This window comes from Anser cygnoides, chromosome 4, assembly GCF_040182565.1.
Source record: "Anser cygnoides isolate HZ-2024a breed goose chromosome 4, Taihu_goose_T2T_genome, whole genome shotgun sequence".
Classification (NCBI taxonomy): Eukaryota; Metazoa; Chordata; class Aves; order Anseriformes; family Anatidae; genus Anser; species Anser cygnoides.
In genome coordinates, this window is record NC_089876.1 from 77682571 (window position 1) to 77826749 (window position 144179).

Below are 144179 nucleotides of genomic sequence, written 5' to 3' on the forward strand. Positions count from 1 at the left end.
CTGTGGCACTGAAGCGCTCGCCTTGAGGGGGGTGCCGGGTGGCCGTGTGCCCGCGGGGCTGCGAGGCGGGTCCTCCCCGCCCGGCGCCGGCCGTGTGTCTCGGAGCTGTCCGTGATCTCATCGGCAGCCCGGCCTCCTCCTCCTCCTCCTCCTCCTCCTCCTTCTCCTCCTCCTCCACCTCCTCCTCCTCCGCGCCCGCCGCCGGCTGCGGGCACCCCGCCGCGCCGCCCGCCCGCCCGCCGCTCTCCCCCCGCGGCACCCACCCGCTCCCTCCCGCATCCCCGCGGGGACCAGGCGGGCGGCGAGCCCGGAGCCAGCGGCGAAGTCCCCGGCAAGGTCACCCCCCCGCGGCGGCGGGAGCCCCCCGGGGCATGGTGGCGGCCGCGGGGAGCAGCCGCCGCCCGCGGGGCTGAGGAGAGGCGGGCGCCGGCGGGAAGGAGCCGCGGGGCGAGAAGATGGCCGCCCCCGCGCCCCCCGCGCCGGGAGGCGGCACCTCGCCCCCCGCCGGCCCGCCGCGCCTTCGCCAGGTGGGTGCGCGGGGCGGGGGGCGAGGGCGGCGGGGAACGGCCCCTAACGGCTGCCCTGAGGGCTGGGGGGGGCGGTAGCGGCTGCCCTGAGGGGGTGGCAGCGGCTGTGCTGAGGGGGGACCCCGTAATGGCTGCCCTGAGGGGAGACCCCGTAATGGCTGCCCTGAGGGGGGGACCCCGCAGCGGGTGCCCTGAGGGAGGTCCCCGCATGTCGGTGCCCCTCCGTTTGTTCTCTGCTGGTCTCTCCTGTCAATAAAAAAGCTAATCACGAAAAAAGCCAGATCGCCCCCCAGATTTGCCTTAGGATGGGGTAGAGCGCACCCACATGCGTGTAAGGTGGTCGCGAGCAGCAGTGGTGCTGAGGTGTCCTTCGTGGTGCGTCCCTGCTGGAGCAGAGCGTCCCCAAACGCACGAATAAAGCCGTAATCGGTGTAATGCACCAATTCGCCAGCTCCCGCACCCAACGCAGCTCCCGCACCCAACGCTCTTCCCCTTGCTCCGACCCCCTCGCGAGCAGGGGGCGTGCGGTTGCAGCGCTGCTGCATTAATTTACATTTCGAGTCGCGGAGCCGGCTGCGGGCGCTGCGTGACACCCGCACCTGGCTCGCTGTCCCCAGGGCTGCCGGGGTGCTGGTGGCCGTGCCCCGCCAGCACCCAGCCTCACCTTGGCCGTGCGAGCAGTAGGAGCGTGGGGACGGTGCCTTGGCATTCGATTTGCTCTCTTGTGCTAAGGTTTTCGTGCTGTCGTGCTAGGATTAATGAATAAAAAGCTGTTGCAAAGGAGGATTCCCGGTGAGTAATCAGATTAGCATACTACGTATGTACCGAACATAAATCCAAATATAAATTCCACCCCGTTCTTTTCGTTTCTTCATCGTTCGCTGAGAAGCTGGCAGTGCTGCTCATGAGGAAATGCAGGGCTTCGGCGTTCGGACGGGTGTCGGGAAGTTTGGGCAACGATCCGAACTTGTCAGCCCCGTTGCACGCTGGAAGCTTGAGCTGGGTAACTGGAGCAAAATGGCTTTGGCATGAGTTTTCAAGGCACGGCTGGTCCCGGCTGGAAATACCAGGAGGACAGTCTCCCTCCCTTGCCCCCAAGTATTTTGGCACTTGCTCATCCCTCCCCAGCTGGGAACTGGAGGAAAAAAGTGTCCTGATTTTAGCATCTAGCTTGGCATTAGGAGAGAGATAAATGAATGAGGCTCTCTCCTGTCCGTTGGCAAACTTTCCTCAGAGCAACCAGCGGTACCAGCAGGAGAGATAATAAGCACTGGGGGACAAAAAGCAGTTGCAGGTAGTGAGCAGAGAAAGGCCTGGCCATGAAGAAGCCCCATGCACCGGGCATCCTCATGAAAGCTGCATTTTGTCGGCACATAGGTTTATTCCGCACGTTTACTGGACGCAGGTCCATGGTATCACGCCAGGCAGTGACCGGGACACTCGGTGACGGCTCGCTTCCTGCCGTGATCCCACCCATCTCAAACCCTCTGCTCTCCAGACAGCTCCAGATCATTAGGAGCAGGGGAAACACCGGGCTTCCAGTGACCTATTTTGGCAGCGAGAGGTTATCACTGTCAATAGAGATTATTAACGAGCGCTTGCCACTCACTGCTGATGAAGATGAAGGAAGTGAAGCCCTGCTAGACCAACCAGCTGCTTTCATCGGGGTCATTTCAAACGTGAGGACAGTTGGCTTTATGGAGAAGGCAGTATGGAAAAAAGATGTGCAGGGGGACAGCGGCACGCCTTGCATGCGCCTTGCAGCCCACAGAAAGCTGGGCCCTCAGAGAGGTGATCCGGCAGTCGTGGTGTGAGCGGTCAGAAACAAGCTAAGTGGGATGGTTTCTGCTCTCCACTCTGGCAATTTCTAGCATTATGGATTGTCTTTTCATGACATTCATTTTACGCAGAATGAAGTGACAATGTAATATCCCAAATTAGTACGTGGAAATCACTCATGGAAAAATTTGACTTATTAAACTGTTTTACTATCATCCTATGCATGTTGTCCACTATATATTTAGCATTATTGTTAATTGCGTTTAGAAAGAAATCACTCAGCAGTCATGTTTCAGAACTATGGCTGTAATAGGCTTTGGTCTTTAGCTGAATTTCTACTCTTCAATAAGACAACATACATAGGACTTATTGGATGACCTTCACAGGAATTTAAAAGTACATGAATAAATAAACAAAGCCACTCGAGACCAAGGTAAGGAATGCAACACTAGCTAAAGCCAATCAATTTTTCTATACATCACTACCAACTTCCAACTACACCAAACATCTGTTGCACCCTCAGGAGGGAGGGGGAGTAGGACTGGGAGACTACGAAACAAAAGCGGGGTGACTACATGTGCTTGAAGCCATTGTCCTGGCATTATTCTGTCCAGGTGCAGTTGCCAAAACAGTCCCTAATGAAAACTGAAATCAACAGCATGCTGAATTCCTACTGTCTACCAACAGTCCTTGAAGCCACTCCTGTTTTTCAGATTGATATCAAAAGCCATCGAAGATGTTGTTTGAGCTCAAGTTATATTTGGGGAGTTTCTGCTATGTCTCTCAATCAATTTAAGAGACCTTTGAATCTCACCTTTGTGTTAAAGATACATGTGGGGATGCTTACAGAACTGAGGCCACTATTTGCATCTGTGAGCTGGTGAGCCTGTTTTAGCAGGAACTTAAACACATGAGTTGTAGCAGGTAGACTGTGCTTAAAGTACACCTTGCTGAGTCAAACATTGCAGTCAGATACTAGTGAAATTTATTATGTAAAGCTTAGGAACGTACTGAACAAAAGGAGCAAACACGGTGTAAATTACATCATTGGAGAGCGCAGTGTTTGGAGTAGAATGTATGTTGTTTCTCTCATTAGTCATCACATGAGTTATTTCCACTTTTTTTCTTTCTGGTTGCCAAGGCTTTAATTCTGTTGTCAGAAGAAAATTTAAACGCTTGTCCTCACATTAAAAAATACAACCATATTAATAAATACAACATTTGAAAACCAAGTATAAAGTATCTTGCATCAGAACACACGGACTGTAGAAGAAACAAAACAACAAAAGTAATACTGAAGAGGAAGACTGGGATTTTGGGCTGATGTTGTCACTTGGATGTGATTAAATTAACCCTTTTATGTGTCTCCCCTTGCCCATTTGGCAGACAGGTCCCTTCTTCCAGACTCTGTGGAAGCTCTTCCAGTGCTTGGACCCCAGAACTGCCACAGACTGCCCTCCTCAGCCACCACAAATGTATCACCAGGGAATCCTATTTGGAGCTAAGATTTTATCTAAGTGTTTCTGTGATTAAAATAAAGCAAACTGGTGTTAAAAACAACAACAACAACAAAAAACACTTTTACTGTTTTCTGTTTCCTAGGAAATATTTTTAATCAGTTCAAAGTGCAAGCTACCTAGCTTGTTATCAGAAAATATGTACAGTAATAATTCTTCTGTTTACAGGGTAACATAAAACTAAGGTTGTTTAGTACTTCGGATTTGAGCTGAGTATATATATTGCTAAAGGAGAACAGGCCGACAATACTAGAGCTTGTGAGTACTGCATTAAACAATACTGTTTTTGTGATTTAATGAAGAATCCAACACCTTTACTACAAGAAACAGAAGATCCTCTCACTAATGCTGTAGATGCCTTGAAGGACTGAATTGTGTCCAGTGACTTGGCTGCATTCTAAAGCAGAAAGTGAAAAAATGCGAGGTAGAGATACCCAAATATATTGTATTGTGCAAACAGTTCACCATACAGATATCTTAGAAAGAACAACATGTCAGCAAGAGAAATAAAATCAATGGTGGATCTAGGCAAGAAGCAATTTTGCGGTTTTGTGAAGGTTTGGGTTACTCTGTTGCCCCACATCAGGACAAACTTTCCAACTTTTTTTGTGAAATGGAGAAAAGTGCTTTAAAAAGTCCATCTTGCCTGGACTGTGAGACACTAATCTGTAAACTCATTTTCTGCCTTGTTTGGCGTAAGAGAATGAAACTGGGTTTCCCACTGCAGTAAGTAACCCTCAGACTGTTTTGGTGGCCTTTTTTGAAGACCAGATCTCCTGCTGTACATGTCCCACCTGTGTTACCTGCCATGGCACCTAGGTACTGCTATCCTGTTGTGCCTCTGAGTATGAATGAATAGATCACTGACCTTAATGCATTGTTTGGTATTAAAAGAAAAGGTGAAGGAGTGTCTTTTATTGTGATTTATCTCATTTCAGTCTAAATTGCTTATTGTCAAGCAATATATAGCAGTAACATGGTAATTTTCCCAATGCAATGCCTTTATTGATCCCCTGAAATCCCTTTATTCCTTATAATTCTCTTTTGGGAAAAGAACTGTCTGTAAAGTAATGCCTGGAAATGGAAGTCCTCTTTCTTCCCATACAAGCCCTCCTTTTCCCAAATATGGCTGGATGTATTTGGCAATCCAAAAATGTTCAAAGGATGTAAGCATTTACAGGTGCCAAACTCATCCTGGAGTGAGAACCAAAACTTGGAGACAGAGGATCCACCATGGTGTTCAGGCAAAGAGTGCTGCCGTGGACGTGGGAGGATGCAGAGCAGAGCTGTCATTCTGTTTCTCCGTGGCAAAATCATCCTGTACTGCAAATCAGTGAGAGCAAGAAATTCGCTTGAATGCTCAAGAGAGGGGAATACGAGATCTTCAGATTTTACCCAGTACCTCGGTACTACACTGGGAGAGCCAGACGTGGGTGAGGCTGGTGAAAATAAGAAGTGTGTCTGGCCTCGTGTGCTGTGCCAAACATGACTCTTGGATGCAGAAGCAGCAGCAGAGCATCTCTGTGCTGAAATGACACCGCTTCGCAGCCTGGCAGGTTACCTGAAATCTGACAGATGTGGTCTGATCAGTATAAGGTCTCCACCTAGGGGTTGACAAAAATCTGTTATCGGGAGCATTACCAGTTGGTGTGGGGGACTGCATGAACTGGTTTTCTTTTTCCTTTCTTTTCTCAAGGAGTTTCTCCCTGCAACTCTCCTGTCCCTTTATTATATTTTGCTCTTGTGAAGGAGAAAAAAGCTAACCTTCCTAAAAACTTGTATGCCACTGCAGTGGTAGAGGTGATCTTCTATACCATTCATACTACTTATACTTACATACTACTTGGAGTGTTCGGGTGCTGCCTTTTCTAGCCCAGTGCCCTTTACCCCATTCCCCAGGGTTTTCCTGCTGCAGGACATTCATTGTCCCCTACTAACAGTGGCATTTGAGGATACCTGAAGCTTCTCTTCCATGGCTGGTTTAGGTTGATGCTCCTACCAGCCCACCCTCATTGTAGCTTTGCCTTGAATATTATGTCATTTCCCTTCACCTCTTTGCTGGCGTGGAGCCTAGTTCCATAATTTCAAAAATTAGATTGGTTTGAATTCCCCATTATCAAGGATTCTTTGAACTTTAATTTGATTCCAACTTATTTTTAATCTTACCTTCTGCTACTATTAAGGATTAGAAGTCATTTGTTCAAAAGTTGGAAGACTTGAAAACCAGCATAGTGAAATGCTTGCTTAGGCATCACAACACCGAGTAAAGAGAACAGCTACCAAAATGAACATATTTATTTCTGTGAACTCTAGATGCCATATCAAAGGAAAAAATGTACTAGAAAATGGCTTCTCACTAATTTTAAATGATGAAACATAACGCATAATAAACCCGTTACATAATAGATATAGGCTAATGTAAGAAAACGTAATTATGGTTAGTGCATAAATGACTACATGTGTCTAGATTACATACAAAAATTACTATACTGCAATGTTATTTAGGTTGCAAAGTCGAACACTCAGTAGTTACAAGCTAATAGAATTAAGGACTGTGCAGTGTTAATTCTGTCCCCTTCCATGTCTGTCCTTTACACTGATTCAGTCTCTGGAGAAAATGGCTTAAGTGATCCTGGAAATGGAATTGCAATATATGATAACACACTGTAGGATAACAAACATATTTCTGCCACACTGCCAATTTTTTTATTTTCTTAACGCCCACAATCAAAAAAAGGGAAACAGTAATTTTTGAAAGCTTGCTTCCCAGCCAAACATGAAGGGAATTTGCAAGCAGAAATTAAAGGTACAGCTCTGGCTCCAGGTTTTCACCCCTGCAAATTTTTCCTGTTACCTAGGGGCTGGGCCTTGGCATATGGTTGGACTGCATGAAGATTATCTAATCCCTGAAGGAGAAGAGCATGTACATAAGGGAGATGAGTTATTTTTAAATGCTTGCTTTCTGTAGCAGTCAGTTAAGGAATCACAAATGATGATGCTTCGAAAGGGTATGTTGCAACGGATTGCACACAAAGCACATACCAGGGAGGATGGATGGGAAGTACAACCACACTAATTCCTGGCACTGCCTAAAGCTGATGGTGTAGATAAAGGCTAAGAGGGATACTTTCCAAAAGTAAAAGTAGCTGGAAGGTTAGTCTGCTGCTTACAGTTCAGCTCAGCATTTGTGCTTCAGTCACCTGAACACAATTGAGTCTTGAGGCAGGCAACAGAGATACTGGAGGTTTTTTTTAAAATGTGGCAAAAATTCTCCATGATAAAAATCTTCTATATGCAAAATTACAGCAAATGCTTTATATTTAGTTCTGTTTTCATGACATACGATAGCTGCAAAGTAGAGCCTATGAGATACCATGACTGCAGATTGATTAATTTTAGTCAAAGAAGCGCTCTGAAATCCCCAAAATTAGTAGTATTAATAAATCCTTTTGATCATATAGGAGACTCTGGAGTGAGGGAACTACAATGAATGGTCCCAATTTATGCAGAAACCAAGTACAAAGATTTATCACTGTCATGAAAACCAGTTTAGCCTGAGCTAGCATTTTTAGCTTGCTGGAAAGGGAAGAATTAAAGCGTTCAAATCCATTCCTGTTCCAGTCTGATCTTTTCTTAGTTTATGGAAGAGCGTGGAAGAGCTGAAAAAGTAAATTTAGTCCAAGCACAGGTTCTGTCAATGAGTATTAAATATATTCCCAGCCTAAGTTAATTCAGTAAATACTGTCAGGTGCTATCATGTATGTGTAGTATCAGGGGATATCTAAGTCAGGTGGGAAGGAAAATAGGTAAGTTGTTGTTCAAGTATTGTGGCTTGCTCCTGGGCATATAAAAGTAAAATTGAAAGAGTTCGTATTTATTAAATGAGCAAAACATCCTGTTGGAGACCCCCCGAGGTGCCTGGCTGCAGGCCTACTGGGGCTGGGACACAAAGCTGGAGCACCAGAGCCGAAGGCCGCTTGCTGCTTAGCCACACTGCAGTTTTTCACTTGACAAGCAAAGCGAGTGAAGCACAGCCAGATAGACAGAGACACTGAGAGAGGGCTTCCAGGGCAAGGCACCCCTGGGGGGAGACGGTCCTGGGCCTGGGCTGAGGGGCTGGAGACCCTGGCTGGATGTGAAGGCTGGCTGGGTAGGCCTTGGCGGCATTTAGGGGTGTGAGGAGAGACTAGTGATCCTGCAGGAGAACAGTTAACTGTGAGGAGAATTATCCCTCCTGAAGTCTCAGGGAAAGGATTTCCTTAAACTTATCAGTCTTTTACTACTCTTTTTGTTGGCTTAGCCCGGTGCCTCAGCCCTCACACCTGCTAGCAGTCTTGTGGGCACATCTGTGTTATGGCTCCAGCCAAGGAGCCCGCTTAAGGGCAATGATAATACAGGCAGCTGGTGCTAATTTTGAAGCAGGACCGTTGCACTCAGATCCTGTAACTCACCCAGCTGGTCACTTATTGGGCAGTCACCGAGAAGGTGCTAGAAGCAGCCCGTAGGAGAATACTTCGAAGAAGTTTGCGTTACCTCAGCAGAGCTTTATCATCACCAAGGGTGAGGCTGTTTTAAGCTTGTTGCTGGTGAACAATCACAGAGGTAGTGGTTTATATTCCTTTCGATGTAACTGCTTAAGGGATGTGTTGGTATCAGAGTTATTCTGCTTTGATTTCTGAAGTTTCTCTGTGTGCTTGCTTACTTATGCGTATATATCTAATGAGAAGAGGAGAGCATTTGAGAGAAACTTGGTTTTCTTCTGGAGATTTCCCTTGCTTATAAGACTTGTGTGTGGTGGTTTTACGGGAGGCTGAGTTTTAGCTGTCTGTGTTAGGTTTTGAATGTGAGGGGAGCCCATGGGGACTGTCCTTGCTGAGGGGGGTCTGGAGTCTTCTCATAGCGCTCCTGCTATTTTCCTAGCCTGCTCCTTCTAGTTGGGCTGTGCAGGGGCAGGAGTTCAAACTAATGTTTTCTACAGCGTGCTCTAGAAAAGGCTGCTTCTGCGTGCCTTGTGTTTCCAGGAGGATTTGCTCGATAAGCTGGCAGTTAAATATTGAAGGAATAGTGCTGTGTAACAACTAGAATGTAGAAGTCAAACAAATGGCCTCCTTGTAAGCCCTTCTGTGCTACGCATGATGTGTGCCTCATGGAAGCGTGACCTGGGGCTCTTAATCCGTCTATCTCTGTGCCCTACCAAGAGTAGATTTTTGTAAACTAATAGTAACATTTAGTGTAGAATATCAAAGTCATGGTGAACACATCGTATTTCAGATTTGTTACGAAGTAATTGTTGTGAGACTGCCTTCTTGGGGGATTCTGGATTTGATGTTGAAAGGACTTGGGTGGCACTGCCACAGGAACCTGTTCTAGGGCAGTCTCCGAAGCTGTGCCAGTTTCTGGTTGTCTCTGTGTGGGTGTGCTCTAGACAGCCTTGGGGCAGGGGACTTATGCATCTTCCTTGGAGCTGCTGCTATCCACGCTGCAAGCAGCCATACAGCCTTCCCTGGGCACCGTCAGGCTGCCTTTAGACGGCATTCCTGCCAGAAACCACAACAGCTCCACTTGAATTGAGTCACCGTTCTGCTATCGTGCCACCTTGTGATGTATCCCTGCACGTGATAACGCTGTGTGGCGTGATGAATGAAAAGGCTGATAATAGAGCAACAGGGAAATAATCTTGGTATCTGAGTTTGCTCTAAGGTGTCTATCTCAATCTATAGTCGCTGAGATCATGCTCCTTGAATGGAGAATATGCTTTGCTGGTGATTAGAGTACTCTAGTTGGGCCTCCTGTCCATCTGTTGGTACATGCTTCTATAGAGAGAAATCTTTTCTGTGTTTAAAAACAGTAATTGGCAAATGGACTTGAGTAGCTTCCTAGTTAACAATCAATAAAGAACTGACTGTCTGAGTGGGGAAGACGCTTAACTAAACACAATATGTTCTGCTCTCATATGTCCTTTTTTTTTTTTTCTCCCTCTTCCTTTTCATTTCTCTTGTTTAAACGTGTTACTGTCCTCACTGGGGTAGTGAGTAAGCTGGGAATTTAGAATCAACTCTCTTACTTAGCAGGGTGTGGGCTTCAAGATATAACCACAATATGCACTCTTCAGTTGCATTAAAAAAAAAAAAAAAAAACAAAAAACAAAGACTGGGGTAGTGGGGAGGAGTTAGAAACTGCTGTTCATTACTCTGTAGTATTATGAACTTGTGGGGGGGAACAAGTTGTATTGGGAATCCATTGTTGACATGAAGGCTTTTTTTTTTTTCTTTGAATGATGTAAGTGGGCATCTGGCTGAAGTGGTCTGCTAAGGTTTCTGTCAGAGAGCTTTTGTACTGAAAGTGTCAGAAGTAATACTTTATAGAAAATGGGTTAAATGTGCAATGCTGCAGAATTTTCAGAACCAAAAATGAGTTATGATGTGAAAGTTCTCTCTCACTTCAACAAAAAATACTCCTTTTCTGATCATAATTTTAAAGTAGTATGATTAATTTGCAGTGCTTAATGTCCTGACATTCTGATAATTCACTGCACATGCAATCTCAGCTACTGGTTACTACATCCGCAGTAGACAGGCAACAGCAGCAGTATGTTGGCTTTGCTAATGAGATTATGGCAACCATGTCAGAGTCACACTCTACTCTTCCCCTGCCTCAGAACTCAAAATTAAAACCCTAGGAGCTTTGGGGAATACTGTTTTTATAAAGGTGCTTCTGGTAAGTTGACTAATAGTATCCTAGAACAACGTTTGTATCTATTTTCTCTTGGTCTGTGAAATAGCTGCTGATACTACTTATGTGCAAGTGCTCTGCATTTCTAGATTGAATTGAGTTAAAGCTCTAGTCAAGTTGTGGGGAATTTCAGCTGTGATATACATGAAAAAAAAAGGCTGCATTGAGCTGTGGGACTGCATAGTACTTACAAGCAGAGACAGCAAATGATTGTGCTGTACATTGTAGTTTTTTTTGGTTGTCTAGTTTTTAAGTATTTTGTTTTTTTTTTTTTCTGCAGAGCTCTATTGCTTCTATAGAGTACTAAGAGTACAATATGTAATGGGGCAGTTACTTGAGACTCCCTATATTAAAGGAATCCTTGTTTATACAACAAGGATTCATTCATCTAAAACCCCTGCAAAGCATTTTGGAAAAGTGTTTGCCTTATTAGCTCTTCATATTCAACTCAGTGATGTATATAAAATGGCAGCTACAGCAGATCAGGCTACTGACCTCCCACTTTCAGGAGTTCTCTTTCAATGGTGTTGATAACCATAGATAACCAAGGCAAATTTTCAGAAGTTATGGAATGTTCTTGGTTTTAAGGCTTGTGGTTTCTGAAAAGTGGTAAGAAATTTAAAGAGATGCATCCCTTTCTTAATCTAAGCTTTATTTATAAATTGCTTTATTTGTTGAGGTACTCTGGGTGTGTTAAGATGATGCCTCCAGGGAGGAAGAATACAAAGGGTGACTGTCCTCTTGCAGAGCTCACACATCTCCTGCCATGGAGGCAATGGGTTTCTGTGCTGACCTGCTGGTGACATAACTACGATGCTGTTCTTCATTGCCTTTAATATTTTGTTGTTTTCAGATGCCCAGTTAGTTCTGCTGAAATCCTTGCATCAGGCATTATGTTCAGTGTTGCTTATTCTAAAGGCCTTAAAGGTCATGACTTGCATATAAGTGGTAGACTTATTTCATAATAGACTAAATGACAAAGCATTTGATCTCTATGGTGATTGTTCTTTGCAAGGCAAGTTAAATGTTAACGTGGTGCACGAATGTGTTTGTGTGACTGTCTTGAGTAACATGTCTCTGTGGGATGTGTGGCACAGATTGATGTGACAAAATATCAAAGCATACGTGAAAGGCAGTAAAAGGTGTGAGACGTCTTGACTTAAGCTGTGTGTCCAGTTGGAAAATGTTTATCTTGTGGGTTGTTACCGAGCATCCAATAGATGGGAATGTGTTCAGGGCATTCAAAGAGGGTGGGAGGGTGGGTGGATTCAACTAATAAATCTGTGCTGTGAATGATGTTGTCGCTTATGTTAGGTCTAATGGTGAAGTATTGCTTTGAGCCTACTTCTGAAAAGATCGAGGGTGTCCAGGCTTAATTCATCTTCTCGTGTAAGCTTCCTAAATGTTGCAGTTTCTTTTTTATTCATTGTTTTTTAAAAGTCCAGAATACGTACCTAACTATATCCTTGTACTCAGCTGAGGGCAATTTCCATTTCATAACTCCTGTGCACCCAAACTTGTTGGTTTAAAAATGCCTCCCACTCAACACTCTGCCTTCCACCCCCCCCACCCACCTCCAAGAGAAGAAAATGAACTCTGAAGAAACTTTATTTTTTTTATGCGTCTTAGTAGTAGCTGGCCTTGAGCTCACGCAACCAAAACTCTTCTGAAGAATCTTCTGTGCGCTATTTAGTGCGCTACAGCTCCACGGGTCCTCTGAGATGTTTCTGTTTATTATTTTATCTCTCTAAAAATCTAGCTTTCCCTCTTCCTCCTGCTGTGGAATGGCTGCCAGCACTTGGTCATCTGTGACCCTCAGCTGCTGCTGCTGCTGCTCTCAGGAATGCCGGTTTCGTTCCAGCAGCTGTGGGTGGCTGTGGCTGCGGCTCCCTCTTACGTGTGCCCTGTGTGGACGCATGGCTGGCACTGAAGCTGGCAGAGAGAGGGGCAGGACTCTGACATGAGGAGGATCCTCTCGTGACTGTGCAAGAACCTTCTGGGAACTTGAACTTGCTCCGGCTAGCTGCTAATATCCTGGCCTCGATTCAAGATGATATTTTAGTTCCTGCCGCGAGCAGCAGCTGGTCAGTGCACAGAAGCCAAAGCCTGTTGGTTTGCCTGGGACAGCAGACAGGGGCGTCACGTGCCACGTGTCCGTCTCCTGTAGCACTGTGAACTTTGGGGATTTTTAGTTCTAGATCATGTCACTAATAATTTAGTCTTGGATTTCATATAAATAGCTTATTGAATCTGAGCCTGGCCTTTAATGAGGCTGCTTATGAGCATTATTTCTGTAGCAGTCAGACTTATACTGGAAGTGCTCTACCTTGAGTTATTGCTGGGTTCACTGCTGCCTTGGTATGTGCTCTCTACTGTCTGCTGGCTGGCTGGCACTTCATGAGGCGGATGTCCCAGCACTTTTAGGACTCTTTGGTACAAATGACATCAGTGCACACTTGAAAACCTGAAGCTAGGGCTGACTCTCCTCTTCCTGGTCTGAGCTTTTTCTAACTTGGTCACTCACCAGGGAGCAGGAGCACACATGATTTTCCAGGTGACAATAATTGATGGAAAGATATCATTGCAGTCCTATTTTTACCCCCCTAAGTGAGTGTGTGTTAGCAAAACATTCTGCAGGCTCCACTGAAAGCAAAATGGGCTGCTCCTGAGGGCTGTAATGTGCTAGAAGTAATGGGAAATAGGCTCTTCCATCTGCCCCTGCTGGGTCGAAACCTTACCTCAGCAAAGTGTAATTCCAATGCTGGAAGCTTTGGAGTAGTCTGTTCGAGTTGCCAGGTGAGACTTTCTTATGCGTTTGTTTGTATATGAATTTAGGAAGACCTTTAGAGCAAGAGTCCAGATTCCTGCTGCGAGTGCTCGTTGTTTGGTTCACTGCAGGAATATGCTCAGCTGTTACGTGTGTGATCTTACCATTAAAGGGGAAAACTTATGTTCAGCAAACTCTTGCTTTGTATTATCTGTCACAATGGGTTGCTTGCTGAATCAGTAGTTTTTTTTATACTTTGAACTTTTTGCTTTGTGCTTTTGATTGCAATAAACAGTAATAAATTGACTACAAGTTAATTACCCATCTTGGAAATTAAGGCTCTTAAAATTTAGAGAAGGTCCACAAATTCCTGGAATAGCCAATGACTTATTCTTGAGTATGGAAGGTTTTTCCATTGCTGTCCAGAATTGGGGTTGGTTTAAAGCAAACAAACAAAAACTAATAGCCTTGACTTCTGGGAATTCTTCTATAGTAATTATGAAGTTCTAAGGATGCAAATGGAGAAAAACAGAGGATCTTAAGTTTCTGTGACCCCAAAAATGTAAAAGGGGGAAGTGTTACAGTTCTTACAATGGCAGTTGGGTAAGTCAGAGCAAGTGATGAACAAGAAGAGCTGAGTACAGACGCTTACCTAGAAGTACTTCTGCAAAACTGCTGTTTTTTCCAGTGGCTGCTAGTTCCCCTTCAGTTTGTTCAGCCCTAAGAAGAAAATCTATATTTAGTGAAGCAAATGTGGATGAAATCTATATAGAAGTATTTTGTCTGACAAGTTTTGGATGTGTTCTTAAGACTTGGTAAGTCGATGTTCAGGCACCATAGAAAATCAATCGATACTCTATTTTTGTAGAATGAAATAGCTTGCTCAGCATGTGCTAATGGGTGATAACCTCTTATCACCCAGACCAATACTGCTCCCGGCAGCTAATTTATTTGTTCCTGGTCTTGGCACCTGTGCCTGAACTATGCTATCGTATAGCATAGGCTGATGGCCTTCACCTCGCCAGATTTTTGACCTTGCTCGTAGCATCTTCTGGAGGGCTCTGCAAGAGTACTCCAGCTGGAAGGCTCGGGAGTCCTTGAGGTGGGGAAGGAGGTGTCTGTCTCTTAGCGTGTGCTTTTGATGGGGTCCTTGGGCTCTTTGGGTTACCTGGGTGCGGTGGCACATCCCACCAGGCAGCCCAGAATGCCGTGTGCCGCTTTATTTCCCCCACAGGTCATTCAGCGCGCTGTGGTTCAACCAGCGAAGGCTCGCTTGCTGCCTGGGCTTGGCTTTGTGGCTTTCTAGTCTTCTTTTCAGGTGTCAGCCAGATGTAGCGATGGATTCAAAAGTATGAGAAATCCCTGTCAAGGCTTTGCATTATTAGCTGCGCTTGATGAAACTGAGGTCCCTCTTATCCCTAATAGCACTCTCTGAAATAAATAAATAAGTAACCTTTGCATCTACAAGGGTGGTGGTGCGTGGGGGTAGGAGGCTCTGGTTGTGTGTAATGTGACCTGCCGCAGCCTTCAGTGTGACCAAACGTAGGCTGGTAAGCTGTGCACCTGTCAGCCTGCCGCTTGCGGTGCCCGTATCTGGGGGGGTGTGAGCCGAGACCTTTACCTAAAGTTAGCCTCTGCGTCTGCGAAGGGCAGCTGGCTTGCCTCTTCGAGTTTTGCTAACGTAGGATCGTGGTAACTCTTTGGAGGATCAGTCCTTTGCTGCAGTTGGAAGCAGGAGAGGTTGCCAGCTTCTACTCTGCCCATTGTCCCATTGAGCTTTAATTGGATTAGTGCCTGCTGGGGCTTTTGACGTGGAGCTTTGCTGTTGCATCACCCACGGGCAGCAGTAATATAGCATATATGCCTCTTCCCCGTAAGTTCTCCATGACAGTTTTGGTGTATTGCATCCTTGATTTTTTTTTTTCCAAAATTTTTTTAGACTTAAAAATTCATTTCTGTTATAGAAAAAAAAATGCTGAGCAACAGCATAATAGGATTTTTGGAGATTAATAATAGGATGGCCTGATGACTCTGACACTAATTATGATCTATCTATTTTGAACACGAGAAATGCCTTGTACTGTAAAAAGAAGCTCCAGGCTGAATCCTCAGGTTGCTACAACGCTATTGCTATGACAAACAAACCCCAGAACATGCAGCAATTACCTACCCGGCACTGTGGCTATTTAACAAGGAGTGGAGGACAGCTGGTCACCTTAGTTTCAGTTACAGCTTAATATTTTATTAGTCTGTGTTTCTTATGAGGTCACAAAATCAGCGCACGCTTCAGGGCAGCAGATTTTGGGTCTGTGTAAGGAACGTGGTGTTAGTACTCGCTAGTTCAGATCGACTCGTGGAATTAACTGTCCTTGGTTATACAGAGTAAATGGCTTGAGCTTACATTGCAAAATGCGTCTTGATGTAAGCTGAATCTGTTAGAGAATATTCATTTTGTCTTTAATACAGATGGGTGTCAAGTGGAATTTCTCAGGTTTGTATGTGTATATGCAGAATTTTTTTATGAAGTCTTTTCTTTTGCTTTGGTAGTGCATATTCTTTAAAGATCTAATAGGAAGCATGTGTACCAGAGAGATTGTACTTCATGAAGAAACTGCAGTGAACCCTCTAGACTTTTCTCGTGAACTAGCTGTAACAGCACATGATGATATGCTTATCTGGAAGAAAAAAAAAGTTGGAAAATATTGGCTTAAGACTGGTTGCAAAGACAATTTTATTTTCCTATTGTAGAAAGTTAAAAGGATTAGAGCAAAAAAGTAAAGAAGTGAAGTGTTGTGAAATCGATGACAATAAAAATTTTACTGTGTGGTTTCTTGAATCTTTGTCTTAAACTCCTAACTCTTCTTTAACATCAACTGTAGTTGTCATTAAATAATTCTGGCCTAAATGCAGTTACAAAGATAAATGTGTTTTCAGAAACTTTGATAGAGGAATGGAAAATTAAATCTTCTCCTCTGGAGATGACACAGATATATATTTTTGGTCTTTGTTTGTAGGAAGACAGGATTATGTATGGCAGAACACTTACCATGGTAACATAGATTACGATTGCAGAGCCGTCGGCTTTTTTTGTACTTCAGCCCCAGTGTCAGCCAGGAATAACTATAAAAGGCGATGTTTCTATCGCATTTTAATCATGTTAATTACTATGTTTTTCACTCAAAGCCCATTTAACATATAATTAAAATAATCATTTTTATGCAATTTAAGTGTCAAATTTAGAAGAACATAAATATGCATATAGAAATCAGTGTGCATTTGGAGAAATACTCCTGACATTCTAACATAGCTGCAGAACACAGGGCTCTTAGTGTCAGTTCTGTACACCATATGTACACGGGAAACCTGTACAACCTTACCTGGGGATGCAATTTAGACCTTGATTGCAATTAAATGTCTGCTCTGAGGCTTATATTCTGCCAAAAGTGAAAGAATTCTTGCATCTAGATGCACATTGTGTATGCTAAAATGTGCGTTAAGACTAAAGCTTCTTTACTTTGCTGTGAGGCTGTAAAAATGGGGAAACTTTACAGTGGTGACTAAAGCGGTTGAAAAGAAGGGGTGAGGAAAGATGGGGATCTTCGTTCTTCTGAGTCTAAGCAGAATATTTTGGAGTACATCTGGACAGATAGGCACAGCTTGGATGCCAGTGTATGGGAATGTTTCTGGGGCTGGAGGGAGGTGCAGCAGCGAGAGGCATCATGTCAGCACTTTTGCACCAACTGAGCTGGTGCTTGCTGCTAAAGAAGCCCATGGAAATACTCCACAGATTTATTTGAGTACAGAAGGGAAAGACAAATGGGAGCTTTGCTTAAATCAAACCCTTTGACCTCATGGGTTAATGTGAAGTGCTTCAGATATCTACTCCTGTGCCAGCTGTAAAGGTGCCCAAAGCACTTCTGGAGCTAACTGCAGCCTGTGTTACCTAGGCTTTTCTGAGCATTTGGCCAAGCATCCTGAAAGTTTGGTGATTGTGCCCCACTTCAGGAGTTCTTATTTCAGGATTATGCCCCAAAATATGCCTTATGTCCCTGCGGAAGGGGATCATTGAAGACATGCTCAGAGATGGTCTTGCACACAAAGGAAACACTGACTTGAGTGAAACTCATCTCTGAATTATGAGTGCTCTGGAAGATATTTTATGCTTTTCTGTAGATTTCTGTACACTTAAGAAATTCTGTGCCTAAGAGGAACTGATCACTTATATAAGGTCATCAGTGGTTCAGATTCAAAACTGGAAACCTCTCAGCAAAACAAACGATCCTGGCTAATGCTTTAATTACAGTCCAGAAAGAATTTTAGTTTGGAGGGGGATAAAATTAATGGCAGGCAGTGATCTATAAGCCTGGCTTACTTGGGGTGTGTAGGGATCCACCTGAGCAACTGCCCCTCGCGGTGCTGAAGGCAAGGCTGTGGTCGCTGTCATGGCTGCGGTCAATGCTCACTGCTCTGGGAAGTTCCCCTGGCCCCAAGTTATTTGCAGCAGCCTGCACTGAGCCACCTGCCTCAGCAGGTGTGATGCTAAATGCCTGTTGAAGAAGGGAAGTGAACCTCTGCCTGGAATCCAAATTTATCTTTGCAGCGGGTTAATTGTACATCTCGTGATGCAATCAGTATTAGGCTTCGTTTGTGGGCTTCTAATTGCAGAGGCACCAAATTGCTCGAGCGATTTTTGAATCTGTTTAAGTGTTGGAGCAGGTGTGGTGTTCGGGGAGTCATCAGAGACCCACATCAGCTTAAGGCAATTCAGGCTGTATTCTAGCGGGTAGGGGAGGTATTGCTTGTGGAGCTGACCCAAAGCTTTTGGGAAATGGCTGTACACAAAATAACCTTGGACAGAATGGAACTAGCAGCGAGGACTACAACAGTACTATTTTAATTTAATATTCCCAGTATAGTGTTTCACTGTAATTAAACTCTGTTCTTTGTCATTTTCTGTGTTATTCTCCAGATTCTTTACTCTGGTAGTATATATTAAAAGAAAAAGTAAATGCAATTTTCAACCCTGTGCTGCCCCCTCACTTTTAAACTTTTTACAACTTTGCATGTATTTGGGGAAAAAAAAAATCGGCAGCTATAAACAAGCTGTTTCTGCATGAGTACATACAATAGAATGAAAGAATGATACCTCATATTCATACCTTATCTTTACAACAATTAATGTTAGAAAATAACTTGATTAAACTTTGACTCAAATAGAAGTATGTGCTGGCAATAGATGTGTTAAGAAGTGACAAGTAACATTGACTTTTGATTTTAAATAATGGTTGCAATGCTCAAAAGGCTTGCAGACTAACTTGTTACTTACTTCTCCCCCAGTAATAACTAAATGTGCAGCGGGCAGTAGCCTCCGATATCAGCATGTGCATTTTTATTTCCCTTTGGCTGGGCAGTAAAGCTATAAATCCATCACAGATGCACATACGGAGTTGCTCTTTAGCTGAGCTGAAGCAAGACGGATGGAATTTGACCTGCTGCATGTCTCCATGGGGGATGCGTGTGGAAAACCACAGTGTTTTGGGTGAGAGAGGGTCTTGAGCTGCGTGCAGCTACGATGAGGGACATTGAGGAGAAAAAATCGCACTAAACTTCTGTCACCTTAAAGAGAGCTGTTGGAAAGCTCTGTGTGCCACCTGAGTCCTCGAATTGTGTGGATGCGGGCAGTACTCCGTTCTTTAAGCACTTGAGGGGAGGGGGTTGGTTTATAACCATTATAACTACAAAGCAAAGAGGATTTTTTTTAGGAGCATGGACTGTTACAGAAAAAAGGCTGACTCTTGCAGGTTAGGTTAATTTTTGCTTTGGTTGAGACAAGTTGATTGTCTGAAACCGTGTCCGTGCGCTTCACCCACAACAGAGGATGCAACAAGTGTAGTTTTCTTAACGGGCAGAGTGGCATCTCTGTCAATTTAAAAAGAAGTTACCTTTTTTTTTTCTTTTTTGAGGTGAAGTGTCATCAGTCACGTATGGTGCCCCTGCCTGATGGGGAGTAGTCGTGTGTTTACCCAGATGCACAAAGTTTAGAAGGAAAGTCATAACTCAACTAGCCAAATATTTGAAGGGTGTACCCATTTTGGAAGTCCTGCACATAAATGTGCTCGTGTTTCACAGACTGTTCTGTGCTCTCCTTGTGTTTTTCCCTGCCCTTGCAGAAGGAGGACAATAGTTAGGCAAACCGCTCCGTGGCATGCCAAGCCCTAGGCACATGTGTGAGGTGAGCTTGTTCACATAGCTGGGCCGCCTCTGAAGAGGTGAGTCAGTAGGAAAAAACACGTTCAGCCACTGATCTACAGAATTATTACATTTGGCCCTAAGTGCTTTTTAATTTGATTTGTTCTGCATTTCCTAAGCCTTTTCATATGTTGGATATCCCTATGGGAAGAGAAGTCTTCATTTGCTGGCTCTGGCAAAGTTACAGTAAAGGTTTAACCTACTAAACCTGTATAAGACAACCGTTAGATAATGAGATTTTTGAAATTAGTGGTGTGTTTTCTCTCTCTCTCTCTCTCTCTCTCTCTCTCTCTCTCTCTCTCTCTCTCTCTCTCTCTCTATTTAATTTTATGAGTATTTGAATTCATTTTTGAATTTTTCAATTTGAATGCTATTGGAGACCAGATCCTGACTTCTTTTCTCATTCTGCAGAAACCTGGCAGGTAGACTTCTGTTGCCTCACACTGAGGGAATAACGGCTGTATGTTATTGAGGGAATGCAGCTTTCTCTTCCAAACATCTGCATCTTGGCTGTGCTATTTCCCAAGCACGCCAGTTTGCATCCTTCTCGCCTCTAGAAGTTGCCCTGGTGTATTACCATTGGCATGCACAGTCTTACTGGAAGCGTGATTAGCTTTCATGTGCCACTTTTGAGATGGATGTGTAAGATTAAAAAAAAAAAACACGTTTTTTATCTTGATGTTGTATGTGTTAATGCCTAAATCACCAAGGGTTCAGCAGAGGTTTTAAACTAGTAATTCGCTTGTAGTAAAACTAAGGAAAAACTAAATACGCGGTTTCCAAGCATTCAGTAGCACTGTTTTCATATGGGTCACGCTGCTGGGGCATTGTTTATTTCAACGCTTTTGTGTATTTGCTACATATAACTGTGCTATTTACTATTTTCTTTGAGAATTACAGAAATTGAATGTTTAACTAGCTGCTCTTTAAAAAAAAAAAACAATCACAAACATAGTGATTGACAATGTGGGTGCTAAGTCTCAGGCAGCAATTTGAAGGACTGTTCTCCATCGCAGAGGCAGAAACTAACAAGATGCTTGGCTGAGGGAGCCTTAAAAACACAAGTTGTAATGTCAGCTATTCAGCTTCGTGTTTTGAGTGGCTGTGGCTGTCTATTTGTTCCATTTACCCCACGCATTAGGATAGTGTCAGTGGTTGCTTATGTAAATGTGTCCAGAGGACAAACTTTATTTAACTGAAGATGCTTCCAGTAATCGTCTGGTTTTCTTGGAAGTGCCTGTCTGGCTATTTTGATAGGCTGGCTCTTAAACAGTTTATCAGATAAATCAAACCCGGTTTTGGAAAATGCCTGTGTAGGCCATACCTCTCCCCTCTCGGTCAGAATAAGAGCAGGGAATCTTATCAAAGCACGTTCATCCTGAAATATTCAATGTTGGGAAAGAGTAAATAGCGCGTTTCTGAAAGGGAATTAGCAGCAACTAGAGAGGTTTTCAGCAAAAGAGGTGGGAGAGGCTGGAGCCTAATCTGTAACTCTTGACCATAGTCTAATGGGAATCTACTTGGGAACAAGGGTCTCCAGATACACTTGCTGTGGGAAACCGTCTTCTTGGAATTGGCTCTGTACTAGACACAACAATTCATTTCAGACTTTTTTTTTGCTGTTGCTTGTGTTTTGGTTTTGTTTTTCCATGTATGTATTCTCTTAAGACTTGAGATGAACTCACGTTGTAGCCTGAATATAATTCAGGCAGCTTTTAGAGCAATTCTGGTGGCTACAAAGCTATGTATTTCTTCCTCTTGGTTCCTTTTAATGGCTTAGTGGTTCAGATTGTGAAGTACTTTCTGTTGGGGCACAGCCTTGTGAGTCGTGTCAGGTTAAGATGCTGATGTGTTCAGACAGCCCTGTTTGTCAAAATGATGTGTTCTTTCCAACTAATCTTAAAACAAACTTGAATTTTGTGAGCACCATCGTAGGAAACCCAAACTGTGAGACTTGGGATTTAGAGGAAATCAGCATGCTTACATTCTGCAGAAACTCCTGTTTGCAAAGTCAGACCTTTTGCCAAGCTGGTGTCAGGGTCAGGTAGGTGACTATTTGGAACCTAGGATAGTCATGCCTACGGAAACATTCAAAATTTTTCTTTCCTTTTTTGGCACTGCCATGGAGAGCTGAGACTTCACAATGTAGAAAGCGTCTGGTTTTCACTGATTTCCAAAATGATGCTTTTGGTGGGACTGGCTGTTAGTCTGGTCACTGACATGAGATAGAAATCTAGGACTTGGAGTGCATGCTGAACAGTTTTCCTGGTATTTGTCACAAGTCTTATACTTGTCCAAAACTTACAAAATTCCTTTGTAAAATAAAGTCACTGGTAAACTTACTTCTAAAATAAATATTTTTTTCCAGCTTTTCTGCACAATCGTGTGTTAAGAGGTTACTTGAAAACATTAATGAAAGCTGTGCTACTTAGGAGCCAACTGTAAAAAAAAAAAAGTGCATTTAACTTGGAGCACTAGCAAGAACCATGAGAAGATAACTTTGGGACAGGGAAGTTGGGGAAGACCCCTTCTATTTGAATTAAAAGAAAGAGAACAGAGAGGGCAGGGGAGAACAAAGCTGTTTGGGAGTGGGGACAAAGGAGAGGGAAGATGATAAAAGACACCAAGGAAACTGGAGATGATAGCAAAACACTTTCAGCTGTGTCCAAAAGTCTTACAAATTGCCAACCCAAAACATTTCTTAGCATATTTTAAACACTTATTTTATAAAACATACATGAAAACATAACTATGTGGAAGTAATGCTTTCTTAAAGAACAAGATCTTACTGAGCAAGATCTTTGCAGCACATCTGATTTTCAGGGTGTTTTTTTTTCTTGTATTAAATGGCAGAGTAACTAAACATACAGGTGTTATTTCCCTTCAGCTGTTATTCTGGAGTAGATCTGGCTTTCTTGTTCATCCTTTGAAATCTGCACTCCAATAGATACCGGAACATGAACCTTGTAGATTCTGGAAAAAAAGCATAAGTATAGATTTGTTGGGAACTTTGATTTTAAGCTTGTCTTCTGTACCTCCAAATTACAAATAGGACGGTTCAGGAGAAAGTCAGAGTTAGAACTATGCGGAAGCTGTGAATTTGTAGCCCTTATTTATTTCCTTAGTATAAATAGCACGCGTGTTCAGTCTTTGCTTAATGCAAATCTCCTGGCTTGGAATACAAAAGTAAAATCAGATGTGTGAAATGTTTGCCGATACAGAAAGCATTTCCCCAGAGGTATGCCAAGCTGGTTCCGTTTGACTGCTTGTTCTTCCTCCCAGGTTCCTGCACTGCCCCACAATTGCCCTTGTACCCATCTGTGGCTGCAGCCACACCGCTTCACCTTGGAGCATTTGGGAGTCAGCGGTGACGTTCGTTCTCATCAGCGTACTTGGGTGTGCCTTGAAGAACCACTTGAGTGAGTTCGTTCCTGCAGAGCCCTACACACATTCTCATTCTTTGTTTCAGCTCCTCAAACAATTACAGCCCAACAGTATGTAGGGGAAAATCCGAGATTTATTGTGGAGCCTGAGTTCCTATTTTCACAGAGCAGGAGCTTTCTTTTAATGGTATTCAGCAAGATCCCTTTCTCACAAGAACTGTGCCAGAAGATGGCATTGCTGTACACAGAGCACTCATCTCCATTGCAACAAGTCATTAAGAGGAGTGGAAAAACTGCAGCTTGAAAGTCCATTAGGCTGACAGGAAACAAATTTGCCTTCATATCACACATCAAGGACAGTTCCGTTAAGATATATAATGTGCCGAGGAGTTGTTTTTTGTTGTTTAACAAGAAGCTTGTGTTTAAAAGTACAGATTAGTCTGTGGGCTGAGTGGGTGTATCTCAATACTGAGAACTCTTTCAAATGGAAATAGAAGACACTCATTAAAACCTCCTCCTGCTCACACCACCTCCTGCCAGCATCTTACTCCTTGGCTTCAGAATCTGCGTGTTTTCCTCAAAACACTGTCTCCTAACCATCCATTAGGCACAATGGAAAACGTATTTAATAAATTCTTTTGCTAAGGTATAGCCACAATAGCAAGTAGCTCTGGGCACACTCCAAGGGCTTCATCAGTGAGTTGAATCTCAAAAGACAGTAAGCGGTGCTCTGAGGTAGGTGAAATTTTGGGGAAAAGCTGTACCAGACTCAAAGAAATGTTTTGTATTCTTTTTTCCCTACTTTGTACTTGATGGAAAATCCTGTTATTCCAGAGGGAGCACTGTAGCTCTGACTTCCCGAATCTGTAGGATGAATTGCTGTGATCACAGTTGGATTGTAGCTTTTCTTGGAAAAAGACAAAATCTCAGTTCTGCTGGCTATCTTGAAGTGGGTGCAGTCCACAGGGAGCTCTGTTTGTTATGACTACACTGCGGTCATGGCTGGGCGTGCTGATGGAAGCTACCTGCTGTGTTTCCAGCTCCTTCAGGACCTCAAGGATTTGTCTGAAAGCTGCTTGTTGCTATCGTGAGCTCTGGAAAATCATTAGGTTGGCTCATGCTGGTGGCTGAACTATATGAACCGCCTCCTTCAATTATATGCCAAACACTAAGCAGAGATGCACAGAAATTCAATTAGAAGGACATAATGCTGGAAATTAACTAATACCAGAGAACTTCCTCTTGCCACCACTGTAAATGAAGTTAAATTCCTTTACCAGTAAGGCTTTGAGGGGGAGGAGAGGGAAGACAAATAACAGCGAACAAAAATAGAGTATAGAACAATTCTTACCAAGTTACCTCCTCAGCCAGAAAAATGAGTGCCTCGCATCCTCCACTTGTTAACTTGGCCACGTTTTGTTCCTTGATCTTCCTCCCTGCAGGAGGCTGGAAGAGGAAGCCAAGGACTGAAGAGCCGTTCTTTTCCTCTGCTTTTCCCGTTATGTGATGGGAGTTGCTCTGTGGGATCTGGCTTGGAGTTAGTGATGGACAGGTGTGGCAGTAGGAAATGTGATTTTTTTCAGTGGGCTAGGATCCAAATGTGTGGGTAGATCTTACCTTGATCTTTCCACAGGTAGAGACTCCTCTGGGAACAAGAAGGATCTGCTTTTAATTTAAAACTTCCGATTGCTCTCTTTAACAGCAGCTCTTGTTGCTGTTGCCTTGGTGAAATAACTGTCACAAAAATGGAACTTAAAAAAAAGAAAACAAAACCCAACAAAACAATAAACTTGCCTTTCAAATACCTGAGGCTCTGATCTACAGTAATTCACAGCTGTTATGTAGGCATAGGCTAATGTGCATTTGGCAAGTGTTTTTTATGGTCTGTGTGGCTGGTTCTGCCAGGAAGGTGAAAATTGTCCTTCATTTAGTGGTTTGGAAGGTGGTGCGTGAGGGGCTCTTCTCAGCGCTGGCCTTCGGTAGCTTCTTTCTGAAGGGGCTAGTGGTGGAGAGGAACCCTTTACTTCACTAGTTTGTTACCAGGCAGGAGAAAACTCTCACTTCTGTGGGGAAATCCTTGAAGGAATTTCCTTGAATCCAGCAGGAGAAAACTGCGCCTTGCTGTTGGCAGGTTCCTTTGGCTACTTCTCATTCGTGCTGTTGAGATGTAAGAGAGGTTGCAAGTCCATGATGGAAAAGACATTCTGAAGTCTGTGGATACTCACATCCCTCTCAAAACTCTCTTTTGGGTAGTAACCTGCTATTTTATCTTTTAATAACTTGTTATGGGGCTGAGTTGCAGATTACTGGCCTCAGAAGCACCATGCCTGCTTGAGCTCGGAGGCCTGATGGGTTCTGCCGGTGGCATGGGAGCAGGCAGAGGGTGACCACATTGCTCAGGTGTCATTGAGCAGAGCATGGAGGAGCCACTGTGACCAGTGAAGTGGCTTGCTTCCTTTCTGCCAGACAGAAGGGCTCGGACTGCTTCGGCACCCAGTGCAGTCCACTAGAAACCATTAAAACATTGCTGCGCTCCCCATCCTTCCCGGAGTCCCCGCGAGTGTATCTGTATTTACTTATATGGCTGTGCTGGGCCTGCTCCAGCTTCTTTTACACTTGGGATTTGTTCCTGTTGAACTCCGGAAGGAGTCGGATGTGCAGGGGGTGCAGCATTATGCTGGACTCATTATGCACTCAGAGCTAAAAGCATTATTGATTTCATTTGCTATGAATGAAACAATTTAGATTTATCTGGAAAAAAGAAGGAAGGAGGAATGGGGGGGGGGGACAACAACAAATGAATGTTTCATGCCGTGCCTTTCAATGCAGCAATTTCCTAGTTTGCTTCATTCCTGGCTTCCTTGGAATGGCGCTCGGTGCGTGCTCTGTGCCGCAGGACTCGGAGCACCCGGCCTCGCCGAGCCGCGCAAAGTACCGCCGGTCCCTTTGGTCTCGGGTGGGGATGTGAGGCACGGCACGGCAGTGGTGTGGGCACCGCACAACGTGGGGGCACGTATAGGAAGAGATCTATATTTATACAAAAAAGCATGGATTCGGCCAGGCTTTACCCTGCTTATGGATTTAATGGGAGGAGCACTTAGCACTGTTAAAGCTTTCTCAGAATTGCTTCCAGATAGCACAGACTAGATATCGGAAACCAGAGCTAATGTATACAGCATCCCAGAGCAATTTCTTGCTATTTTGGCATTTCTTGCTACTTCCTGTTCTCTTTAACCCTTTCCCTAGTGCAATTTCAATAGCACATCAAAGCCTACTTTCTGATGCACGGGCCAATATTTTCTCACGAAAGCTATCAAGCTGTACCTGGCTATAACGGTTTGGGCTTCCAGAGCTGTGTGCCTGGACAGCAGTGTCCCCTTTGGGACTACGGCAGGGTGTTGGGTGCTTAGTACAGATGTTTTTACCTCAGCTACCTCTGGTAGCCCTCAGCGTTGGGTTCTGTGACCACAGGGAGGGAGCAGGAAGGCTGTGCTCACACTACCCTTTTCTGAAGGGCAGGTGTATGACAAGCCGGTAAGTAACGGCGGTTTCTGCCCCCCTTTGGGAAATAAACCCCGGTGCCGCTGACCCGGAGCACCCCTTTCCTCTCAGAAGCCACCATTCCCCCCCCAGCCTGCTTCGCCCTCCGCCCTGGCAGCCTCCCGGTGACTTCGGCTCTGAGGAGGGGGCCGCGGGGCGCGGCCGTTCGGGGCGCGGCCGTTCGGGGCGCGGCCATTTTGGGGCTGCTCCGCCCAGGGCGGGTCGGGGCGGCCCTAGCGGGTCCCCCCCCTCCTCCCCTCCTTGCGGCAGCCCCAGCCCCGAGCTGCCCGGGAGGAGCCGCCGGAGCCCGTGAATGCCCGCCGCCCGTTGCCGATTTCAGGCTGGTTTCAGGCTGTCTCCGCTTTCTCTCCCTGCCATCGCCCGAGTGGAGCCGGCCCCGCCGATGTGAGGGCTCCGTGAGGGGTGACGGGGGTCGGGGGGTGCGCGGCTCCTGGGGGTGGCGGCTGCTGGAAATACGCACGGCTCGTCCGCTGCTTTGCATAAGGGTGTGTGTGTGTGTGAGGGGGGGGATCGTCTGCGATGCCAATCCATCCTCCCTGGTTTTGCCTCAGCTATGCATAACTAGCTAGCTGATGCATTTTCCTTTTTTTTTCTTTTTTTCCCTTTGTGGTACCGGGTTGAAGAGGGAGAAGACACCCCGAGGGCATGCTTAAACTGCAAGGAGCCTTTGGTGGGACCGTGTCTCCGAAATGCTGTTGCTCCTTGCCTCTCTCATTTTCGCAGGGCTGCAAAATGGGCTCGGGCAGCACTGTGTGGAGGTGTTACCGCAAGCAGAGCAGCGTGAGCTAGGTGCTGAAAATGCCTTCGTAAATCCGTGCTGCCCTCCTGGCTTAGAAACCTCCGCTTCTATCCCAGCTCTTGCAGGAGAGTTGGGTGATATGATAAAACAAGAAAGCATTTAGCAAGCTGTCTCGCTAATCTGTAACCTCTGCAACTTTGTTTTCGCCTGGTGTATCATTCGTATTCCCTCCTAAGTGCCTTTTCAAAAGGCAGAGCCACACGAGGCTTGGCACCTGAGGGAGATTGCTGCTCGAGTCTGGCAGGCAACCCGGTGCTGGGCAGCCCAGGGCTTAGTCTGAAGCCCGCTAAGATCAGCGACAAGCATTGCGCTGACCTGGACAGGTGCTGGATCGGGTCCCCAGCTGCCCGCCTGTCTAACCAGGGACTGTGGGTTCCTGCAGGGTGTCTTGATGCCAGCTCCTGAACTGGTCTCTAAGCACTGAAAACAAATACTTGCATCTGCTTTTCTCTTATTGCCCTTGTAGTAAAAACAGTACGGTTTTATTATAAAACTTGCTTTTGTTTTTTGTCAGATTATCTCATTAGTGTGCAGCAGTCCGTGGACCCTAGCAAGCTGTGGGTAATTCTGCGTCTTGTATACAATCCTTGACTTGTCTCTTCTGTCTGTGCACTAGGCTACAGTGCTACGGCCAATAAATTATTGCTTCCAATGCTTCTTGGGTGTTCTGACTGTAATTAGACCTCTCCAGGGCCTGCTACATTTGTAACCCTAAAGAAAAGCCTCTTATTGTTACTATTGAATAGCTTTCTCTCTTGGAGTGATTTAGTCCTGTACCTATATGGCTGTGTAGACTCTGTAATGAGCTTAAGCACTGGAAAGAGCAGGACAATCTGGGATCTTTGTCGCACTCTCCAGCAGCTTGAGTCAAGGGAGGCTTCACCGTAACCCGTGGCTATGGCTGCGAGACTGGAGTCACATTAATCCACTTCAGAAGTGGTGGGAGTAGACCCAGCTTCTGATGTTTGAGTGACTTCTTGTGAAGGTTTTCAATGTCCATCACGACAAATCTATGACTAGAAATGAGAAAGGTGACTCCTTGACCGTAGTGCCCTAGAAGAATAAATACCAAGTAAAGCTTTCTGCAGTCTGTTAGTGGGTAGCTCTAGTCTCGTGCTGCAAACTGTTCTGTATGCTCAGTATTTGGGTATCTTTACTTGATATCACTTATCCAAAAAGCATAAGCAGATATCTCAGATAGTAAACAAAGCAGCAGATTTAAGTTAATGCTAATGCGTTTGCAGTCTGAGCCAAAAGCTTTTCAGGGTTATTATAACATGCTGGGCATACAGCCCATCCATCTAAGTGTCTGGAGGAGACAAAAGTTATGGATTGACTCATTGTACCCATCGGCTCATCTGAAAGTCAGATTCTGCCGTTTGTTGCCATCGGTAATTTAGTTGTTTTAAGTATGGCTGCGGACAGATGGCAGCGTGGCCGGAACATTGAGATGGGGATTCTGTGATCCCAGCACTGCCATGGACTTCCTGCGTGACCTGGGGCAAACCAGTCAGTGTTTTGGCAAGAAGTGGTTGGTGACGCTTCTTGTTCTGCAGGATGCTGTGGAGATTGATGGGACCATATACATGCGATATAAAAGAAAACTTACTTGTAGAGTGGATGCTGTATATGTGCTTTACAAACCTATCCTACAAATGTGCTTTGTGCTGTGATTGATATACTTGCATGTCAGCATGCACGGCTATAGGTGCTAAGGTTTAACTTGCCCCAAATCAGTACTCAAGTTTTATTGCCCAACTGTGAAAGAGCCTCTTTGTTCATCTTAAATTACCAGCTAGTATTCAGAGCCTGTTTCAGTTGTTAAATGTGGCATTGGATTTTGTTGTGTCTTAGCAATGACAAGATAATGCAGACTTTGACAAGGACTTAAGTATGTAATTCCTGTGCATGCGGGATAACGACATGCAAACTTCTACTCCTGTGTCTGCTGCTATTGTCATTGAAAATTATTTGGGCATCCAAGGTTTGGAAGATTTGACTCTTGAAAGTAGTTCATTGGGAGTGCTCAACCAAATGGAAAGCGGTTATCCTGAACTAGATAAACCCTGTTTTTTCGAATTTATACACGTATGTGAAGTTGTATTTTAAGCTTAATAACAGCAACCCTGATTTAGGAGAATAAATTGACGATGTAGTGGAGATGTATGACATCTGTCTGTTGGGAAGTGAAATAATTGTGATCTCATTGAACAACTTTATCAGGGTTAGTTACACAGAACAAAGTTCTTCAACTTCTTGCAGCAGCGTTAATTACAAGCTAGGCATCCTAAGTGGGTTATGATGCACAGTAATTAGTCGGAGCCTTTTAAAGATATGTTTCTCTTTCAATATAAATGATGTTAGTTTTATGAGCATACAAAAAAGCAATCACATTTACATCACTGCTACGTTTTTTTTTTTTTTAATTCATTTTTTCAATGTGTAATCTCGCTCTTGTCACAAAGCTCAGAGGAGTTCCCTCTGTGGCTGCTGTAGAGGGAAGCCCCTCTCTGACCTGAAGCTAGCGTGTGCTGGGCACTTTGAGATGAATCCCAGTACTGCCAGCACCACCGTGCTGTGGAAGCCTGGTGCCAGCCTCCCCCTGCGGTGCTGGCTCTTCGGTGTCTTCTGCTCCCAGCTGTGTCTCCCGCCAGCCATGCCTGCTGTCTTCATGCAGAATTAACCTGGAATTTGGTGGTTTCTGTCTGAAAGAACATCAGTGGTTTGTGTGAGATATTTGGAGCACGATGCCTTGATGTGGTTGGCTGTGCTGTGTCAGCTTTTCGGCAGAGCACCTGGTCTACTTCCAGAGAGTCTTCTGCCTTCTCACCCCCCACCAGGATCCCTTCTCCATCCCATCCTCAGCCTTTGCAGTGAAACCAGAAATGGAGACTTGTCGCTTGACTGCCTTCCTGTGCAATTTCATTGACCTTCATCGGCACCCACAGGTTAAATTTCAGGGACGTTTATATCATTTGCTTTGTTCTAGGGTTCTGACGCCTCTTCCAGTTAAGCTAGTGGCCTGAAAATGCTTTTCATTTTGTTTCTAAAGCTGTATTTGAACTTTTTTTGGAATGTTTTTATCCTTTCCAACTCTTTTTCTCTTTTTGTCCTGACAGAGGCTTTCACTCTATACTTCTTCCCAACCTTACAACGTGATTTGGAGAGAATGAGCAAATAAACTTTAAAAAATACATACTGATCTATCTATATGTGCTCAAGTACATGTTTTTATGTAAAATAGAAAACCTGACTTAGCAGGTCTTATCTCACTGAAAATTCATTTTGGAAATTAAGGGAGAAACCTTGAAAGTGAACTAAACGTCTCATTTTTCTAAAAATTTTCAATGCTTTCTACAAAATACAGAAGTCTTGAAAACCTCATTTATCAAGAAGATTGTTTTAAATGAAAGTTTTTGCTGTTTTGATCAAAAAGCTTTTTTTCATTTGTTAAGAAAAAAAAAGGCAATCCTTCAGGATTTATTTTGACCAATGACACATGGATTCCAAGCAGTGTTTAGAAATAGTTGAGCATTGAGCTCTATTGTGGTCTTTATTTTGTCTCATCACAGGTTTCAGGTGGTGGCAGTCCCATAATCCTACTCAAGCTCTTGAGTTACATTTGCAATACTTTTATACTTGCACAAGAAATCTCCACTAGATATTTTCCCGTCTGCTGTGTGAAGTTCTGGAGATAGAACCTAATTCGGTTTCTTCTTGGTTTCCTGGGAAAAGGCGTAGGGGGGTGAGAATTTAGCACATGCAGATTACTTGAAATGAATTGGTTATGGCTTAGAGTTATAATATACCTTGAGGAAAACTCCAAAATTAGTTGTGAAGGGATTTTACTTATTGTGCTTCTTACATAAAATGTTGTTTTGGAGATGTTTTTAATATTGGAATAATACTAACAGGAAACTTCTACTGATAAGAGCTCATGTTTCTATCCACGTCTTGAAGAGAGATGGAGACTATTAGCAATAAATATTTATCAATTTTTAAAAATGAGCTGGTTTGTAAACAGAAATCCATGTTATGACTTGAGCTGAAGTAAACATATGACATTATGGGCTCATTTCTCAGTCTTTTTAAGTCACTGCTAGAATTTAAAATCTTAATTGCTGCCAGTTACAGAGAGCTTATTTATATATCAGAGCTGTGAGCTGCAGAAGAGCTGGGATTTTTTCATACCACATTTTGCTTTGTGGTCCCAACCTGATGAAAGCAGTAATGACCCCGCAGCCTGTCTGGCAGCCGATCATGAAGACCAAAAGGTAGAACAGAAAGGTACGGCACTCGGAGCTTTGGAGCCAGCTGCTGCCTCTGTGTCTGTGTTGAAATTCTCCTCTCTGCATGACGTACAGCCCCTGCTGGATATTGTGCATGCTTCCTCACTGGCTATCCCTCCCTGTCACCTGGGGAACTAAGTGTGCCAAGTGAAATGGCTGAAGACCGTGCTGCAGTCATCTGTGTGGGTTGTGTGCCTAGAAAAGCAGATTTTGGTAAGAGTGCTCCTCACGACGCTCCTCATCTTTTACAGGCACGCTGCTCTGGTTCAGACAGGCAGCAGAAATATTTATAAGTGTAATTAAAGCCACGAATCCAAGTGCTGCTTGCATTTGTAAGGCTGTTATTCCAGTAAGCCATCTTCAGCAGCTTCCTCCTTTTCTCTTTCATTCTGCTGAGCGCTCGCAGCTTCCAGACATTCAGAGTGCTCCCGGCTCACCTCGTAGGTTCCTTGTGTACTTAGTTTACAAAGATAAAGCATTCTAGCTCTTTTCTGTAAAACAGATTTGAAATGATTGATTGAAAGGCAATAGATGGTGTATACATTTATGAAACAAAATTATCGTGTACTGTGGAACAAATTATTGGCTTAATTTTGAAAGACATGAGCAGACTGCTTTTTTTTTTTTCCTTTTGGAATGGGGAGAGGAGTAAGCAGTGTTCAGCTGTTAGTGTTCCTTAATAATATCAGGTAATGGTATACATGCATTCAAAAGTAAAAGGTTTCTATTTTTAGTCTTTGGAATGACTCACTAAGCGTAGAGCTGCAGCTACTGGAACTCTTATGGCACAATGTGTGGCACTGCAGAAGATGTCTCCTGCCCCATCAGATGCTAGAATATCTTCTCTTCTGCTGTGATGTCTATACAGCTCTGTACCTTGAGGATTCACCATGAGTGATGCCCTCTTAAACTGCCCCCCAAGCCTCCCAGCTCTCCTCACATAGTGCTAAGTATACTTAGGTATTTGGGGGGCTAGGGTTGTCCGACAATGAAGTTATTAACACAGGAGTGACTCTCAAGGTGATCTTCCTGTCCCTTGTCTTTCTTTTCTTTCTTGCTCTTCACTTCTGTATTCTCCTCAAAATACATTTTAAAAAGGGAATGGCCTCAGGGTAGCAAGTGAAAATGGTTTTGAACTTATTTCATGTCATAAACATAAAATCTGGTGATTGTTATTTTTAGGGCCCAAAGCGTGTGACACTTTATACTTCATTTCGGTGTGTTTTCAGCCTGTGTCCGAGTGGTAACTGGATGACTGTGGGTCAGATGCCTGCAGCCACGTTACTGAAAGTACTTCTCAACAGTCTTGAGTAAAATGCTTTGTCTTGTCAATTGACGCAAGCTAAGATATTGACTATTTAAAAAAAAAAAGAAAAGAGAGAAATTAGTGAAGAGATGTTTGCTCTAGGCTCTCTGCCAGAAGGAAGAGGAAGTGTGAAATTGGTGGCAAAATTTCCAGTGCTTTAGATTAGAGCAAACATTTGCTGTGGTCACTAATGATGGTCACAACCTTTTAGACTCAGCAGACTTTCAAGAAAATGCACTGTCTTCACCGGCCGGCTGGATTCAGCATGGAGGTCTTGAAGTCCAGGATGCTCTGGGCTTGACGGAAAACTGGGAAAATCTCAGTCGTGATTCTCTGGACCGCTCTTTATTTTATGGAAGCAAAGCTTGCTTACGACAGTGCATAGTTCCTGTCTAAAGGGTTTAGCATATGGTCAGTCCTTTGCCTGTCCTGTGCCGAGGAATGTCTCGTCTCAGTGGCCGATCCGTCAGGCAGAAGTTGTGGCAGCCCAAGCAGAAGGGAGAACGGCAGCAAGTTTCTGCAGGCTACACCCCCTGCATCCGTCAGGCCCCTCTCACCAGGTAGTTAGCAGCCTCCAGCAGCACGCAGGTGGTCCCACTGCTTTCCCAGTTGGCTATAAAGCTGGGGCTTGGTTTTGTTTGGAGAGGGCTTTTCCTTAGCCAGGAGGGGAAAAATACGTTTGAACAACGTGATCATAAAATTCTGTGGAAAAGAAGGTGACACAGAGATGTGTTAAAATTAGCTTCAGGGTTATGTACTTTTAAACTAAGTAGATGATGAGTGGTTTGCATTTTTCAGGATGTGTAGGCTGGTAAGCAGAGAGAGCTGATTGATGACAAACCTCTTTTGGGTAACTTTGTTTCAAAACTTGGGTTTATTTTATATTTTTTTTCAATTACTCCTGATAAGTCAACACTAACATGAGCTTGTGCTGAAAGCTAACATGAGCTTACACTTAGCACAAAGGCAAGTGCTAGAGAGCATGCATGCTCTTAACCTGTAAGAAGTCAGAAATTATCCTCTCTTCTGTTATTTCTCAAGAAGGAGAAATATATACACATTTTGTGTGTATATATCTGCGAGACACGAAGGTTGCACTTATTCTCTCCTTGCCTTCCTTTTTGCTTGGGTCCTGCTTGTAAAGTCTGCTGACAGACTGTGTACGCTGTTTGTGCTCTTTGTTGCCATAAGGGAATCTTATCCAATGGTTTTGTAATCACCTTTTTCTTAAACAGAAAGTGTTTATAGCTTTCGTATGAACTATTGTGTACAATCTGAGATGTATCCATGCTTATATTGTACACAAAGTTACTGAATATTTATCAAAAGTTCACTTGTATAAAAACATTATGATGGCAGCTTTCACTTTTTACTGGCAAATAGCGGTTGTTTCTTAAGATTTCCCAGGACAGAGTATTGTTTATCTAAATCCTGGCATTTCAACTCCATGTTAATTCTAACGGGCATGCTGGTAATGACCAGCATGGTACTGCATACTCCTTTTTCACACTTCATTTTCTGAAACATTTATTGCGAGTTTTCAGTTGTTATTTTTCCCTCTCCCGTGCTTGGGTGCTTGCTATTTTTTTTTAAATACTTTTACAACTACAAAACATGAGTGTTCTTAAGTATAGGATATTCCTTAGCCTTCCTTGAGAGCAAAGGACAGGCAAGCCATCTGCATCCTGCATTAAAAATATTTTTCCTACTGTCTACATACTTCCTCGCTTCAATGAGAATTAACATAGGAACCACTGGAGTCTGGAGTGCAAAACCTGGTGCAAAGCTTTTGCTGCTTACCAGCTCTGTGATCCTAGAGAAAGCCTGGAATGAGGTGGAGGTAGATTGACGTTACAATTTCCGAGCCAGGCGAAGACAGTCATGCTCCCTTCGTCACAAACTGCGCAGCTCTACCATCTCTGCTGCGATTTATTGGCTTTTTTAGTGGATTGATGCGTTCTGTTTTAAATTATGACCCAAAAGACAGATGAAACATCAAGAACAAAAGTTAAAGTGAATAAAGGGAAGAAGTAATGAGACCATCCTATTTCTTAAAAGCTGAACAGCATTATTATGCTAAAAATGTTGCTGTCTGAACCTACTAGTTCTGAACACACAGTTCAGAAATCTGCCTTTCTACTGGCTTTATCTACATTGGAAATATCTTGTTTTGCAGATAAAAGATGATAAGTAGAAAGAGAAAGGTAATTAAATGTTATAGCATACGCAAAAGTGAGACAGTTGTTAAATTTTATTGTCCTTGTATGCTTTTAGAGCTCTGATGCAGATGTAAGCAGAACATAGGGGGAGATTTTTTTCTGTAAGTAGAAAGTAAAGGAAAACTGTGGTATCATTTTAAAAAGGACAAAAAAAAAAAGCGTTCTGCTTTGAGAAGTCTTTCCACGGCGCATCACAGTGTTATCAATTTATTGTTCTAAACTTGCAACTCTTGAACTGAGAAGATATTTTATAGGATGATGAAGTATTCAGAATGGCTTAAGAGATTCAGACATGCAATTTCTATTAATTTAAATGGGAGCTGTGTGGGCTTCTTAATCACTTAAGTAGCTTAAAACAAACAAACAGAACAAAACATAGTCCTTCATGTATTATTTCTCTGCAGTAGTCAATGTTTATAGTCTACCTTGTAAAAGATTAAAAGTTCCTTTTCATTTCTACTGAGGGCACACCTGAGAGTGTGGAAGTGCCGTTTTGCATTTAATAGCAGAAGCTTTATGAAAAAGTAAGGTCTTCTTTAAAATCAGCATTAAATATTCATCTACAAATGTCAATAAATGTTTAACGGTGATGTGAAAGTATTCATGCATTTTAAAGAGAAAAGAATAATTATAGGTTGTGAGGACTGAGCTCTTAGAGTTGATATAATAGGTCTACAAATATCTGTAAAACTTGCATCAGATTTTTGGTGTAATTGGGTGAAAAATCAGGAAAGAAGGAGCTCTGAGTAAGTGGGCAGCTTGAGGGCAGATTTTCTGCTGGCGTACCTGCTTGATAGCAGAAATCTACAGATGAGGCTGAAAGCTACCTGGGCTGGCTTGTATTTAGGCAATGTCTTGCTCTTTGATTCACTTTTGGACGGCCTGAGCCTTCTGGCCATGCTTGAATTTCATGAGTGGAAGCTGCTGACATGGCTCTTGTGCCCTGCTTCTGTGCCACCTGCAGCACGTGGGGCCCCGCAGTACTTGGAGCGCGGCTCTTGGCTTTCTAACAGGTGTTTTGCACTAAGTCTCCAGGGACTGTTTCGAGGCAAATTTAAGAAATTTTGAACTAAAAGGTCCTGAATAGCCTGGGAAATGGTTCCTTGTGAGGGCAGAGATGCCTGCATATCCTCAGTGATGTTCAGGTGCACACAGGTACCACGGAGAAGAACGAGACGTTTCACTGGGGGCCAGAACAGCATTGGTTGTGGGACCACAAGGGCTGGAAAGTAAGAGAGGAGGGCTTGGGGAGAGGTAGTATCCTCTATTAGGCAAATAGTAGAGTGTTTGTTTTTAAAAAGCACGTTGAGCTTTGGCCCCTTGTCCCATCATCAGTGAGGGCATTTTGGAGTTGAAAACGTTGATGTAGAAAGAGATGGCATCCTTCCCTCCCTCCCTCCTGGATGCGATTTTGTGGTGACATTTTAGACCACAACTTTTCTGAATTTGTAACTTATTCTTGAAGCATTTTGAGTGCAGTTGCAGGCTCCTACTAGTGAAACAAAACCGCTAAGGACTATGTGCCTGATGATAAATTTCAAGCTTGATTTATTCTTTCGCAGTAATCAAATGAAAGAAATAACAGTGGAGGAAAAGATACAGGGAGCAATGTGTATCCGTAAGGACTGATGGGTGAGATTATAAAGGATAGAGCTGGATAAGGAATGGTCTGTTGGTGTGTGCGACTTAAGCCATGTCTCTTTCAAGCAGACGTTGAACAGCAATGTGGAAGAGACCCTGGGGACCTTCCATAGTAGCAACGTACATCCTGAAGTTAATCTCCCATGCTACCAATTAAGTAACTGTGTGCTCTGCCATGTAGCCTCTTTCTCTGGAGCTTTCACCTGAACTTGAAATGCATGCAGCCCTTCCTGGCTCCCTCATTGGGAAGGAATATTTTAGTTTGGTTAAAACTAGGAAATCCTCACTCGTTCTTCAGTTTTGATGATCTGAGTTTTCCAACTGTTTTGTAGGAAAAATTTGACTAGTTCTAATGGGAGTCTCTTCTTGATGAGCACTGAAGAACACTAAAGTTATTTTGAATATAAAAGCCAAGCCATGTGAGGTAGCGCTCCTCTTTGTTGATGAGGAGGAGATTATCTGGAAGATGTCTCAGATGTGGGTATGTTGGTTCCTTCTAAAAAGCTACAGGCACCCTATTGAAGGCTGACTGCATGTATTTTTGTGATGTCCTTGTATTCCCTTCTACTTGCAATGAGAACTACCTATTATTTCGGATAGGGAAGATTAACTTTTTGCATGATAGACTTGCATGGCAAGCAAAACTATTAATATATACATGAGGAAGTCTAGAGTAGGTGCAAAATACCTATATATTGGAAGCAGAATTTGATGTTATTTTGACAATAGGGTATGTCCTTTGCAGCCTGATAGACTCTTCCAACTTTTCAGAAGTGAAGTTCTCATATTTTGGTAGCTTGAGTCCTTGAGAAGAAAATACAAATGCATGCAGTCTTTGCATATGTATGGTAAGATTTTTCAGGAGTATGTACTGTTGCTTTTATTGCTTACTGGGATTAATCATGGGATTTTGGGGGATCAGAATGAGGCTAACTCTAAGAGTGTTTGAACAAAACTCATGGAAGTTGTTTCCTTCATGAGTATCAGGAGTTGGTTTTTGATTTTTAAGAAAAACATTTTTTCTTTAAATGTAACTTCTTTAAATGAAAATTAATGTTTTGATTAAGACAAGAATAATAGTGGAACTTGATGCTTGAGAAGATAGATGAAATGTCGCACGTTTCTTTTTCCTGGATACAGATGAGATTTGATTATTTGGGAGGCTTTCCATGCCAATACAGATCAGAACTTGAATTTCTGAAGCACTAATAAAAGCAGCTGTACTTCAAAGCCCCAGTTGTTTTCATACTGCTGCAAAAATATATACAGAGAAGTGAAAAATAAATATTGGCGAAATGGGGAATGAGTTCGAGGAATACTTTCTGCTTGTTTTTAGAATAATTATTTTGAATTTATGCGTTGTCAGTTTTTTGTCTGCAGTGTTAATGTTAGCTTAAGAAGAGATTTCTTAAGACGCGTTCTGCACGTGCACTGCAAAGACTTTACATGTGAAGCAACTGGCGGGCTGTCTGGGGACAGGAATGGAGAATAAACCATTGGGTTCAGGGCAGCGTGTGCCTGGCTCGTAAGGGAAGCGTGCAGTCCTCTGCTTGCTGTAGTTCAGTGCAGCTCTTGGCTTAGGTGGAATTGCTCCTGATTTTCATTTCTTGAGGGAAATGTGACTTGTGCTGAAAACTGAAACGTTGCCAGCTTTATAACTACTTGGCTTTTTTTGGTTTAATGCTGTTTGTCCTACCTGGCCTTTGTTGCTCCTCAGTTGCCACCTTTTGCCTTCAGTCTGCTTTCACATTGCTTTCCTTGGGTTCCCCTGGGGCTGCAGGACTGTGGCTCACCTTCAGAAGAGTTACAAGGCTTCCAAAATACAGGCAGCACGTCTTCAAAACCTGGCCTGCTTGCAAATATTTACATTACTGATAAAAGAAAGTAAGATGAATTCTGTATGCGTAGGAGAGATGTGGTTGTAGTAGTTATTACCTTCTTGATGTTATTCCTGCTCTCAACGCTTCTCCCATCTTGTGTCATAACCCATGTGTTAGCTTAAGGTATTTAGAGATGAGCCTACTGCACTTTCTTGCGGTGTTGCCAGCTTTCTGACAATACAAAACATCTGGAAGAAGCTCAGCTTTCATTTGTAGTTTTTCTGCCCACTTGGCTGGTTGCTATTGTCTTCTGGAAAAAAGCTCGCTTGCAGAAGCATAGAAGCTCATTACTAATGTAAGAACTTCATAAATTTTTATCGAGTTGAAAAAGAGGCTTACAAATGAGTACTGGTTTATACTGTAGCAGAAGTGAAGTCTACTGCCCAAATACCAGTTCAGCTAAGACATAAAAAGTAAGATAATTTAGAATGATATGTTTTATTATTCTGTACGTGTTAGGTAAACACTGGCAGCGGTCACTTCCTTGACCAGCTAGGGATTAGCTTTCTGCATTTCAAAATGTAGTTATAACTAATTATCTTAATATTCAAATAAGCATAGCATTTCAACTTCTTTGTGGAACATCAATGCAAAACAACAAAACCCTACATTTTTAAGTCTTCCTTATCACTTGTAATTTTTGAACATAGTTGTCACTGCATGTATAAAAGCCAAAATTAACCCATTCAATGGGGAATTGTATCGGTTCATTAATCTGAAAGCATTGAAATAAATATTGTGATTACCATAATCTACTAAGTATCCTTAAAAGAAAAATATGCAATGTATTGTGTACTCTGCTAGTTATCGTACGATGCTGCTTAATTAGAACAGCACAACCAGAAAAAGTGATGCAGGATGAGATGCCTCTGACAAGAGAGCACCTACAAAGCAGTGGTGAAAGGCTCCACCTGCTTCTGCATGCAGTGGAGACATCAGGAAAAGCTCTGGTGGCCTTGGTGGCAAGGGGATCAGAATCTTGAGCTCCTGATCTCCCGCTCTGTGGCTGAGGGCAGAGACATGTGGCACTGGACAACCAGCACGACAACGAGTCGTCTTCTTGGGTGAAAAGAAAGCATGCAAGTACCAGGGTTATGGTGTCACTTGAGTGCAGATATCCCATTTCCATATTTTCTTAGTTAATTTTAAAAATACCAAATTTTAGGTGGTTTTCTGCCCATTCAGGACATATCAACTGGCGAGGTACTCCTGAAGTTGTTCTGACGTTTCTTCCAAAATCCAATTTTTCCAGTTTGAACTCAAGAATGAATCTAGAGAAGTTTCTGAGCTGGTTGCGATATAAATAGGGAACCGTACGAGCCCCCAGTTTTCTCTATGCTGTGTCCAAAGTGATGTGAGCACCATTTCAGGGCCAGGGCTCGGAAGCTGGATGATCTGCTGGGGTGGTTAGGCTCCAAACACTTGCATGCTGTATCTGGGCTTTTAAAGCTTTCTAACAGGCTTTTAAATGCACGCTTCCTACAAGTTGCTTTGGAGCTGCTTCAGGTGTTGTGTTCTGCCTCGGAGTCCTTAAAGATTTGTGTCCATGTGAAATCTATGTCAAGGTCTTCAAACGTGGTTGCCTTAAGTCAAGGCAGGTGTCTACAAAACTGAGTTGAGCCTCATAAACAGCACGTTCACCAGGTCATTGTCACTTCTGGATTAAGGACTATGTTGGGTCTAGGTGGATGCTGGTGCCTGTAGGTTGCCAAGTTAAGGAAGACTTGCCATCTTTTTCTAAGCGCTGTCTCAGCTCTCAGAGTTAAGGTGCATCTTCTGAGTGGAGTAAAATATTTCACGTCTCTCACGGACTTGAGCAGCACTTGAGGACGAGCCGCACCTCTCAAAAGGCTGTGCTTTGTCCCAGTGGCTCCGTAATTAGCGGAAAGAGGCAAATAGGAAATTCCTTGAGCACAGTTGGAGTGAATGTTGAAACATTTCATGCAGGGCTGGATTCCAATTCATTAACGTACTGTAGGCAGCTTTCGATGTGGTAATGCCAAAAACCGGGCTGCTTTGTGCCAAAGGACCAGCTATACTAGCGCGCTCTACACAACATCCAGGCGTCTCTTTCTTTGGCCTTTGGCAGCCAGTTAACTAAACCTTGGGGAGATTTAAAATGTCCCTTGAAAATGATGCATCAAAGCAACGTTGTTAGTGTCCGCTCTATTGCTAACTCCAACGATTTGGTTTCCTGTGCTCTCTGTGTACATAAAACTCCGGATCCTCACACAGCATATTGTGCGAGTGCCTTGCTTTTTCAGGTCGTGTCCCACAGTAGTCTTCAGAGAAGCTGTGTTCCTAGTCCTTTTCTCTCACCTTCTCTTCCAGTCTCTTTCTTCTGAGTTTAAGTATTACCTGCGTCAATCTTCTGGAACAGCTACAACATCCAAAGGGGTAGAAAGAGTAAGGAAGATTATCTTGGTGGCCAGGCAATGCCAAAAAGATGAAGACTTCCTTCCTCTTAGTGTGGTGTACTTTTTTTGATGTGGTCTCTGACACGTTAGCTAGAAGAGACGCAATATCCTTTATTATGACTTCTAAGGAATTTGGTGTCCTAACAGAGGACTTTTGAGGACTGTCCCTGCAGTCTGGGGACTCTGTTCTGTTTAATTTTTGTGGCTTAATTGCTGAATGTGACCAGGTATCAGATGATGCTTATTATTCTGGATAGATAGTTGTGTAGCAGCAGGGTGCTGAAGGTATCCCCCTCCATCCTGGTAACACTTGAAATAAAGAAGGGTAGGCTTACTTTGTCAATTCTAAAAATGGTGCCAAAAGCTGGTAGGTGCCTCCTGCTGGTCACGTAAGAGTTACTTTCTGGCATTGCACAAGAATATTTTAATTACAGCTCTCACTTTCTCCTCCTTGAAATTCCCCTTGGTGTGTTCACAAAGATGCTCTGCTTCTCCCTGCCTAAATTCCTGGAGACAAATCCACCTTTTGTTCTACCAAATTCTTTCAGTCTGGCACTGACAACCTAGTGGCCTCATCTGATTAAAGCTACTTCAGTGCCATGCAATATGACAAATGCTTTTGGTTCAAATTGAATGGTAAAGCTTCTGGAAACAAGAGAAACAGTTGTCAGCTGTCACTGTTGTGGTACCAAACATGCATTGTGCTAGAACAAGCAGACAAAAAAAAGGCCATGAGGCGTAGAGCAGATCAAATGGAAAGCCTGCTTAGGGTACATCCAGTGCTATTAAGGCTGGGGTGTATTTTTGTCAAGACTTGTGTAACAACAGAAAGGAGAACATCTGTCAGCAGTTCTCAGCGTGGAAAAATACTCTTTTGCTCTGAAGAAGGCCTAGAAATTGCAAATTATGTGATACTATATAATTTTCCAGATAGGAAGTTTTGAAATAAATCTTAATTTGTTTTGCTTCTAAATACAGCTTTTGACACTTTTTGGGAAGGAAAAAAAAAAAAAAAAAACAAAAAAAAAACAACACATCACGGAGCTCTGGAGAGAGCTGTTTGCCTGCAGAGCGGTGGCCCTGCTTCAGAAATGCAGGTATAGGAGTGAAATGCGGTTAAAAGGGACACACGGGTGTCTGGAGTGAGCCTGGCTGCAGAGCTTCTGGTGCAGATGCGCACAAAGGGTTTTCAGCTAATGGGTTTATCTGACCAGATGGGTTTTCCTGGCTTCTGCGGCGTGATTTGTGCTCGCTTGGACACTGCCGCATGCCTCTGACGAATGCTTTTTCTCTTGCAGAATTCCTGACCAAACCTCTTCAGGTTCCCTGTTGTTGCTTTCTTTTCTTGGCCCCTTCTGAAGCAGAGGCTGTTCGGTACAGGACATGGGGCAGGCAGATCAGGGTATCTCTGAGTTACGTTTCGGTGCACCTTCTCTGCTCTATTCCTTGCTTTCTTTGGCAAAAAGCTTTAAATAGAAGCTAACACTAGCTTTCTGTTTTTCTTAAATGACTTGAGTAAGAGCAGTAACTTCTGAATTTAATTTTTTGGGGGAAATTTTTAATCCAGAATATCACAGGCCAGCTTGAGTGCTGTGCCAGGTTTACGGCTCATCCCAAACCAGATGAGATCCAGTTGGCCGTTTCATCCTTTATACAGAAAATCCTATACGTGGTACAGCGCATGCTGACGTTTCCTTCTGGGACTATTCTCAGAGGTCCCTCATTCATTCTCTTTTGAATTAAAACAAAGCCCAAATAGATCGGCTTCCACCAGAAGCTTCTGCTTTAACACAAAGACACACACAAGTATTTTCTGTTTGAGTTTTCCACCAGATGCTGAGACTTTAAAGGGGAGGGGGGGGCAACAAATCCCTGAATGATGTCCATGACTCTGGATTTGGCCTTCCGAAGGCAGAACCAGAAGCTGTGTGTGCAAACGGCCCTCTGTGCAGCCAGGCTGGGGGCACGGCTGCCTGGAAATGGCAAGGCTCGCTCCCGTCCCCAAGCTGCCTGGACCCCAGCCAGGCCCAACCCCACAGCACGATGTGCACGCTAATAGGATAAGTATTGCTGAAAGCCTGGAGTAACCTAATGAAACTTGCATGGCTTTCAGAGGGGAGCTTGCTCCTGTGTCAGCTGCTTCCAAACCCAGGGAAGTGGGCACGGTGCAGCACAGGCCCAGGCTGCTAATGGGACAGGTCACAGCCTGTCCAGCAGTGAGTGGTAGATCCTTCTCCTGGAAGGCTGAGCATAAGGGGAAAATGTGTGGCCTTTGCTCAATCAGATTGACCTGCTTTGTTCTAAGGGATGGCTTGGGGTTTTTCCTGAAACTATGTGAGGGAAGATGAAGGAGATGGTGTTACTGCTGCCCTCTTGTTCCTTCTCTTTTGCCCCTGTTCTTCCTCCTCATCTGTCTTCAGGAGAGGTTTCATCTTCCTCGTGCTCTAGGAGGAGTACAAAATGAAAGAAGCTGCTGCAAGTTTGCATCTCAAATAAAACGAGTTACTGGTATCCTTTGGGGGCTCCTTGTTTTTCCTAACCTACATAATAAAAATAGTGAAATAAGATATGAAAGAAGTGTGACAGTGATGAGGGTTTAAAGAAAAAAAAAAAAGTAATCTGTTTCTATGGCAGTAGCCCTTTACATCTCCCCAGACTGTAAGGAACCTTTCCCTCACTGGGCTTGTCATATTGAACAAGGAAACGTTGACCTGGGAGGTCACAAGTGGCTTAAACCTTGGACTGTGTTGTGTGGAGCCATCCTCACGGCTATATGTTCATACTGTGCTCAAGAGGAGGAGTGAAATACCTATGCCTGTCAGCCTAAGAGCACTAAAAATCCGATTTATCCTTAATATAGCACAATGTGATAAGGGCATATTGCAACGACTAGCCTTCCTTCCTCAGCTGGACAGCTTTGTGATTTTTCCATCCGGTTTACTTTACATTGCAGCTGTTCTGGAATTGCTAGAGCTGCCGTCTTTGGGGGAATCGTATACCTGAACTGATCTAGCTGTTTCTGCACCTGCCTGCTCCTGTGGGTACCATGCCCCTGCCCCCAGTAATCTCTGCTCATAGAGCAGGCAGGTAAGCTGTGAGTCCAGAGGACCTGCTAAGGAGGGTTTTTTTCCAAGCTATATTTATATTCTGCTTTGTTTGTCAAAAATTAGATTAACATCTTAATTTCATTTAGTTAAAAGACAGGCTGGCTAAAGCCTCTTAAGCACGTAGCATAGAAGGTAGGAAGGAAGCCAAGCAGAAGTGGCCGCTGGGATAACTTCTTTTCTCAAGTTGTGTTCCCAGCTGGGTGCCCTTTGGCTGAGTTTCCTGAACCACGCATTGAAGTTCAGAAGTGCTCAGCACCTGGGGAGCATCCCAGCGAGCTGCGGGAGGCCTTTCTGGCACTGAGAGCACGGTCATCAGAGGATGTGTGTCCCAAGACCTGGTGAGAAAATCTTCTTGGGTCAGACCCCAAGAAAGCCAGTGAGGTGTCGCAAAAATGCCTCAAAAACACATCAACACCATAACACGGTGTATAAATAATTATGAAACGAATTAGTCATTGCCAATGAGAGATTGTTCAGGTGTTCTCGGTGTGTTAATGTCGCTGCGCTCTCGGCGGAAACAACGGTGTGTATTTATGGTGGGTAGTGATCTAATTATTGGCCATTAATGAATGTCTCTAACCTCTGAGCTTGTGCTGAGGTGTGAGGAATATCGGACTGATCATTTCTATCGTCTTTTATTCTCTGCCTCTCCTTTCTCCCTTACTCAGTATTACTGGCCGCATTCTGCACGAGGCATTATAGGAAAGGAAAAAACACTTACACCCACATTCAGGGTGTGGGATGACTTTGAAATGATTGAGGAGCAGCCTCTCAGCGTGGGATTTGTTTTCTGACGTGACTGCTCAGGTGATGAAGCTGGCGTTATGCCAGTTGCTGCTTTTCTGTCAGGGATAAATTCAGCATGTGGGATCGGGGCTTCGGCAGGAGAGGAAGGCACGCGTGTGGTTTCGCTGCTGCCCTGTCTTCTGTGGCTTCTCTTTGTAGAGAAGTTCTTCTGGCTTCACGTTCCAGTAGTTATCAGCGTAGCAACGAACGAGATCTTTCTCTGTCCTTTGAATGTCATTGTTGGAGACAAAATTACACATTTTAGTTTTTCATATTTTAAGGTCGGAAGATTTAATGAGCTGAGGAATAGCTGCCAGATTTATGTAGTTGTCTTCCGTAGATCTTTCAAAACTGGGCATCACATAATGTGGAGAAGGCATGTAGAAGGCGTTAAGATATTTACAATGCAGGGTCTCCAACATCTTGAAATGGGGGAGCTGGAGGGATGTGTCTGTGGGTGTGCCTCTTTCAGTGTCAGCCTGGACTCAGATGGGTTTAACTCAACCAACACATAACTCTTTCTGATTTTTCCTGCAGGACATTTTTAGCACATGCTTTTTTGGTCGTCTTCACAGCTCTCGTTCAAACTTTTGTTTTGATGAATGCGATAACTGTCTCTTGTCTTTACCAAAATTAGGCTTTTGTAGTAACATTTCTCTTTGGTAGCACACCAAAACTAATTTTATCTACTCTTTTGTTTTACCCTTTATGGACTCCACTTTCCCCTTTATCATGGACTGTCATTACTGCGTCATTATCATTTCCAGGGTTTTTTAGAGCTCCTTCCCTCACCACTACAAAATATCAGCCCGTATATGTTTTGGTCCTTAAATAAGGCATCTGGCACTGTGCTCATAGAAATAGGATAAGCCATAGCAAACTTTGCCTACTCCATTATTAAAGAAAACTAAACAAAACAAAACAACATAGTAGGGGTGATATGAGGGTATCTTGCCCAAGGATCCTGTCACCTGAAATAATTCATCCTGGGGTGGGAAAGATAAGAGGTGGTTCACAATGATTGGACCCTTTCCAAAAGGGGGACCCTTTCCAAAAGGGAACCCTAGATGTGAGATGGTTCCTAGGTACTTGATAGCAAGTATGCGAATGCTAGCTAGCCTGAACAAAGTCAGCCGGCACTGTTCCCTCTAATGGGAGGTTTGCGCCGAGATGGAACTGCACCATTACTGCTGTGGCACTATATCCACCTGCATCGAAACAGACATCTCACCATGGCTGATATCAGTATAGCATGGAGCAAATAGTTTCTAGGGTTTTCATAAAACCACTTTTTGCTCAATGTGTAGATTTAAAATTACGCAAATCTGAAATCAATTGAAGTGTAGCTTTAAGTGAGGAGCGAAAATTTCAAATGGCCTTTCCACTTGTCAGTTAGCAAGAAGATGGTATGGCAGGAAAACTCTGAGAGCTGCACTGGAGAGGATGTCATGAGCTATTCTCTTGCTTGATCTTTACGTTGGAGGAGCAGAAATAGACTATCCCCATTTCCCTAAAGGATTAAGTAGATTACTTTGCTATTAATGCTTAGATTTTATTCAGTAGGCACCTTGGAGCCAGATGTTAGACTTCTGCTCTTCGGTGCTTTTAGGAAGACTGAGGAAATGATGGTAAATGAAACCAACTACAAAACACTGCATTATAACATAATATGTATATAAAAATAGAAGTATACTGGGTTGCCACCCCTCCGCTAAGATTTAATCAGAATTTGCAAGCCATTAATTTGCTGTAATATAGAATTTAATTTCATAATCTCAATTTAATTTCGTATTACTAGGTAGCCAGCTATAACTACATGGTGGGTTTAAGCAATTTAAAAACTACTGAAATATCTTCTGTGATTCTTAGGGTTGGGAAGAAGAGAGAGTAAACTACTATTTAGATGCAGTTGCTAGTTTTATAAACATACCGATGGTTTCTAAGAGTTTGCAGAATTGGGCTGTAGTGTTCGAGCTCCAGCTAAGCATAAGAGCAAAGAAGAACTCAGTCTTTTTTTTTTTTTTTTTTTTAAGGAATTCTTTTGCTGAAAACATTCAGAAGAGCCTTGGGCTTTGAGAGCCTCTGTCACCATGAAGGAGTTCATGCTCTCGGCGCTTTTAATGTCGCGCATTTTGTGCAATTGATCCTGCCCCAAACTGCACTGCATCTGCAAGTCGAGCTCTCTGTGGTCCAGGGACGGTGCACAAAGGCAGCGTTTGTTCTCCCTCGCCGTGACCCTGGTGACTCAGTGCCCTGCCAGCGTGCTGAAACTTTCCGACAGAAAAAAGGAAGCTGGCTTTAGAGCTCTTGAAGTGGAGTGTGCAGAGGCAGTGGGTTTGAAAAGCAGAAAAACAGATTAAATTCATTTTAATGCATCAGTTTCAATGTTTTAGATGATGCAAAATGGTATCAAGGATGCAAAGTAAGAGCTGTATTCAATGTTTGCTGCTCTGTGGGGTTTAGCATTTCATATTTTATTAGGGATGGTAGCCAGGTGTGGATTTTAACCACGATGAGCTCAGAGGGGGAACAGAACAAGACTTAGTTAAGATCTTACCAGCTTTAGTTTTGTTAGGCCCACAGTTTGTTCCGTGCTCCTTTCCAATCAACTGGGGCAGCTATCTAAAAATCTGATCGAAGCAGTAGCAGAGATTTTGCCCCTATGAACTAAGAGTACTTACTCTAAAGATATTAAAACCATGTTCCCATTGTTCCCATCCCAGGCTTGACTTCAAGGGGAATCTGCCCCATGTTTCAGAGGTCAGTGTGGCAGAATCACTCCTTTTGGTTGGCGGTTGAAAGCCTTTCTCCACAGAATCATGACTTTCTGTTAATTTTGTTTTCTCCAAAGCTTGCCTTTTATTGTGTCTAGAAAGCTTAAAACTCCAAAGAGGGATCAATGGATTTGAAGCTTCAACGTGTGTTTTGAGATGAGCACTTCAGTGCCTTTTCTGGATGGAAAGGGCAAGAGTGAGACCAAGCAAGGGACAGGGAGACACAGGAGTGCGGTGAATGCCTGTGGCTTGAGCACCTGGGCCCTCTGCAACATCCTCTGCAGCCTCTCCTGCACCCTGCCGGGGCTGCCCTGTTCCTGCTGGCCTTCTCTCCCCCTGGCTGGCACCAGTGCTGACTGCCATGCAGCTTTGGAAGGAGATGTGTGTATGCCTATCCCACGTGTTAATGTGCTAATAGCACTTAGTGAGTGACTCTGCTCGCACGTTCTTGACTTCTTTTCTATCTCAGAACATCTCGTTCTTGAGTTTTCTTTATCTCTTTACTTATGCGTCCCGTCACCATCAATTTCCCATGTGTGTTTTTCACTCTCTTGCTTGGATACCTCCATCCTAAGTTTCCCTTTTGAGGCTTTCTTTTCACCTAGGTTGACACCTAAGTCTCCCAAACCAGGAAAATGCTATTAGGCTGATTACCTGTTTCACCTCGTCACCTATCCTCTCTGTCCCAGTGGCCATGTGCAGAGTTAGTTCTAAGCACGCAGACCCTGCTTGTAGAAAGCTGCCCTGAGAGACACAGGTGCTGCAGCTGATAACCCCTTAACCAAAGGTGGTTTCCAAAATGATTCAGGAATGTTCACACTGATGTTTTCTTACATGGAAAATTTCCCATGAAATTTTAACACACCTGATTTAACATACCTTTTCTCAAGCCACTTCCTTGGTAAGTTGCAGGTATCAGGATGAACAAGTGAAAGTACCAAAGAACGGATGAAAAGACAAATCGTTGCAGAAAAGAGGAGCCAAAAATAACACTCAATTTCTTAAAAGGTTAGTTCAGAATAAGTTTTGAAAACAGGAGATATCCTTCAGAGAAGGGTAGAAGTTTGGTCTGTTGGAATAAAGTGGTTTTTAATCAAGTTCTAATTTAAAACAACCACGTTCACTCTGTGCACAAGACTCTCTAAGCAGATGCAAGAATGTGTTGTAATGAGAAGTGCAAGGAAGCCACAGAACACAATTATTTGGCCATGGGATGCACAAGATCAGGTGCTGGGGGGGTCACTGTAGGACTGTAGCGCTGCAGTGCTTTACCAGCTGCTGCTGCCCCACGGAACAAGCACACCGAAGGTGGCTGGCTTCTCGAGAACCTCGCTTGGTGGGCATGGATCCTGCAGGAAGGAGGCTTTGTCACTGCTCACCGAGCAAATGGCAGCATGCGGGTTTGGACTGAATTACTTCAGTTTCCAGCCCTCTGCGGTGGTAGGAAAACTATGATTTCAGTCTCGTAGCTATTTATGTCACTAATTGCTGGTTAATATAATCCCGGACAGTGTTTTTGGAGGATCACTTCTAATTGTTAGGCAGACAAGAGACAGCTTCATCCATTAGTGCTAATCCTATTTCTTGAGAAGCTCAGTGGTTAAGCTGTTGTACCGACTTCCTCCCTGATTCATAACAACTATCGCATCTTCATCCTACTCTCAAGTTGGAGGAAGGTGTGGCTCCGTGTGTGCAATGGATAAAAGTGGTACTATGACACCTGCTACTAACATGGTCATCATTATTTCTCCTTTAGATGCCATTTTTCTCTTAGCAGTTGATATTGGAGAGGAAGAAAGCCGTGCCTGTTGTGTGCAGTAGCGTTTCTGGGGCCTGAGAGCAGTAGCTGGAGTGGCACTGGGAAGGGGGCAGAGGGAGTGTGGAGAAGCTGTGATCAGCTCTTTGCACAAATGGTGGAGTCTAACGTGCAAGTTAGTCTCCTTAATGTCCTTTACCCGCACTGCTGGATTCACGGCAAACGCCTAAGGAAACTTTTCAAGTAGTGTAGTTTCTAATGGCTCATCAATTACTCTGATTTCTTCCCTGCTTTGACACGTGTGCTATGCATCCTCTCTCCCCAACCCAATAAATATTTAACTGTACAAAGTGGATCAGCTCTGCAGGAAGAGGCTGAGATGCTTGCCCAGAATAGCTCAGAGCCCAGGTGAGGATTCTCATATCGCATGTCAGTGCTGTGAGCTGAAATGCTCGTTTTGCCTGATTTGGAGCAGGATCTTCAACACAGCCCCCAGCCTTAAGGCTACAGCCCATCCGAAGGATGAAATCTATCTTGGCCTGGTTTAGATCCTGAGTGCTACCTAGGATCAAAGAGAACTTGCTGGGGATGTGGGGAGAAGACAGACTTCAAGGCTTTTCAAGCATACTTGTCACAAATGTGTGCAGTGCCACAGCCCACCTCAGCACCAGCTGAGGCACTGTGCCTTCCAGGCCTTTGTCTGTAGGTCAGGCCCATGCTTAGCTGCCTTTTTGGATAAGTACCAGTTCCGAGTGTGTGCCTATATCACATTTAATCGTGTACTTAAGGACTTTCCAGAACTGGGTTATTTTCACAGGTCAAACTCTAGCTATTGCCAAGTGCAAAGCTGGGGATACCTGAGATAGGAGAGTCTGGGAGCAGTGAGCAACACCTGCCCTCCAGCAAGTATGCCTTCAGCTTGCCCCTGGCTTGCTCTTCACTGAAGGAAGCTGGAGGCTAACAGCTTGCATCTCGGATCTGTGCTAAGCAATTCCCAAATCATTGCAGTCTTAACGGGCTTAGGTTGCTAAGGTGCAAATGGAGGATGTTACATGGGGGGGGGGAAAAAAAAGGTATGGGATTCATTATCGGTGTATGAGTCACCTCATTTGGAGTCCGATCGTTGTTTCCCATATAAATACTTTTCACCCTTACAAGAGAAACGTACACCTCATCTGAGTGGAATGCTTGTGATCTGCAGCTCAAATGGGAGAAGGACAGCTCAAGTATGCGCATTCCTGGTGGTTGCCCTTAATGCACAACAAGGGCTGCTTCTGTTGATTTCGACTCTTCTCGTATAACCCCCAGGCAATCCAATCGGCATACCACTTGCAAAACGGCAAAGGACAATGATTTTTTTTTTCCCTCACAGAAAGTAAGGTCTGGCTGTGGCGCTTGCAGTTTAATGCTTCCCCCCCTGCCCTTACCGGGACCCTCCTGACTTCTTAAACTGCAAACAAGACACTGCAAAAAGTAGTCCCTCAAGTTTTTCTTACCACTCCAAATTATCCATGGAAAAGGTATTTGGGTAATTATTGCAAATAACTGTAGGAAAACTAGCAGTGAAAGCACCTGTGATAAACAGGAGTAATTTGTTTTCTTGCAAACTGTGAGAACTGTGCTCCCCCTTGAAAAGGGAAGGAATAAAAACCAAACCCAAGCACTGGCACATTTAATCCAAGTCCTGGTAGATGCCACTAGTGCGTTGAATAGTTATTATAGAGACAAAGGCACAAAGGAGTACGGTTTGAATCCAGCTAAGTACATCTTGTAGTTAAAGTACAGTAGCGTTATGCATTCTGAAATGGACTTATTTCCTGAAGAAGTATGAATTGTAGCTGGCACTTAATTTCTCTTGGAAAAGATGAAAAGTGCATGCATATGAACTAGAGGAACAAAAATTTCCTCGTTTGAAAGAGGGTAAGATGAGTTCTGCCAAAGAAAAAGCACCATGCTTGCTCAGAGGCATCACAGAGCCGGCTGACAGGAGGTGGAAGCAGCAGAGCTTGTACAGTAGGTGTCTGCAACTGGCAGCCTTTCAACATTCAGTCTAAAATAGTCGGAAGCAGGCAGAGTTAGTGATGAGCCTGTACGCTCTGTTCAGTGGGAGCATGCTATGTGCAAAAGTGAGCTCCATCTGATTTGTTTCAGAAAGCTTGTGCGAGCACAACACTGGAAAGGATGGGGTTATGAGTTACAGAAATTGCGATGAGGTTAATTGAACGTGAATGCTATTTAGTTGGCGTGGGATTTAGGTACATCTCTTATCATTCTCGACTTGCTGTATCAGTTAAGAAAACAGATGAAAAGCCAGCATATGTCAAAAAGGGTTGTATGGATGCAATCCGAAATATTTTCTTCTCAGAATCGGTGCACGCAAAGGTGATGGATAGAGGAATGATGGATGATGTGCACGGATGGGAGAAATAGGAGTTGGGATTCATTTGAGGTGTGCGGACAATGACACCTGTGCTTGCTGCCTGGTATGGATTCTGGGGAAAAACAGGCGCCGTCACCCAGACTCCAGCAAAGGTGCTGCTGCCCATGCTGCTGTTCTGGAGGCTTTTCCCGTCTGGGTGCTTGGTCCTGGTAGGATGAGGAGGATGGGACGTCTCGGAGGTTCTGCCCTTGTGCCTGCCTGCTCTGCAGGGAGCGTTGAAAGGGCTGGCCGAAAACAAATGCAGACTGTAATGATATCAGCAACCGTGTGCTTGGGGAAGAGAGCTGTGAGCTCATCAGGTACATACTGGTTTGGGGGGCTTGTACAGACCGTGTCATCTGGATGCAGTGTGGATTTAGCAGTGCTGTCAGTCTTTGCTTTGCTGGGATTTTGTCTCGTCGTCAATACAGATGTTGCAGATCTTCTTCCCAAAGGTACATGCATACATGACTGTTTCAAGCTCTGATTTTGAGGTACATCTTTATGCCTTGTTACTTAAGAAAAAAGCCTGAAAGACACAATCCTTATAGAGCACGAAAGCATTCAAAAACCTTAAGAAAACAAAATTAAGTCCCTTCATTCCAAACCCGGTTTTATGACTTTGGAAACCAACTCACTGAAGTGTTGGAGGCAGGACCCTAACATAAATTCCCCTTGGCAAAAGACGCATGTTGGTCAGTCCAGCTCTCCTGCTGTTGCTGTTTTTTGCTTGCTAGCGTTGCAGAGTACTATTCAGAAGCTGTCTCTTCTATCACAGTTGTCATGCTTTAATTTGAAGTGATTTCTAAAAAGTGTTTTAGGACACTAGTTAATGTTGTGATTAACCAAAATTGCTTTTGTACAGTGCAGAGAATAACAGGACTGCAGAATGGACTTTTTTTTATCATTTGGACAAATATGACGTACAAAGATTATAAACTGTCTTTTTTCTCCTAAGCTCAAGCCACAACTCTCTGTTCAGCCAGGCCGGTCTTCTTCCGCACTGGCTCGTCTTTGGGCACATGGGGACAGACCGCTCCTGAGCTGTTAAGATTTCCTTCTTGAAGAGTGCCCAGCCTTCCTGGACTCCCCTGCCCTTCAGAACCACCTCCCAAGGGACTCTGCCAACCAGTGTCCTGAGCAGCTCAAAGTCAGCCCTCCGGAAGTCCAAGACAGCGGTTTTACTGGTCCCCCTCCTGACTTCGCCAAGAATAGGGAACTCTGCCATTTCGTGGTCACTCTGCCCAAGACAGCTCCCGACCACCACATCTCCCACCAGTCTGTCACTGTTTGTGAACAGAAAGTCTAGCGGGGCACCTCCCCTGGTAGGCTCTCTAACCAGCTGCGTCAGGAAGCTATCTTCCACGCTCTCCAGAAACCTCCTAGACTGCTTTCTCTGGGCTGTGTTGTGCTTCCAGGATATGTCTGGGAAGTTGAAGCCCCCCACGAGGACAAGAGCCGACGATTTCACAACTGTTGCCAGCTGCCTGTAGAACTCCTCATCCGTCTCCTCATCCTGGTTTGGCGGTCTGTAACAGACCCCCACCTGGATGCTTGCCTTGTTGGCCTTCCCTCTGATCCTAACCCACAGGGACTCAACCTTATCATTCCCAGCCTCAAGTTCCACAACATCAAAACACTCTCTAACATAGAGAGCCACACCACCACCCCTTCTGTGCTGCCTGTCCCTTCTGAAGAGCCTATAGCCAGACATTGCAGCACTCCAGTCATGAGAGTGGTCCCACCACGTTTCCGTGATGGCAACCAAGTCATAGCCTGCCTGCTGTACGATGGCTTCCAGCTCCTCCTGGTTGTTACCCATGCTGCGTACATCAGTGTAGATGCACTTCTGTTGGGCCATTGTCTTCTCCCCCGGCCTTGCCATTGTTCCCCCTGGCACAGCTCCAACAAGCCTTATTTCAGCCCCGTCCCCCTTCTTACCTAGTTTAAAGCCCTCTCAATGAGCCCTGCCAGCTCCTGGGCTAGGCTCCGTTTTCCCCTTAGAGATAGGTGGGACCCATCTGCGGCCATCAGGCCGGGTGCCGAGTAAAGCGCCCCGTGGTCAAAAAAAACCAAAATTTCTGTGTTGGCACCAGCCTCTGAGCCACGTGTTAATCAGGTGGGCTTTCCATGTCCTCTCGGTACCCCTCCCTGCCACTGTAGGGATAGAGGAAAACACCACCTGTACTCATGCTCCATCCACTAACCGTCCCAGTCCCCTAAAGTCTCATTTGATAGCCTTCAGGCTTCTCTCTTCAATATTATCGCTGCCAGCCTCGACTATCAAAAGAGGATAGTAGTCAGAGGGGCGAACCAGGTTGGGAAGCTTTCTGGCTACATCCCTGACCCTGGCCTCAGGGAAGCAGCAGACTTAACTCCTATGAAAAAAGTTCAACTTAATCACTTAAATACAATTTTTGGCTATTCCTGAACGTTGACATGGTTGTCTTTAATGAATTTGAAATTTGGCAAAGCTTTGAATACAGTCATTCCCTTCTAAAATGATATATGGTAAAAGCAATAGAACAACATCAACTTCGGAAATGATTTTGATGTCTTGAGAGGAAAAGGGAGGGCTGGCTGATGAGGGGGATGAAATTATTGAACAGGGAGCGAGTGAGTGAAGACTTGAGCATAGTTGACAGCAAACTCTTTTCTACTTGCTCATTAGTAACTAGTTGCTCAGGCAGGTAGTAGTACCTACTGCTATGTACTCTTTTTTAATATCCAGAGCCTCAAGGACCTGGGCAAAAAAAATACTTTACCATTGTAAAAGTAAAGTGATGAAGTGGTCCAAGGTCATAGAAAATAACGACAGAACCGCGAAGGAAATCCATGGCTGAAGTATAGATCCTATGGAGACTGTACCTGAATTCATAGTCGTCTGTCAGCTAGAGTCTCATGGTCTGCTGTTCTGTGCTCTGTTACATTCAAAACCCGCTTGTTTTTTTTTTTTTTTCCACCCCATTGCTGTTAAGAAGTTGCACAAACATCTGTTTCTGTACTGAGTATGATGTTGGGGTACTTCTGCTGAATATTTTATATTTCCATTTATATTTCCATTACTGCAATTGCAATTATGACTTTTTTTTCCAGAGTAAATAGAATATGGAAATCAAATTATTGAGGGCATCAAGAAGCTTTTATTTAGACATCATTACTGGGGAAGAAAGAAGCAATAATAAGGAAAGAAAGTTCTTAAATTCAATTAATGAATGCTTAGCTGAAGCAGAAGTGAAAACATGTCATCTAAACTAATGATATAACCAAAACCCATTACCCTAATAGTCTTACCTAATTTATAACTACTGAAAATTTGCTGGGGAAGAGTGGAGAACAAGGTTTTGCATTCACGATAGATTTGAGAACATGGAAAACTAATGTATTTTTTCTTTTTTTTTTTTAGGTAAGTAACTGAATGGGACATGAAGAATTGACGTTTAAATGGCCAGCATGTTGCAAAAGGTATTTCACTTTAGATTGCAGAGAAATGTATGAGTAATTCCTTTCTGTATGTATAATGAAGTTTGCCTTTAAAAAAACAAAAATCCTCTATTGTTCGCTGAATGATTTAAAAAAGTGAAAATCATCAATGTTCATGCGATCGTTACATGACATCACATCTAACAGGAAGCTGGATGCTCTTCTCTTATTTTTTTGGTATGTAATCCATACTAATTAACCAAATGCTAACTCACGTTAGTCCTCATTTACAGTGATGCTGTTGAGGCGTACAGGTAACACGTTTGTGGTGCTTTGCTAGCAGATCACAGGTTACTTCAAGGTAACACAGGTTGTACCATCCAGTAACGGGGAGTAGCCGTGGACTGGGAGTTCTTCTGAACACTGTTCGATGTCGCTGCACAGGGGTTTAATTTCTCTTAGCTGTCAAGTGACATCTAGACTGGAAGGAGCTCCTCACTGTGTCATCATTGTAGAGAATAGAAAAAATGCTTTTAAATAGTTGGTTAAAATTATTTTACTCACTATATGCTAAAAAAGTAGTAGGAATAATATAAGGAATGAAATGGGTAGGTGTCGTGCTTGAAATCTTTTTCTGCCCCCGTAGACTTTCTCTGAGGTCAGCCGAGGTATTGCTAATTTTGGTGTTAGTCACTGGCGAGTCTGTTTTGGATGCTGATCTTGAAGTTGATAGATGTGTCATGTCGTATTTCCAAGAGATGACGTCACTAAGTAACCTTGAGAAAGCTAAACTGGCGTCTGCTCTCTGAACAGCCACTGCCTTGCCAGCCAGATGTGTACGTAAGTATGCAAGGGCTTGCAGTGCGTCGGGAAGCGGTATCTGTAAATACGCTGCTAATAAAATTCTTGAGCTTCTGCTTATTACACCCACACACAAATCTCGAAGCATACCCTGCTATGTTTTGTTTGCGATACTTGACCTACCAATTTCTTTTTAAATCACTGATAACAGGTTATAATTTTGTAGGATGTTTGCTGTCAAATGTGGTAGTCGATAAAATCGCTCAGAAAAGTGGAGGTTGATGGAAAAGCGATGGTTACATACAGTAATTCCAGTTAATGCTCGTTAGGGATGGTAATTGGAGTTATCTGGAGGAATCTTCAGAAATGCTGGCTAAAGAAAAATAGTTCTGTTTTTTAGAAAAATGTCAGTTTCCTAGTTATTTCTCTTAGAATAGAAATTATACTTAGTATTTTTGACAGAGAAATAGAAAGAGGAATATAGGCTTTTTGATTAGGGAATATATCTAGGATATGGAAAATAAACTTCATTTCTGGTCTTGGTAAGGCAGAACTGAGGTTTGACTCTGAATTTCCAACTTGTGAAAAGGTCATGGAGACCACTGTGCTTTCTGGCTGTTCTGCACTCCTTCCCTATTTTTTGAGTCAAAAAAAAAAAAATAAAGCCATATTTGTTGTAAAAACTAAGTATTTTTGACAAGGTTTTCAGCTGAAAATTTTTGGGTGGTTTTGCCTTTTATAAGCTTTCCGATATTGTCTGCGTGTAACTGCTCTATCAGCTTTTCCCGCTATTCTTCCTGACTTTTTGTTTTGTTTTGTTTTGTTTTTTGTTTTGTTAGTCAAGCTATATGGGCAAGTTTAAGCTCTCAATAAAGGACTTATTTTAAACTCTGTACTAGGATTGCTCAGTTCATTTAGGTAAATGCCAAACAGCGTGTTAAGGTCAGGGATCCTCAAAAATAGGTCACATTCATCTGAGATTTCAGTGTCATTGCTGTCTGGTAATTTTGCCTTGCCTCTTAAAATAAGATTCTAGCTTGTATGATCGTAGAGTTGCCAGTGAAAATGCAAACTGTTTACACTGATTTCCCTGTGCTCACCTGAGCCTTTCTACTGTTTAAAGTGTTTTGTTTTTTTCCTTTTAATTTTTATTTTCTCCACCAAGACGCTAAGGACTCGGCAATCACAGAGCTGTATTTCTTTCTTTGATGCCACAGAACAAAATGTGCTTATTTGCTATTGGATGGTTACGAGGTGGCCAGTGTTGTGCCGTGCGGTCGGGAAAAGCTGCCCTGTCTTTTTGCTCTTCAAGCTTTTGATAAAAGACACTTACTGGGTTTATGGCACATGCCCAACCGTGAGTCCCCAGCCTTCTGTGGAGCCAGGCACCAGAAGAGGCCTGACTCTTTCTTTTCTTTCTTGTTTCTTGCCCTGCTGTAAACAGCCAGATTTTTTTTTCTCATTGGTAATTCTGAACTGCAACAGTTGCTACAGCACCTGACAAAATGCTGAGATGTGCTCTGTGCGTGTATATGTATATATATATTTTTAAAGCTGATTTCATTGGAAGGGTGTTCAATGTCTATCTTTACATGAGAATCTTCGTGGAATCTCTTTTTAGGAACATCCTGAAGGATTTTCAGAGAACCAGAACCCCCTGTGAATGCAGCTGAATGGCAAAATCTACCGGATCTCCTATCTGAGAGACATTGTCTGTCTTGTGATTTAGATATGATAAAAGTGCCTTTTGGCAGCCGACTCAAAGCGGTTATCCTTTACAAGAGGTGTAGTTTCTTATCAGATATGTCCAAACAGAGAACTGACATTGGCTGGTTTTAGGGTATTCAGGGATATTCAGGGATATTCAGGGATATAAGCTATGTTGTGGACTTCCCTAAGTAAAATGCATTTCATATAAAGTACCACGTTTCTGGAAAAAGCAGGATCAATGGATCTTTAGTAAGATGTTCCTCATTAGTAAGCTTATGTAGTAGGCCCTTTGCATTACAAGGCAACTATGAGACCATGGAAAAAAATACACAAACGTGAACGCGGTCAATGGGGGACGGCAGATCTCACCGCCGTGTCTTTCTCTCTACTCCGTGGGCGAAGGCAGAGCTCAGGGTGCCGTGGAAAACTTGCAGCGCCTACTCACAGACTTCAAAGTGAAACAAATGCTGTGTGTAGTTTTGAAAATGAGATTCTAGTTTGAGGGTGGGGGGAAAACATTCTGGTGAGCAGGAAAAATAGGAGTGAAAAGAAGCTTGTAACCTTTTCTACAGTGACTTACATTTTTAAAACATTTCCATTGGAGAGTGGTGCACTATAATTGTTTGCATTTGCAAGTAATTTTCACAGAGCTGAGCAGCGACGCTGGAGGGTGGGTGAATTATTGGATTTACCTTTATTGGTTTTAACTTTTTTTCTAGATCCACTGCTAGGCAGCAGGAGTTTCCCTGCTGAAAGACCTCCAAGATAAATATGAAAGATGTTATTTACTATCATTCTATTAAAATACCTTTATTCTCCATGCCCTACTTTTTCCTTGTTAGGCCTCTTTTATGAACTCGCACCTTCTTTCATGCACTGTATGGGATAGTGTGGAATTTCATCATGCTAAGCTAATTCAGTTGCTATGATTTCTATTACACACTGATTCTGTAATCTCTTTAGCCTTTGGAATATATGGTATTAAAAGCTAAGCTAGTCAGATATAGCAGGGAAGAGAGATCCTACATGCAGTTTGATGCTGCAGTGTACTGGTACAGACTCGGTGGTCAGCGGTAGTGCAAAGTTCTAGGTAGCAGAGATTGTGCTGCAGGAGTTTTCCTGAATCCTAAAGACACAAGTTTCAGCTGTGTTTGGGGCATTTCTTTGGCTTTTGAAATATCTGGCAAGTTTCATAGTTTGACATTTGTGCCAGTAAACTTTTAAACGGTGATCTGGTGCTTGTAAGAAGCTCTGAAATATTGATGTGCTTGGCAATTAGTTATTCAATGCAAAGAATCGTAAGGAATATCAGGTTAATAAAACAGTATTGGTGACTACAAGCAGAGTAGTATTGTTTTGGGGAAAAAATATGCGTGTTAGATTCATTTCCCATGGAACTGTGGGTAATTCTGCATGTTGAGGTCATCTGAAGTCATCAGAGGACTAAAGTTTTGGAATAGCAGCAAAAGGAGGATGTAATTTCATTTTCTATTATAACATCTGCCTGACTTGAAAGAGTTGGGAAGCAGCTGCATAACACCTAATTAGTTTAAAACCCAATTCATTGATCTTTCTTGATAATTAGACTTATAAGCATTGGGAAAAATTTGGTTTACTGAAATCGTGTAGGGTCCAATTCTGTATTAATTTTGGAATATTTAGAATTGGCTATGCTGTACAGCCTGGTTTCACCCGGGCAGTTGTGTTAATTAACTGCAGCCTCTAATGGGACCCTTCTGTGGTTTTATTTATACATGTTGGGAAGTTAGATTCATAGATGCTCAGGAAGAACTACAACATTTCTTTTTTTCCCTCAACAAGTAGTGAAAACCTCTCTTTTGCATCACTCTGCTGCTTACCAGGACAGGTATTCCATCCGGTAATGGTGATACGTAGGTTAGGAAGTTGCCCGAGGAAAAGCAGCTTAGTTGTTCACACACTGTGGGAAAAACAATTTTCTTACCAAATATTTCTGAGCCTGAGATGACCCTTAAGCCAAGTTGATTCTGGGTACTTAGCTATTTGAGTCTGTCGCACACTCTTGGTGGTATTTTCCTAGGTAACTTCCTTGTCATATTTGTGAGGAAGGCCGTAAGTGGATGACATGCGTATTTGTATTAAGACTTCTACAGTGAGCAATGGAAGTTTTACAGCTGACAGGATGATCTTATGTCTGCAGCTTCTTTCTTTTTTTATTTTATTTTATAATTTTCTCCTCCTTTAAAAGTGGATGTAGTACTTCAGAATTTCTTGTTTGGTAGTGTTAGTTAAATTGCATCATCCAAGGTCTCTCTGAAATGCTTCCATGCACAAACACCAAACTGTGGTAGTTTTTAACGGTTGTTCATCCTTTCCTTCAGCTGAATTCTGTAGCTTAACTTTTATTTTCCTGTTGTGTTTAAAAACGGTACATAATACATATCCTTAGATTCAGTCTAGATATACAGGGATTTTAAGTTGTGACTATTATCTACCTGTTTGAATTTTCCAAGGAACAGATGTCCACATCTGAAAAAAAAAAAAAAAAAACAGCATAGCATTTCACATTAAACGGTATGTTTGTTGGCATCTTCAAGGGACATGAAAGTTTGGATGGGCATGATGAATAAATTATCTTAACTTCAGACTGCTCTTTCAAAACAAGAATGAAATGGTCTACGGTGAATTTGCACTGCTTTTTGCCATGTTGTATTTCTTGGTAGGTATGTAGGAGGATCATTTTCTTCATGATTAATTTAATCCAGCATGGTCTGGCCTGTGTTACACAATGCAAGGAAAAGCATTTTTATCACAACCAAAATGAGCAAGGCAAGAGTCATGGTTATTTTCTTTTGATCTTCTTGGGATCTGCGACTACAAAATGGGTGAAATTCCAGCGTGTCTGTAAAGGTTCAAAAGTATTTTATTCTTGCTATTGATTTTTATGTGGAATGTTTTCAAACGCTGGGGCAATTAGCAGCTAAGCTAACTACAGCTGGAGAGAGACTGGTCCATCACAAATGGAAGCTAATGGGCCGTAAAGGCACGCAGGATGATTCAAACATTCAGCATGAGGTTTGAACCTAGACTGCCACCAAAAGGGTGGGAAGCCGGATATGTTGGCCAAGGGCTGAATGATGTACAGTGAATGTGTGTTGGCTGTTTTAAGATGTTGTGTAGTCATGCTTGAAAATAGCTTTCAGTTCAGGAGCTGAGAAGAAAATGGGTGCGGCAAGCATCTTGCTTGAAGCAGCGACTGTTTAGAAAGCAGATTTTATGTGGCCCTTCTGTGGCTCGTTGTTTTATGAGCTGATTTTTTTTTTTTCCCTGAGCATAAAAATTGGAAGGAAGAAATCTTTTCAGGTATGTTAAGACCTCCCCAGATGAATTCTCTTTATTTGGAAAAGAGACCACGTATATCAGCATACGAATCCTGAGGAGTGTCTGGTATGTCCTACACCTTTTCACAGCTTGTTTTCCAGACCTAAAGTAAAACTTCACTTGGGAAGCATTCACTGCAAAGTGCAACAAGTTGGCTGCGAAATTGCTGGATCTGTCTTAGCCTTTCTGCTAGAATCTTATTTATTTTCTTTTACTACAAGCATAGCAGTGAAAGGGGCATTATGTTTTTCCAGTGGGGGAATGCGTAGTTCTTGTCAAACAAACTTCTTACATTCTGTTTATAAACATATGTTGAGAAAGCACTTTGTTCTAAGCTAGTGCAGCTTTTGCAGTTTCTTTATTGTGCCAGAGCAGACGGAAGCATAGGTCTGGCCACTTCTCAGAGCTACTTCCAAGGATATTCTCCTTGTTTAAATGTTTCAGATAATTATTGGTTGCTGTCCCTGGCACCTTCAGTTTGCAAATCCTTTCACATATGCCAATGTCTGCTTAGGAGTCTTTGCTAATTTTTAAAAATGCTTTTCAACGGGCAGCTCTGGATAAGGCTTTGTGCTAAAATGTGAGTAAGAAAGGGAAACTGAATTTACTCCAAATGTTCGAATGAATTGCATAACAGCAGTTTTTTTGGTGTTCTACACTACCCTTACATTTACAAGCAGAGGGCTGCCTTTACAACTGGTCCTGCAGTCATATCATAATGCTCATCCGGCGGCATTAATTTTTTAAATACTTGTAGCACTAATCTGATAAGCTCAGTAAGTCAAGCAAGGATAATCCCTGGTGTCTTCTGGAAGTTATATTCAACCATTTTATGTTGCTCTTGTCTCCAATTGCTCTGCTCTGCAGCTAGACCAAGTCTTCTAGGAGGCAATGCTCTATCTTCTGCTTACTTTATTAACTGTTGGCTGGGAATAAAAGCTGGAATGTAGGTAATAATTTCTGAAGAAACATAATTGCAGCATATTGTCGCTTCCGTTTCTCTCCATCCATGGTCCAGTGCTATTTCTGGCACAGCTGCAAGTTAAAAATGGGCCAAGGTATAACACTTTTTTTTGTCAGTTTCAAATACCATCAAAGATTTGTGGGTGTCTAAAGCCATCCTTTTAATCTTGTGCCTACCTTCACATGTATGTGCATGCATATCCTGCAGGAATTTTACTCTTCTGTCTTTAAGTGCCACCTAAAAATGCATGTCTAATCTTCCATCAGTTTGAGCTTTCACGGATGTTCTCTTCTCTAAAGATCATTTTTTCACTGGCTACGTTTCAAGAGCCAATGTAAAGCCAATCAGAAGTAAGGTTTGTGTTGGATATATATGTCAGTGGTAGAAAGGTTTCCCCTGACACATTTGAGGATAAACTATGTCAGTCTCGTCACTCATCTTGCTGCAATGGGTAGGCTTGGATTTTATCCTTCATAAAATAGCAGTGGCACATGGTTAATCTCTCATCTTTTATAAATCATCAGCTTCCCTGGACAACTCTATAATGGTATGAAATAAAAATAATTAAAAAATACATTCCCTCAACTTGTTTCTTCTAAGCGGGCAAGCTGAGGTAATCAAATATTGTCTCCTGTGTATACCTCAGGTTAGGAACAGCTTTTAAGAAACTGTTATACGAGCAATCAGGTTGCTCCCTCACAAAATTCATTCCCCAAATTTCCTTGGGCAGGGGGAGAGATGGTAGGAGCTGATACATACTGCATAGATTTTATAGTGACTGTAAACCTGCCCTGTAGCTTTTATAGCAGCCTGTGGCTGTAACTTGGATGGTTCAGAGGCTCTGCCTTGCTGCAGAGGTGGAAATGCAGAAGTAGAATAAGTATATATATATTTTTTAATTTTCTTTGCATACTTGGAGCCTTTTAGCTAAAGAAGCTGATTAAAGCTGGGCTGTCTCATGATCTGCTCTTGTTTTCCTCAAACTCTAATGTCACAGTAATTTGTCTCATTAATTTGTAGCCATGAGAACAAATTACGATCTGCTGTAATGGTAACTATATTAAAGAAAAAGGTCATAAAAATGATAGGGAGGAAGTTGTGTGTTACAAATACCAAAGCAGAGCAATTAGGATTTTTCCCACTTTTAAGTAAAAAACATGGGAATATATGTATACGTATCTCTGTGTGTGTATATATACATGCATGTGTGGATATAGAGTATGTATGTATGAGTGTATGTTAAACAAAACAAAGACCATATTCATGGCTCCACATTGGCAAACACATTAATGAATCTCTGAATTCTCAGAGGGGAGTCAGCTGATGTAGCTGATTTCACTCAAAACGCTTGGATAAAATCCGTAGTAGCTAATAGACACTTACTGCTACGTTTTAAGTTCTTTTCTCTAGCACTTAGACGTAAATGGCCATTTCTTCAATAGAAGCTGGCTACTTTCTGAGGTGTCTGTTTACACTGTTACAGAAGAGATTTTTAAATTATTACATACAGTGGAATTAAAAAAAAAAACCACAACACGTGAGCAATGCCTGTTGTGAATGATGCCGATCTTAGGTTGATGGTTATGGGGTTGCTGGGAGCCAAGCTGAAAAACCTACAGCTGAGTGTTGTAACAAAAGCAATCACTTCTGGATTAATGTGAGGTGATATGTGGTGGGAGAAGTTGCTGGGGTGCAAAGGGGGTCTGATGTTCAAGGAAAGCAGTTAGTGATGTCTGGACTGAGCCATTAATCTTTCAAAACTTTAAAATAGAGTACCAGCTGGAAAAACTGCATATTGCCTTGCGTTAAGAATCGGAAAAGTAGAAGAACAAAAGTCGGTGGCAGGATCCTCCATAAGTCACATTTAGCTTTAGGCACCTGACCTAAAACGTATTAGAAACAAAAACAGAAGCAGTCCAAGGAAGATCAGTGCCATTAAGGCAAGCGTAGAAGGTTCTCAGAGAAGGAAGAACAAATGATCCTCCCGCTTTAGAAAAGGTTGACGTGAGTGTATGTGCAAATGTTAGCTAACAATCTGCCTGCAGAGAGCATTAGCTGGGAGTTGTCATTTGCTCCATATTTTCTCATGATTGTAGAAGGAGAATTTGTCAGTCTGGGAATTATAACCTCTGGGGTGGCCAAATTTAGAAAAAATCTATTCTTTGTTCTCATTCATATTCCTGTTTTGTTAACTGATGGCTTTAAAATCACTTTAGTGGTAGTGACAGTCCTGAAATTGTAAATGCACTGTTAACTGATAAACTACTGCTTGGTTGATTCTTCAGACAGTCTGCAAGCATGCAATGAAATAAACTCGGACTGGACTTTCTTACGGTAACCACATTTGTCACCCATAAAAGCTGCATTTGAAGAGCAAACCTAGGAGTCTGCATTACTTGGTATTTTCTCCTCAACAATAGCCACAGCCTGGTGATTGGGGAAGAATAAGAACAGGGCAAGCATTGCCAATACTCCCCCTTAATAATCTCCCAACCTCCAGCTGTTTTTGGCTCAGGGGATTTCCTGAGCTGGATATTGTCTCGGTGTTTAATAACCCTCAAATGTTTTCTCTTTTATAAACTTGTCCCTCCTTGAGCTAAGGTAAACCCCTTCTGTCTTGCTAAATGAAGGGGAATTCCCGAGACCACCTCTGTTCCAGCCCCTGGGGTGGGAAACAGGAAACCTGCTATTCTTACATTCAGGGATGGAGAATGTAAGATTTATGAAGGAAAATATTGGTGCTAAAGAATATTGATAATTATTGTAGTAATGTACTCAATACTGTCATATGATCGAGGAAAAAAAGCAAAACACTAAAAAGAGAATACCATTCCCAAAGAGATCTCCTTACTCTAATTACTAGGTGTTTGAGTTTTTGCAGTAGCTGACTGGGTGACCTCTCAGTTTCCTTGCTCTTGTAACTATGGCTTTATTTATAAAATATTACCTTTCAACAGGAATCCATCAGGAAATGAAAAACTGTAGTCACAGCTGAGTTTTTAAAAGTAAAGATAAAACAGTAAGTAGCTGCTCCTACTGAGGAGCTCCATCCATTTTGTGTGCTGAATGAGGCAGCAGTCTTGTGAAAGTATGTTGATTCTGTAGCTGAAGACATTAACGGACTCTGTTTTCTAATTTTTGGCATTTTGTGGTGTTCCTGCCTTTCATTTCAAACACTAGAACACTTCTGTAAGACAAATTCTACAATTTGTCTTGTAGGAGAACACTTGGTCAGCGTGTGTAATTTACTCTTCTTGCTTTCTGCCCTGTCCTGGTCCTTGCATGTTCCCTGTATGTTGGCCCTTCCTTCTTTTCCTCTTCACCCTTCGCATGCAGGATGGCCTTTCCTTTCCCTTGGTGTGTAGAAAATGGCAGGAGTGAGAGAAACCATCCTTTTTGCTCTCTGCTGGAGCCAGGTGCCACAAGCAGCAGCGCTTGACGGCTGGTGCACTGCTTGCAAGGGGCAGCGAGGCCAGCTAGTACAAGCTAGCAGGCATGGAAGGGGACAGATGAAGCCAAATGCAAACTGAACCTTACAGAAAATTAGTAACCTTTAAAATGCCGTTTAAAGCAGTGCCAATATGAAATGAAAGTGCACATTACAAAGCGTTTTGAACTAGCAATGAAAAGTTCTATGCAAGGGAAAAGCAACGTAATATTAAATGTTAGCTGCGTTTTAGAGGCTTGTGACTTGTTCAGTTTTGGATACTTTTTCATGGGGAAGGCAGAAAGCTTGTCCCTGACATGACAGCCAGATTTTTAAGTCTGTCTTCCAAAACATGACTATTCCAGAAGTTTTCAGAAAAATACCTTGTGCAATGCAGTTGTTTAACTACTAGCATGGGTCTTTAAGCTCATGGGTCTGTGCCACCAGGGGAGCCATCTTACTGCTGCTAGTATTTGTCCTAATGGTCTGTGAAGTAAGCTGTGTGTGACTTAATATGGATATACAACTTGCAGTTAGCAGTCAGTTTTTATTTCTTTAATACTATTTGAATAATAATAATAATAATAATAATAAAGTTCATGCTGTTAGTTTTTTCTGGAATATTAAACTAATTGGGACACATTCACTTAATTCTGTAGTTATTTCACTGCTTTATGCAGTTATGTTTGTATGACTGTACAATGTAAGGTGAATTTTAATCCGTTTGGCGGTGGAGTAAGAGAATTTGGTGATAAAAAGGAGCAGCAGGAGTGTAGACACTTGAAGATGAGTGAAACTGAAAATACTTACATTATAGGTACAACATAACAGAACTGCAAACTGCTGTAACTGTAAGTTCTGCGTTTCTTCCTTATATCGAAGTGAATGCATAACAGAACTGAAATTGGGCAATTAGTACTTTCCCAGTGTGAGCCTCTTGCCAAGCCAGTGCAAGTCACTAAGCCATCAGAAGATCACCTACTGCAAAAGGCGGGTACTGGTTTGCTGCTTGATTCAGCACAGGGCACCGGGGCAGCGTGCAGGAGAGCTGCAGGCAGGCAGGGGCCGAGGGGGGATGCTGCACGGGGCCAGCCAGCTCTCCGCTCAACCGTCTGCAAGAACCAACTGCTTAACTACTAAGGAGCAACTAAATGCAAGGTCAGAAGGAAAAAAAAAGTTGTTGACTAAATGTCAGTCTTGATACATCACTTACTATCGTTTCATATGTCATATTGAGACAATCAGACATGAAAATACAAAATACGGGTGCATGTTGAACCAGGCCCACAAAAGAAGTTAACCGGTGTATTTCTGATTACATTTTATACTATTTGGTGCTCCCAGTGCTGCAAGATGCTTAAGCAGAATTGGAGCTGAATCTTGGCAATACTTAAATGGTGTGTGGGTGGGAAGGCATGGGCTGAGTTGATTGTAGAGAACTCAGAGAATAAAAGATGCTGGAGTCGAAATACAAAAATAAACAAAAGATCCTGTATCCAGAAAACTTTCTCAATCAAGTGTTTCCTGCTATGCGTACGTTTTCTTTAAAAAATAAATAAGACATCCTCAAAATATGCTTTAAAATATGGCATAGCATGATGAGAGGATAGTTTTTATACATAAAGAGCATAGTCTTAAATACCAAAAAACCCCCTATGAATGTACTTCAACTCCCCATGTCAGTTACAGGATACGAGCGTCACATGTGCCGTGGTGGCTCCAAGGGAATGCACCAAGATCCTTGCTCTGCAGGAAGCCAGTCAAAACACTAGTATCTTCCTCTCTGAAACACTGATTTTTATGAAGTACATAAACTGAATTTGATCTAACTCTCTCCTGACAAAGTTCTATTTAAAAAATCGGCTGTGTGGAGAAGAAATAGCGTTGTCTAGAAGCAGCATGTCCAACTGAAAATGGGTTTGTTTATACTATTTTATACTATCAGGATTCAGTCTTGCTATTCTATCTTCCTTTGTAGTTTTAAACAAAGGAAGTACTATTTGTAATATATGTAAAAAGTTTCACGTTTTGTTCCTGTTTAAACAATTTCTGTTTTAATTAAGCGTGAGAAATTATGCAAATATGGGTGCCCGTATCAACGTACTACCCTGATGGCAATTTTATGAGGAAGCAAAGCACAGTCCTTTAGGACTACATCTGGCCTGCTGGGCTGCACTACATCCTCAATATGACCAGTGCAAATGCAGTGATGTAACTTTTACCTGTGTAGGATATTGATATTTTCTAGAGCTCCTTAGCAATGCCGTAGCAGCATTAGGAGCTGCTGGTATGCCGTTCCTACACCCAGTGGAGTCATAACCTCATCCAGCAACGCAGCTAGGCACTAATGTCAGTGGAAAAATGAACGACAAAAAAAACAACCTTTGCTTAAATAGTTTTGCCTCATCAGTAAATTATTACTAGTAAATATTGACAGAAGTCATCTGTATATTACCAGGAACTGAATTTGAGTCGTATATGACAGTACATTTCAAGGGCTGTAGAAACAGTACAAAGCAAGTCCATATCTTTGTATAAGTACTGTGTTTACAGTAAAGTATGCACTCAGCTAAAAGAAGCTTCATTTACTTGGATGGACATACTGAGTAGAGATGTAGACAGCTCTCCCTCTACTGTTCTGTTAAATCTTGTGCTGTCAGTCTTTGTGTGTGTTCTCAAAGATGAGCAGCTTTCTCCAGACATACACATCAGCATTTTTTTGTTGTCGTTGTTGTTACATCATTGGTAAAAAATCAGCTTGAAAACGATATTTTTTCCAAGGTTGATGGGAGTAGTTGGTGATTGCTAGTTTTGGTTTGGGGTATATGATAGTTCTTTTGCGGCACGTTAAGTCAATTTTGACTTACTGAAAAGCTACGGACGCAATTAAAATAAATCTGTTTCAAGAGTTATTCTTTTCTTTGTTTAAGGAAAGGCCCTTCATATCTTTCTTGCTCATTTTCATTTTGTGTTGATTAGTTTATACTATTTAATCTGCTTTATAGTTACCAACTACCAGAGAATGAAACTCGTCTTATCCATCATTTCTTTTAAACTGGACTCCCAGATTGCAGTAACTGTAGCACATAACAAATGTAGTTAAAGCCCCAACTGTGTCCAAGGGGAAGCAAAGTTATTTATATGGGACTCAAGTGCAACACTTCTCTGATAAAGGCCAGTGCTCTGGAACGAAGGTTAAATGGCAGCGGCGATTCCCTGCCAACCTGTCAGATCTGGGTTCGTGCAATTTTGTCACTAAGCCAGACAAGAAGCCAGGACAAGAAATAGCTTCTTGTAAACCAGTCAGGAAGCTGTTGCTGCGATAGTAGTGAAGCTAAGTTATTTAAAAGCACTGATAATGATGAAGAGAGCAGTAAGTGTTGGTTGCTATGCTAGGCAGTTTACCCTTTAACTTTCTTTCTTCTTTTTTAGAATATCCGATATTTAGATAATAATGTCTGTCTCCTGTATTACATTTTAGTTGCTTTGCCTTATTCAATGCTAATAAATTACTGACATTTAAGTATATCAAACTGTTTTGTTCTGAAGGAGTTTACTAGTAAAATCATTTGCTGGTGAGAGGATCTTTGTCTTCTCTATATAGTGTGTGTATATGTGTGCGTGGGTTTTATATATATGTAAACTCCTGTATGTGTACATGTGTTTTATATATAAGTAAACTCCTTCTCAATAGAAGAAGTGTATGCTATTTGGAAGGATATAGCTGGATAAAAACATGGTTTTGAAGTTTCCTAACTATGAATAATTTCATGTGAAAAATTTGTCCTAACTTCCCTGACATATTATTTTAAAGATAGGGATTTTAGTTCTTTATTTCATAGGCAAGGGAAAAAAAATAAGAGAGATTATAAAATTAAAAAGCTAGATGCATTCGCAAAGGCTGAACTATTTCTCCTAGACTTGTTCTGTACATTCAGTGTACACGCTGGGGATCAAGTCCAAGGAGCTACATTGATTTACAGCAGCCGTCTCCAGCCCCATCCCCTTTCCAGCAAATTGGTATGCTGATCCAGTGAGTACAATCAGGCAGAAGAGGCTGCAGTAGGGCAGCAGCAACCACCGCAGAAGAATGGCCTCGGGGATGCCTTAAAAATGTGCCATTGCCTATCGAAGCACTCGGCGGCAGCAGCTGAGCTTGAACTTGGGGGTGAGATGCAAGCGCAGTGCGCAGGGCCGGAGAGCTGAAATCATAGCTGCTCACCGAAATGCTTCCTAAATGTTTCAGCAGAACACGTGTGCGTGTGTGAAAGCCTAACCGAATTCTTTTACATATGGTTGTTTGCCTTCCAGCGCTTGCTCTGCGTGGCTTACTGTGACATTTTAAATGGTGAGTTTACAAACTCCGTGTTAATATTGAAATACTGCTTTACAGCTTACTTCGGGCACGTGAGGCAGCTAGGTACCAATGCACTTAGGTCTTCAGTCATTCAGAGTCTTAGTCGGGGATCCTGATCTTTTTGCCACTGCGGTAACTTCTGGTTGTATTTGTTATTTTGGTTTGGTTTTGGTTGTATTTAAACCTAGTAGGCTTTTAGGGTGTCAGATACCTAAACTGATGTGTGTTTGCTTAGTTTTGTTTTCTTACAGCTGGTCCATTGCAGGGCCCGTATCTAGGGATGGGTAAGCTCGTGGGATCCTTTCTGGGGTGGCTGAGCAGCGGCCAAAACCTGATGCCGTTTATATTTCGGTATTCACACAGGTCTCTGCTTGGCAGCGTGAGGGTGCTGATATCCTCACAGACCATTAAAGCCGTTGCCAGAGATGTTTACTGAGCACGTTTTAATTGCTGCATGGACGTGAGGGGCTGCCAGTCGCTGGCAATGGTCACTTCTGCTTGAGGGGGTGAGGCTGTTACCGGGTTTTGCTTCCCAGTTCCCCTGCCCTCGCTGCTGGCTGGTTGGGATGCAGCATCCGCAGCCCACCTGTAGTGGGGGGAGATGTAGTTAAGCTGCAGTACCTGGCATTCAGCTCAGGGGGTTTACCCCACCATCTCTCAACCCCCCAAAATTGCTGGTAAGCCTGGTGCTGAGGAAGGCCAAGTGGTGGGGGGGTGGGCAACCGCGTGCCAAGCTGCAACATCTCGAGGGGCTTGACACCAGAGAATGCAGGCAGCCTTCAGAGCCATAACAAAATATTTTAAAAACTTCAGGAAAAAAGGTCTTCTAAAATGCATTAAGGTCAGCGTTCAATATGCTTGTCTTTCCTTTCAGTCTAAAACCTTGCACCTTTTGGAAGGCTGCAAATGAGAGACTGGTGAAAATGAGGTTTTGTCCTATTGTTTTGTAGAGAAGATGCTCTACAAAGGAGTGTAAAATGACGATTTTGGAACCAAAAAGGTTGACGTTCGTAAGCCTGACTATAAACTTCACGTGAGCTTAATTTCCGTATGGCTACCTGGTTAATAATTAAGCACTTATTATGCAAAATATTTTTAATCTTGGAAAGAGGAAAAAATGAAGTTTTCTGTATGGTTTCCACCAGTGCTCAAGAGATGGCTTTTGGAAAAGAAGGAAAACATTATTGCATACAATGTCTAGCTCTCTAAGATAGGTGCTTAAAATGTGGCTTTTCAGCTGGAAACACATAGACTTATAATGCCTTTTTTTCTGTCAACGAACTGCACTAAAAACCCGTTTCAGCATGTTTCTGATAAGTGTAGGCTGCACACTGAGGTGGTTAGGGAGCTCTTGTACCCTTCTCCTTGGGCAGCTGACACGATTAGCCCTCTTGCATTAACTCTCACCCAGGGGAAACGTAGCCATAGGAAATCCCTGCCTAAATCACGACATTTTTGGTGGAGGCGTGTGACCCATGTGTGCGTGTGTTCTGCGGTGACAGCAAGCGTTTAATTATGACTAAATTTGATACACATTTTGGTTTGTGTTCTGTTGCCACCTTCTGCTCAATGTCTTTCCACTGCACTCTTGTGGTACAGTAACACGTTGCACTGGGGAGCTCGCATTGGAGACGACATTTGAGTATACGGCGCTTTAAAGCAGCAGTGCCAAAAGGAAATGTCAGCTCCTCTCCTGAATTCTTGAGTGCAAAGCCCTGTTTAAACAGTACAAGGAAAACATCTTCCGTAGGAAAATTACTGACAGTTTTCATCATTTTGAAAACTAAGATGTAAGCCATCTCGCTGACACCGCGTAGCCTGGTCTCACTTTGGTTAGCTTAAAAGCCCACGAACCACAAACTGAGCCAGGCAGCACTTGTGTATGGTGCTGCGAGTCACAGAATTAGACTGATTTAAGCCTTTGAACATTTTTATAGGGAATAGGAGCAACTGGAGGAGTGGTATTGACAGCTTGGTGTACTGATTTCTTCTGGAGATTTCCACTTGGTGGTCTCTAGAAAGCACACTCCTGAATGTTTATCCTGCCAGCTCTTAGGGCTTATTGTATGGACCCAAATGCGGGCTTTATTTCCTCATGCTCTGTCAGGAGCTTTCTTCAAGTAGAGTGAAATAAACAATTTTGGCTGCCTTGTGACATGGCTGGTAACAAAAATAAAAAAAAAATCTTTCTTTTTTAAAATGCTGGGAATAATGTGCAATTTATATTGTAGCCAAAAGGCATATTAATCCTCTAGTAGAATTTGTGATAGTGAGGGACCAAAGAGATGTGATGCGGTTGCTAATTAGTGTTTTTTGCTAGCAGAATCAGCTAGGAGGAGAAGCAGTCTTGAAACTTCCCAGACCCTGAGATCCATGAAAAAAAAAAAAAAAAAAGGAAGCAGGTGTATCTTTATGTACTGGTTTCTTCTTCTTCTTCTTCCTCTCTTTTGGCATAGCTTGCTTAGAAGTTACAGAAATAGTAAATTCTTTGTCTGAAACTGCTCAGCATCTGTGGTTTGTGAGGGTAAAGAACGTGAAGTCAGAGCTGTAGGAGAAATATATACTGCAGGGGAAATGGGGTCTGACTGGCTCAGATACTACGTGGGGAAGAGGGTCCCCACTTGCATCATATTTTACTGATATTCACCAATAAAGCAAACCAAGTTTTTTCAAACCTGAGAGGCGTAAGGGATACATTTTGATATAGCTCAACAGTCTTGATGGCGAAGGCCAGCAAAGAGACTTCTCATCTGTTGCACTATGGTAAAAATGGCTGTGCTTGCTGAAGGCACCTGGCCACTGAGCTCCGATAACTCAGCAGGACTGCAAAACTTGGCCAGCGGTGTGGGAAACGCACAACTGGCCGGTTACTGCTTGCAGTTTTAAACCTGCGTGGTATCGATTTATTTCGGTGTGATAATTTTTGGAGTAAATTTAACCTATTGAAAAATCGGCTATGCGAGTTCCCATCCGCAGGGTCTTGGCTTCTGCTTCCGCCCTCGCCACCTTGCAGCCCTTGAGGTAAGTACATTTTGTGCAGAAGTTTGCGGCCCTTCTTCCCTGGCTGCCAGGCTGTGGTGCCCTGCTCCTCCCCTGTCAGTGCCGAGCTTCTGGCAGAGTTTCTTCTGCTTGGAGCGCATTAGACTCTTTATAGTCTTTTCTGACTGCTTCTTGCCTATTTTGTTCTTTATTTTGTTTATGCCAACCCAGCGCTAGACAACCCCTTTTTCTTGTATGGGGTCATGGGTTCAGTGGCATAGTACAGTGACGATCTGCTGTTGCCCATGGTGTCAGGCTTTTCCATGGCTCTGGCCGTCTGAGGGAAAAACATTAAAAGTTCAAACGAGCAGAGTGTGTCATGTCTGCTGTGGCTCGTTTCCCTGCCTCAAGACTTTTATGAGATGTCGATGGCTATTTTAATTAACCTGACTTGTTGCTCTACTTGACGTCAGAGGAAACAGAGGAAACACTTTAAAATAAAATCCCTAATTTTAACACCTTTCAGTATGACTCCCCATGTAAGTTTCCCCTACCATCTCTTGAAATCCAGCTCAGTGACTGTGACAGCCATTAGTGTGAAGGAGAAAGGAAGGGAAAGCCGTGTGTTATAAATCTGGGATAATGCCCAGTGAGGTCCAGCAGCGTCTTTAACTGGGAGTTTGTTAGATCTTTGCTAGGTAAGTGTGGTGTTTTTAATAGGTAATGCCACTTGGGCACAGCAGCCCAGTAAGCGGTCTTCCTCTCCTATGTACCTTGCTGGGTGTACCATGCTTAAACTGTTGGAGTACAAATTCTTTCTTTGTTGTCTTTCACATGAGCACCAATAAAAGCAATTAGCAAACTGTGGAGTACTCTTTGCAGAGGTGGAAGTAATGGCTCTGTGTGCAGGGATCAGACCACGTTAGCGTCAATTCCTCTTGAAATTACAAAGCAGCAGTTTAGACCAGCTAGCAAAAGTACCAACACAGATCTATCCTTAGTCTTTGACTTCAGGAACAATGCGGATATCTTTAGAAAAACAAATTTGTGTGCTAACCAGTGCAAGGCTCATCTTTCCTCTCCCTCAGGTTGCCACTGAGCTGCAGTTTCCAGAGCTACCAGTCTTCTGCAGCATGGCTGAGGCTTTGCTCACGAGTCCTGGTGCTGAGGAGGAGGAGGAAGGTCGTGGTGGCTGCCAGTCACAGTGGTGACAGACGCAGAGTGGTGAGGTGGGAGGGAGGAATAACACCCCATGCACAGGAGGGACGCGATGTGGATCCAGCAGGCCTTGGGAAGGGGGAGATCAGGAGAAGCCACCTGAGTCCTGAAGACGGGTCAGGAAACTGAATTCCTATTCACAAAGAGGATTATTTTTTTTTCTCCAAGCCAAGCACTCGTCAACTCTTTGCCCTCTGCTTGGCCCAGGTCCAAGGCACCAGCTCAGGGTGCTGCTGGGTGGCCGCAGTTGAAGGCACTTCCTGCTGGCACCCAGGTGCTACCCCAAGGAGCACTCGAGTTGTGGCCACATGGTTCTCCCTTTCCAGCAGAAGCTCGGTTGATGGGCTAAAATTGGGTTTGAAATCAAACCTCAGGAAGCCCGCGGTCCCACTGAATCTCAAATGAATGCTTTCAGATGTGTGGTTCTAATGCAGCGTTATTTCCCACAGGTGGGATGCTTTTTGCATAGCTTTTTTTCTTGAAGCAGATTTATCAGCCAGACACACCGAGGCACAGTTGAAAGTCATTGCTGTGCGGAGTTCACTGAAGCCTTGCTAATCAAAGGATCCTTTGACAGGTGGGGTGTGCTGGGGGGCGGGTTATGTCGCTTTACTGTAAAAATGAAACCTCCTTAAAACTCAGGTCAAGTCACAAAATATTTCTTTCTCTGAAGGTGAATTTTCTTAAATAATTTTGTGTTGCAGCTAACCGTGAGGAGCACGTGCTTAGTTTTGCAGTACAGGTGGGAGTTTTGAGGTTTAAATACTTTAAGAAAAAGAAAATACTGTAGCATCAGTCCTGGGACAGATGTCAGCTCTGTGCTTAAACAGAGCACACACACATGCATGCATGTGTCTGCAGTTATTAATGATCAGAGCTCTTGGGTGGGCGCAGTTCAGCCTACTTCAGCTCCACCAGTGTCCAAGCCTTCTTATTTGAAGGATGGTGTCTTAAAGAGGAAAAGGGCAGTTCAGTTTCAAGCCTGTGAGATGACAGGTGGTGGTACCTGTTCCAGTTTTCTGATTTATTGTCTGTTCCTTAGGAGCCGAAATGACAGGAGGTAGGCAGTGAGTAGGGTGCTGAACATCTCATCAGTGGAATAAAAGCATCCTGGCTGGAAATGTGTATGACATTTTGTGCATCTGTGTCTACTTTCACATAAGGAAAATAGTATCTTTTTAACTGAGAAGAGGATAAATAAGTACTATCATTTAAATAATAGTTGCAGTAATATCAGACAAATATTTGTTTTTCAAAGGTTATGTTATAACATCACTGAACATTCATCTGTCTTTTGGGAATGGTCTTCAACTTGATTATTGCTAGGGAATACTTGAGTTTGTGTATTAGCTGGCAAAGTATGACTAGCATTTTTTTTTTCTTTCAGGGGCTCTTCTTTTGTCTTTCATTGCTTTCCTGTTTGGGAAATTTAAGTTTGGTATTTCCTGAGTTTCCCAACTTTTCATTGCTGTACTTTCATTTATAGTTCACTAGACAACAGCCTCTTAAGTATCTTGTGATGGCATGTGTCCTTACAAACTTATTTTGAAATGATGTTCTTAGCCTTTAACCTCAATCTAATTTGCAATTCATATCACAAAATGTAAAATAAGTAGGCAATCACAAAGTAATCTCAGTTTTTGTCAGAATCTGGATTCTAGTCACAAAATGTTTTTTTTAAACTACTTTTTTTTTTTTTTAGTCTCGTATCAACAAATGTATTTAAAAACTGGCTCTGACTTGCAGCTATTTTTCAGGACAGTGTCTGTTTCAGAGTGTGATGAAATCTTGACATTTAGTCAAGCTTTGACATTTTCTGTTAGACCAGATTAAATGTTTCTTTGTGCAGGTGCATTTCAATAGACCAGAAAATGGCAGTCAGAGGGTCACCTTTACTTCTGATGTAGCTTCTGACTTTCAGTCAACAGAATAACATCAGGATCGATCTCAGACTGTGTGGAGCTAAAGGATACATCACAGGCTTGCTACTTCTTGTTTTTACACTAAGTTCTGACTGAGTTCTACTTAATTCAGTTAAATAGGTACACGTTGTAATGAAATTACTGTTTCTAATGTTCTTGTCAAAGCTATGGAGAGACTTCTGCAGTGTAGATCATGCTTCATTTTCCTTTGTGTCATTAAACTGCTCAAGAAAGATGACCTGACTTATTAGGAGATGTGTGCTGCTTGGAAGGTGGGTGGAAATCGGCTCTGGGCAAATCGAAAGCTATGACAGCCCAAATCTTGGATTGACAGCTCTTGGCTTTGCGAGTGCTTCCATTCTCCTGTCCTATGTATCTATGTAATACATGATTTTCCCCCTCAGGCTCCGCGTGTCTTATCCTAAGATGAGGAGAAGGATTCAGATGAGGAGGACTCTGAGTTGCTTCTGGTCTTTAAAGGCTATGCTGTGTTGCAGCTGGCTGCTGCTGCAGCAAGTAGTCAAGCAGTATAAAAATCTATTTAGACACCTGAAAGATGATGCTCCTGCGCACGTGAAGTTTTCTTGATCTCTATTTTTACTCAACTTTAATTGAGTGTACAGAGGATATGGAACATGAACTCAAACACAACAGCATACTTTGTTCATCCGTGTCTTTTTCTGGGTTTGCTTTACTTTCTTGCATGTTGTTGGCTTCTGTTGGCTGTTGAGAAATTTGACAGTACACAAAGCAACAGCCCAATGTCTGCTTCCCTTTAGTGCATTGAAGAGAAGAGGCTTCCTATTCATGGTTTGCTTGGTGTGTTGCAGTGGTTTCTGCGGGGACAGTCTTTTATCATGCTCCTGCAAGCACAGTGTTCACTTCAAGCTGTTTCATCACAGTTGTCAGAAAAGCAGATTGAAGCCCTGTCTTTGATTGTCTGCTTGGGCATTTTCATAGGTTATTTCTAAGGGATTCTGGAAAATTACCTTATGATCACCTAGGCAGAACAAATAGGGATTTTGAATTACAGAATCTTTTTTTTTTTTTTTTCTCCTCTCTCCCACCACGGAAAAAACCTGCAGTAAAATGCAATTCCTCAGCCCATTTCTGGATTAGGCTTTTGTTTGGAAAGCAGAGGAGGTAGCAGAAGCACTGATGAGCTTTTGATGCTCTGCCCCTGGGAGCCTGAGTGCAAGCTGCTCTGTAGAAAATTTGTATTTAACACTGCTTTCTTGATACGTAGGACATCCTTTTGTACTGTATTTGCTGCACAGATAGATATAATTAGATTCTATCTTGCTCCCATAAGGAGTAGAAGGAGTTAAATGTATCTGGTGGTGTTTTCTTTCCCTCTTTGTCACAGGCTGGTTCACAGATGCTTTTTTGTTCATAGAAAATCAAAAGGTCTGAGGAGGGCATGGTTTGTTTTTGCCAGAGAAGTATCTGTGATCTGCAAAACAAGATGCTTGTCTGCTTCAGTGTGAACTGAAAAAAAGAATTTCACTGTTAAGAAGGAGATGGCTGTTTAATGGCCTGGTGTTTAACACTGAGGAGCTGGGGTCTAAAAGAAGAAAGTGATGTGGTGTTAGATGATGCTTACTGAGGATCCTTGTGAAATCAAGAAGGAAAAAAGCAGAGGATTTGGCACACTCAGGGGCTGAACTTTCTTGAAGCTCTACAATGAGTCTCTTAGTGCAGTTGTTTCCCAGTGACAAAACGGAAGAAAGATGTGCAAGATCTACCTGCTAAGATTAAATTCTTCAACGTTGATGTTCAAATGTGCTTATTCTGCACGGAAAATCTGCTTTGTGCGTTTTTGTCTTCCCTTTAGGGAAGACAATGGGAAAGAAAATGCCCTCAGGACACTGGTCATGGACAGTATCCTGTCACATAAACCAGGTTAGAGCCAGGCCCTAGTGGAGTGAAGGACAGAGCTCCGCTGGTAGCAACACCTTGGATCAGTTGCAGAACGAAACATTTGCTTGAAGTTTTTGAATAAGGCGGTACTGAAATAGTGTATGTTTGCTCCGCTTGCTCAGATTTTATTGTAGCGAGCACTGAGGTTATGCGTTCCCTAAGTGGAACTGGTGGAGTAGATTCTCACTGCCGGTAAGAAATGATGCGAGAAATCTGTAAGGAACTGCTGGTGTCTGGTGTAGGGAGCTCGTGCCAGCGGGTGGGTTTGAGCTAGCTCCTCTCATCCATGCACTGGGCTGCTCATCAGGTCATTGCTAGGTCAGAAGGTAAATGGCCATTGATGTTCAGACCGTGTCCTTGAACAGCTCTCTGTGGTTAACTCTTCTATAGGTACTTGCAGGTGCATAAAGGAACAGGCTCCCTTCAACGAAGGCCTGTCTTCTTCTAGTGAAGGAAGCTGCACAGGAGTCATCAGCAAGGAACTGGGAAAATGAACTAATTGAGGAGAAGACAATAGTGTCAGAAACAAAAAAGGATGGCAGTGGGATGGGGAAGAGTCAAGGCATGATAGGAGAAAGGAAGAAAGCAAAAAAGGGTTGGGGGATAAAAGTGTCATATCCTGGGGCTTTCTATTTGATATGTAAGGAAAGGTTGAGTAGTGTTTGTCCTGCGTACCAACGTGTTACACAAGGGGAGTTGAAGGAGGGAGAAAATGTAGATCCCTGCACTAAATATTTCTTTTCATTTAAGGATAAGGCGTATGAACCTAATTTATGCTTTGGGCTCACTGACGATTTGCTATGGTATCTAGGTCTGCATTCACTTGGATCTTTTTCAAAGATTTATCGCTGTAATGTTTTCCTGAGCACGGGTCAGTATGTCCCAGTTAAGCTTATGTCTTCATAGCAATGATAAATAGTAAAATTCCAACCTAATATGCATCTTAGGGACACGCACACGGTGGATAATAAATGAAAGAAGGTCAACAGGAGGGTGACCACAGCAAACACAGCTGCCGTCAGCTATTAGAGTGCAGAGCTATTCCCTTATGTTTTAGAGCAATGCTCTGCTCTTCCTTCTGAGTGAGAGAAGGTCAAGAAAATTGCTCCCTGTTTTCACAGATGTGACTCCCAGATTGATTGACAGGGTTGAAAATCATATTGTGTACTCTTCTGGGCTGCTATAGGCATCCATTAAGAGGCCATGTGTGTAATCATGCTGCATGCACGTTCTCTTGTTTTTTAAGGTGCCCCAGTGGTCATTCCACATCTATAGCTTTGAACTTTGTATATTTTCTAGAGATTCAGGTGACACAGCTAACAACACACCTTGGCATTGGTTTGAAATGAGTCGGTGTTTGCTGTTGTGGAGAACTAGTGTCTCTTCTGCAACAGGGGTGGGATTTTTCACTGTGACGTTTTGAGCTGTGGATGGTTTTCCGTGTTGTACTGCAGCTGTCAAAAGCGACGATAATGAGTCTGCAGCTAACTAAGGAGCTGCAGACAGCAGGGGAAGAAAGGAGTTGCATAATTTCGTTACATGTTTTAGTCGTGGAGAGCAAATGCTTTATAACTTCCTCTCTGCATTGATTCGAATGCATCTGGAATCCCTTTGTTGTGTTAAACCACAGCCAGTTGCGAACACGCCTTTGAGGCTCTATTAGCTCAGATTTGAGCCTGGCATAGATCTATACATAATTCCAGGGGTCATAATCCCCACATATCTCTGCTTTTCAATTTTAGTTCACTTCTAGTCTATAATTGAAAAGGAAACATTTTATCCCTGATTGTACAAATTGATGCTATTTTGGTCCTGTCTAAACCCAGCACATTTCTTTCATAACAGTCATAGCACCTTGAATTAAAACAACACTTGATATATCATTCCAGAAAGTTTAATTTTTAATGATTTTTGGAGTTGTTCCTTACATTCTAACTTCCACTTCATAAGCCAAGAACATTGTTTTCTGGGAAGTTGTTGGCTCTCCATTCCCGCTAACTCCCTGCAACACCACTTGGATTATCACGAAGAATCTGGTGACAGCGTCCCGCGGAGCCATTTCTGCAAACAGAAATCAGGCCAGTTCTCCCGGTGCCAATATAATATCCAAGCTACGATCTACAAACGCGTATCCCAAACATTTCATGCTTCCTTCCTCAGCACGGTGGAATGTAAATGTGACACCATGCTATTCAAGCCGCTGTTCGTCCTGCCTGGCAGTAGCCGTGTTGCAGTACAGTGCTGCCCCAGAGGGGCCGACGTGTTGGTGGCTGTGCTGCCATGGGGCATTCAGTTGCAGTCAGCACACACTAGAGCAGAATACGTGCCTGAAGAGGGGGGACTAAGGAAGGACAGGGCTCCCCCAGCCAGCTCGGCGTTGCCCTTGGACGTGCTTGTAGACCTCATTCAAATGCAAGTGCAAATCCTTCCTCCAACCCCGATAAGCTCAGAGCCCAGCTTTTGCTGGACACCGGTCCCTTCCTAGAGGGGTGGAGGGCGGTGTGAGCTCGGCCAGAGAAGTGTTATCTTCCACCACAAAACGATTTATTCTCCGGGCTGGACTTGGCCAGTACAGCTACATGCTGTCCCTCATGAGGGGCAAACACACCAAGAGCCAAGAGCTCGCTCATTTTACATAGCCGGTAAATGAAATGCTGCTTGCTGCGTCAGACAACTTTGTGGCAGGAGGTGGTGCCATCCAAGAACACCATCTTTCACTTGCTTTTTAAATTATGAAGAGGCAGTATTGTTGGATATGAACACAAATCTTTGTGAATATATTTAATTGAAGATACCGGAGACGAGGCTTACAGAGATGCAGAACTTCCTATATAAGTTCATTTGTAATTAAAATTCATTATTAATGAAATACTTGTATTAACAGGCCACATTTTTATTAGTCTCAGAGATTGTTATTAGACTTTATGAATTTCTGAGTAAACCTTGTGATCAGGAGCGTGCTCAGTTTGTTCCCTTCATTTAAGTATATTTCCTCAAAAAATACATATCTTTTTCTTGTTTGTTTGGTCTGAGGAGCCTTGTGTCCTTTTGGGCGAGGAAACATCATTTTAAAAGGGTTATCCAACGTATGCTTTAGTTTCCTCAGTTTCTGTTTGGGGTGGTATAGTGATTTTCCAGGAGGAGCCCTGGGTATATAAATAAGCCCTGACCCTTTGTGATGCTGTCCGCCACTTGATAGGAGAATTAATCTGCTCATGCTATTTTGTACCCATTGAGGATGCCAACACATTTTACAAACGTTATCTTGGCTTTGTTCTGTGCTGCCTGCCACCTGCTATCTCTGATTAGTAGGTAAGAAAAGAAGGATGAGGAGATGTGTCAGTACAGAGTGAGGAATTTAGGCAAAAATAGAAGAGCTTTATCATGTAGAATTGCTTTCATCACAACAGCATGCTGGTCCTTTTCCATATCCACATGCAATCTACAATTTCAGTATGTATTTTTTTTCCCCATTACTAAAATAACGTGTGACATGACTAAGGTTCAGCTGCGAATTATGGATCAGCACTGCATTTTGTTTGCATCCAGAAGCGTTTCACTAGTCAAGTGTTAGACGGGTAAGATCTGAACACAAAGAAGAGGAATAAAGAGGGCTGTCTGAAGTGATGTTTTCTCTCTGCACATCAGTGACCCTCTGAAATTTTGGGCAAGGCGCCAGAATTCACTGATCCCAGTCACTGGTTTCGTCAAGCTGCACATACATTTCTGAGAAGTATTTGAAGATGTGACCGTAGGAATGATTTTTTTTCCCTCTTAAACGTTATTTTTGAAGTGTTGTTATATCTCAACTACGTAAGTGTGTTTCAGTTGTTTTCAGTATGCGCCAGGAAGAAAAACAGATGCCTTCTCCTGTGGCAGCTGAGCTGAAGTCAGTGCTGACGTTCCTGTTTACAGCACATCGTCCTAGAAACGGGCTGTTCAGGAGATTTCTTGTTTTCTTCAAAGTCTAATGTTTGAAGCCTTACTCGTCACATTCTCCTGGTTTTCATGTACATAACAAAATACTGATGTTTGGCATTGAGGAGTACTACCCTAAAATGCTAATCATGTCACATGCTATACTTACCGGTCGGAAAACGTTAAGGGATCACTGACCAGCAATGTCTGATGCATTCATTATTTTAAAAAGGTGTTATTTTTTGCTGTATTTTTATGAGCTTCACTTTTTTTTTTTTTCTCAGTCCCGCTCAGTTTGAAGGCAAGATGCCTGCTGTGGGAGGAAGTAATGGGAAGATACAATGGCATCTGCATTAGCTGCTAATTTTAACCTCTCGCTATCTTTTCTCTCAGGATGCACCGCGCAGACAGAAATGCTTGTAGGCGGACAGGGAGCAAATTATTTTCCCCAAGCAAACTAATTACATGCCAGACATAAATGGTACTGCCAAAATGACTGGTCTCTCTTCACAATCATTCCAGAAGTTTTCTGGCTTCCAGAATGGAGTAGGAGTCTGGTAGTAACTCTGTTCCTGTGAGCTCTGACTGAATCCAAATAAACGTGGTAGGCCCAAGCCTTTAGCAGTGGGTGTATGCTGTGTTAGACAGTGCTAAAGGTACCCTGAACAGGTTTCTGGGATCACGGCATCTTTTGAGAAGCTGAATTTCATTATAACTAGGGTTTCCATGTTTTTTTTTTTTTTAGGGCTATTTCCACATATAAGTTTCCTAAATTAAACTTACATTTTGAGAGAAGCATGTAAAATAGGGAAGTGGTGCTAAGGCTTTCTGAAGTCTTTTACCTCAGCTTACAACTGTCCTGGTTATATTCGTGATCAGAGCTGAGGAAGGCGATTATCAATAAAAATTTGTTTGATTTAGCCTTCTTTATTAATGGCAAATTGCTTGCAAACAGACTGTGATTTTAAGAAAACTGTGTGCTATTTATAATCATTTTGTATATAATTGTTTTTTTCCTCAAAATTGCTGTTGGTAGTAAGATGTATTGGTAGTAGGATGTACTTTGTGGTCCTGAGAGAGCGCCGAGAGCAAACTCTTCCTATCAACCAAGCATCCATGATAATCAAATAGGAGATGTGGGAACACAGTGGGGACAAAACCATGCCTAGGAGTCACTGGGATGTTTGCATATCATTTTTCTCATTATTTGTTCAGCTGTAACAGTGAGTGGAAATTGACACCATCTGATAGCTCTTCAGCAGTCTCTGTAAAATGAGTCTGAAGGGCTCAGGGGAGCTCCCAGCAGCCATAAACCCATCTCTTAGATCACCTCCACAGTTTTTGTGTGCTGACAAGCTCGCTGCTGCTAGCAGCAGAGAGATGCATGGCTGTGGAGTCTGAACCATGTTTTCATCCAGGATTCGGCCCTTCTCACGGCTCACCCAGGAAATGCCACTGAAACAGAATAGGAAGGTTTATGGTACCACTTTTCCTGCTATGCCTGCTATTATGTTCATAAAAATGCTTGAATCTTCATGGGTCTTAGTATTTTATCTTTTATTCTTACCCATTCCTCCACACACTCTGTAATTTTATTTTGCTGCCTAGCTATTTTCTGTGCAGAACCAAACCACCACCTTTGGCTATTTTGGGGGAGGTGGGGAGCAGGGAAGTGTGTGATTAGGGTGAATCAAACAGCCACGAAGGTTTCCATCCACTGGGACGGCGGATAGCGCTGGTACCAGCTTCCTAGCCAGCTTTGACTTGACAAGGCTGTGGAAGAAGTGAACTGAGCATTCGGGTCTGGTCTGATCTTCCCACTAAGGTTGCCAACAAAGGCTGTGCTTGTCGTGGTATTTCTTATGACAGAATTACTTGTTCAGGGGCAATTATAAAGAGATCACCAGCTTGTCAAAGAATAACGGCCTTGTCTGCAGCTGGCCTCGCGTGGGTGAGCCAGTTATCAATTTGCTGAGCCATTGTGCCTCTGATGGAAAAAAAGGAACTTGTACCGGTGTGTGATGCGTGCGGAAGTTGGGTGTGTCCAAGGGCACTCTAGGAAACGTTTTAATTCCTTCCTTCATTCACAGTTTGCGTTGCCATTGTAGACAACGTGACGCGTAAACTGGAAAGAGGCCAGGAGACCCATCTGCGATCAGAGAGAGAGCTTTCTAATTGCGGCCTAGTAGGCAGAGCTAATGACGTACCTTCTCTCCTATGAATACTTTCATGAACTTTCCCTGTCTCAGGAGATTCCCTCAGTGCTGTGCTAAATTGGGTCGTTTGTGTGTACACAAAGGGAAGGACAAAGGATGGGTTTGTGTTCCAGTATTACCATAAAACTCTGTATCTTCTCCTCAATTAAGTAGTACAAGGATTCTGCTTCAATTTATGGGCAAAAGTCGCTGCAGTTCAGGGCATTTCTTTGTTCTGTGCAGGTATGTATCCAGATCTGTTTTAATGCTCTGCAAATTGGATCAGACAAAGGAAGCTTCTTCCTTTAGCTGCTGTTTTAAAGCTTTCAGTAACTCCATACAGAATCCAAAAGTACATTAAAACATTCTTCCTGGAGTGGCTGCTGTTGCGCCCTTCCACCTGTTTACACATTTCTAATTTGTCTAGCTCAGTGTGATCTCTTTGTCATATTTCAGTTCATTTTGGTGTTGAGCTTCAGGTGATTTCACAGTTAAAAACGCATGCGTTTGAGCAATGGGTTCTTCCTGCACATTGGAAAACTAGTCCAAGTTGAGATACTTATTAAAAATAAATAAAAATGAGTACTGCAGTTCATATATTCAGGTCACCACCTAACAAATTAACGATTTTTATTGTTGTTCAGGACAATAACAATACATCTAAAGATGCATGGCTGCATGCATTCAATAAAAAAATACAATAAAAATAAATAAATCATAAAAGACAAAACACAGCCAAACAACTAAAAAAAGGAAAAAAAGAAACAAACCACCACAAAAAAAAACACCTCAAAATGTAACCTTGCAATTCCACCCTCTGTGACTGACCTCAGTGATTGTAATTCTGACTGCCCCCATTCCCAGTGCTCATTAATATTCTACTACATCAGTGACACAAAAGAAATTCACTTGCAGAATTTTGCATAAAGCCCAAATTTCTTATTAATTTTGCACAAATAGTCTTTCTCCTGATGATAAAAAAAGTAAATGCACTGACTCCTAAGCATTGTTGTTTTGACTGTTGGTTTTACGTTGTAATAGGGCTGGTGGGTCAGTTAACTACAGTGGTTCCTCCTTATATCCCTGTACTATTAGTGGCAGTTCTCTTTTTACTGCTTTGCGTTCTTGCTTGCAGCTGGTCACTAAGGGATCAGTTAAATTGAACCCAAAATTAAAACCTGAAAAATAAAATGAGCAAAATAAAAGAAAGACAACGCAAAAACTGGGGATAGAGCCATAGTTGTAGAAAAGCAATTTCAGATCTTCATGTGCAATGGGTTGGATCCTTTAGATATAAACTGAAAATAGCTGATCTGCCCTTGCAGCTTGTTCCCCCTTGACACTTGATGTGTTTCATGATTCTTATGTTAAGATTTGGTCCTGCAAGATTACTCACGAACAGTGTTTTTGACAGGTTTCTACCTTTTCATTCTTCACGTAGAAAGCAGTTATACCAGTAGAGGATGAATACAGTAAAGTGTAAAGGCACACAATTCAAAGACACGCCTTGGACTTGTAATCACTTCAGTGACTGATAGGAAAACTGAAAGAATTTCCATTTCCAATCCAACTGCATGGTTTTGTTTTCATCTTTGTTCTTCCGTGTGATATAATGCTGTTAAAAGAACTCCGTGTTCTTTTAATTGATGTTTGCTTTGGTATTTTATGATACCGGAGTTTGTTTATATTTTTGTCACATTTCGTGATCACACTGCAAATCATTGTAGAAAAGAGGATCTGTTCGATAGGATGAGTTCTAAACTACTTCATAAGTCTTCTGCATTCTGAGGAAGTAGCATTTATTTAAAACTCCGTAATGAACTTAAACCATAGGATGTGTAGTTTGGTGTTTCCATTTGCAGAAATAACTAAAGGTGGATTTTAAGTTACATGTATGTGATGAATGGTGGTGAGATTCCTAAAATTGACTAACTGTCTGGAGAACTATAATGCAGTGAGTGAAAGCACCCACCTCCCGAAGCCAGCGGCGTACAGGGGATGAGTTCTTGCAGCTGGGAGCGTGGCGCCGGTGCAGGGATGCTGGCAAAGGAGGGCGTGCAGGATGGCAGCCCCTGCACCAGCCTCTGTTGTTTCACAGGGGTAGCAACACTGTTAATTAACAGTCCTAATGAGCAGCCTCAGGTCTTGTCCTTGTAGCTAGGATGTCTGTTTGCTGTAGCTGGAATGCCAAAAGAACTGCAGTTTTGGGTGTTTGTTGTAATAACACTTTACAAGCGAGTTAATCCATGCTGCTGCTGTGCAGCAGGATATTCGTTTAGATATCGATGTAGGGACTATCGATGTCCCTCTGGTAACGCAGGGACCTGGCCATTTCTGCAGTTCTGGACCACATCTCAGCGACCGACGGGTTGACATTTCCATCGGTGAGCAGAACTGCTCATTTCTGTCCTACTTCTTGAAACGTGCTCAAGAGAAAGAAACGTGCTCCCAAGTATTCATACCTGTTGTTGTTACCAGTTCTTATATCTATTGCTTCAAGTTTTCATCTCTGGCCTCTTCAAAGAGGCCCCCTGCAGTGTCAGCCTAGCGTTGTTGTTGCAGTAGGAGGGTACTTGTCCTGCAATGGAGAGAGCCCTTTTTCCTGCAGACCCTCAGTGGTACTGCAAGGCTGTCTGGAGACCTGGTTGGAAGCCTTGCTTGCTTTATTCGCTCGATATCCCCTGAAAGTGGAATGAAGCAGAAGAAATAAAAATTGCATGTGTTTTAATAGGCCAGCTACTTCTTAGTAGGAAACTCGTATCGCACCAGATAGACTTAAGAAGGAATATTTAAAGCTTTATTCAAGGTCAATGAATCTTGCAAGTTGCTAGCGATATATTTCTAAAAAGTTGGATAAGACCCAATTATTTTTCAATTGATGATGTATGAGACTTCAGATTGCCTATGTTCATACACTACTGTGTTTACAAAAAAAGTATGGGGATGGTTTCAGCTTACCGATATGTTCTGCCTTGCTTTATAAATAAGTTTTGTTGACAGCTGATTGTTCCAACCCATGATCACAAAGGGATAAGCCTGACTGCAGGTTAGATCAATTCCGCGAATTGCAAAGTTCAGTTTGTGGACATGAAGAAGGCAGGGGAATTTTATTGCATGAGATTATCACTCATGGGAAGGGAGTCTTTGTCAACTGACGTCTCAGCTCTGTGCGTACGTGAAACAAATGTATTCTTAATTTTTTGTTGCCCTAAACGACTAGGAATCTCTGATTAAACAACTTGTTCGGTGTTTTCCCAGAGCAGTAGAGCAGGCCGGGTGCATCAGTCCAGTACCGCAAACCAGCAACCCTGCTCAGTGCCTCTGGTAATTCTAAATCTGAGGAAAAGAAGTTCTAGGGGCGCATCTTTATGAATGCTCAAAAAGTGACCTCAGGTGTGAGCTCCAGTGAAGACCGAGTTGAAGTAAGTTCTTGTTCTTTCACTTGAGCAGATTTTTTTTTTTTTAATTCGCATAAGTTGTAATGAAGTATGGATCGAAATGGAAATGCAGCAAACATATGGGAGAATCTACTTATAATATAATTTACCCTTCCCACCATAAAAGTCCACCTCTTGTGCTTTTCAGATGTTTAAAGAACACCACAGGGTGATACTCTCAAATGGCCAGTGGGTTACAGCAATGCAGCTCTGTTAAGCCTTGGGAAAAATGTAGTTGGTGGAAAGTGCTTAGTTTTGCTTAATTTAGCTGGATTTTAATGGCACAAGTTCTTCCACTGTGCACTTGTCTGTGTTGTGAGGTGAGTAGATGAAAGCAAATGCTAGGTCAGGGAGCCCTCTGTTTTAATTTGGAAGAGTAGCACAGTGAAATATGCGAAAACCAAGCCTGAGGTTGACAGCTAAGAGAAAGATGTGTTAAAAGCAACATGGGAATTGCTAGATTGAAGTATTTCAACTCTTGATTATTCCATGGCATACCGGTGCTTTATGCTGAAGTGTTTTAAATTGATGCGTGCCAAAGTTTTAGTGCATGCTCCAATACTAATGGATTGGACATGAAATTGCTTTTTGGTATTCTGTCTTTACTTTTTTTTTATAAGCGAAACATTTGAAAAGAAAACATAATACATATGCTTTTATATTAAACTTTTTAATCTCCATGTATTGTTAAGCATCTCACAATGGTACTTGATATAGTTTTGGAAGTTATTTAAGCTCCTAACTGCCACTCATTTCAGCTGTCAATGCAATATGTGCACGGGCATATCTCCAGTGAGGAGAAAGACATGGCATTGAATTACAACCCAGTAATTTCTAATCACTTTGTAGCTGAGTGCATCCTCTGAGTGATTTGTAATAATGCATCACCTTAACCATTAGGTTTGATGTGCTGAGTAGACTGAATATTAAGATTGCCTATGGATAAAACAGATAGAATTTGAAATCAAAGCTGACATATTGTTTGATTAACATGGTTCAATATTGTTAGGATTAATTGAAATGACAGAAAAAGCATATTCTGTCAAGTCTCCTCTCCTAAGCCTGGTTTGTAAGGCTGTTTTTCAAACCATAGGAAAGCCACGTGTCAGGAGTCTTTACAGGAAATCAGAATCTTCTGTTTATCCAGAAAAGCTGATTTCCACCTAAATGCCCTCTGCTACCTTCTGCCATCCTATCACAGCAGCTTGGGCTGGTCACTGCAATGAAATGTGAAACAGAATTGCGTTCTTGCTATTTATGGTGGAAGAAATAGCCTGACGGTTTGTTTCTCCCCTCTGTGTGTCTATGTAACTGTTGCACTCAGGAAGCTAGCGTTACGCTGCCTGATCTCACAGCAGGTCCTAGGTTATGTCGGCTTTAAGATGGATTGGTCGTGTCCCAGGTCCGTTTTGGAGAGAGTCATACCATTTTCCAATTCAAATTGTTTTCCTAGTGCCTTCTCCATCTCCTGAATCTCCTGTAGAAATGTAGGTAAGAGGACCTGCAGAACTATAAGCATGTGATTTTATCACCGATGCTGTAGGAACTAGGTGATGTTGTTTGAAAGGAATGACTATATCAAAGCATGCAATGTGAGCAATTTAAAAACATCTCAATATTGTATAGCACTGAACGTCTCACTATAAATTCTAAGCAGCCGTTCAAACCATAGTATCAGTGCTCTTAGGAGGAACAGCCTCTGAAAAAAGGTGAGCAGTGTGGCAGACAGACGACCAGGTTTTATTTCACATAGCTGCAGCTGAAGAACCGAGCCAAAACAAATGTTTACAACAGCAAGAATGTCAGAGTTAAATGTCCGCTGTTGCAACTGGAAGCATAAATCACTGTAAGCTAGCGGATATGTTTATGTTTCTAGTCCCAGCACTACCTTTTTTCCCCCTTCCCGAAAAAGGGATAGGAGGCTTCTCATGGGGAAGAGTCCTGGCTTCCTTCATCCCCTCTTGACCCGGCAGTGCTTGGGGAGCTCGGCCCTGGCCCAAGCCCAGCTGATGGCTGCGGTGCTCTATAGGAAGAAAACATGAGAAATGGCATTTAACATTTAAACGAGTGGCTGCATTTTAGAAGTTTTCCTCAGTATTATTTCACTGTGTTTTAATTGAAATGGCTGATGAAACTTTTGCACAGCCTTTAGTGAAGTTAAAATTTCAGTTTGATAAACGGGCTGGAGATATTGATTTTTTTCCTGTCTCATATTTTTATCAATTACAATTTAATATTTTCTTAGTTTATTATTTTTTTTATTTTTTATTTTTTTAGTTTCAGAGTAATAGGGAGTTCCTTCCAAACCCCACGCAAGGCTATAATACCAGTGTTCCCACCCAGTTAGATGTTTCTGATAGGCTTTTAGGATTTCTTCCTAAAGCCATGTGGAATAGCTCATCTTGGCTGGTCCCTTTATAGGCGCCTCCTGTTTCTCTCCCTGGCCCTATGTGAGCATGATACATGCTAGGGAAAACTGCATTATATGGACCTGACTGGTAAAACCTGAGGAGAAAACTTGTTTTCCTTCAGGGTCGCAGAGAAAGGGGTGCTCGGCTTTGTGGGGAGCAAGGTGGAGGCTTGTTCTTCCTGCAGACAGCCCCAAACTGGGACAAGTTCATATCTTACCGCGCTCATTCTGTGCAGGGAGAGAGGAGCAGCTAGCTGAGGGATCAACAACTACCATGGTCTTCAAGAGGAATGTGGCCAAAAGACCGTGCCCGTTAAAGGTGTTCATCTTTCTGGCCATAGAAAGTACCAGGGGTTGCCTCTAGAGCAGGGATTTAACTGAACATCCAAAGAGTGCAATGTCGCAAACAATAAGGAAATAACGAGAGCTCCTCCATGCCTTCTGCACAGAAGCGTCCCCCACTTCCAACCTCAAAGAAGTGCTTTGTGAGTGACTGGACACAGCTGGTTTGGCAGAAGTGTAAAACCCATCAGAGGCACACCAGGAAGAATGATAATGATAAATAATATCAGATAATATATAATGGCATTGCAGCTATTTAGTCTTTTTTTTTTTTTTCAGTTTGAAATATTATCAATCTACTTACCTTTTCTTACGCTGCACCTCCTTATTCTGTGTGTTACTGCTTTATGGGTTTATTGTCACTACAAATGAGCCTGCTGCTGTTCTCGTTTTATTATCTGTGGCAATAACATTTCTGCAAAATTAACTTGGACTTGCGTGGTTTCTGACAAGCCTTTGAATTTTGCTATTATCGTTGCATTATTAATATTCCCAAGGCCTTTGTTCTGGATTTTTTTGAACATTATCTTGCTCATTTTCCTGTGATGTTCACCACTTCATTTTTTTTTTCCTTTTGGGAATTCTTAGGGTTGTGAATCTCTTCAAATAAAAGCAAAGGCAAGAGAAAGGTGTCTTGTCATACTTCCAGAACAGCTGTAATTATTTTTGTACATACAATCAATACATCGTTCCAAAACAAATACTGATTTGTGAGAACCTTGAGCAACCTAAAGTCGTCTCTGCTCTTAGCTTACATAATTCTCCGAGTAAAGAGGTCTGTTTAAGCCCATTCTTTTCATTGTGTGTGAAGTTGACATGGAAACCTGCAGGGACTGTTGATACTTGGCTATTTATACATACCTTGGAGTATGTATACCTTGGAGTAGTGGTTTTCGGTGCGTATCTTTTTACTGTTTTTCATAGCATCATTTTTGTGTCTTACCTCCTCTCTGCCCTATCAGGTTTTGTTCCGCATTGCACGCAGGATGCTTCTCTGGGTCACCAGTTAGCTCTGGCAAGCCACTGCAGCCACCAAGTGTGACCTGGAAGCAGCAGGTTTGGCTCCCGACTGCCCTGCATGAGCAGGTCACCAGCAAAGCGTGCCGGTGCCTTTGTTCTGTGAGGATCCACATCATGAGTGTGGTGAGAGAATTCATCCCTTAAACGTGCCTGCTGTTCACGTGACATTTTATTGCTTTCGGCATGGCAAGTACATGCTGCTGGTGGCGTTAGCGGAAAGCTAGTCAGTCTCATTGAGTCACTCCGGTGTCAGTGCCAGAGAAAAGCAGCAGGATGAGGTTCCCTCAAACTGAGGGGTAAGTGGTTTCAATTCATGTGTTTAGTCCATTTCTGAGTGTCTGGTTTTATCCGTATCTTAGTGTCTCGTTTTAGTATGAATAAAAATTGCACTCAGCTGTCTTTTTAGGGAGGAAAGACCTGTGCTAAAGCTTGTAGCATTCTGCACCATCACCAGCTTGGGCAATGCTTTGACATTTACAAGTTGGAATAAGCAATTAATTTTGACTAGTTATTTTGTCAGAATTAATGAGTGTTTCTGGTGTCAGCGAAGCATTTCCTGGAATTGGGCTAAGCTTATGTAGGTTTTTCTACTTATTTCACCATCTAGAACCTAGACTCTCTTATTTGATTTTTAAGAGGCTGCTTGAATCAAAAGGTGCTGCTCAACTGAGTTACGCTGACAAGAGTCTCTCTGAAAAGCTGTCTTAACCTAAAGGTGAACCAATAGGTACTGATTATGGCGTAGGGCCATAAGGCCACCAGTGGATAACAAAGCTGAGAACATTAAAGACATGCTCTGTTCACAAAACATATCTTCCTGGCACATTAGTTGATTTGGTGATCTCAGCTTCTGATTTCAGAGCATCTTGGCTTTAGACTTTGAAGGAAATTTCCACGTTAAATTGACATGAGCTCTTAGGAGTCTGGCTGAAATAACATTGCTCCTAACAGTCACTAACATCCGGAGTTAAAAGTTTTCCATGAAAATGGTTTACTACTTGAATAGCTTAATTACAAGAAGGTAAATTATCCTCAACCTACTTCTCTGAAGCAATGCAAATTTCATTTCGGCAGTAGATAACATACTAACAACATTTGTGTTAGGGTTTTAGCTGAAAGGTATTAGGCAAAGTGCAGCTGGGTCACTCTTCAGATTACTTACACGTAACAAAAAGAGTCATTTTCTGACACCCTACATTGCTAAGGATCAGTTCTGTTTGAAAAGACACAAGTGTGTGTTGGGCAATTTCTGCTTCCTTCGTAGGACGTACTACGTATTTCTGCGATAGCAAAATTTTGCCCTGTCTTTTAACAGCTCTTTCCTCACTGCGTTTCCTCCAGCAACTCATTGGAAAGAATACATCACAAATGAAAGGCATATCATTAATGTGAAACTGTCATCTTAAAGACCACCAGGAGGTCCCCATTACTATGTAGATGTCACTCCAAGGGAAATGAATATTTTCTGAAGAACTCTTTTGACCCAGAGTTGGATCTCCTGTGAACCAAAACCAAATATACTGTATCACCCATTTAACTGTATTTTCAATAAGGCTTTTCAGTGTCTTAAGAGAAATTAGAGTGAGCAGGAAACTGGGGAATGGGAAAGCAGGGTGATACGTACTTCCCAAATGTCCTTTTTCTGGATAGCTCCTTAAAAGAGCCATTACGTTAGGGCAGGGTGGGGAGGGGAGAGAGGAGTTTTTCTGGAAGTGGCAGAACTACAGTACCCTTAACCACAGTTTATACCTACAAGTAAGCAATTTCCATCTTTAATCATTCAGTGCGGTATGTCAGTAGAGTAAACAGGCCCCAGAGCTCCGGGTGGTGGAAATTTAGCAGTGCCTCTGGCTCAGCAGTTGAACACAGCCCTAGGAGCGATCGTGTCCTGAAGGGCCAGGACAGGAGGCCCAGGTCCTCCCAGTCCCCGTCCCCATGGCTGTGCTGCTCCTGGCCTCTCACCTGGCACTGCAAAACCTTGCTGTCTTGGTAAAGTGAGGCAGCAATGTTAAAAAACATCAAGATTCACTGGCTTCCTGACAGGTTTTGTTTTTTTTTCTATTTACTTTCCGAGTAGAACAGGAGGTATTTTCCTATGCACAGCAATATGATGTTTATGATTCACGTGGGCACATGATTAGCTATGTAATTTATTGTCTAATTTCCCTAAATATGGTATTGTGAATAGTAACCAATTAAGATGATCAGAAACAGCTGCCTAGTATGAAGAAACAACAAATCCATCACTAGGTTTTAGGTGCCATTAGATTTTTAGGTCATCTAAGTTAAAGCACTGTCAGTAATAACGCTGCCATTAAATGTTCTCATTACGAAATATTTTATAGCATAGCATTTACGCGGTTTTTGCTTGCTTGGAGGGATTTTCCATGTAAAGAAAACTAAAGGCAATCCACTTATGTTCCCTCTAATGCATTTTCTTAATAGTTGGAAGATTTAAGAAGATCGGTGAAGTGATGAGCTGCTTGTGTGTTTATATATAGTTTAATAGGAGCGCAGCTGGTATCCGTAGCGTACTGCCTGCATCATTACTTCATCACCGTTCAATTCAGGATTAGTCTGTAGCGGTCCTTTTTGCTTTGTAACCATCCAACTGCTTTGCTTGGTTATCTCCACCGTCAGGTTTTCCTTGCTCTTCTAGCAAGTCTTCCTGTTCGTTGCTTTGTCCCTGGTCCTGCCACGGATGCTCCTCTCCCTCTGGCACTGGGTGACCCTGAGCATCCCGTTCACAGGTCAGTGGGCTGGTGCCTCCCGGCTGCACAGCAAGGGCGAGAGCCAGCACAAGGTTGGCAGGACGGGTGCCCTAGCACCCTAGGGTGGTGCCCCCCAGCTTTGGGGTTGCCCTGTGAGTGTAACTCTCCACCATCTCCTCTCCTGCTCGCTTCACGAGCCGAGTCCCAAGAACAGTGCTAAATTTCAGGATCTTTCCAGGTGTTCTCTTGGTTTCAGTCATTTTACCTCACGTCTGTTATCAGGGCACTTTTAGAAGAACTTGGCTAAATATGAATAGCATTTTAGTCTTTTTCACGTATCTAGGACATATCCCAAAAGGGTATTTACAATCCTCTTTCTGTATTTGTATATTTATTTACTTTGGGTTAGAGCTCAAGGTGTAACAATTACTGAAAAACTGACATCTTCAAAAATAAGTATGTACAGAAAAATCAAAAAACCTGGAGAGAATCCTCTCTCTTCACTTCACCTCTTCATTCTCCAAGTATATTCTGAAAATAGGGTATTAATCAGGCACTGTGGGATGGGGATTTTTCTTTTTTTCTCAGCTAAAGCACTCCAGACTAACACCGCTATCCCATATTTGCTCCAAAAGATCCAGTCTGCAAGTTGTTTACTGTCTTTTAACAAATACACACACCTCCCAGAAAAATAAATATCAGGCTTCTGTCCAGTTTAAAAATATTTTTCAAATACGTGTCTGTGCAGAAATCTATACAAGTTCTATAGTCTCTTTTATTACAGCTTACAGTTTATGGTTGTAGGGAATAAGGCTTAAAAACCTAAATCTGTCTCTCTCCTTACTAATAACAGATGCAGCTAAACTTGCAAATGTGCCTTCAAAGATAAAAGCAGAAAGCTGTGCGGGCTTGCACAATCAAGCTCTAAATGTGGTCTCAGAATTAGGCAGCAAAGTGAAATTATAGATGCACTTCATCTGCCCCCCGTTCCCTTTCAGCACAGTGATGTTGAAGGCAGGACTGCCGAACGCTTGTTCGCACAGGGCGCAGCGCGTGAAGTAGTCAACCTGAGTGCCCAGGGAAAGTTCATTTAGTGACCACACTTAGCTGTCTGTGTTTTTCAGCATTAACGAGCAGAATCGGAGCCTGTAAGAAAGCGCGGTGGTTCTGTAATCTGTTCTTGCGTGTGCTGCAGGGCTCAGCTGCGTGGTGCTGAGGGTGCGGAGAATCTTCTCTTGCTAATTTACCAAAGTTCTTCTCTTTTTTTGCATGAACAAAATGGTTTGCCATGGAGCAGGCACCTGTCCCTGCCCCATCTCCTCATCAGCCTATCAAGGTAAATGCAACAGCAGGCCATCTCTCTTGCTGCATTGTTTCAACTGTGAGCGACCTTTGGTGTTAACATGTTTCCAGCTTGATTTTTTTTTCTTTTTTCCCACAGCAGTGATTATGTAGGCTGTGCACGTATTCACTGTTAAATTGCATAAGGAGCAGTTTGCTTGATTCTTTTCCAGAAATCACTAAATAACCTTTAATAGGAACAGTATGTCTTTCTGTATTACACACGAATTGCTAAAGGTTTTGAGAATCTTCCCTTGCTAGTTTATGGAAGTTCTTCTCTTTTCTGCTTTAAAGAAATTTTGGTATCATGCTCGACTTCCCCACCTGTAAATGAGCCCTGCTGTCAATGAAGCTCAAGGCAATGTCTGCTGAAAAGCCTGGAGGTGCAAGCCTTGCTCACTGGGTCAGGGCTCTCCAGAAGTGCCGTTTATTGTTCTCATCAGGGATAGGCAGTGCGCGTGCTCTGCTTTTTTAAATCTGAAATGGCTTTCTTTAGTTGCAGTGACTTAAAATTAAAGAACCATTGCAAAATCCTTGCCTTCTGTCCATAAGTGATAACAAATGTAGGTTGGAATAACCTTTTCCCTTGTGAACTTAGACCAAAATAGCTATTGTAGAGTTACTGCAAGCTTTTCACAGCCAATTAACTTGTGCCATACATTTATTATTTTTTTAGCATAGCACTCAACTCAAGTTAGTAGGAAAATCTAGTTGAAAAGAATCTGAAGTGACTTGGCCACCTGCTGGCAAGTAAGCTGTGATTTAAATCTCTACAGTGAGCTAGATATGACTGCAGCAAAGTGTCCTGATATCCCTCCTCCTGATCCTTTCCTAGCAGTGTGCAGTGCTAACTGATTAGTTCTTTACTTCTGGGGTTTTGGCTTTCTTTTTTCCTTGGGGGTTGTCTTTGTTGTTCACATAGCAAAATTTTCAAAATTCCTTAGTTTTAGGAAAAACAAAAAAGCAGCAATCACTGCTCCTTATTTCTGACTGCCTTTGGGTACTTAATAGAGAAGAGACAGGACCCAGACTATCGTTGGAGGTGCACAGCAATACGTCTAGGACAAGTGGCAACACAGGCTGCATCACAGCAATTTCTGATTGAATATAGGAAGAAAATTTTTCACCATGAGAGTGGTCAAGCATTGGAAAAGCCTGCCCAGAGAGGCTGTGGCATCTCCATCCTTGGAGGTGTTCAGAAATCAACTGGATCCAGTCCTGACCATCCTCATCAAATTGGACTTGGTTTGCATGGTGGTTAGATGACGTGCAGATCTCTCTTCTAGCCTGAATTATTCCGAGGCTCTATGGCTCCTTTTACTTGGGACAAAATTCCCCTTGCTTTTTCAGAGATCAGAGTTTAATTTTCCTTTATTTGAACCACAGGAATAATTAATTTTAATGAATCTAGAGTCTGGCTGGAGATTCAGTTATTTCCGATTTTTAGCAGTGAAATGAGGCTGGAGTGTCTGCCTCTGAGATGGTTGCCATGGTTCGTTTGTGTTTAACACTGTGTACAAGTTGTTCATTATAACAACTGTATTTCCAGCACAGTTTATTTCCACTGACCTCTTGCAACTCAGATATTTGCAGATGTTTCGAAGTCGCTGTACACAATCAGCACATTGGTTGCGATGCGTGAAAAAGAGAGAAATTTCCTGCTGTGGTGCTAATGATTTGTGGAATCCATCAGAGTTCTTACTAGTAAGTGCTTTAGAGCTGCATGTTTGCAAATAGCACAAGGAGTCACACTAATGAGCTCCAAATTTCCTTCAGGAAATTCTCAGGAGCCTCGTGTGTGATTTTGCAGTGGGTTTTTCTGTTGAAAATAAGCCTTCGTGCGTTGTCAATATTGTCAAGAGTGAGGGGCCAGGTTCTGCTCTGTAGTGAGGTGCAACAGCCTCGCTCCTCAAACTGCGACTAGGTGCTGAGGCAGAAAAGCCAGGTACCCCACAGGTCCCGTACCCATCGTCCATGCTGCAATGGAGCTGGGCATGGAGAGCGTCAGGCTACCACAGTACGTGAACACACAAAGCAAACCTAAATTTGGTGAATCTAACATCCCTACCATTTGAGCCGTTGGATTTGCAAGCGTTATGTTCTTTTAGCACTGTTTCTGTCAGCATGGCGTAAGCAGGTTTGTGTAACGCATCGTCACAGCCAGTGGAGAGCTTTTAATATTTTCTCACCTTGAAAAATAGAGATTTCGAAGGAGATTGCTGGTAGTCAGGAAGGCAAATTGTACTGGGTAGATGGTAGTATCTTCAGCATTTTTTATTAAAAACACTTAAAGTGGTTAAAAAAAGGGAAAAAATGCTGTGTTTAAAATGGGATCTTTAAAATTTCTGTTTTCATCTATTCAGAATGAAAATTACTTGAATAAATTGTGTAAGGGTTCCCAACATGATGGGTCTGGCTCAGCATCATCAAAGTGACATAACTGTGAAAGGCTGTCAACTGGCATTTCTTGGGGTATGAATCTGATGCTGCAATATATGCAGAGTTTGCTTTGATTCTAGGCTGAGAATACATTAAGCCCAGTGTTAATTCCATATGCTCTGTGGGATCTCTTGTTTATTTCTGGGTTAAACTGCATGTACAGTAAATTTGTAGCTGACCTGAATGTTGCTAGTTCTAGCATTTCCCTTTTGCTAACAGCACTTAATTTTGGAGTGGGAAACAAAGCAGGGTAGTAGTCCAGCGGATGGGCAGAACACCTTCAAGGCAGGAGCGTGCTGCTTGTTTTCTGCTGGGGGAGGAGATCTGCAACCAGTGCTCACAGGCGACCACTGAGATGAAATCTGTTTCAGCTGTGATTTTCCTTTTCGAGGCTAGGAAGAAAAATAATCAGCTATATTTAGCATACTTGAAAGAAACCACAAAATCTGTCCAAGTAAACACAATATAGCTGGGTGCTTTGCAACACCAAGTCTTGCATCTTCCCAGGATCTATCTGAATAGAAATATGCAGGAAATGAAAAAAGTAAAGTACTGGCTGATATTTGTCAAATCATCTGCGTATTAGCTGAGCATCTGGGAGGATTCTGCTTAATTTCCACTTGATAAAAAGTAGCAAAGCTGAAATGTCAGACCTAATCTTGCTTTTATTTATGTACATTGAGTTCAAGCTAGCGTGTTTCTCAAAAGCTGCTGAAAGTTCCCTTTAGCATCCGTCGGTATGGGGTCAAGATCCAGCTATTTGCCTAGCCCTTGTTATTCTCCTGCTACATGTTTTGGGGGGTCATTGCAAATTTCCTGACGTTTAGCTGGAGGTGCTTATTATTACAACAGGGAACATTCAGAGATTCTGGCAGAAGAACTGGAAATCTATCAGGATCTGTCTTGTCAAGTGACAGCGGGGTACCTCATCTAGTCCTCACTTCTGCAGTCATAGTGCAGAATATCGGGGTCTAACACGTTTGGACCCTGATCATAGCTGAAGCTTGCGATTGCTATAGCAATAGAGAAAACTCTAATATGACCCTGAGACCATACTTTCTTGAAAACTGCTATTCTTTGGCTTTTGAAAATAATGCCAAGAAGGCCTTCTATATTTTAGTTCTTGGTTTCTTCTATTTCAGAATGCACAGTTAGGTAGTATTTTCTGCTTGTTTGCTTGCATTCTGCAAACTTTTTATTGACCTTTTGAGAGATCTCCTTGAAGGTCGACTTTCATGTGGTTTATAACTAGTAAAGTATTGTTTGCCTTGAGCTGCCATAGCAGACGCAGATTTTTCTCTTTACAGGTCTTGTGGGTAATATATTTAGTGAACGCTTGTCCAGAAAAGAGCAGTTGTTATCGGGCTTTGGTGGCTAGCACTCCGTCAGCAATGTCAAAGTCACTGCTCTGTCAGTAAGGTACTATCTAATAATAATTAATGGCTGCAGATCCAGGTTTGTGGTGCACGGTGGGTCCAAACTGGTCTGTAAGTAGTGGCCACCCTATCCACTTCACCCCCCTCTACTGAGTGTTATTCTCTACTATTCCCATTTTCATTCCCGGATGAAGTCTATAAAGCATCACTTGAGTGAAGTGTTGTGAATCACTCAGTCATAAACTGAGTCAGCATGAAAACGTAGATGTTATTTTGGGTCTGGTTACTCACCATTGCACCTAGCGAGCAGTGAGGAGAAGCCCAGACATAAGTAGCAACAGCAGCACACGGCCTCTGACAGCTTCTAGAGCTGAAGGGAGCTGCCAAAACCCCAAAAGTAGCACGGGTGTTGTGGTTTGCCTAGTTCCTGGCTTATCTTCAGCTGGTTAAAAGCATGCTTGTTAACGTAGCTTGTGTAGTTCAAGCTTCAACAGTTCTGTGTGAAAGAAACCACTGTGCTAACAATTAGGAATTTCACTAAGTTACTAATTAGCTGCTTCATTGCTGGGTGGTATAAAACCCAGGATGATGTCCTCGTACACATCTTGTGATTTCAGTGCTGCAACTTTAGATTGACTTTATCTAATGCTGCTTGAACACCAAGGACTAAGAGTGAACTAGCTGTGAGGGTAAAAATAAGGTAGGTTTTTGTGGTCTTGGAACCTCACAGACCCATCCCACTCCTGTGTTTACAGAGCTGGAGCTGGCAAACCTCTTCTGTGGGTCGTCCTGGTGTTCACCCACGTGTTGCAACTTAGAGAATTCAGGGTAGATGCTGGAAGACTTTCTTTAGCTGCTAACAAAATGTTCCTGAACTGTATGAGAAATAAAATCAAAGAGACAATTAAGAAAAATTCTTGACATAGCCATATAAAGCTGGAATTGAACTTCAGGATAGTAGCACTAACTGGCTGTGCCAAAAATATCAAGCAACCCTCCTCCACTGCCCCCCACAATGAACCAACGTGCTTAATTGGTAATGAATTCAGTCAGTAATTTAGCATGAGGATAACACATAGGGTAGTTCACAAGGCTCACGTAAGTGATGCCAGAATTCAATGGTCACATAAATGATGTATCTTTGAAGGTGGAATGAGATTTAGGGTCCCGACTCTCCCAAGATACTTCTGGAAAAGCCAGACGCAAGCTTATTGTTCGCTGTGCAGTGCCCCAAAGCCACGGTTTCTTTCCGCACCCTGGCGTTACCCCAAGGCATGTTGCCTTTCAGGTGGCAGACGCGGTACCTGGGGAGGGGGCACTGCGGCGCGTGGGCTCCGGCGACCCTGGCGGTGGTTCTGGTCGTCTCTGATTTTGGGGACGAGCGGCTGGCTGCTAAGAACATCCCATCAGCCAGAATCGCTACGGCAACCCTGTTGCCAGGATGGAAAACTCCCCTGCCAGCAGTCGGGATTCACGAGCGCTGCTGTCCGCCTGCGTAGCATCGTCAGAAGGCAGATCTACGTTTCTTAACGCAAAACAAATCTCTCGTTAGGTCCTTGGGGATCCCTATTCCCTGTTTGCCAAAAAGTCTCATACAGAAGCGAAGAAGGCATCTGTGTTAGGTCAGCCACGGCTTAAGGGGACAGGTCACTTGGTTAAACCGTATGAATGGTCAGATTGTCTTTGTGCTCTCCGTTGTTATTTTTGCCTACATTTTCATTCTAAGCAGTGAGGTGAAGCAAGACCGGGTCTGGAACCAAGGCTTGTTTCTAATTGCAAATTCCTTCGAGTCATCTTTTTTTGTTTCCTTTATTAGTATAACATTGAAAGATTTGGACTGTGGTCACTGGTGGGGATAACTTAATGAAAATAAACACAAAAACCAAAAGGTTATGTGATTTCTACTTGAATGTTACTGCTCGGCTCAGTTAACTGTTTTTAATGTAATTTAATTTCACAGACAAAATACATTTAAGAATGCCTAATGCTGTGTCTGCCAAATGTTGACCTGCTTTTTCAGGGTCTGATGTTCCACTTCCTAGGCTAAAGTCAGGCATAGCTGATATTTATCAGTGTCCTTCGGATCAAGCAGTTATGTAGCTGGGGAAGCCTTTCCCATCTCATGCCCTGCGGTGCTGTAGGCCGGTGGTCCCAAACTTATCGGCACCTCAGAAGTGTGTGGACACAGAAGTGATCCTCAGATGTCTTTAGCTTTGGGGATGAGTGGGTGTGCCTACAGAAAAAAGGTCTTTTTGGGGTGTCAGGTCCATCCACAGAAATTGGCTTAGCTTGTGTTATACATCACATTGAAATAAACACTCATTTACGTGTATCTTTAATATTCACCCACGCACACATTGAGCAAAGCCTGTTCTTAGCATCCCGCAGCAGCTCTGCCCTGATCAGCAGTAAAGACCTTCAGCGCTTTGAAAAAACACTTCTAGCTGGGTCAAAACTTAGAATTCGCATTACCTGAGAAATTCTGACCTATTATCATTTGTTGTGGTCATGAAGTGGCAGAAAATTGCTTCAAAAATTTAACAAAACAACATAACAGACGTGCTCTATTTGATGAAAAAAATGTTGGTTTGAGTCTGATTTGCACTCTTCATAGAAATTTCATAGAAATTTAACCTTATCTGTGTTATATATGTAAGCATGTATATTCCATATGAAAAATAAGGAATACACATTTTAAAGCTGTTAAATTTAGCATGTTCTGTGCTGATAACAGTGTTCAGAGAGCTATAAACTTGATGTTTAAACTCACTCATTAACAATTTGCAAATATTTTTTTGTTTCTACAGAATGGCATTTTCTAAAAAAAAAAAACAAAAAAAACCAAAAAAACACAAAACAAAGCAAAGCAAAAAGGCTTCTAAACAGAAAACCTTGAAGTGAACCCTTCAACCACACCTACGTATATAACAAGAGCATCTCTATTTCTGCCTCATTCAGAAGTAGAAATGTTCATTTTCCAAATATTTTTCTTCAGAAATATCCTTTTCAAATTGTAGGCTAGGATTGGGTTGGTGGAAGTCCAGTGTGTAAGTCTAGTCTCTAACTCCTTCAATTTCTCCTGGAGTTTACTGGTGTATACTCACAAATCAGAGGATGCAGACACGTCTCTGGTTTGTCATTTCTGAGGACCCATTTCCGTACTGTGTTGGTGATCTTAATCCACTGGAGGTAGCCACCTTTCTGACAGGCTCTGGTCTGTCAGCTCTGATCGGTCAGGCCTGTACAAAGCACGTTGTCATTACCTCAACAGCAGAAAACTGGGGGTGAACCAAAGAATTGCACGATGACTGTGGTGATACCTTTCTGTGCCGGCTCTTCATTTTTGATGCGAGTCACTCTGTTGTCTTGTGTCAACTATGAAGAACTGGCACTTGTTTAGCCTGCAGGAGCAGTTCAGGGTTTATGGTGGGCGATGTTGGAAGCTCTACAGCAAATTTCAGTTCAGGATACCGTGACCTTTGGTAGGGATCTGCTTGCAGGCACTTTCCAGAAATGTGCAGGTCAAGACAAAGATTAACTGTGGGCTGTCTTCTTGCTGTAGAACAGCCTTTCATGAAATGAGTTTATTTACAGGTGACAGATGACAGCTGCTGTCCAGGCTCGATGAGAGACTGAGGCACTGAAATCTGACGTGGAATTATGACAAACCATAATTTTTGTGGGTGTTTAGCACTGCTTTTAGCCTGAGATTCAAAACTACTTTTGTTGGTTCTCTAAAGGCTCTGGGTTGTTTGAGGTATTAAAATAGCTTTTAGTACAAGTGGGTTTTCTTCATCAGTTTACAAGAAAAGTAAGTGAAGCAATGACACTGACTTGGTTTCATTCTGTTGTGCAAGTGTAAACAGCTTCAGCACCCTGTGTTTCACGGAAAAGAAAAGCACCCTTCTACTGAGATGGTGATTTTTAATTGACACGTATAGATAACACTCTAGGATTTAGAGGTAGAGAATGACATAGGCAGTGTTATAATAAAACATATCTTGTTTGAGAGACAGCTGTGCATTATTTGTAATGAGATTTCATGTGCCTTTAGGCTTTCTTCTATTTCTGTCCTTGGCTATTTTTCTTGTATAGACAGATCCAGCTATTTATATAGCAAAAAACGGTTTGAAAGAACTGCTTTACCTGTTTCATTATCAGGTAGAGAATTGAGCATAATAGCAGAAAAACCCGATGAAGAAACATAAGAATTTCTGCTCTGTTCCCTTGCTGTCTTCCTCGCAGCCTCTGCTGTGCTCAGGCTGTTCCTCAAACTCTCCCAAGTGCATTTGGCTTGCTTGTTCTTCAGAAGTTAGTGCTACCTTCTACAACTGGGAGCAATCCCGAAATGTTATCCACAGCCAGCTGAATTCCTGTTCTCATTTCTTCTCTGCTACGTGCCAGGTCCATTGGTTAAACAGGAAGGTGAGTTTAAGCCCCAGAAGGAGACTGCCTGAATCCTTGTGTGTTGGTGGAGCAGGAGGGAAAACATTTGCTCTGAGTATTTTTAGCTTAGAAGACCTGTCTGTGGAAGTCATAAAACAAAGGTTGAAGGGCTCATAGGAAGAGTCTAACTTAAAGATTTCAGCTGTAAAATCACTAGCACAGCTTACTTGTTTGTAGCCAAATACAAGCACAAATATTTTTATTAATCTGGAGCTTCCTCAACATCCACCATATAGGATTTCCCTGCCTGGCGTCAGGTGCGTGCTTGTATTCTTAAGGCTGTCTGGTTGCTGGGTCATGCGGCGTTCCCAAAGCTGGTGAAGTAAAATAAGGAATCCCAGGGATGTGTATGGAGTTATTTTGGGGGATTTTTTTTTTTTAAATGGGTATGAAAAAAGGGCTGCTGTGACTGTCTATTTTACCCTATTAATTCTGCTAAGGTACCTCTGTTACCATTCACAAATCATTCCTGTCTTCACATTCAAGGCATCTGTTGGACACACTTGATAATGAAATTGTATTTTTCTGTATATGATGAAACAGTAGCATTAAAATATTTTCTCTACAATATATACGGCTCATTATGGTTTCCCTTGGAAGCCCTGGGTCTAATTAGGGGAAAGATAAAAGGTAGAGTGCTTTGTTTGGTGGAGAGATGCCCAGGTTCAGTGTGACATTAATACTGCAGGAGCAGGGAGGGGTTTTGGTGTGGTTTTGTTTCCTCATTAGAGGCGTCATTATTAGAAGGTCCCCTACCCGTCAATTAATGAAGAAAGTGTGCAGCTTAAACGCTCCCAGGAACCCTTAGTTACAGTCATCTGACCAGCCCAGCAGAAAGCTTGTTTTCCCTAAAATCCTGAAATTGAAGAAGCAGTGATGTAAGCCCTTCAAAGGCTATAAAGAATAGAAGGGGATTTTTTTTCTGTCCCCTAATGAAAAGGGGCTTTTGTCAGCGGAGGCAGGACTCGGGACACCCTGCGGTGTCCGGGAACATGCCATTCTTTCCTCTTGCTGCCCTCTTGCTAGTGTTTGGGTTTCGATCGTCGCTGTTCCCTGTGTGGTGAGGGCTCAGTTCTGCTCACAAGCTGCATGTGCAACTACTGGTCTGCTCCTGACCCCAGTGATGATGATGATGATGTTGTAGATGATGTCCTGTGCTCCGGGAACGTGCAGAACCCGTGTCGGTCACTGCTCGGAGCACCAGGGCCTGCCTTGCATCACCATCACTATTGGTTGTAATTAAACTTGTGCAAATGGTATCTTTTTGAATTAAAAAAAATGGATTTTTCTGGTGAAAAGGGTGCGATTCTGCGTGGGAGCTCTTTCAACTGCCAGAAATCAGAGTAACGCTTGGCAGTGGCTGATCCGCAGTGAAGGTTTTATACGGAATTTTTATCTGCAATGCAAAGTTCTGCTTCCTCATGCGTGCTGTTCAGTGGGTGTTCAAAGGCGGCTGTAATTCTTAACTTCAGGATAAACTAGAGAAGCAAAAGCATACAAAGCAAGCGTCCAACAATCCAGAAAACGAACGCATTGATGAAGTTGCTCTGGTTCGTAAGAATGGAGCTGTGTGTGCTAGGCACCGCACAGATTTTGAACAACGGGCAGCCCTTTTCCCAAAGAGTTTGCAGCCTAAATGGATGATTCACACGCAGGGCGACAGAAGGCCTAGGCCAAACACACTGCAGGAGGGTTGGTAAACAGTCGCAGCATGTTATTATTAAACATATATATGTGTATATTTGGGTCCAATTTAGCTAAAGGGGGACTCGCCAAGTAGAAACACAAGAAGAAGGGGCGAGAGGAAGAAGGTAGGAGTTTATAGGGGGAAGAAAAGGACAGGAAAAGAAGTAGTACGTAGGACAGGAGGAATTAAGCAAAAAGTCAAAGCACTGTAACAGATAGCTCTCAGGAAGAGTTGCAGCAAACAACAGGATACTGTGTTTTGGGAAAGAAATATTAAGGCAGTGTTCCTACTTCTTGGCAGAGAGCGTTGTGCTGGTTCGTGCGTTCCCACAAGAACCCCTAGGGCCACCTCTGCGCCCCCTTTTGCTGACGGGCAAATTTGTTTGCCTCCAGCTGCCTGCTCCTCTCTGGAGTCCGTGCTTCCAAATCCATGGAGCTCAGGAAAAGGTGGTGGGGCAACAAGGTTCTTGGTCCGCCTCTCTGTCTCTGCATGCCGGTGTGAAATGTAGGCATGTCTAGCCTCAGCAGAGCTCAGTTTTTCCCCTCCGTGCTCAGCAGTGCCTGATGAAAATGTGCTTTCTTTCAAGACTTCCTACATCTCGTGAATTTCTAAATCTCCAGTTCCAGCCTGCCCAAAAATGCCAGTCTTGAGATCAGCCTGACCTTTGCTGTTGTGGGTAGGGAGACGCATCTGGTTTATGTTCTGGAGCATGCTATTGATTGGAGAGAACAACAAGAGAGAAAGAGCATCCTCCAGAGGGAAGGACTCCTGTCCTAGTGTGGGGCTGACCGTGGGAGAACTGACTTGCCAGTGTTTTCGGTGTGAGTTCGTTCCAGGCCTCTGGTAGAATCAGTAGTATCCTGGTCTTTAATGGGGTTAAACAACTGTACGTTAAGATGCTTAAACGAACAGATGAGACAGAAGTATGCAATGGTAGTATTTTTAATCCCTATTTAGTCATCCTCCTTAAGGTGTTCTTAATGAAAGGACTTAAGTTTCCTCTTACATTTAACACTATCCCTTGACTTTGCTGGCATGATATAACTTCTGAAATCATATACGTGTGAAAAATGCAGGGGCTGCCTTCATCTGTGATCCGTGCAGCAGGTTACGCTCAGTCATAGGGATGCTTTAAAAAAAAAAGCCTTCACTAAGGTACTATTTTATGCTGTTATGCCCTGAAATGAACTTTTTATTTAGATAATCACTTTATAAAGTGAACGCTTCTACTCTTGTATAGTAAGCTATGTGTTAGATGATTGGTTTTTGCCCGTTGGTGTTAATGTAAAACTGGAGTGTTACAACAGTGTGGGTCAAAATTCAAACTGGTTTTATTTTTTAAAAATGCAATAATTTGAATTCTCTATTGAGAAATGAGACCTGTAACTTGCTTTTCACAAGTTATAGCCTTTATTTAATTTAAACGTTATCTGAGTTTCATGTCAATTACAGTAGTGCAAAGGTTTGAATGAAACTAAGAAATAGTTGCAAAATTTATTTACTGTGTTTCTCAAATGTTATCAAAACACGTTTCCTAACATTATGAAGACTGCCGGGAAGGAATAAAAAAGAAACTTATCAAGCAAAAAAATATTGAAAGCTTTTCTGCTGAAACAAAATCTGTTTGAAATTAACCTTTAAAATTTTTCTTCTTGATATTGCAGGTAAGATTTTATAACTTCCTGGTTTAGCAGCTCAGTAGCATCTGCCTAGTCTGTTAGGAAGGGACTGCCTCACCTGACGGCTGCTGAGGTTTATGGCTGGTATGGGTGCTGGCGTGGAATTGGCAGTTGTTGTCTGGTACTGGGTTTTGATTCTCAGTTCGTGTAGTACAAAGCAAGAACGGGTTTTAAGCAAAGAGTGAAGATAGGATTCAGTTCTGCTGCGGTGAGACAATTGTCCTGAGGAAAGTGGTTCTGACTTGCTGCTGGAAACAGAACTGGTGAACCTGATTCACCCAGTAAGCACAAAGAGGTCCTGAGTGAGCATTGCAGTTGCAGGACAGGATTAGTACTACCTCGATGCTTTCTTACGCTATCGTGCCAATAAGGATGCTTTCCATCTGTAGTATGGTGGTCTCCACATCGTGGTGGCTGTTGTGCTTTCGAGTGTGTTTTAGACCATTCGAATGTGATGAATTTATGGAATTCATATTAGCTCTCAAAGTACGTCAAAAAGAAATACTGCCAAGTTTTGTTGCTATGAAAGGCTTATCACAAAGGAAATGAAAACCTATCGTTGCCACTATGTGCACCGATTTGCAAAATAACCACAAACCAGATTGTTTCTCCTGTAGCTAACTGTTCCCAGCTGTTGTTTCACATTCCAAATTTTATGAGTATTTTTATTGGCAACAGGAAATATTTTTGTCTTTGCAGGATAAGACATCCATTTCTTTATTTTGCATAAAATGTTTTCTATGTCTTTTCTGATTGTTCTGCAAGTGGAAGTTTTGCATATGTTTCCAAAATGAAAATTTGCCATGGTTATTCTCCGAACTGTCATATGAGCTCTAATGTTTAAATCGGGTTGAATTTCCAAATTCTTTGCTATTGTAGCTGGTTTTCTAGGAAGCAAATGGTAAAGACATTTTATATTCTTTCTAATTTCATTAAGAATCCTGACTTCAGTGCAACAGGAAAACAATCCTTTATTAATTAATATTGATCTTAAAAATGCAATATACTAAATGTATATTGCTTTTTTCAGTGGAAGTTGCTCTTTAATATTATAATTCAAATATATTTGCCACCTGTTGTACCTTCCTTTAGTTGTGTATTTCAGGATTTTAGTCTCCTAATGCGTGTGCTTGTTTCTGCTCTGCAAGCAAGCATCTCCCTCGTAGCCCATTGTTTAAAGACAAGATGTCGTTCTTTATGGTTTGCTGGTGTCACCCCAAGGTTTGGTTCAACTCATTTTGTTAACTTCATTGTGGTTTATCAATTATATACGGGGGTAGAACTGGTTTTGGTTTTATTTGCTTTCTGTGTTTCTTCCTCTTTGTTTCATCTGTTTTCTTTGCACCAGTAGAAGGTTTCTTGTTGTGCTTGGACTGACACCAGTGTCTTCAATGCTCTCCTGCCAAGGTTAAATGCACCAGAGGTCCTTGTGGCCGCAGCAGAGCTGTCCCCATTCTGTAAGCACTTCAGGTGGCCTCGCTCCTTCCCAGGCTTCAAAACACAAACTCCACTTTTATTGACCTTCCAAGTGAGATTTTTTGGCATGTTACAGCTCCCCAATCAAATGCCAGCAAGAGGGCAGCAAAATAGTATCTCAAGGTCATGTTTAAAGAAAAGTAGCTGTACTTCACAAGATGTGGGTGTATTTTTTGACCTAAATGTCAACCATTGAACAAAATACTTTTGGTGAATAGTGTATATTACCCAAAATGCTGGTTTGTTTGTTTGTTTTTGTTTGTTTGCTTTTAATATCTTAACCAAAAGCTATTAATAAATGTGTTAAGCAAATAATTTTGGATGGAGAGAAAACGGAATAGAATGCACAAAGATAGGTGAAGGATGTCTCCTCCTGTTCAGAACTAGTGTAGATTTCAGCAGAGGTTTTGCTTTTCTCTCTGGGATATTTACTTTTTTAGGATGAAGGGTGGGTTCAGGTATGGATAGAAATAAGACATCAAGGTTTTGTTAATGTAAGAGTGGGGAAGAATGTTCTGATAACATTTTTTTCCAAATGGGTTTTATTGGTATGGAGTAAAAGGATTTCTACGACACCACCAGTCATTTCTGAAGAGCTCTTGGAGTCTATCATCTAAGAGTCAACTCTGTTTTTGTGCTCTTCTCCTCCATTTCCCAAGGCAGGTGTCTCTGACCATGAATATTTTGGACTTTCCTTCTGGGCAGGCTTATTATTAGACTGTGCTCGCATCTGCAAGATGGCCTTTGTCTTCCAGGCTTTGTTAGATTAGCACTTCTCCAGTACTGCATTTCTGCTCTTTTCAAACCTAACCTGACCTCCTTGTGTGATGCGGTGCAGTCTAAACTCCCTCTGGAACCTGTGCCTGTTTTGCACAGCAAGGAAAACATCTCCCCATTGCCAAGGCAATCTGATATCCTGAATTAGGTTTGCCATGGTATGTCTGCCTCGAGTATTTGTGTTGGCAACAGTCATGCCAAGACCATTTTTGGGGTGAGCCTTACATTGAGGATGATGCCATGAAAGTCCTCTCTGGCTGCCTTGAGCAGCGGCTTTGGACATCCCCACTCCCAAAGTGGCCGTCCCACAGCTTGGCCCCAGGCCACGCATTGCTCGTCCTTGCCAGAGCTTCCCTACTGAGACAGGGAGAGGAGTTAAAAATAAATGCATTCTTTTCTTTATATGCTTTGGCTTAAGATACTATAAACAGAAAATTTATTCTAAGATCAAGTGTATTTGGGCCGTTGACAGTATGATGGTAACAAGAACGTATAGTGGAGCCATTTTCCTTGATTTTTTTTTTTTTTTTTGCTAGTGCTCAAATGATTCATCCCATTACTCACTGTGGGAGTGTTAATTGCCACATTGTGAGAGAAGTGCTAGCTCCTTAAGCTGAATCAGCGTGCGGGGCTGCTGCATGCAGCCTACCGGCAGCATCTTCAGGGGAAGTGTCAGTTCTAAAAGACGATCTCTTCCAGTTTGTTTCCAAGATTGAGCTCTGTATTGGGAGGCACATTCTGTCGTTAAAAGTGATGTTTTTACTTAAGGCTCATCATTTACTATTAAATGTTATTTATTTGCATGTTATTACATACCATGGGCCAAGTCCTGCCTATCCACTGCAATTCACAAGGCCTGTGACTGCATTTTATGACGCAAATGGCAAGATTGAGGTCAACAAATAAGAATAGTAAGAGTCCATTGTCTTTAGGAATGACCAGCATTGGTTTCTTGCATATTTGAGATTTTTGACTTAATCATCTTTAAGCAACAAATATTTAAAAACTATGTTGGAGTGATATTTCACTCTTTTACACTTCAATTTACAGGACATGCAAGCTTACAGGCTATCGTATAAGTTTGTTTTACAATTAACACCACTCTGGTACGCGTTTCAAGATGACCATGATACAAAAAAAACACTTAAATGTGATGAAGTGCATCACGGTATTGTTGGATGCTTGGTTGTGGACAGACCTGTATAAGGACCATCTGAGGCTCTGTTTTGTAGTTCTGAGCAGCGTCTGGGGCTGGTGTGGGGTCCTTTATTTGACGATGGAGAACAAGGGCTCCCGTGGCCCTGGCTGTGGCTGCTTGCTGCAGCAGCAAACCACCGCCGCCACCTTTCGGGCCTGTGTCCCAGTCTGTTCTCAGTCTTGATCCCAAGAGCAAAAGTGAGGACAAATTTCTCATCTGAAACCAAGAGAACAACTTGTAAGTTATAGTTGTTAATACAACTGTAGAAAGTGGTTCTTTTAATATAATCAAAAAAGTGGTTCTTAAAATTTTCTTTTACTTAGTACAATAACTGTGGGTCACCATAGGAAATACTTCTGATTTTTTTTTTTTTTAATTTTTTTACTGCATTGAGTACATACTGGTAGAGTTCCAAAGAGAATATTTTCTGAAGAGATGAATTTTCGGTAGAGGAATGTCAGATTGACATGTTGAAGTGTTCTTATACAGTATGGAAAGAATAAAATCTTTGTTAAATGTTACTCCAGTTTTTGTTGCTAAATATATACGCGTGCAATTTTTTGCTGCAAATTGGAAGAAGTGTTTTTCTACTCAAGGCAAGAAGCTGTCCTAGATATTTGACTGAAAACACTTGGAAATGGAACATTGTGGCAGGGAAAAATGGGGTGCAGGAAGATTCTGCTCTAGGCTGGCATAGGCAGGGAAGCTTTTAGGGGAGAGCCATCGCTCGAGGTTGCAGCATTTTGTGATTCAGTGGATTCTCTGGTTGAGGAAGCATGGGGATTTTCTCCTACAGCAGTTAGTCTCTGGAATTGCAGCTCGGAGCAGGGCTCAAGCCACGAGTACTCAGGGGCCTTCGGTCCTGTTTACCACCAAGGCTTACACAGTATTATCTCCTTACCCCTGGGCCCAGGGAAACAGGACTCTGCTATGGTTAAGGAACAGTTTGAAGGAGTCTGTCAAGGCAGCCTATCCCTAGGAATAATCATCACTGAAAACAATGTCTCACAAGAGGAGTAAAAATTTGTAGGCAGTCAACTTACTGAGCAGCACATCTACGTGCTGTGTGGAGCTCTGCACTGTAACTGGCTGGCTTGTGCATCTGAATCACTTCCTTTGCCTGTGGGTGGATTCTCGCTGCTATTGTGTCCTGTGCTAATAATTCTCTCTCGCGTTCACAGAACCAGTTTATAATAGGATGCATTTAGTGCTATCCCTGTGATGGTGTGGTGTTTGATGGGGCTGTTGAATGTGGATTAGCAACTAGGTACTGCAGTGTTGGGGACAGTTGGCAAGCTCCTGGGGTGCCAGGAATTTGCTCTAGAAGTCATTAATTAAAGCCAAGGGAGCTGGTGTCAGTGCTGGTATTAAGTCAGAAGAGCCCACGGTTCTCAATTTTGTGTGTAGAATTTATGTATGTAGAATTTATGTATTTTTAGTTAATTAACTTTTTCCTTCTGATTTTTTTTTGCTGTCCCTTTCCTGTTTTGAGCAAGTTACTAATGCTGGATTTGAAATCATCGAGTAAAAGCTGAAAACCTAAGATTTGAGAGCACTGAAAATGGCACTGTCAAATCAGAATGCCCCAATCCCTGATCCTGTATTGCATTTGAGTCCTTACTAATTTTTATACACCTTATATGTAAAAACTACACTGAGAGGACTTTACTGAGAGTACAAAGCTAGAAAATGCTTTTTGCAACCTTTGTTTGGTCCAGTCATGTGTATGCGTCATGATACAGTCTTCAGTTACCCAGGCCCACAATGCATTTTCCACCAACTCCTGTCATATTCAGTGCACAGAGTAGACGATACCCATTTAATGAGCAGCTATTCAATATCTTGTTTCCGCCTCGTTGTTCAGTCTGTGGCCCTAAGGCCTTACTTACAGCATGTTATTTGAACCCTACTTTGAAGGCAGATTTATTATTCCCTTGGGGGCTTATCTATATTGCTCATCAAAGCAATATCCAGAGTATTGAAAAATAATTTTCATTATATTTCTTTTAAATGAAGAGACACAATTATTCCAATTTAATAGATGGGATTGCTGAAGGAAAGATGAAAATGACACTTGAAAGTTCTGACTACGTCTGAATCTTTACTTCGGGAAAATGGGGCTTTGTTTTTCAGAGGAAGCATATTCAATCTCATTGATTCCAGTTATAAAACATCCTCTTGACTTTGATTGTTGCTAAGAGTTTTTAACCCTTGTCTCAAAACAAGCTCACAAGACCTCTGATATAAGCAGCCGGAAAATGGGAGAACCCTTAGAGTGAACAGCTTGCTTTAAACATCTCTCTTGTAAGTACGGTGTCGGTAACAGGTGTAGCAGCATGAAAATGTAATCTGGTGTAAGGTTCAGTTGCTCTGGCTGAGAAGCCACCATCCTGTTCCTAGTTCTGTAGCGTTCTAGGACATGTCTTTCAATTTTTCTTAAAAACCTGCATTTTAGGTAACGGGTACCTTTGGTCTGTGCCTCGTATTGATCCCTTGGTGTATCCATCCAAGCCTCAATTAAACCAGGTGGTTCTAATCAAGTAACAGCCATGCAATGATATGACCAGACTATACAATGCATGAACACAGGTAGAATTAAGGCCATACGAGCACCATTGCTATTTACTTTTCCTTACTTCTGGATCAGCAGACAACCATCTGTCACTTTTTACTAATAATAGCAGCTCATATACAGAGCAAGAAGCTACTGCTACACAGTTTGTCTGAAGAGTTTGACAGGGTTTTCTGAGTGTAGATTATGACTTGTATTGCCAGTTTTGAAGGACAGTAGGCTTTAGGAAGCATCGACTCTTCGGTTCATTTCTGCCTCTCAATGTCACGTATAATTTCTCTGTTCCGCCTGTGCTGTTCCCAGATTTCATCCCAGTTCCTCTCCCCTCATTCTTCCTCCTGTTACACTTTTTGTGCTTCTTGATCCAAAGTCTGTGAATATAGTATCTTTAATAGCTGAACTCGCTCAGATGAATGTTTGCAGTAAGGGTGATCTTGACAGAGTCAGAACAGAGAACTGAAATCTAAGAGGTGGAAGTTTGGCTGGAATAATTCACGAGACAAATGAAGAGAGCACCTTGCAAAAGAAGGTTGTACGTGATCATAATTACCAGCATAGCTATAATAATTTCAATTTTTGAGGCATGTTTGAGTAACTGGCAAGAAAAAACACTTATGTGCTGTTGAAAAATACACAGTGTGTTTCTCTTGCAGTTTGTGCCTGTGGAATGATACAAGATACTGTATTCTGTAGTTGCCATGACACAAATATATTTTTTTCTATTTTTCTTATATTAAACCTGGTTTCAGACTTCACTTCTAGTCGTCTTTCCCTTCCCAGATGAACACAAAGCTCAACTCCGTTAGCCCCAAATAAAACATAAATTGAAAGAATAAAAATTCAAGGCACCGGAGAGGAACGCCTCTAGCTAGAAAGTGTCCCTGGTAGGTGTCTGGTTACTATAGCAATCGCCATGCGGCATGTGACCAGCATGGTAATTGCAAGGTCCTTAAGAGCCTTTTCTCCTGCCTAAGTTTGATGTCTTCTAAACAGAGGTGTTATGTGAGGTCACACACTCTCAATTGTAACTACCAGATGGATGGATAATGCAAACGATCAATTTGCAGCTCCCACTGGGCAGAAAACGGTGCATTCGGTTCATAGATTTTAATTTGCTTGATCTACAGCATGCTGCAAGTGCTGAGAGAAATTTATTTTCCCCAATCTAATGTCTGTACACCCATGTTTTGACCATCAGTTGTATGTGAAACTCTGCCATGTACATGTTCTGTGGGTCTTTTCAGATCACGTGGACAATTACATCTCTGCAAAACTTGTCTGACAATTATAGTGCAGTTAATGCGAGAGATATTGTATAACGCCAGCAAATAGGAGGCATTTGAAGGACAAAGTTGGTGTTTGATTAAAATAACCAATTGTTTTAAAGTTAATTCTCTCTTTGGGCAATTACTTTGTCTAGTCAGTTTGGTGGTTTGACATCAATAATGCACTCTCTCTCTAGCAAAAAAACTAAAAGAGGGTATGATGTCCAATGTGCATACTGCATTACTTTTTAATGAGTATTTGAATAGGTAGTGTCAGATTTATTCTAGTATACAGCACTGTCGATTTGACTTTCATCAATGTTTAAAGGCTGTTGAGAATCCCATTAAAAAAAATCTTAAATGTTGATAGTTCTTTGCAACTTCCATGGAATGACATTTATTTCTAGAGGACAGAGGAACAAGGAGTAGAGAGCCAAATAAGTGATTAAAAAAAAATTAAACAAACAAACAAAACAAACAAAAAATCCCACCGTATATAAATGCATGCACACTTTCTCTTTACATATGCAAGCTGTTGATGGTATATCAAACTCAAACCTGTATTTTTCACAATTTGGAAATATTCTTCTTTTGAAGGACCCTTTGCTGTACTACCCATTTTTAATTCCCGCTGCTGTCCACGGCTGCTGGTGCTGAACAGCAAAGCAAGGAGCAAAAGGCAGCTTGGATTTTGTTTTGGTTTTCAAGCATGATTTATTAACAGAATGGAAGTGTACATCCAATATATTTCTTGGAAGATGGCTTTGTATTTCTTGGCTCTGAGACTATGACTTACTAGCCTGAAAAGGTTCATTACCAGGTCAATCATAGCGGTGTAACATTAATTCAGATTAAAGAAAGATGGCTTTGTCACACATTTTAGATGCAAAGTGTGAAACATTACAGTATTTTTTCAATGCGGCTTAATAGTTTAATGGAAAAGCATGGCACATGTCAAAGCTGAAACCTCCATAGGCTGGAGAAATGTGCTTATTAGGAGATGTAGTCAGAATTACTAGAAACACTGTCCCACATCTTTGATCTCTGTGCCTTATTTACTAATTAATTCATTTATTTTTATTATTGCTATGGTATACGAAAACAATTGGGGTATTTTTGTGAGTTACAGTTTGGGTTAGCAACTCAGCTTTTCCTCTTGTAAGGATTGCTGTTCTTTTCCTCTTCCCTGGTCCCATCCTCATCTAGTCATAAGGAAAAAAGAAGACTGTATCCAGCATTTAGCTTGAGGTAATAAGCATCTGGAATGGCAGGTCCCTGCTCAGGTCCTCTAGAGGGGCCCTGTCATATGGATTCTTGGCACGCCAGTCACCTCAGCAAGTTCCTCTTGTGCTGTCTGTTGCTGTGTCCTCAGTCAGGCTTGGGCAGTCGAGGGTTTGTGGCCGTACAGTTTGGTAACTGTCATCAGTAGTCATCAACAGCTAAGTGATTCAACCACTGGCAGCCTATTATAGTTTTGTTTCCATGCTGATGACTAAGGAAAATAAAATTGATATGAGTTGACCCGTTTACAAGATCTTTTCCTTGTTCCACCCCTTTGGTCTCTGTTAGGTAGTGAATTCTTTTTTACCAAGGAGCATGCAGAATTGCTTAAAGAAGTGAGGTTGCATCCACTTTACTTTAAACAAAACAATAGGGATTTTCTGTGGTCTCTAAATCAGGTTCTGTACATTAAAAGCCATCGGATAAGCATGGTCATCGTGTTACTGGGAGAGATTTTCATGTTTAAAAAGCAGTGGTCGGCTGGTTTGGGTGAAGCCAACAATGGAATTGCCCTTGTCTTTATTAGAGCCAGGATCTTGCTCAGAATTTTGACACAGAGAAACTGTAGGGGAAAACAAACAAACAAACAAACAAAAAGTGCCTGTGAAGTTAAAAAGGAATAATTTGACAATCTGTTGAACCAGAGTAGATTTTTCTTCCTTGATCTTTGTTTTTTCTTGCTTGCACTTTTGTATCTCTACTATTGATTCTGTTTGTGCTGTGTTTGTTGAGGAGGATACAAATAGGGAATAATTATACAACAGTGCAAAAAAAATGCTTAGTTCATTGATGTGTCACTTAATTTCATAACAAAAATAATTTAAAACATCATTTGCTCAGACTTTCTGGTATAATTAAATCAATGCAAACTTTCTCTTTTCTATTACAGTTTGGTTTGCTGGTAAGCCATAGATTTTTTTCCACCCACCTCTGATTTGTTCTTTTGTTCTTCTCTTATCAGCATGGGAAAAGTGGGAGCTGATGGTTCAGCCGAAAGTAACCAGCAGAACCCCCCTGTAGTGGCGAGTCAATAAAATCCCAGATGATCCATCCATGACAGACTGTTCAATATATATACAGAGTACTTACTGCACATGGTATTCAGAGTTTTTTTTTTTTAATAGTGCTAAACGTGGAAGCATGTCTTCTGTAGTCCCTCCAATCATGTATTCAAACACACTGATAAGACACCCCCCCAAACCTTCAGTTTCCAAAATGTGGAACGTGGAAATGTGAAATATGGAAGTGTACTGACTTGCTGACAATTTTTTTTTTGGGGGGTGTATGTGTAGGGGGTAAGTATAGATAGTATAGCTAGCAGAGATGCAGAATTTGAAGCAAGATCAAGGTACAGAGAGAAGTCGTCATTTACCTAGAATTTTCTAATTTTTGTGGTTGTTTTAATGGTGGGATTTTAGACATCTTAAATTTAATGTCTGCTGTTGTTGATATAATAATCCTTATAAGGCCAGATCTATTATTTTTTTTTAATTGTGGAAGTACCTGGGAATGCTGTCATAAGGAAACATTGTGGAAAAAAAATGATTTTCTGCTAGGAATACGTGGCTTCCATGATAGAAAAAGGGGTAGCCAGTGAGGGCATGGGAGCATGGGCGTTCCCGAGTGAGTTGTAGGGTGGCAGTGGTGGCAGCAGCAGCGCTCCCCGTGCAGTGCCATGGAGCTGGGTGCAGTCTGGTGTCATCTGCCAGCAGCCCCGAAGATGGCATTCTGCTTTGGCTTGGACCAAAGGGGAATGGGAGCGAGGGTCCTATGTCTGGTAAGTGCCCAGATGAAGCTCAGCAAGGAAGCCTTTCCGACTGACTGCACTTACCAGATTAACGGGATTCATTTGATACTGCTGCTGTTACCCCTACTGTGCGACAAGAAGCTTCTGGCGGGGCTTGGGCCAGCGCCTTGCTGAAGAACTTTGTGGGAGTTGCCTCTCACTTTTGGTGCACAGTTTCTTGTTGGTTCCGTAAAGCAAATCGAAGCAAGGGTGTAGTCCTTCATCAGAGTTGTACGAAGGGAGTTAATTGTATGTTGTTACGGTTGTTCGCTAGAATGGGATCCAAATTTTGGGTGGATTAAGGCACCTCAGCTAGCCACCTAGACTTAGCTGGAATGAATGTGGGCCTTAGAACAACTTAGCCGGCCTAATTAGCATTTCCACGCACTAATCTATCTGATCATCTAGACCCTTGTTTATGGGAACTGCCCCATCGTAAATTACCAGCTAGGGATACTGCACTGGCTCTGTGGGTTGATAGGTATGGGCTGAAGATAGGATATCCCTTCTACAAAATGCTGAGGGGTACACAGGTATGTGGTTGCAGCCTGGGGTTCAAAATTGCTTACTGTGCAGTGTCTGACCCCATATTAGAAGTTTGATAACATGTATGTATTTTTTCAGCTAATAGATTTTGCTTTGTGAACAAAATGCAATCCACACACTACAATAATTTTTCCAGTTGCTTTAAATTAGGAAGAATGCCTTCAGCAGCCTTGAATTTTTAGGGCCCACCTGGATGTTCAGCGTTTCTTTGGGACAGGTACCCGAGCTTGTGTTATTAGACCTATTGCCAGTTAGTGCCCTCCCGTTTCACTGCAGAACCGCGTTTCCCATAGGTGTGTGCCCCATTTCTGGGGCTGTGAGAAATGACGAGTGCTGGTGTGCTGCTACTTAGCAAGAGCTTTCAGTTTCTTTGACCACACCTAAAACTGTGCTGCCAAATTCGGGTGCCTGGGATCTGGGGACAGGAGCTAAGGGCAGTTCGGGTCAGTAAGGATGGTGTCCCTCCGTGAATTTGTACGTGTGGTGCTAGCTCTGTAGCTGTCATTAGCAAGTATCTGATACACGTGTCACAAGGCGCTTCGCCAGGTTTTGGTCTGTGGGTGCTGTCACGCTGTACACTTGGTTTCATGGGGAGTGGTGTGGAGGTGTTCAGAAACAAACACAACAAAAAAAGAGGTGAGGAAGGTGTTGTTTCACTGTAGACAGTTACCGGCTGTTTAATAGGAGGGGGCCGACTTCTGTGTGCAGTCCAGCTTTCTACCTCAGAACTGCTGCGTTCCCTCAGTATTTTTACCCTAGCATGGGCTGAAGTGAGGACGGAGTATGCAGGACTAGAAAACCTCCCTGGTGTACTGAAACTCTTGAAACCGTGTCTTTCTCCCACCGCCTGTGCCAGCCCATGCTTGGCACTGCCTGCCTGTGGTCGTGCTGCCCTCCCTGCCTCCCGTGGGTGACTTCCCCGAGCCTTCCTCCACCCCTCTGTCAGGAAAGCCTGCTCCTTTTCCTGGGTGTCGCACGGTCCTCTTGCCTTATCCTTCAAGACTGAAATAGGTATATAGATGAAGACGTAGTAGCGAGACCCGTGCTTTAGGGGCTGAGGGGACACGCCTTGGATTTGTTGGAGACCAAACCACAACACACGTCGCCACCCACTTCAGCAACCCGCGCTGCATCAAGGCTCGCTTCGCGGGGGGAATAAACGAGCGCTACCACGGACTGGGAGGGGTTCAGTTTTGTAGGGGAAGAAGGGTGGCGGAGGGGCTGAATTGGCGCAAGATCTGACTAAAATGGGGAAGGGGTGGTGGCCTGGTGCCTTAAACAACGACACTGCGGCGCTGAGCCCCTCAGCACCCCGGGCCGCGCTGGCCGCCCCTCATAGCGGGTCCCTCCCTTCGCGCCTCGCCGCCGCCTGTCCCCGGGGCCGACCGCCGCCCTTCTCCCGGAGCCCCCCCGGCAGAGCAGCGCCCTGCCCGCCCCCCTTCCCTCCCTCTTCGTCCCTCCCCTTCCCTCCGACCCCTCCCTCCGTCGCCGTCCCCGCTCCGCCCCGCGGGTGCCGCCCCCGGCGGCGGGAGGTGCCCATGGCCCGGCGGCGGCGGTCCCGCAGAGCCGGGCGCCAACATGAGCGACGAGGCGCTGCGCCGGGGCGACGGCAGCGACAGGGGCGAGGGCGGCGGCAGCCAGCGGAGAAGGCGGCCCAAGAAGGTAGCGGGAGGCTCCCCCTGCCCCTCGTCCCCCCCGGCGGGGTTTGTGAGGGGGGGAGCTCGGAAAGGCGCGGCTTTTGGGGTCGGGCTGCCGGAGAAGGTGGGGAGGTGCCGGGCTCTTCGGGGTCTGGTGGCGTCAGGGGAGCAAGGTGGGGGCACCTGTTGCTTGCAGCGCTCTGTTGGAAGTGGGCGCTGAGGGAGAGCTCGTTTAGCTCCCGTCTCCCCTGGAAGAGGGCTGTGGTTCTGCATAACCCTGAAATATACTGCTTTATGAGTCCCCCCCCCCCCCCCCCCCCAGTCTCTAATCGGAGCGGGTACAACGCGAGTTACCGCGCTGCATGCAGGTGAGGAATTGCTCCGATGCAAGGAAGGATCCAGCCCACGCAAAGATCGTTCTCTGATTAATTCTCCGACCCTTCGTGTGGTATAGGATTTGTGTTTTAGCCAGCGTTGTACATGAGCAAGATAAATCCCTGCAAATGGGGAGCACATAGAGAGCGGCAAGGAGATGCTCGTTCAGAGACTTCTCCAGGGGTTTTGAGCTGGTGATGAAGAAAGGCTGTTTGGCGATAGATGACCCTGTCAGGCCTCATTTCCCCACAGAGGGAAGGTTCTCTGTGTGTCACTGTAAGCACCCGAGATAATCCAGTCTAAGCAAGAAGCTGAACAAAACCTGCCTCACCCCACCCCATTGTGCTTGGAGTATTGCCTGGATCTCCACACAGTGGGGGATTTTATATCGCATCCTGCCTGTACGTGTGAGCGTGACAGAGGCGGAGGGAACGCCTGCTTCGTCTCACCTCCGAACGTGAGGGCAGAATTGGAAAGGGCGGTTTGTGCGAGTCCACCTGAAGAGGCAAAAATCAAGCAATTGGGTGTGTATCCAGTGCTTTCACATGACTGGGAGCAGTCTCTTTAGCAGGGAGGTTTTGAAGCTCTGAGAAATCAAAGTGGGTGTTTCCATCTCCTTTTTTTAATCCACACGTACGGGGTTTCTTGTTTTGCCATTGTTTTCTAAATAAAGCGGCCAAGAGCCTTTCAAGGTTGAAACACAAGTGTATGCTACTCTGCTGCCAAACGGTGCTTAGAAAGCATCTCTGGTACAGAGCCTGCGTATTCAGGGTCTTCCAACAGCTGATGCATCCATTTTTCAAAAAATGTAACCAATGCTTTCGTGTCTGCAAGATATCTTTTATGACTGGAAAATGTTAATTGGTCATTTTCAATTGACAAGCGTAAAACAAACAAACAAAAAACCGTAATCACTCAGTTTGGATGCAATAGATGTTAGTGCTTCAGGTCTGGTAAAGGCTTAGGTCTGCTGAAGTTTTGCCCTTATTGCCTTTATGAAGAAATACATTTCCAGACTTGAACATTCATTTTTAGATTTTAGGAATAACTTTCTTAAAGCTACAAATTGATATATATAATTTTTTAATAAGGAAGAGACATCCTGGAATAGCCAAGGGTGTGAGAATTCCGGATGGAAGTTGTCTGTCTGAATCAGAAAACACGCATTTGAACTCAGTTCTGTTACACGTTGACTAGGTGGGCACAGTTTCTAGAGCAGAGATGAAAGTGCCACGTGCGCGAGCTCCAAAATCAAAAGTAACGTAGCCTGTTTTCAGGTCCTGAACTACTTTAGCTGAACGGAGCTGCATTGCACCATCCAACGTGCCCTCTATCTGTTCTGTGGAAGTTGATCCCTTTTGTGTAGATAGTTAAATATTAATTGAGCCAGATGAGTTTGATCTATGTGTTGGGAGAGGTGGAGGGAAGCGCATCACAGATACAGGATCCAGTTGGGTCATCTTCTATTCCAAGAGAGCGTCTGAGCTGGGAAGTGGTGTAGGGTTTTCTCCAATTCACAGCAGTGCTCCAGGTTTGTTCTATATTTGCACACTTTAAAATGAAGTGGCTTCACTATCACCCTAATACAGAATAGGAAAAACTGCACAGTTGAAATTTTCATAAAATGGAGAGATTAACGACCCACCAAAAATAAATTTATTCTGTTTGGAGGTGCTTGTGGGCAGAGTCAGTGGGCTGCCCTGATAGGTTTGTGCCTCCAGCTGTAGGGTTAAGATCCGATTTTCCTGTGGTACTTCTCCTCCACGTTACACCTGGAATATCGTGAACTTCGTTCCTAGGAAAAATCATGTTAAATTTCTATCCTCATCCAGTTCTAGTGTCAGAGAGTATAAGACTTATTCTGCTGGAGGTGAGAGTGAACAGGGACTGCCTTGTTCTGTCGCTGGTGTAACTGAGCGGAAACCCAGCGGGAGCAGTGCTTGGTGTGTGTCGGTCCTGTCCTTGTAGCTGGTGTACCGCTTGTTCTGAAGAGCAGCATAACAAGTGAATGTGAATTTATGCTGCATCAGGTTTTTGAGACCTCCTGTGTCTCGCTGAGCATGTTGTGCGGTGTCCAGGTGTCCCAGAACCCTCCCAAGGATGGTTTTTCCTATTACAGAATGCTTCAGATGAAAAACCACCACAACAGAAATCAAAAAGCCTACTGGTTATCGCGTAGAAAACAAAGCATATTCCTACTATCTGTTACCAGAAGCACTGATGGCAAAGGGGCTTCCTGAAACTACAGGTTCTTACTGCGCTGATCATAAAGCACACGCCATTGAGAGACTGATGCAAAAATAATTCATCTCAGCTTATTACAGAATTTCCCTTTTGTTATTTGTGTTGCTCAATAAGAGAAATTAAAAGCCTGGAGTCAGGCTCATGCTACGAAAGACTCAGAGGAAGTTGTAATGCTTCTTTTTAGGAAGATGTATGGAAGAAGTATGACTTCTCTTAACCCAAGCATCGTCTCCTATTTTAAATGCAGCTGCAGAAAATATTAAATTGGATGCATTAGGTGAGGTACTTTTACTGGAGAAATGGAGGGTGTATACCTGCTAATGGAATCATTACAATGTATAAGCTAATGCTTTTAATTAATTTCGATTACTTAAGACTATTAATTCTGCACATAAGGTAGTTGAGACCTAGTTTGGAATACACGCAGAATTTTGGTCACCGAGGCTTAAGAACGAGAATGGATACGCGTGCAGAGAGGGATTGCTGGGTGAGAGAGCCTCTCTTACGGAAAAGCTAGAAGGGCTTGGCTTGTTTCGTGTGCTAGAGCAAAAGGCTGTCTGAGGGCAAAAGGAAATGAGGTTCTTCAGCAGCCTTCTGATAGGTATAATCAGGTAAAGAACCAAGAGAAACTTGATTAGTTATGAATGAGATGTGATTCTCTAACAGAGCGCTGGACTGGATTCAACTTGAGGTCCCTTTCATTCCCTTGTTCCTCGGTTTTCACTTATGTCATTTGTGTTGCTGTAATGATATTACAGAGCAGTTTCATTGATGGCAAATGGGCTATTTAAGTCTTCTTAAATGTTTGTTTACCAGGTTATTTCTCTCTTCCAGCTACGGAATTTAGGAGAAAATTGAATGCCTCCAGAAGAACAATTTGAGCCACTGTGTGTCTCTCCCTAAAATCAGCACGGAGGCTTCTGTACCAGCAGTCCCAGTCTGCTGGGTGGCATTGCCTCCAAATTGCCTTCATTTCACGCTTGCTAAGACCCTCTTGTCTTCCCTAGGTGCATCTATTTCCCTCACCATCTTGTTATTACTGGTGAGAGACAAATGGCTGTGGCCATGCTGCTCTTTGCTTCCCCGTTTGATGATCCCACTGAGATGAAACCAGACCAGGTCTTCTCTTCTAAGAGAGACCAAGTCCTCTAGTTTTAGAAGGATGAAGATTTTACTTCAGTTGGTACACAGTAAGCTGAACAGGCAGAAAGAGCTAATGAGGGAAAAACTGAATCTTATTAATTTTACTAGTACTGTGGCTTTTTTAAATCTAGAAGGTTTTATTCTTTTGGCTAAACCAGTTTTAGAGAGCTGCAACAGCCTTGCTTTCACTTGACTTAACCCAATTTACATGGAAGTAAACAGAGAGAAATGGCTCTGGAAAGAAGAGAATAGAGGAAAAAAGTACAAAACCTCTTTCTAAGTCATGGAAGTAAGAGACGGATTTGTAAAAAAGATCGATGATTAAACCAGTTGTATTCCTAAAGATTTATGCTCCGATGCAACTCCACTGATGGTCTTGCACTACTGTGGTCATGAGTTGCTTGTTCCCTTTACCTCTTCTTCCCATCACAAGGCTTCCAGTACATTTTGTGCTAGGTATGAAACTAACATCAGAGCTGCAAATGCTTTTTTTGTTTTGTTTTGTTTTGTTTTTTTGCTTTTGCTTTTTATTTTTCTCTCTGTCCTTCCCCGCCCGCTCCCTCCAGCTGTGGTTGCTATGAGAAATGGTAACAGAACAAGAGCACTGTGCCCGTACCTCACGAGGAGATAAAGCACCTTACCTCTCACTGGTTGCAGCAGAGCAGCCATCACTTTTGGTGATTGCATCAGCACCAGGCACCCTGTGTTTCTCTCGCGGCAGCCCCGTGGTGCCTGACACTCTGGGGAAATAATTTCCACTTACTGCAGCAGTGAGACAAAGGAAATAATGACGGGGGATACAGCTGAACAACTAGACTCCAGAATTTTGTGTTGTCATCGTGGTTGTTTTTCTAGCATCCTAAGTGTGTAAGGCAGAGCAAACGACAGCAGCCACACCTGGCTTTTCGAGGTCTCATAGTGCAACAGGAGCACTCCAGGTATTCGTGTGCTCTGCCGTGCTGGTGGAATAAGCAATGAACACGCCTTAGAACTGACACAGGTACTTATAAGGTTACATTTATTCATGTCACACTTCAAAATTAACATATATGTGTTGCTCTTTGGAATGTTTGAAGTTATTTTTAAAGGAGTAATAAGCAACAAAGCGATGGAGATATTTTAGCAATTAGCAGATTTATGCAAACGCTACATTTCACAGATTAAATGCTGCGAGGCTGATAAGGAGGAAATCATCTCCCTGCTCGTGCACCTGGATAAAAGTGGTGAATTTTATACAGACCTGTGTGTAGAGTTGAGCCCGCATCCGCTTGATGCGCGTTTTAGGCTTCTGATTTATCATTCACAGTTCTTGCTCATTTTCCCAAATGTTGGGCAAACAGCAGCTGAGTCAGAGAAACGAGTCCCTTGTTCCCCAGCCAGCTTCCCTTTCTCCCCGCAGGATGCCTGGGGCTGTCAAGTATTGCACATATTGCATCGCGCTTGCGCATCTTGCAGCCCCGTCACGCATTCCTGCGGGCTGACCGTGACAGGCACCGAGCTGGGTTTTCGGGGGAGCCTGAAGCTCTGGGGACACCGAGCTCCAGGCTGGAGGCAGCCACGTGCTCTGCCTCCACTTGTATGCAGCGTGCGAATGGTGGAAGAGCGTCTGGGAGGAGGATTTTGGCAGCAGGATAAGGTGCTAAGAAGGCCCGGTGCTTCTAAATGCATCCGTAGTGAGCGTTTGGTCTTTCAGAGATGGTTTTGTTGGGTTTTTAGGTCTTAACCTGTTCAGCAGCTGTCTCGAGCAGCTGTCCAGGGATACGGTGGCAGCCTCTCTTACCTGCTGGGAGAGGCCACGTCTCATGCAGCTGTGTCCCCCTGCCTCCCCAGGCACGCCTGCTGACGCTTCAGATGGCATTTCTGGCTAGGGAGACTTTCCACTACACAAATGGCCGCTGACATACACAGCACGTAGATATCTGGGCTAGACATGGGGAGCCCTGGAGCTCTGAAGACCAAGGAACAGAGGGAGGCCAAGAAAATAATAAGACGGCTGGGGCCATCTCTTGCATCCTCATTAACTTGCAGCAATTAATTATTACAGAGGCTTTCCTCACTGATTAAGTGGGTTTCTTTTGTCTTGGTGACAGAAATTGCTGAGCTGAAAGTCTGAACTTGCTGTTATTATTCTTACACCGTACAGAAATAATGCAGTATTTCCCCACTTCATTTTCAGTAGAAATTTGTTATCGTTCTGTGTGATTCTGATCCTAGATTGGTTGTGTTTTCCCACTTATTTTCCCCTTGATTTCATTGTGCTCTGGCACCAAACAGGGTGTGGGGAGAGTAGACAGGGATGGACCAGTGTCTAAGGCTCCCACAGAACAGCTTATGAACTTGCGTGAGTGATGCAGTGAGTTGCTTCAGGTCCCACTTGTGTAAACAATATGTAGCTGAACATACGTGTAATTCATTTCCAAATTCGCCTTTCTCTTTTTGTAAGTGAGATGTTGGAGGACATGAATGCAGTGTTCCACCTTGGCCTTGTGAAGAAAAAGGCAGCGTATCCTTGCAGGCACTGTAAGTCAGGTACGTGGGCATTGATGGGTCTTCCCCAAACCTTCCCGAAATAAAAATTCATGAGCACAGAGCAATTCAGGGAGGGAAGGTAGATGCCTACCAGCATCATCTCATCTAAGCTGTGGCTGCATCCAGCCAGCTTGCCGTTGGGTTACACGCAGGTAAGCAATTTGTAACCTGCTTGTATTTCCCCTCAGTGTGGCTCAAACACAAAGAAACATTTAGTCCATGAACGAAGTGCTCTCTGGAGAGCAGGATCGGCTTTGAAGGAAATGATAGAGTAAATTGCAGTAATTGCAGCTTGAAATGGTTTTCTAGGTTAAACAGCATATAGGTTTCTGCCATAGGCTAAGTATTTCGGAAGCGCTTGGTTGCTTTTGTTTGTTTCATCCAGTCTCGGGTAGCATGGGTTTGTAGTACGGTATAGTGCTGGATCTGAGCGGAGTATATGGATTTGAAGAGGCACCAGGAAAGCACAGATTCCTGCAACAATTTAGGTTCACAATAAACTAAATCTACTAAAAATGTGACAATTTGTTCCACTGCTTGGCTTTTTTATAAGGTGTTGTTTGAAGTATTTGTTGACGTGGCTGAGGCAGTGAAGAACATCAGTGATAGTTGTGAAATACACAAATGAAATCTGATGTTTATAAAAAATTGCTTTTTTTTTTTCCCCCCGTAGAAAATATGATTCTGAACCTTGTTTGTAACTTAAATTAAAAGCGACGCAGCTTTCCTGCAACCAAAGGGCTCTGCTAGTCCCTCATTTTTAAACGTTTTAAACATCTAGTACATCTGGCAGCTTTCAACATCAGAGAGCAGATGTCAGCGTGCAAATGTCAAGAGACAGTGGCGCTTATTCATCACGCAAACCATTGTAACCGTGATCCGGCTGTCCTGGTAGACGCAGCGATCCAACCAAGGAATGAATAGGCTGAAACATCAGGAGAAGTGGGTTGTGTGTATGTCTGTGTGTGCGCGCTGTTATGCTGTATCTCAGCCTGTTGGTGTGTGTTTTTGGCTGGGCTTGGGCCACCGGCTCGGCTGGACGTCGGCGTGGGCTCGTGGAAAGCTGCCAGCTGTCATCAGCCGCGCTCTGGTGTCCGCTGGTGCGTACCTACGGAGCAGGGCAGGGCTCGTGTGGGGGAACAGAGGCGCTGGGTGGGTGCAGCTTTTCCCGTGGATCTGTGATTCGCGCTCTTTGCCCCGAAACACCGAAGAAAGGCACTTTATGAGCTGGCGTTTCCATGTGCGCTTCCCCTCCTTGGCTCACGCTGGTGACTGCAGGGCTCTGAGAAACGAGTGGAAGGGATGAGAGATGGGAAACGCCGCCTGTTCCTGTCCTAAAGGGTGCTGCCCTGCTAAAGACGTGCTGCTCGGGTTCGAGATCCTGGCCTCCCCTTTGGTCCTGGGAGCTGCCGACAGTGGGGTGGTTTACGCGAAATAAAACACTGAGCGGGTGAAGCGTGGAGCTGAGCCCTACGGTTCCCCTGGGGAGAGAAGGTGCAAGAGTCCCGCCTTGCACGCGTGCTCCCTGCCCACCAAACACAGCTTTTGTTGCTGCGTTTAGTTTTAATTAACCGCTTGTAATGGTGCGGAAGGTGTTTGCCAGGGGGGCTCCAGCGCTTAGGGCTTGCAACCGCCGTGGTTGTGTTTGGAGGGAGAAGCGTGGGGGGCTTTTGGTTAATGACATCGGCTGCTGTGTGCTCCTGCACGCCTCTCTGCCTCCTGGCCGGCAGCGGGACTGCTCTTTTCACAGCAACGTAAGCAACAGAAGCAGCAGGCAGCGCTTTCGTTTGGGGAACAGCTGCCACAAGCTCATTACGCCCTAATGCACGCTTCAGGATGCGGGGTTGTTCCTTTGCCGTGTAAGCTTAGGAGCACGAGCCATTTGAAATACAGCTGACAGCAATTAGGACAGTGATGTTCAACACGCCTTTCCTGGAGATCATTGTTAGGAAACAATTGCTACACACCTCTGAGCAGGAATAATACAGGCTGGCTCACGTTTGTACAGCTCTTACATGAATGATATTCCATTTTTTTTTTGGTAAATGAATGAAAAAAACTCCTATCACTGGAAACCTCATCTGCATAATTTGGTTTCATCTGAATGGAAACCAAATATGTTTAATTAAAAAACAGAATAGTCACTAAATGAAAGCAGAAACATAATTAACGAGTCACCTTTTTAATTGCTGTAGTCAAAGTGACGAAGATACGGTTGCAAAACAGTCGAGTCTGAGTGAGTTGGTGAAGCATTATTTTGGGTGTCCATGCAGGAGACCAAAGCTGATGGATCATTCACATGGGTAAGCACCATTTAGGCTGGGACTTTTGAAAATGGTGGGGCTATGGTTTATTTTCTCTGGTCTCTTTTGAAGGCTGAGGCCACGGGCGTGAGAAGCAGCATCAGCTGGCACTGCCCCTTCCTGTGAACCAGGTTAAGAAACTGGGTTTGAAAGTTAAGTGCGAAAGTGAGGTGTGTTAGGTTTTATTTACAACACCGTATCATTCGATGTACTCCATCCTTCCTACGGAAACGCCTGGCAAGCCTTCCTCCTTAATGCTTCCTTTCACAAAACTCAGCGTGAGTACCGGAGTCGCGTGGGATCTCGCCAGGGTGTTCACAGTGCGTGACCTTCCTGCTTTCTGACACCCCTCATGCGTCGGAGCAGAAGGTGAGGGAGCATCCCTGGGCATTTTTTTTACAGTTCTCTTTGCTCTCCATGCCCTGGACTTTTCACCCAAGGGCGTGCTGAGCCTTGAGTCTTTTCTCGGAGGTCACACAAAGTATTCAGGAACTGTTTCAGGGTGATTTTAACAGTAGTATCTTAAGATGTGTCCTGGAAAGCAGACTCCTCTCTTAGCTGCGTTCAGAAAAAAAAACATAAGTCATGTTTTGCTGTGTGAGTCAAGCCTTGTTGATGTTAATGGAGGGATTTCCATTGACTTCAGTAATTTTCAAAGGCTGCCTTTTAATGGCTTTGAGCTTCAGCCCATCAGGAATAAGCTGAATCTTTCCTTGTTTACCCTTGATGTTTATGGCATTTAGCTACATTAACAGCTGAATTAGGGCTAATTTTCAATATGCTTAGAGTTTGGATTAGATAAATTCCGGGGCAAAGTCTTTAATCCTTCTCCGGAACATTTTTCCTTGTTACTTAGTAGAATTATCTGGATGGCTTTATTGCAATAGCAATCACAACCATTAGCATATACTGATGTTTGTGGGAAACACATAATACCATCAGTCCATTTCCCAGCTTCTATCATAAAATTCAGCAAACCGATACCTGTAGAAGCATACAGATACCTATCTAACTGAACTGTACCGATTTGGCCTTAAAACAGACAAGCAGTGCTCAGCTGTGACCTATCTGAACCCCAGCTGTCAGGATTGAATAAGTTCATCACATACAGCCTTGAAGCGGTGCAATGTATGAGTGGATTATTTGTGCCAGGTGGTATTAAAACAATTTCTTTTGAGGGGAGTTCATTTTGTTTATTTATTTTTCTGATTTTTTAAAAATAGTAAATGAAACAGCTACTCTAACATCTTTGCATCAATTCCTTTGTATTTTGCTTTATGTCATTGCTGAGACCCAGGATTGTATTTCCCCCGCTTTAATCCATAGTGAAGCGTGCCTCAGTGCTCTATCATGTGTGGCACTGAAATATTGTGTCCTTTTTTTTAAGACTTAATTAGACTTACAAGATACAGCGCTAGCAGAATTTCACTGAGAGTTGCTGGACCTCCAGTAAGAAGAAAGCTGGATTTAGACACGAGCAAGGGCGTTGATTAGCTGAGCCATTAGTTTGCTAGGAATGTACTTCCAGGTGTGTTGCAGGTGATGCTGTCTGCAGTGCTCTGCGTGCCCAGCCTGGTGTTGTGCAAGGGAATGAACTTCGGAAGAGAAGGAGAGGGGAAATCGTCTTACTCAGAGGTCTTTAAAACTAGCATCACCTTCCCCTTCTGTAACCTTCAGTTTTGTTTCCCTGCAAGCTTTCCAGTGTTGCTGGAAATAAGGACGTGTGTTCGGAAAATCAGGCCGAGTGATTTTGTTTCCAAAATGTGAGCTGCGGTGCCTGTTTATTGTGCCTGAACCTGATAATCCTGACGCTGTCCTGTTCGGTCAGACGAAGCCCCTGACCCGTAACTGGTGTAGTGTTGCTGGGTAGAGGAGTTTTTTTCACACGGTGAGAGTGTGACTGCTGAAACCCTTCATCGGAGTTTTTGGAGCACAGATATTGCAGTCCTTAGGGTGGTCTAAAACGTGGTGCATGAGTGTAGTGCGGGAAGGGCACGTTCATGGTGGGAAGCGCTTGATGAAACAGCTTCACTTACCACAGAGATTTTCTTTAACACAGACAACGAGTGTCTCTCCTTACAGGAGTAATGCCCAGGAAGGGATGTGGATGATGCCTTCTGGTGCTTGTGCTAGCTAGGGATGGGACTTAGGTTTTATTGTAGCTCTGACGTGTGTTCCTGTGATCGGTGTCCAGAGCTGCGACTGCTGGCACCCTCCCAGCTGGGCACAGCGCGGACAGGCTCTGCAGCCCCACCAGCACCAAGGTTCGGATGCAGAATTGCCAAAAAAACACCGGGTGGGAAAACCCTTACAAAATAACAGCAGGGGTTGTGTGGGGCAGGGGTATCCTCTGTGGTTGTAAGGAATGAAAAACTCCTAGCTTTTATCCTGGAGAGGATGCTGCCATTTGTGAAGTTTGCTTGTATGTCGAAGCTTGGTCAACAGACCTTGCTTTCAGAGTAGCAGAGAGACCGTACACAGCGTCTCTCTCAACACCTTAGCAGGAAATGTTGAAGTATGATCCCTTCCCTCTTTGAAATCTCTTTTCTAGAAGTATTGCTTTTTGTTGGATCTCATAACTAAATATTTGTCCTGTTACTCATATGTTTTGCTGAACAAAATTTTAAAATATCATTTTAAATTACAAAACATTTCAGAATAGAAGTGAAAGAAACATACTTTTTTCTCATTGATCTCATTTAGCCTTTGTTTTAATTGACATAAATGTTTGGTCTGGCTGCAACAAGGTTCTAATGAACGCTAAAGACCTTCGTCCACTCCATCCATGCAGCTTGTCACTCCATGCAGGGCTCAGTGAATTGTTTTTCTTAGGTCGCTAAATGCCTTCAGTGTATCTGTCCACATGAATTAAGAAATATTTCTTTAGTGGTTCTGAATGAAGAAATGTTTCTGTAGCCTCTGGGAATTTGCTAACTGTAGAGGTTTCACAATTGGATTGCTGGGACGTAACATGATTTCAGTGAAATGAAATGGAGAGCCACAGGAGAAAAAAATATGGGAAAGGTTTTTAGGAAAATAACTTGAAATCCAGAAAGGAAAAGTCTTGGAAGGGATTCACATTTTGCTTCTAAAAATAACGTGTTTTTCATCAGCAGCTCTCTGTTCTTTGGACATCATTTTGAAAATACGATTCAGTCTCCCTCTGCCTTCACCTCTTCTCTTGATGTTCTTTAAGAAATATGCCTAAAATCTCCATCTGCCTTGGCCAGGCTGCCAGCGAAGTATTTAATTGTGGATTTATTCAAGCTGTTGTCCTTGTTCCCCTGTGCAGGTGCAGTGCCACCTTGCAGCACGCGTAGCAGCAGGCAGTGGTGGTCCAGGCCACCAAGATGAGCGGGCAGCAGCTCCACCGCCCAGCAGCAGCTTCCCCATCACCTTCCGTGCATGTTCCAGTAGGAGAGGTCCCCTTCCCCTCCTCTCCAGAGTCTCTTGTAACGAGACCTGTGTTCAGCGTTAATTTCAAGTGTAAAATCGGCCATAATGTTTAGATGCTATGCCTGATTGTTCTTTAGTGATTTTGCTATGTACAGAAACAGCATGAAAGCCATTAGCAATATTAAGTCGCTCCGTTTGTGTAATGGACGTGTCTCTGGCAACACTGCAGTGTTAATTTCCTCTTAAAACAAGATGTGGGCGCTCTTCCTTTTTGCAATGGCTTTATTAACAGGGGGGGGAAGAGCCAAGGAGACAGAACAGCGTGATGGCTTTTGTTCCTTAAAGTTTTACTCCTCTCAGTCTGTAACATCAGGGATTGATCTAATATGATGCTGGGCACTTGCTTTCCCACTGAGAATACTAAGCTGTGGATTGGTTTTCAAACATCTTTCAGGATAAGGGCTTAATTATCCGCGTCACTATTGGCATGCACATCAACTATTTATAAAATGCAGGGAGCTTCCAGCCAGGGAATGAAGGAGTTCTTGGGTTACATGGACATGAGCAAATACAGCATGAAAAATGTATGTGTGGTTTCCCTCACCTTTTCAGGGCTTCAGGTTTAACCTGTTGTGCAGGACAAATTGCAGAGCTCTCACTGCTGCTAGGGCAGTGCCTCAAGTTACAAATATTTCAAAGAGATATCTTTTATCACCCTAAGAGTTAGTGTAAATGGGACAGAGTAAAGTTGCAGACTGTCACAGGTGAGACCACCTTTCTTATTCGGTGATGTGCTATCACAGGGATTGCTGATGAGTAGCTTTCCATCTGTAACTTTCTACCTAATAATCAGAATTTATGTTCTTTTTCAATTATATATATTAAAAAATTCTGATTTTGTTTTAGACTATAAGGAATAAATATTTAAGTATCTTTTTTTTAAGTGAATTTCCAGAAGACTTTAGAGCTGGGAACTCAAAGCTTTTGTTTCCTTCTGGCAGTTGGTAACTGAGGTGGAGCAGGAGCCTTGTGTGAGTTGACCTCCTGGTCTGGAAATCAAAACTCCCAAGACTGCACTCAGCCCAAAGAGAGTACCCTGAAGCTAGGAACCATAGGAATCTGGGCTGCACAACAGCCACAGGAGATGGGTAGGAAACGAGCAAGATTTGCCATGGTTTGACCAGAAATGAATGTGATGAAACTTCCCTGATGGGGAAATTCCCAACCATCTCTGCCTACAGCCCCTTTGATGGTATATACTGGTAAAGCATTGTATTTATCTCTTCATGTTCAGTCTTAACATTTTTGCCAGGTCTGTGTCAGTGTTGCTATCTTGGCGATACAGACGTGGCTGAAACAGAGATACCAGTGAGGTGCATTTGAAGGGAGCCTAACAGATAAAGCTGAACCAGAAGACTGATGACTTCCTCAGAGTTAGATTTTTTTTTGAAATAAGTTCATTTTGACAGTAGAAATAGAAAACCTGCTGATATCTGCAGGATTGAGAAGGGTGGAACACAGAAGGAAGTGAATAATAATCCTCAAGAGATGTTACGGGATAGGGATGAAAGGTACTCGTATAAAACATCAGATCGTGCAGTTATGACCTAATAAAATTTTCTCCTGTGGTCTTGGTTCTTAATGCTTTGGAAGTCAAAGGCAACAGGGACCTGAACGTGACAGTTGACTGCAGGATACAGAGCCACAAATCTGGTAAGGAAGCAATCCTGTGGTATTATCAAGTATAGTCCTTTGAGTAGAGATGGTGAATGTCAATGCTACAGTACAAAACACCAGTGACATATCATCTATAATAATATGCAAAATTTGATAAAACCAAGCTTTACAAAGATGATTGCAAATTGAAACAGGACAGGAGAGGCCACAGAGGAGACTTGGAAAAAGTGGTTTGTTTTATAAGAGATGAAAACGTTGGCATGGATTATAAATGGATATAAATTTTTCCGTTTAATAAATTTAGGCCTGAAGTTATACTATTTGTAACCATTTGAGTAACTAGGTTTTGAAGCCACCATCTGCTAGCAGAGCAAAGAGAGGCAAGTAAGTTGGCTGATTTAGCATGGATTTAAATAAACTTATGGCTAGGATTAGACGGTGTGTTGCCTGCAATAGCAGGAGGCTGGACTTGAAGACCAAAGATACCGTGTGCATGCCAACTCAGAGATCTACCCGGAACAAATAGAGCAGAGCACAGATCTCCCTGACTAGAAGACCTGTGTTTTTTATTGCTGGGGCCATGAGCAGCTGTAGTAGGTGAGAGAGTGCTTGTTTTTTGTATCGGGAGACCTAATTCTTTCAAGTCTGTTGGGTCTGGATAGCATCAAAAGGAAATGTCGTTATGCTAGGTCAACCACTTGAGATAAAAGGCCTTAATCCATGTCATAACCCAATACAGTTGAGGTCTTTTTCCTTTTCTACGTGTGCTGATATTTTTGCTTGACAGGATATACTTGACCTTTAGTTGTTGCTGTTGTTGCTCTTTTCTTTTCCTTCAATGGTCTGCAAGAAATACTTCAAGAGATTTTTTTATTTCCAATCTGGGTGTCAGGGTTGCCTGTATTTTTTTTTTTTTCCAAAGGACTTCTTATTTTGAGATATGCTAGTAGTGTTTGAAATACGTTCCTGTTGCACCAGTCATTTTCATGCACAACCACTCCCTAACATTCAGTCATGCATCTCCGCAAAAAGCCTCTTCGGATGTAGTTGAACAGCGTACTTCTTTTCTGTCACAGATTTGCAAAACCCAGTCTTTGTGGGCCCAAAAAATTAAGTCTTAATCACCGCTATTGTATAATGTCTTGCTCTTTCCTTCCTTCCTTCCTTCCTTCCTTCCTTATGATGGAGACTCTTAGTCTTGCTATTGAGTTCTTCATTTGAATTTTGATATTCAGGAAGGGCAAACTGCAGTGAACTGAAGAAGCAAACAAAGCCAGGTTTATTTAGGTAGAGTCCTACACCCACGTACCCGCCAGGTACCTCACGGCTGCTGTGACGTTGGCTCCCTTCTCTTCTGCTCTGTGCCTTCTGGGGCCAGGCCAGCTCCAGAAAATCTCTTGAGAAAAGGAGGATTTTATCAGTTTGTATGGATCCAAGTGCATGTTTTTTACATTCAATATTATATTTCAAGTTGTTGTTTGAGCTCACAGTATTTAGAGTAGTACTGCTTGCTGTTTCTCAAAATACCTTTCCCTTTCTGTTGAGAAGAGGTGGCCGTGTTTGGGGCAGATCTGCAGCTCATCTCCTCCACAGTGAGCAATATCATTGCAGTAGTCGTGTTTTACCTGATGCTGTGCCGAACAGGGCAGATAGCTTTGAATTAATTCATACTGGTATTTTAAAAAAGAGGCTACAAAACAGCATGATACCGTATTTCTTTTGGTATTTAATGAGTAGATGGTTTCAAATGTAACCGATTCTCTCTCGGGGTCACTGGTTTTTCCATAATTCTGTATGGCTGGTGACAAGACGTTATTGTTCTGAAAAGGCATGACTTTTCAGCTTAGCATTTACTCTCTAGTTGTATTTGTATATTAATTTGAAACACTATACATATGAAATGCAAATGTTTAATATATAAAAAAAAAAAGACAATGACATATTTAAAAGATCTAAGAGAGTTTTCAGAAAAGTTTATATCCAGCTACATTTATTTAAACATTCCGTGGTAGTTCAATCAATACGTATTTATGTATGCATGTCAGCTCAAAAATGGATTGTTAGAAGTGTTGAAAATAGTAAGTAAAGCGTAACCTGCTAATCACACCATGTTTAAAGGATATCATGTCACCAAGTCATTTCTTAAACCCCTGGCTCATAGATTTAGGGTGAAAAAGCCCTCTCCAAAGAGTGTGAAGGGGTACAGCCATCGGTAGCTCTCTGATGAAGACCCGAGGTGCTTATGCAGGGGGAGCAGTGACATACGATGACATTACACACGGTCTCATTTAGCGTTCCCTGGACATTGCAGGACATTTTGTTTGCTAACTTGTGACAAGTCCTGATGTGGACTGCTGTAGAATGGAAAATGTATTATTTCTCTCCTAATGCTTGCTTTATTGCTTGTGAAAAAAGGATAAAATTTAGGGTGATAAATATTCAGTGTAAGACTATAACAACTGCTCTTCCTAGGAACTGGTAAATAAATCTCAGCAGTAGACACCAAAAATTTATACAGCCCATGGGATGACTTGCCTTTGTCAAGAAAGGCTATCACCAAACTCAGTAAGAATCTTGCCTAAATAAAAAGAGTAACGGATCAGGTCTAAAATACCTAGGTATTAGCATATTAATGCATATTTGAAATCCAGACTAGACATTTTTGTAAAGCAACAAATTGGGTTCATGGAATTTTAGACCATTGCCATGCAGCAGAATTGTCTCCTTCCCCAAATGTATTTCCAAATCTGGTGTCCTCACAAACCTAAGTTGGTAACGGGCTTTGGGAGGGCTTAACTAGAGAAGCTTGAGGAATATAAGAAAGGTAGAGTAACAGCATCCAAAAGGCAACAGTTTAAATTTTTTTTTTTGCAGAGATTAGTAAAAAAATATTAAAATAAAAAAACAACCAAGCAGCTCTGCTGAGAGCTGTTGTGCAAATGTCTTCTTCCTATGTATGACAAATAAGGTTATTCAGTGCAGAAGGGAAAAACAGTAGCGAATTGCTGCTACGTGATCGGAAGGGGCATTGGTGAGCTTTAAAATACAGACCCGTCTTTCTTGGCAATGTGGAAAACAGCACGTGAAAAGGTGCAACTCCAAGGGAAACCAATATCAACTTGCCTTTCGAGGAGGTAGTTAAGATGAATAGAGAGCCGTCATTAAGCAGGGCTGGTATGAGAGAGGTGGAAATGCTTCGGAGAAGAGCAGTGATTGCAAAAGCTGTTATCTCATGGAAATTCGTATCTGAGCATGAAGGATTTATAATTATGGACAAGAAAGGTAAACAGGCTGACGATGGTCTAAATTGAATTGCTAGTCCAAAGCAGAGGAGGATGTTCAGTTCTTAAACGACTTTGCATGGTTCTGCCTGTGCAGCTGTTAGGATTCTATTGTCTCTGGGATTGCTGCGGACTCCTGTAGATGTTGTGTAGACCCTGGTCATTGAGTCTACAGAGCCCCAGTTTTCAAAGGGGCAAAAGAAATCTGTCACGAAGGGCAGCAGAGAGGAGATTGCAAGAACAGAACTTCTTGTTACTGGATTGTGCGTCTGACACCTTTCACCAGTATATGGCATGTAAAATGCACAGCGTTCCCGTCTGTTGATACGGGGACGGCAACAGGGCCAGGGGGCACCCCACCTTGCCCACAGGAGGTCCTGTGGATGTCGGCCCACAGTCCTGGCTGTGCTGCTCTTGTGCAGTTTAATGCTGCTCACAACATACTGCATGGTGTTGTGAAAATGCGGGCTTATTTTTTCTCAAATATTTGTTTTAAAAGAGAAAATAACGCAGGTAGGTTACTGCACAGCCACTGCCAGCGAGAGTTGGAAGATAACAATTCACAGTAGCGACCCACCATGCTGCTTCTGAGCAGTAAATATTTGAGCAAAATATTTATGGAAAATCAAATAGTTTGGGTTGTTCTGGAGATGACAATTAGCCCTTGAAAGAAGCTGTTTCCCTATGACTGGGTGTGTGCTGCGGATAACTCTGTGGTGCATCAAGCCTACGGTGAACTTGCAGCCTGGCAAGCAAATAGCTTGCAAATGAATTTAATTACTTGCGACGAACTGCCATTCGCACAGGTTTTATGGAGCTCGGTCAGAGATGAAGATGCTCACCTTTGGTTGAGACAGCTGCTGCGAGCCCTGGCCAGGAGGAAATCCACCGTGCCAGGGCAGAGGCATGCGTGGGGAGGCCTTGTGGTTTGGTGTTGGTTTGGTCTTATTCCTTACAACGAATGCATTGGCAGCACATCAAAAAGCAGTTCTCTTGCCCACGCTGGGCCACCAAGCCTTTAAATCCTGCTCCTACGGCTCCTGCTTCAGCTGTTTCGCTGCTGCATCCCTGCGGGAAGTGCTGGGTCAGCCGGCTGCTGCCCCTCGCCCCGGGGCAGCTGGCGGAGGCATTTCGGCTTGCCAAGGAGCATACCTCTTTGCTGCGATTCTTGCGTGAACATTTATAATAAAAGCTACGTGGCTCACTGTGATGTTAGGTATTTTGGTAATGTGAACAGAATTCTGTGCCGGCAAGAAACAACCAATTTTGTGTCATTTGACTCGAGAATGATTTAAACCTCTTTATTTCAGACTGGGAACCCCACTATGTCACTAGGCTTTTGGAACAGTAACCCACTGCAAACTGGTGAACCCCAGCAGCAGAGGCACAGAGGGCATGACAAAGTAACCGGAATATGAATGAAGCGATCATCAGTTTGCACACTGCAAGGCAAAAGCCACTTTTGGTACCAAACGTTGCCCAAACTCACCTAACAGAAAATGGTAGTTGGTATGTGAAAGGTGCCAGCCCTCGTTTTGCAATCCATGCAATAAATACAGAACTTCTAATGGTCTGGCTGGAAATAAAGGGGAAAAAGAACCAGAAATATTAACTTTAACTTCAGCTTTTGTCATAGCTGTGATAATTTCTGTGTTGTATGTTAATTTTATTAAAACAAGTTTCCAAATCAAAGGCAAGTCGTCATAACCGAGACGCACTGGAATTAGCATATCTACAGCACGCTTAGAATTTGTATTCCTCTGAATATTTTCGGCTCTGAATATTTTCAGGGGAAGGCTTTTCACGTAAAACTAGGTAATGCTCTTGAAGAGATAAACGGGGTTAGAAGATGTGTGTGTTCTGAATTTGTGTTGTAAATATAAATTAATACAATTAATAGATTATTGCATAAACGCTGCCAATTTGAGCAGAAGAATAGATGAGATCTGTGTCTTGGGGATAGAGTGTCAGTGTAGAGCTGTATTTCTGTATCATCCACACTGGCATAGAGACAGAAAAACTCCACCGAGATTGGTAGAGTTATTGCTGTTGTGTGCTTGTTTTAAAGAAACTTTTTTATTTCCTAATTTTGCCTGGTTCTGAGTCTTGAAACTAAGCCAGCAATAGAGAAGTAGCTAAGATATATGCATATATAGGGAAGCTCTTAGGACTAGCCCTACTGGCTCAGGTTTTTGGTTTAGCCCAGGAAAATCCTCTGTTGTAGGATGTTTGTCAAGAAGAAAAGGTCCTTGGCAGGCTGCAGAAGGCTTCCAGTCCTCAAGGTGTGTAACTGTGGCATCTCTGGTGAATTTATTGATCCTATCCCATTTTTTTTTTAATATACTCTGTTTTATATATGCAGCTTGGGCACTAGCTCCTGGGAACAACAACTGTTTTTTTTTTTTTTAAAAAAAAACAACTTTCCTTTTGAAATATTTTAACTATCAGGTTGTTTAGTATTGCTGAACAGGCTAACCCGCTAAAGAAGCACGTTGATTTTTTCTGTTCTGTATTTGACTGGACTTTTGAACTTTGATGTTACTAGATAACAGGCCTCTCTGTAGCTAATACAGGTTTATTACCTTTCAGGTGATTTGGGTGAATAGTATAACCCTCTATTTTTCATATGCCAGAAGCTCAGACCTTACCTCTGAAGGTCCAGGACTTCTGCAGGTGGAAGGTCCCTTCAGTCCAGCGTCCTGTCTCCAGCATTCGCCTGTTGGAGAAGCATTGTAAAGAACACTTTTCTCTAGACTGCTAGCAAACAGCCTTGGTTTTGCAATTTTCTCTCTTTATTCCACTTTAGTTTGCTTATGAGGGTCTATCTGAAAGGCCTTAGTAATATAAAACAACCCACCAGGATTGATTTGTTTGACTTAATTAGTTCTTAACAGATTGATATTGGCTATTCCTTCCGATCATCGCTCTCTTTGTGTACTCCACCGTTACTGAAGTCCTCTGGGCGATGCTCTGAAGGTTACCCAGTTTGTACAGGGATCTGGTCAGCAGGAAGGCGCTCGCTGGTTGCCGTTGCGCTGAGCCACGCGGGTGTCACGCAGCCAGCTTTACAGATGCCTGAGAGGCCGAGGGACACCGTGGATCAGTGGGCCTTGCACAAGTGTGACAGTCAGCGTGTGCTTGAGATGTAAAAGGGCAAATCGTGGTTCAGAGGTAGGTCAACAGAGCTGCGCTCAAAATCCTTACAATATACACATCCTCACACTCCTCACAACTAATCTGTTTTGTTTTAAGTCCTTGTCTGTGCGTGAGAATTTTGGCTGACCCATCAGGAACTCACCCTCTGCCGCTTTCTGAAGTTGGGTGCACAAACCTTTCCTTTACGTTCTGGCATTTGTGTCACTTGAAACTGGCTGTGAACGCTCCCATCCAGTCCCTGCCTGCTTAGCACAGTCCGTGTTTAGTTCCCTGCTTGTCAGGGTGGGGGCGTTTTGATGGGATGAGGGCGAGCAGCCCGCTGTCTGAATTACGCTGCCCCTGCTCCATGGGCTGTTCAACAGCAAGCTTCAGTCTTTAGGGTGCCTGTGTGGCACCTTTCCCCAGGACCGAGATGGAGAGACCTGGATGTACAGTAAGCGTTGCTTTCTTTCGGAAGGCTGCAAGCTGTTAAATGCAGCTGGTTTCTTTCCTGGGGCTGGGTGGAAATTTAGAACTGGGTCTTGGGGAAGTAATACAAAATATTAGGGCTTAGTTGCTGCAGGAGAGAAGATGGTGCTAATATTCTAGGAAGGCCTTGTATATAGGCAGGTGATAGCTGACGCAGATAATTTCTGAACGCAGCCTCAGTGCTGCTTCTGGGAGTTTTGTGTCCGTTCCAGGACTGTGGTACCAATCGCTGATGCGCCCAGGTCAAGCGACGAGATGCCAGTCTTCCAGTTTTGTTAAAGCAAAGCTCAACCTCCAGTGTATTTTATAGCTTTTGAAGCATGACTCTCTCTTACACAATTTGGTTAGCAATCTATTTGATGGATGTCCTACTGGTATTCATACTTTCTGAATGTAAGGAAAATGAAGACAAAGGAGATGAACATTAGTTACAGCTGCTGGGACTGAGCACACCCGGTTTATCAATATAAAGAGACTTTGTCCACAAGCCTATTGTCACTGGGGCTCTAGTCCCAGTCTCTTGAGATTTTGCCACATCAGTAACACTGCAGGGGATTATAGTAATTAGCACTGTCTTTCAAAGAACACAGTTCAGCCTTCTTGAACGGCTTGAGCGAATTTTGGATCAGCGATGTTACTGCCCCTGTCTGAAAAAAAATACAAAGATGGTGTATCTCCATTTGTCTCCTAAATGACCAAACGTGTCTGTGAGAGGAATGAAATTATATGGAAGGATACTGTCCCAATTACCACGGTTCTTTTACCGTAGGACCACTTCAAAGACTTGAGTCAGCGTGGTTCCTTGACTTCCCCAACAGAGCCACATCAGGTGATAACAGCTGAGGGCTGGCCTCTGCTGGATGCTGCGTGCAGCATAATTTTAAATTAAAACAAAAATATGTAATGCCAGTTACCATAGCTCAGACTGGAGTGTTTAGAAATGTGTTCCTACTCAGTGTAGCTACCTGAAGATATATCTTCAGCTTTGAATAATTTACCTGCTAATTAAAAAAAAAAAAAAGTAGAAAAAGCTGCAAACTTAATTCTTGCTTAGTGTGTTTATAGTAGGAAAATAAAAGGGGAAATAGTTAAGGAACCAACAGTTTATCCACCGAATGTTGGTAGGTCATCTCCAACGTGCATTCTTCTGGAGGAGTGGCTTAGGCAACAAAGTTAAGGCTGTTGTTGCATCTTGTAGTTTAAAGCTGCCCGTTCCTGGAATAAAATTCAATACTTTAATGTACATTTAGACTTCATCTGAAACATGGTGCAGCAAAGCGTGGTTCTTCGGGGCTTTCCAGACAGCGCTTGGGCAGCAGACCGTGGATGAAAACTGTGGTGCTTCATGAAGCTGCCTGCCAGGAGGCGACCCCTTCCCCTTGGTAATGCTGGAGGACATCGTTTGCGTGAGCGGTGCAGGGGCGAGCAAAGCAGATGTGACCGCTCGTTGTCACCTGGAGTTTTACGGCACTTTTGCAGGAGGAGGAACGGGCTGGGGGCCAAGCAGTTAGCTGCGCTCGCTGGCTCTAACATCCCCCCGTCCCTTGCAGTTGTTTAAGCTGCTTCTGCTTCTTGCTGCTCTGCACTGCTGCTGCTTTGTATGTTATTGCTCGAGCTATTCAAAGTCAAACCGTCGGGTGTGTGGAGAATATACTGCAGGGAGGACTTGGCAAGGAAGGGATGGGATGCCTTTGGAGGCAGCTGTAAACTCATTAACCTGCAGAAATACAAACTGGAGGCCAAATGCAAAAGCTTCCTTTTAAAACAATATGGAGAATCTTAAATAGATGGAGATCCACATTAATAATTACAGTATTTGTTATGTTTGTATGTAAAAATTTTACTTGTGCGATAAATACCAACTAGCCAGATTTTGCATCTTACGTGTCAGGAAGCCTTGGCATGTTTATTGCTTTCTTTGTACTTGCTTGGCCACATGGATCGAAAACAGATTTTCGTTTATCCCTTGCAGACGGGGATGCCAACAGCGCAGTACTGAACAACTGACTCTTTTGCTGTGCTAATATCTTAAATATCTTTGGAATTAATAATGTAACATGGACTTTGTTGTTCTCCATGAACGTAATTTGGCCAAACAACTGTATGTTCGGCGTTGTTGGAAAGAACATGAAGTCTGTTCCTACCAAGCAGCCATTTGTTTGTCCTGCAACGTGCAAACAGACCTTCAGTTGCCTTGCCCCATACATAGGCTTTACCTCACCAACAGGGACTCCCAGAAACAGCTGTGTTGCAGTGGCACATGGGTCCGTTCCTCACCCTGGTATCTGGTTTGTAGCTCATCCTGATGGGCGGTTTCTCTGCTTGGCGCTTGCTGCAGGCTGGGGAATGTAGCAATGGGGAATAAGCGCGCACCGAGGGCTGCTGTAATGTGAGGTTTGCAGGAGGTGAGCATGGCCTGTTACCTGTGCCCTGTCTTAGGTCCTAAAATACCTCCTGACACGGCAACAGAGCTTGAGGCCTATTTTTTCGTTGAATGTATGCAGTGGCTGGCTTCTTGCAAACATTGAATGAAATCTTTGGCCGTGCATCTTGAATTATTTTCCAAAGTTTTTGGAAACTGTCCACAACGTGTGTTCCTTGCACGGTGATTCTGCGGCAAAGTATGGGAACAGTGCTTGCACTTCTTTGGAGAGATACCCTGAGGAAAATCAAGGTAATAAAACGAGCGATATCAAAACAACTCAGAACACGCCAAGTGACCTGCAGATAAAAAAGACTCCCAAATTGTGTGGCTGTTTGTGTCCCAGTGAAGCCCGCTCTGACGAGTGCTTGGATCATTGTGGAGATTAGTATCCAAAAACAGTTTTGCTTGGGGATTTTTTTTCCACCCCTAGGTTCCTCATTAATTTTTAGTCCTGGCTGGCAGTGATTACTGGTGTTGCAAATGCAGAATGTTTTCTCTGCAGAAATGTCTCAGCAGCAAGAATGATATTTTTGTGCTGTTCTCTTTTTTGGTTTTTGTTTCGTTTCATCTATAAGCAAAGCTGAGTTTTTCAGTGGAAAACAAATATTTTTGTGATCTCTGCTAGGATGCCTAATTAGCAGTTCTGTTTTGGCAAGCTATTTTCCACCCGAAGATGTTAGAACAGGAGTTTTTAAAAATGACACAGAGGTGTTTTAGAGACACTGAAAGTTATCTGAGAAAATCCTGAGATTTGATATGAAATGATTTGGTGATCTTATTCCACACAGTGCACAAATACCAATCCCAAACTTCTCTTCTCCATGGGCACCCAAAGGCTAATAGCTCGGATTCCCTCTCTGCCTCTCCTAGAAGTGTCAGTCTTGAGGCAGGTTTGCAGAGCCAATTATTTTGGGTTCATTTCTGAGAAGCGCTTATTTCTGTCTGTGTTTTGGGCATAGGGTTGTCAGCTTGTCGCGCTGCTGGTGCCCTTAACAAGCAGTGAAAACTCACATATTAAAAATATTAATAGATATAATCCGCCTGTCATAAAGCCTTGGTTCTGGGAAAAGCGTGACCGTTGTGTTAAGAAGGGTGACCCGGTAACATGGATCATGGTCAAGTGTAAATCGAGCGCTTGTGGTGTCACCGTTACTCCACACCCGCTGAAAACTCCTTTTGTTTTCAGCCTGCCCCAGTCGCGGATCGAGAGACCTCCCAAGCACACAGCTCCATTCAGCCCTGGCCGCTGTGACTTGCAGCCCCTGTCGTGCCTGGGCTGCGTTTTTGGGAAGCCCAGGGACTCTTTGCCAGGGTTTGGGATTTTGGCTGAAGTTCCCAAAGAGGGACACACACATCTGTAGAATAGCTGGCAGGCATGCTAATTTATTGCCGTGCAAAACACAGATTTTTTTTTAAGAGACCGTTGTCATCTCGCTGACACATGATCTCACTGACATATGATCCTGGCGAGGATTACTGGAAATAACCCCTTTGTTTGAAGCCTGAAGGAGTGCTGTTATGTGCCGAGAACAGCAGCAGCCTTTCAGTTATTCCACTTTCCCTGCGCAGTAGCTCTTTTGCACCAAATCTGGCCTGCCTCCTCCCGTCTAGTTGCCCGCTGCCAGTTTTCGTAGTGAGTACAACATATCCTTGC

At 43.0% G+C, this 144179-nt stretch overlaps 1 protein-coding gene and 3 long non-coding RNA genes across 6 annotated transcripts in view; 2 read left to right on the forward strand and 2 right to left on the reverse strand.

Moving 5' to 3' along the window:
- The first annotated feature begins 549 nt into the window (after nucleotides 1–549).
- LOC136790764 (uncharacterized) lies at nucleotides 550–99582 on the forward strand. Its single transcript, XR_010831301.1, has 3 exons — nucleotides 550–8383; nucleotides 55315–55373; nucleotides 74018–99582. It is a non-coding gene; the product is annotated as an uncharacterized lncRNA (long non-coding RNA).
- LOC136790765 (uncharacterized) lies at nucleotides 22098–24701 on the reverse strand. Of its 2 annotated transcripts, none has more exons than XR_010831303.1 (3): nucleotides 24572–24671; nucleotides 24306–24481; nucleotides 22098–22544 (listed from the first exon to the last, which is right to left on the reverse strand). It is a non-coding gene; the product is annotated as an uncharacterized lncRNA (long non-coding RNA). The 2 variants fall into 2 exon arrangements; XR_010831302.1 differs by having other exon boundaries at nucleotides 22101–22544; nucleotides 24306–24400; nucleotides 24572–24701.
- LOC106038619 (uncharacterized) lies at nucleotides 98059–100602 on the reverse strand. Of its 2 annotated transcripts, XR_001208724.3 has the most exons (4): nucleotides 100483–100602; nucleotides 99951–100053; nucleotides 99470–99674; nucleotides 98059–98194 (listed from the first exon to the last, which is right to left on the reverse strand). It is a non-coding gene; the product is annotated as an uncharacterized lncRNA (long non-coding RNA). The 2 variants fall into 2 exon arrangements; XR_001208725.3 differs by lacking the exon at nucleotides 99470–99674 and having other exon boundaries at nucleotides 98063–98194.
- Nucleotides 100603–119373: 18771 nt separating this feature from the next.
- The window catches only part of LOC136786346 (ankyrin-3-like), a 106305-nt gene continuing 81499 nt past the window's right edge, over nucleotides 119374–144179 (forward strand). The window contains exon 1 of the mRNA XM_066996575.1: nucleotides 119374–119553. Coding sequence (XP_066852676.1) covers nucleotides 119470–119553 — 84 coding nt within the window. The 5' untranslated portion in view covers nucleotides 119374–119469. The remainder of the gene's footprint in view (nucleotides 119554–144179) is intronic.